This window comes from Phascolarctos cinereus, unplaced genomic scaffold (genome assembly GCF_003287225.1).
Source record: "Phascolarctos cinereus isolate Bilbo 61053 unplaced genomic scaffold, phaCin_HiC Scaffold_5;HRSCAF=322, whole genome shotgun sequence".
NCBI classification, from domain to species: Eukaryota; Metazoa; Chordata; class Mammalia; order Diprotodontia; family Phascolarctidae; genus Phascolarctos; species Phascolarctos cinereus.
The window spans coordinates 174703619-174847797 of record NW_027555958.1 but is presented as its reverse complement, the minus strand read 5'-3'; the positions used below and the strand labels follow the sequence as shown (position 1 = coordinate 174847797).

The following is a 144179-nucleotide window of genomic DNA, read 5'->3' as shown; positions in this document are numbered from 1 at the left end:
TATTTCATTTGATCCTCACAACTACTCTGGGAGGTAGCTGCTATTATTTAGGGAAAACCAGACATATAGAGGTTAATTGACTTGCCCAGTGTCACAGCTAGTAAGTGTCTGAGGCTAAATTTGAACTAAGGTCATCCTGTCTTTAGGCCTACTGCTCTATATTCCCCAAACCACCTAGCTGCTTCTCTTTATCCCTGTACCTGAAAGAAAAATCCCTGGGTTTGTTTTCATTGTATTTGGAGATATTTCAGCAGCTAGCACTATATTATAAATCCAATACACCCCAAATAAATCTAAACTAATTCTGGAAAGTCAGGAAAAAATGAACTTTCATTAAGTAAAAGCCCATTGAAGAGATGTGTATCATCAATGGTTCAATCCTCTCTGAAAATAATGACTCCCCTTTAAACTTTAGATTGCTTCCTAAGACCTTGGAAAACCCTTACACAGCCATTAAGTATGAGTGGAGCAGCCAGATGCGGTTCTTTGGAGGAACCTGAGAAGCATCGCTATCCAGATATAGTTTCCATTACAGTGCAATGGAATGAATACTAGGCTTAGAATAAAAATGTCTGGTCTCTAGCTCTCAGTTCTACCACTTACTAGGCTGCATGGTCTTGGGGAAGTTACTTAACTTCTTTGAGACAGGCCTTTGTCCATAAAGTGGAGATAATGTTGGCTGCCCTGTTTACATCGAAGGATAGGTTTGAAGATCAAATGAGATGATGCATGTGAAAGGGTTTTATTGTAACTATAAATATTAGGCGTCTAGCTCTAAAATCTTAAAGTTATATTGTTATCTTTAGTAATAATAAACTCATTAGGGAAAATGTTTTATCAGGTTAGTAGAAAAGTCAAGTAGGGCTCTGTGCAAATGGATTATAGGACAGTTATGATGCAAGGGATGGAAGGGAACATAAAGTCATGAAAGCCAGTATATAATACTGAATAGGTTTGAGGTTATAGTGGAAAGAGCATTGCATTTATAGTTAAAGGACCTGATTTCAAATCCCAGCTTTGCTAACTTATTGTATGACCTTGGGCAAATTTCTTTACTTCCTTGGGCCTCAGTTTACTCCCCTATAAAATGAAGGCATCGTACTATATAACCCCTAAGTCTCCTCCCTATTCTAAATTTATGATTCTCTGACACTGGACACTTGTAGGGGGAAGTGAATTGATGAAAGAAGTAGGTGGTGACACCCAATGACAAGCTTTGTCTACAGTTGGCTCCAAGCCTTCTTTCTGAAAACAACACCTTTATTCACACCTCTGACTCATATATTTGAGGAACATTTATGTCAAAAACAGCCTTCTTTTGATGCCTGAATTTCATGGCAATATATTTTAAGACTAGAAGAAGAAAGATCATTGAGTTTCAGGATGTGGGATTTGAGGTCTCCTCCAACAAATGCTGGGAAAACATCAGACATAGTGGGAGTGACCTTGTCTTCTGCGGATGTTTATTTCCAGTGCCAACTTTCAAAACTCTTTGCTGGCATGCACATGGTACATACAAGTAGGGAATTGTATGTAAAGTCTTGGATCACCACTCTCATCCTACAGAGGTTTACTTAGTAGGTAAATTCTAAGGATCTAACTGAGATTCTGAAATTTCATTAAAGAACCCATGTAATATCACCTGGTGTGACATAGGGCCATAGACCTAGAGATGGAAGAAACCTTTTCTAGTACAATACCCTCATTTTACAGATGAAGAAATTTTCCCACCCAAAATTACAGAGATAGTAAGCGGAAGAACTTGGATTTGACTCCAAGGCCCAATGACTCCAAGTTCATCATTCTTCCCACTTTCAATCTATTTCCTCCCCATCATGGCTGCTACGATCATGAAATGCCTCCATAAGAGGTTTCACTCAGAATACTTCAATACCACCAAACTCATAACTCTACCTATCACTGACAAGCTTAGAGTTTCCTAAAGCTCAGCTAGGTTAGATGCCTTGTATTTAACACACAGCAGACCACTGGCAGGGGTGGAGAGGTGAAATATGAAATTAGGTCTTCCTGCCTCCATACCTAGTAGTCTAATAGTGGGGCTGTCTCAAAGATTTATAACTAAGGTACTCCAGTTCCTTTCTAGGGAGATAGGAACTTGTATTTGTGGTTATTTATGCTCTATATTTAGCAGATGTGAATATACTAGTTCACAGGGGAACATTTACAAACAAAAGACCATTTTGGCAATTATAATCCTGCAGCAGTGGTTAGCTGCCCTAATCAGACAACACAGAGTAGTCCTTTTTTACTTAGACAGAAGTCATCAGCATCCTAACTTCCCATTTGCCACCTACGCTCCAGCCTCCAAAGGTAGTTGGCAGCAACTATTTTAGAAGGAATGCTGAAGTAAGCTAATATTACCTTCCAAGAAATTCTAAAGCTGTCTGAAAGAATACTACTTCATAGCAGTTGAAGGCAATAGAGAGAAAGGGCATTAGAAAAAAAAGCAACCATGATTCTGATCTCTAATAAGATCAACATGCTTTATATTATTGAGTCCCTTTTCATTGGTAGATAAAATGAATAAAATGCAGAGCTTAGAATCAGGAAGACCTAGGTTCAAATCCCTGACACTATTGAACAGTTCAAATTAGATGTCTCATATGCAACATGTCCCAAACTGAGCTCATTGTCTTTGCTCTCAAAATGCCCTCCTTTAAGAATTTCCCTATTTCTTTTGAGGGCACCATCACCCTTCCAGTCAATTTGGTTTACAACCTTGGTGTTACTCTTGATTCTTCACTGTCCTTTACTCCATAATCAGTTGTCAAATCTTGTCCTTTTTACCTCCACAATATCTTTCTACTTGCATAGCTACCACCTTAGTTTAGGCCCTTATTGCTGCTTACCTAGATTATTGCAACAGCCTCCTAATTGGTCTCATGTCTCAATTTTCTTATTTCTCCAGTCTATTCTTTTATTTCATTAAAGTATATTTTTGACCATATCACTCCCCCATTCAACAAACCCCTATAGATCCCTATTGCCTTTAGGATCAATTATAAGCTTCTCTGTATAGTTTTTAGAGCTCTTCACAATCTGTTCTTAACTTCAACAACTTTATTTTACATTACTCCTCTTCTTGCATTCTACAGTCCAGCCAAACTGGCCTCCTTGCTGTTCCTGACACATAGTCTCTCCCTTCTCAGCTCCATAGCACTGTTATTCATGCCAGGATAATGGATGGAGTGAAGGCATTAAGAAAGAGTCACATCCCCTTAGGGAGGAATTGTAGAACTAATCTGACCTGCCCACAATATCCACAAAATCTCCTCTTGGGACCAGGAAGAGAAAACAACTATTTTTCTTTTTGCATTTGTTTTCTATCTAAACCTCCTAACCTTGCCGGAAAGTGCCACCTACTGGTTGCAATATAAAAGAATAGTACCAGTAACCTGTCCCCTTTTCTCTGTCAATTTCATCCAAAAAAAGATAAGAAGTCACATGGCTTCCCCGGCTTCCTTCAATACTCTACTTTAATCCCTCTTTTTGCAAGAGGCTTTTCCCCTTCTTTTACCTCCCCCTCCCCCCCCAGTGCCTTCCCTCTGAGGTTATCTCCCATTTAGATTGTACAAGTCATGTATTTCATAGTTTGCATGTTCTTTTCTCCTTTAGAATGTTAACTCCTATAAGACAGGGATTGTGCTTTTGCCTTTCTTTGTATCCTCAGAGTTTAGCACAGTTCTTGGCCCATAATAACCACTCAATAGATGCTCATTTGCCTGACTGAAGAATGTGACTAATAACAACAGCAACAATGATAATAACAACTCATATTTATCTACTCTACAGGGTTTACAAAGCACTTTAGCCACATTATCTCATTTGGTCCTCACAATTGCCCTGTGAGGTAGGTGCTATTATTATCTTGATTGTATAGAAGAGGAAACCAAGGCTGTGAGATATTAAATGACTTGCTGAGGGTCTTTGAACTAGTAAGTATCTGAGCCAAAATTTGAATATATGTACACCATTAAGAAAATGTAAAATCTGTACATAATAAATACTATTTTTTGAGGGGGACACTAACAACTGGGGAAATCAATAACTATGAGGCTAAATCTTGGGTGGCAACTACTACTAGCTCTAGTTCACCATATGGATGATTTTCCTCTTCCTATCCTGAGACCTACTGAGTTTAAACAATTGATGGATCTACTTAATATCCTCATTTGAAGATGATATAGTCACTGCCTCCATAGCTTTGTGAGCCAGAGAAGAGCAGTTTAATGGTTCAATTAACTCCTTGAGGAGATACATGGTGCTTGAGATATGCCAAATAAGCAGCGGGCAACCTCTGTGGGGGGAGAGAAAGGGGAGTCCTACCTTGTGAAGCCATCGCTTACCGTGGTGCCAGATGTAGCTGGTGTTTTACTATTGCTTTCTTCCAATAGCAGTGCTCAGGGGGGATAAACTTTACTTAACCTAATTAATTTTAATCACAGCTTTCAAATCTCATACTGTGAAAAGAATTACAAATTGGAATACATTAATAGAAGCCATAGTTTATGCTGCAAGCTAATCATGAAATGTGCATTTACATTTTCTGCATGAGTTTGCAATTACTATTGAAATAAAATTTGGTTATGTCCTTTTAAATTACTAAAATGTGAAGAGCAGATTAAGCTGGGCCCATTTGGGTGCTAAATGAGTAGAGGAAAGTCTACATTTCAAAGAATTAGGCTTGGCATACCCTGTCTGGGTTGTCGGGGTGGGAAATGATTTCCAGTTGTCTGCTTCTAGGCAATTTCTGTTACTTAAGTAATAATCTTCTAAACTGATTGTGTGCTTAACAATTGGGTCCAAAGGATAAATCTGATTGGGAGGAAGAATTAGATATAACTTTTTGTTTGTATATAATTATATATGTGTGTATGTGTCACTTCATTGACCATGCAACAAAAGAAGCTACAGGAAAGTGGTGGGCATAGTTCTAGATTGAAAAACTGTAAGCTTTCTGAACTGCCTTCTCCCAGCCCAGATGTAGTGTCAGAGAGATGGAATACAGATGTTCGAGGCAGTTCCAAATTGCTATCTCTTGATTTGTCCTGAGTTCATTTTCTGTTTAGCCATCTAGGTGGATCTATCTAACTTACTTAGCCCTGGACAGAGTCCACTGGGTATACAATGTATTTAATCTTCTACCAGTGTATGCCTAGAATCTCATATGTCTTGGCCAATCCCTTATCAATTAATACACAGTTTACAAGGGTAAGGTAACTCTGTATCTTTAGAGCAGTCAGTTAATAAGTATTTATTAAATGCCTACTATGTGCCAGATACTACACTAAATATTGAGGATACAAAGAAAGGTAAAAGACAGTCCCTGTTCTCATAAAACATATAGTCTAATAGAGGAGACAACATGCAAACAACTATGTACAGACAAGATATAAACAGGATCAATTGGAAATAATCAATAGAAGGAAAGCACTAAAATTAAAGGGGACAAGGAAAAGCTCCTATAGAACATGGAATTCTAGCTGAGATTTGAAGCCAGGGAAGCCAAGAGGTGGAGATGAGGAGGGAAAGAGTGGTAAACATGAAGGTATGCTTCATCTCAGCCATATACATGCACATGTATTTATATGCACATATATGTATATACAAACACTCATGTGTGCGTATGTATACACATGTGTATACATACATGAATGCACAAATATATGTGTACTCTATATCAGGAATTTCTTTTTAAACTTTAAAATATTTTATTTTTTTCAATTACATGCAAAAACAAATTTTTAATGTTAAAAGATTTTTGAGTTCTAAATTTTCTCCTTCCCTCTCTCCCTTTCCTCCTCATTGTGAAGACAAGCAATTTGACATAGATTATACATGTGCAATCTTTTACAACTCTACCAACAATGTATTAGTGTCCCAATTTTCCCACATCCCCTCCAACATTTATTATTTTCCTTTTCTGTCATATTGATCAATCCGATAGGTGTGAGGTGGTACCTCAAAAATGGTTTAATTTGCATTTCTCTAATCAATCATGATTGAAAGCACTTTTACATGACTATAAATAGCTTTGATTTCTTTATCTGAAAGCTGCCTGTTCATATTCTTTGACCATGGATCAACTGAGGAATGACTTGCTTTCTTATAAATTTGACTCAGTTCTCTATATTTTTGAAAAATGAGGCCTTTATCAGAAAAAATTGCTATAAAATTCCCCTCCCAGTTTGCTGCTTTTCTTCTAATCTTGACTGCTTTGGGTATTTTTGTGCAAAACCCTTCAAATTCAACATAATTTGGATGCTATATCATCTGGTGCATATACATTTAGTATTGATATTACTTCACTGTCTATGGCATCTTTCAGCAAAATGTTTATCTGCTTATCTCTCTTAATTAGAGCTATTTTTGCTTTTGCTTTGTCGGGGATCATGATTATTACCCCTACTTTTTTTACTTCAGTCAAAACATAATATATTCTGCTCCAGCCCCTTACCTTTACTCTGTGTGTGTCTCTCTGCTTCAGGTGTGTTTCTTATATACAACATATTATTGGATTCTGGTTTTTAATACACTCTACTATACATTTTTGTTTTATGGGTGAATTCATTCCATTCACATTCACAGTTATGATTACTAACTGTGAATTTCTTTCTGTCCTACTTTCCCTCTGTTTATCCTTCTCTCTCTCTGTCTCTCTCTGTCTCTGTCTCTCTCCTTTCACCCTGTCCCTTCTCAAAAGTGTTTCACTTCTGACCACCACTGCCCCTATCCACCCTCCCTTCTATCAGCCTCCCCTCCTCTTATCTGCCATTCCACCTATTTCCCTGTAGGGTAAGATAGATTTCTATATCCACTGAGTGTGCATGTTATTCCCCTTTTGAGTCAATTCCAATTGTCTGCTGCTGCCACACCCCCACCATCTTCTCCTCCACTGTTAAAGCTCTTTTATGCCTCTTTTATGTAAGATAATTTACCCAATTCCACCTCTCCTTTCCCCCTGCTCCAAGTGCATTCCCCTTTCTCAACCTTTATTTTTATTTTTTGGATATCATCCCACCATTGTCAACTCACACTCACGCCTTCTGTATATGTATAATGCTTCTAGCTGCCATAATAATGATAAATTCTTAGGAGTTACAAATATCCTCTTCCCACATAGGAATATAAACAGTTTAACTTTATTGAATTCCTTACGATTTTTCTTCCTGTTTACCTTTTTATGTTTCCTTGAGTCTTGTATGTGAAAGTCAAGTTTTTTGGTCTTTTCATCAGGAACGCTTGAAAGTTGTCTATTTCATTAAATATCCATTTTCCTCCCTAAGGTATTATACTCAGTTTTGCTGGATGAGTGATTCTTGGATGTAATCTTAGCTCTTTTGCTCTCTGGAATATCATATTCCAAGTCCTCTAATTCTTTAAAGTAGAAGCTGCTAACTCTTGTGTTATCCTGACTGTGGCTCCACGATACTTGAATTTCGTTTCTTTCTGGCTGCTTACAGTATTTTTTTAAAATATAAATTTATTTATTTTTAACTTTCAACATTCACTTCCACAAGTTTTTGAGTTCCAAATTTTCACTCCACCTCACCCCCCCACCCCAAGATGGCATGCATTCTAAATATCCCTTCCCTAGTCTGTCCTCTCTTCTATCTCTTCCCCCCCCCCTTCTCTTATCCCCTTCCCCTTCTATGTTCCTGTAGGGCAGGATAGACTTCTGTACCTCATTTTCTGTATTTCTTATTTCCCAGTAGCATGTGAAAACATTTTTAAAAAAACTTTAGGTTTCAGATTTTCTCTCTTCCTCCACCTCCACCCACCCTCATTGAAAAGGCAAGCAACTCCATATAGGTTGTACATGTGCAGTTATGCAAAACACTTCCATAGTAGACATGTTGTGAAAAACTAACTCTATTTCCCTTAATCGTCTCCTGCCCTCCCATTTATTCTATTCTTTCTTTTGACTCTGTCCCTCCTCAGAAGTATTTACTTCTGATTACACCCTTTCCCAATCTGCCCTCCTCTCTATCATCCCCCTGCTCTCTTGTCCCCTTCTCCCGTTTTCCTGTAGGGTAAGACAGATTTCCATACCCAATTGAATGTGTATGTTATTCTCTCCTTAAGCCAAATCCTATGAGAATAAGATTCACTCATTCCCTCTTACTTTCCCCCATTTCCCCTCCACTGTGAGAGCCTTTTCTTTTCTGCTTTTTTTTGTGAGATAATTTACCCCATTCTACCTCTCCCTTTCTTCTTCTCTGAGTATAATCCTCCCTCATCCCTTAGTTTTATTCTCCAGATAAGACCCCTTAATCTTCAGCCCACCCTGTGCCCTCTGTCTATCTATCTATATATACATACATATTTTTTTTTCCTCCAACTACCCTAATACTGACAAAGGAGGGCTCATGAGTTATAAATATCATCTTTCCATGCAGGAATGTAAACAGTTCAACCTTAATAAGTCTCTTATGACTTCTCTTTCCTGTTTACCTCTTCATGTTCTACTTGAGTCCTGTATTTGAAAGTCAAATTTTCTATTCAGCTCTGGTCTTTTCATCAGGAATGCTTGAAAGGCCTCTATTTCACTGAATGACCATTTTTTCCCCTGAAGGATTATATTCAGTTTTGCTGGGTAGGTGATTCTTGGTTGTAATCTTATCTCCTTTGTCCTCCAGAATATTATATTCCATGCCCTGCGGTCCTTTAATGTAGAAGCTGCTAAATCTTGTGTTATCCTGATTGTGTTTCCACAGTACTTGAATTGTTTCCTTCTGGCAGCTTGTAATATTTTCTCCTTGACCTGGGAACTCTGGAATTTGGCTACAATATTCCTAGGAGTTTTTCTTTGGGGATCTCTTTCAGGAGGAGATCGGTGGATTCTTTCAATTTGTATTTTGCCCTCTGGTTCTAATATATCAGGGCAGTTTTCCTTGATAATTTCTTGAAAGATGATGTCTAGGCTCCTTTTTTGATCATGGCTTTCAGATAGTCCAATAATTTTTAAATTCTCTCTCCTGGATCTATTTTCCAGGTCAGTTGTTTTTCCAATGAGATATTTCACATTGTTTTCTAATTTTTCATTCTTTTGGATTTGTTTTACAGTGTCTTGATTTCTCATAAAGTCACTGTCTTCCAATTGCCCTATTCTAATTTTTAAGGAAGTATTTTCTTCAGTAAGCTATTGGACTTCCTTTTCCATTTGGCCAATTTTTCTTTTTAGGGCATTTTTCTCCTCATTGGCTTTTTGGACCTCTTTTGCCATTTGGGTTAGGCTATTTTTTAAGGTGTTATTTTCTTCAGTATTTTTTTGGGTCTCCTTTAGCAAGCTTTGACTTGTTTTTCATGATTTTCTTGCATCACTTTCATTTCTCTTCCCAGTTTTTCCTCTACTTCCCTTACTTGCTTCTCAAAATCTCTTTTGAGCTCTTCCAAGGCCTGGGACTGATTCATATTTTTCTTGGAGGCTTTGGATGTAGGAGCTTTGACTTTGTTGTCTTCTTCTGGTTGTATATTTTGATCTTCTTTTTCACCAAAGTAAGATAATATAGTCTGACTCTTTTTGCGCTGCTTGCTCATGATCCAGGCCAATTACTTGAGTTTTAACCTCTTTGTTAAGGTAAGAGTCTGCTTCCAATGTGGAGAGTGTACTGTGCCAAGCTTCAGGGGTTTGTACAGCTGTTTTCAGAGATACTTGTAGGGACCTGTAAATTTTCAGTTCTTCCAAGGTGGCATGATAAGGGGCAAGGTATTTACTCCTTTCCTGGCCTGTGACCACAAGTATTCCTTTCTGTCTTGTAACTGTGAGGAAGGTTTCCTCTCTACAGCCACTACAAGCTCCACCACGCCAGCATTCCTCCTCACCCCAGCACCTCCGACCAGAACTGTGACCCAGATCCACACACGGGCAAAGCAAGAGATTCCTGCCTCAGCACCGGCAAAGAGATCCCTGCAATCCGTCTCTGATCAGCCACTGGATTTCCCCTCAGTCTGTGGGTCAGAGGCTCAGGAAGCAGCTGCATCCCCACAGGGTCACGCTGTTGGGGAATGGAACTGAGATCCCACCTTCCTTTCTCAGCACTGACAGAAACAGACTTTTCCCACTGACCTTCTAAGCTGTCTTTGGCATCCATGGATTGAGGCGTCTGGAAGCCTCCACAGCTGCCCGGGATTCTGTCCTCTGAGGCCTGCTCCAGGTTTGCTGTGGCCTGCGCACCCACACCGCGCTGGGCTGTGCTCCCAGCCTGGCGCGATACACCTTTCTGATCAATCATCCAGGGTCTTGGGCTGGGATTTGTTTCACTCTTTTTGTGGGTTCTGCTGCTTCAGAATTTGTTTAGAGCCATTTTTTATGAGTATTTGGAGGGGCTGGGGGGGAGAGCTCAAGCAAGTCACTGCTTTCACTCCACCATCTTGGCTCCGCCCCCTCCTTACAGTATTTTCTCCTTGACCTGGGATCTCTGGAATTTGGCTATAATATTCCTGGGAGTTAGGATTTCATTCAGGAGGTGACTGGTGGATTCTTTCAATTCTATTTTACCTTCTGGTTCTAGGATGTCAGGGCAGTTTTCTTGGATAATTTCTTGAAATATGATGTCTAGGCTCTTTTTTTAAAATCATGGCTTTCAGGTAGCATAAAAATTCATAAATTATCTCTCCACTGATCTATTTTCCAGGTGAGTTGTTTTTCAATGAGGTATTTTACATTTTTAAAAAAAAATTTTATTCTTTTTATTTTGTTTTATTGTTCTTGATGTCTCATGGAGTCATTAGCTTCCACTTGCCCAATTCTATTTTTTTTTTTTTGGCTAGGCAATGGGGTTAAGTGACTTGCCCAGGGTCACACAGCTAGTAAGTATTTTTTTATGTGTCTGAGGATGGATTTGAACTCAGGTCCTCCTGAATCCAGGGCCAGTGCTCTATCCACTGTGCCACCCCATTACCCCCCCAATTATAATTTTTAAAGAATTATTTTCTTCAGTGAATTTTTGTACATCTTTTTCCACTTACCCAGTTCTGCTTTTTAAGGAGTTCTTCGCTTTGGTAGATTTTTGTACTTCTTTTGCCATTTGACCTATTCTGCTTTTTAAGGTGTTATTTTCTTTAGTATTTTTTTTGTGCCTCCTATACCAAGCTATTGACTCTTTTTGCATGTTTTTCTTGCATCTCTCTCATTCCTTTTCTCTATTTTTCCTTTACTTCTCTTATTTGATTTTTAAACTCCTTTTTGAGCTCTTCCAGGAATTCTTTGAGGCTTTGGATACAGCTGTTTTGATGTCCTTGTCTTCTTCCGAGTTTGTGTTTTGATACTCCCTGTTGCCATAGAAATTTTTCTATGGTCAATTCTTTTTGTTGGTGCTGTTGTTTGCTCATTTTCCCGGCCTATTTCTAGGTTTTTTAATTTTATGTTTAAGTTGGGGTCTGTTCCTGGGGTGGAGAGGGTACTGTTCCAAGCTTCAGCTTTTTCATGATGTTGTTTTCAGAGCTACTTCCGGGAGTCTTTAAGTTTTCAGTTCTTCCAAGGTGGTATAATCTAAGGAGAGGTGTGGTCACTGCTTTCCTGGCATGTGATCTGGTCTGTGAGTGACCAGTAAAAAATGGGCTTTTAGTTGGGACTTAAAGGAAGCCAGGGAAGTCAGCAGACAGAGTTGAAGAGGGAAGAGCATTCTAGGCATGGGAAATAGCTAGAGAAAATGCCCAGAGCTGAGAGATGGTGTGTTTTGTTTGTGGGACAGCCAGGAGGCCAGTGTCACTGGATAAAAGAGTACATGGTGTGGAGCAAGTTGTAAGAAGACTGGAAAGTCAAGAGAGAGCTAGGTCCTGAGGGCTTTAAATGCCAAACAGAGCATTTTGTATTTGATCCTGGAGGTGATAGGGAGCCACTGGAGTTTATTGAGTAGGGAGGGTGACATGATCAGATCTGTACTTCAGTAGAAAATCACTTTGATAGTCGAATGGAGAATGAAATGGAGTGGGGAGAGATGTGAAGCAGGCAGACCCGCTAGCAGGTTGTTGCAATAGTTCAGGCATGCGGTGATGAGGGTCTCAACTAGAATGGTGACAATGTCACAGGAGAGCAAAGTCATTTTTGAGAGATGTTGCAGAGGTGAAATAAACAAGCCTTGGCAATAGACTGGATATGGGGGAGAAGAGAGAGAGAGAGTGAGGGGCTGAGGAAGACTCCTAGGTTTTGAGCCTGAGGGAGTGGAGGGATGGTGCTGTCCTCTACAATATGGAAAATAGGAAGGGGGAACACTTAGGCAGAAAGATAGCAAGCAAGTATACCTTAAAGTACTAGAAGACAGAAATCATTCCCTCACCCTCTGATGCTTACTACTTGTGGGATCTTGGAATTAACTTTTCTGTGCCTCAGTTTCCTTAATTTGTAAAATGAAGGGGCTGGACTAGATGGCCTTTGGGTTCTTCTCTAGCTCTAGACCTGTAATTCTGTGATTGCCTACACTAAGTTTTTTAAACCAACCATTCCCAGATCCCATCAACATTCTTTAGATGATATGGTTTCTAGGCTCCTAATCATCTGGAATGACCAACCCTGGTTACATTCTCATTTGTCAGTATCCTTCTTAAATTGTACACAATATCATAGATTTTTTTTTGACCAATACAAACGACAGTAGTATTAGGACCCCAACCACAAGGCCTAGTGGAATGATCACTAGATTTGCAGTTAGAAGATTTAGGTTCAAATCCTAACTCTGCCTCTTAATACCAAGGTGACCCGGGGAAGTCTCTAGGGAGACCTCTCTAGACTTCAATTTCTTCATCTGTAGAATGAGGGGGGAGAACTAGATCACCTCTCATGTTCTTTCAAGCTCTAAATATATGAAACTTTGCCCTTCCTTGACCTAGACTATTTCTTCCTCAGACAGTTACATCATACTATTGACTTATATTATTGAACTTCTGGCCTTCATAACCAGCCTCTCCATTGCCAATCTCTGACCATTCCACTCTGGCCTATATACTGCTGCCAGATTAATCTTCTTAATGCATAGTTTTAATTATGTCACTTCTTAACTCAAAAGTTTGAATTATTCTTTCTTGCTTAAAATCCTGACCTAGCCTGACCTAGACTGTGAAAGCTGAAAGGGACCTTAAAAGTTCATCTCCCTCATTTTGTAGGTGAGGAAACTGAGGCCTAGAGAGGCAAAGTAATTAACCCCAGGCCGATTAGCATGGTAAGGATGGAGTAAGGACTAGAACAAATCTCAGTCAGGGATTCTTGATTCTACACAATTTTTGTTGTGGTGGTTGTTCAGTTGTTTCTGCCATTTTTGACTCTTCGTGACTCCATTTGGGGTTTTCTTGGTTAAGATACTAGAATGGTTTGCCATTTCCTTCTCCAGCTTATTTTACAGTTGAGGGAACTGAGGCAGACAGGGTTAAGTGACTTGCCCAGGGTCACACAGCTACTGAACAGTTGAGGCCAGATTTGGACTCAGGTCTTCCTGACTCCAGGCTCAGCACTTTCTACTGGATCTATCTACTGCGCCATCTAGCTACAAAATGCTGGTTCACAATCAAGACCCTCCATAGCCTGGATACCACTAAACTTTTAGCTAGTCCTTTCAACACAAAGGTATGCTGGAGCCAGCTCTGACTTGTAAGAATCAATTGTTAAATTTTCATGTGTGAGCATTTATACCTCATATGTCAGCAATCATTACAAATCAGGGCTTGATTTATTGTTTTCTTGATTGTGTAGACTTAAGAAAATGTTAATAATGCAGATTAAACTTAAAAGTATATGTACATACATCTTCCCCCCCAAGACCCCAGTTGTTAAACATTTACCAGTACACCCTTACTAGAATACATTTCTTACTTTTCTTGTCCTCAGATCCTGGGCTTCTGATGGGTAAGAGCTCATGATGTGTAGATGCCCCCAGATCCAGCTGCATTCTAAGCCATCTTCTTGCCTTATCCCTTTCTCACTGCTCCCCTTGCCTTCCAATTCCTTTACTCTGGGAACAATAACCAAATCAATGCTGAAAATCACCTGTTAACCAATTTCTCTATGGCTCCAATCACCTAAGCTCCGTAGAGTAGGGATCATTTCATTCTTTGTACCTAGAGTAAAGTCTAGCCATTAAATAAATACTTGGTGATTCAATGACAACAACAATACCTAGCATTTATATAGTGCTTTAAGGTTTGCCGAGTACTTTATAAATATTATCTCATTTTCCTTCACAATAACCCTAGGAGGTAGATGCTATTATTATCCTCATACAGATGAGGAAACTGAAGCAGAAAGAGGTTAAAATATTTACCCAGGATCACATGACTAGTAAGTGTCTGAGACATAATTTGAGCTCAGGTCTTCCTGACTACATGTACATAGCTGCTGAATGATTGATTGCTATTACTTTCCAGGTCAAAGCACCTCTCCAGTGCTACCACTCCTCCACATGTGCAATTTTCCCTATTTAGAATGTAAACTCCCTGAGGGCCTGGGACTATGTTGCTTTTGTATTTGTTTCCCTAGGGTTAGCCCAGTGCCTGGCATATAAAAGTACCTCAACACATATTTATTGAATGAATGGTAAACCGAAAGTTGTAAAGTTCTTTCTTTATTGACTACTGTCAAGCCACTTCTCAAGAAAGTTGCAAAATTTTATAGAAGTATAACAGGTGGGTGCTTCGGCACTTGCCAGTGCATTGCCTCTCAGTCATAGCTTCATTTTGGGCAGCTGGGTGGTACATTGGATACTCAGGCCTAGAGTTAGGAAGACTCATCTTTCTGGGTTCAAATCTGGCCTCAGACACTTACTAGCTGTGTGATCCTGAGCAAGTCACTTAATCCTATTTGCCTTTGTTTTCTCATCTGTAAAATGAGCTAGAGAAAGAAATGGCAAATCACTCTGGTATCTCTGCCAAGAAGATCCCACATAGGGTCACAAAATCAGAAACAACTGAATAATAACAACAATAACATAGCTTCATTGATTTGATTTGATCATATATTATTAATGTTAGAACTAGAAGTAACCTTAGAAGTATTCTGATGGTCTAACACCCCCCCCCCCTTAACTTATAAATGAGTAAATTGAGGTCCTCTCTGGGTTAAGTGACTTGCCCAGGGGTCATGCAGCTAATCAGAGGCAGGATTTGTACCTAGGTCTTCCTGATCCAATACCATCACTCTAGCCATTATACAATGCTGCCTCCTAAAGGGAGGCAGATGAAATGGTGTTGTAGGACATAGGAGGGCACTGAGTTTGAGAGCAAAGGGCACCTTGCTAGTGGAGCCTATGTGTTGCCTCTCTGCCCCAGACTGAGTGGAATGGATGCTCATACATTGCAGGGGTAATCTCCTTCCTTCTTTCCCCTTCTCTATCACTCTTGTTCCTTATGAAAAAGGCATAATTAAAGGCACATATCTCAAATACTAATCAGGAGGCAGGGATTCATTTATCTGAAAATGAAACTGCTCCTAGCATCGTGGTATTTAACCTCAGGAAAGACCAGCAGATAGCTCTGAGCTTCCATAGTACATCCATGAAAACTGATAAAATTTGTTGTGAGTTAAAGTCCTGGGTGGACCTCTCATCAATTTCCCACTGGGAGTGATTGAAGTGAAGGAGTACAGAGGGGACTAAATTTCTGGGCTTTTTGCCTGCCAGCCACTGAGAGGTTGACGCAAGGATTAATGAGGTATGTGGAATAGGGAAGTGAGGTCCATTGATGCTAGCTTGCTCATATTAATTTCTAATAATTATATACAAGCACACCTTTGTAAAACCCTTAATGAAAACACAGAGGAAGGGATATGAATGAATGATCTGACTAGATAATTCACAACCAACCTTTGACTAATGAGAAAAGAGCAACACCACACACAAGGAGACAGAGCCAAGGGGTAAGAGGCAGTCACTTCTCTGGGCACTATGAAGAGGCCCAGGAAGTTTAGTGGTTAATACGTTGGGCAATAGGAATGACAGGTGGGGTTGAACATCCATCTGAGTGACTGAACATGCTCTGATCCTAACTGTTGATTGGGGCCAGGTACTGAAAGTCACAGCAGCATGCCCTCAGGTTGGAGGAACACTAGAAATAGGGATAACAGTCAAAGGCATGGTACAGGATTAACATTGTTTCCATTCCAGGATTTCTATAATTAAACCCACATCCCCTGGGACCCAGGACACCAAATGTGCCCAAAGCAGAAACTTCAGTTGTTAGTATCAGTCAGCTTACCCGAACCAGAATTATTGTGCTTCCTGCTGCTGACCCCAACTAATCTTCTCTAATTGTTGTTTTTCTTTTACTAAGGGGAGAATGGTTTGCTGGGATACTTATGCCTAAGGCAGAATTGTGGAGACTACACATCAAACTTACTTACATCTTCAACAAGGAGGAAGTGTTGTGTGATGGACTATTGACCCAGAGACCAGAGACTTGGGTTTGAATCCTACCTCAACCCGTCATTAGTTGGCTGATCTTGGCCCCTCATTTAATCTCAGCTTCCTAATTCATAAAGTGAGAGTAATAATCATTACTGTAAAATATTAGAGCTGGAAGGAACCTCAGGATAGTCTAAACCCGTAATTTTGCAGATCACAGAGGGTCATGAATCAAAGGAGATCGTAGACTTAAAGATGGAAGGGCTCTTGTCCAACTCCCCCATTTTACACTGACGAAACTGAGGCCCAGAGAGATGAAGTAATGGCCAAGGTCACATAGGGAGTCAGGCAGGATTTGAACTCAAGTCACTGAATCCAAACCCAGTGCTCTCGTCATTTTGGAAAAGACCTTAGAAGCCATCTAGTTCTGATTTTTACAGATCTGGAAGCAGGGGATCTCAGAGGTCAAGTTACAAGGTCACAGAGGAGCCAGGTAGCAAAACTGACTCAGTCCTAGTGCTCTTCCCATGACACCAGGGTTGTGTTATCTCCTCACAGGGGCTGCCAGGAGAAAATTATTTCTTATAATAAATATGAACCATTGTTCTTCCCAAGGGCCACATACACCATACATAAGAGTCAACTGTCAGTATGATTTATGAAATGTAAAAACCCTTGGTTGGTCTAGTGGTGCCTTTTATTTTTGTCCTTTGAAGGCTAATCAAAATGGAACCAAATTCCTACATAGTCCAAATGTTTGGGGAAGATTCTTTAAAACCTTGTAATACATGTAGAAAAGACAGATCAAAGGAAAATTAGATGGCAATTTGTTAAAGAAATCTGTGGCAGCATTTTAATTATAAAATATTCCTCTGATTGAAATGAAGAACTCCCCAGGAAATGCTTTATATGTTAGAGACACTCTTTTCATATTTTATCACAAGTTATTACAACCCTACATAGAGCAGCCTTCATGTCAGGAAGCACCTAAGATGCGGCATAATAAATATAGCTGACACTTATATCCACAACACTTTCTACTTTCCAGACCTGCAAGGATTAAGGAACTTATCTTCCTCCTAGTTATAGGAAGTGGAGTGGGGAGAGATGGAGAAACGGGTTTGGGATGGTTGGGGATGGAGAGGGATGGGAAGGGGTTTGGCTTCTATAGAAGAGGGAACAGGCCTTGGGGCAAAGAGGTCTTGCTCAGGACATGTAACAGGACAGTATGAAGTCAGTTTTGAAGGATTAGAACCGACCCTCTAGTCCAATTTGTTTCAACATTCACCCCCATATCCCTTTAATAAACATTAGACACTCATCTCTGAAATCACTTCATGGGGAAGCAGACTCAGAAAGAATACTGGACTAAGGGTCAGAAACACTGGGTTTGAAAAATTACAAGGTTACAGTTAACATTATGTGACCTTGGTGAATTAATCATTGATTGATTATTCAGCAATTATTAAGAATCTGCTGGTGCAAGACACTGTGCTAGGTGTTAGAGATACAAAGACAAAAAATAGTCCCTGCCTTGGAAGAGTTGGCATTCTGCCTAATCTAACCTCTAGCCTTCCTTATTTGCTGGATGAGCCTGGGGAGGGATGAATTAGATTAACTTTGAAACTCGAACAATCTATTAAGCTATGAATCAATCTCCTAAGTGTCAAGTTATTCACATCTGTGTAGTGCTGTTTGACTTGCTGATTTCCCGTCTGGAAATAAGTGAGAGGTACTGGGCTCATCCACTCCTTTCAACACATTTTCCTGTTAGCGTGTTATCTTCTTTTTAGGAAAGATGTTTGACAAAGAGAAAGAGAGCAGTGTGATGGTGAACTGCAATGTGAAATTAAAGTTGGGTAGACATGGGTAAATTCTGCTTCTGATAGTAGTTGTGTGATCACAGGCTGGTCACTTCACCTTCTGAGATTTATCTACTGAGTTATATATGGGTTATTGACCTAAGGAGTCAGGTAGAGTTGTAAGGTGAGATCTTTTATGCCACTGGAGTAGAATCATTCAATGTCAGAGATGGAAAGGACTTAGAAATCATCTAGAAATCATCCAGTCCATTTCCTTCATTTGCAAATGAAGATACTGAGGATCAGAGAATTGAAAGGGCTTGCTCATGGCCACCTTCCTAAGTCATCTTCCTCTCAGAATTTTCCTCTTTCCATTAGACCACACTGACTACTTTGGAATTCTTAATTTTGACATATGTTCTTATTATTCTTTGGCCCAAGTAGAGAACAGGAGTTTAGGAAATATGTTGGTTTTTGCTGGATTCTCACAAATGATCAAATTCAGAATTCTTAATAGCAGAGCCAAATAAAGCAACTTTGAGCCAGATCCCCAAGAACATTTAATTGGTAAAATTTAAAACATGGAGAAAAAACTTTCCATCATTTTTCTTTTTCCTATTTCCAAATCCACATCAGGGGCTTAGGATGGAAGAGTTGATCTTCATTTCAACGGAGCATTGGTTTCCATGGCAACTTGGCTTCTTCCTCTTCCGAGTTACAAGCTGGGAAATTCTCTCAAACGCTTAGGTAGGGTGGCTGTCTTTGAAATGATGCCTCGGACAGGTGGTTTGGTTTGTGCCATGTGTCCTACACAATCACCCTTGGAGGTCTGTGACTCGTTTGGTATAAAGTATATATGTATGTATAGAGCCTGAGTCTGCTGGGCCTCAGATCACCTGGCCTATATTCTATGTACACCTATGATCAAGGGTATATCCTGAAATGAACAACAGTCCTTGTTAGACAGTTTTATGTGCCCAAATTCTAATCCTGGGATCATTCTTCTTTATTCCAATCATCTTCAGCTGCATCCACTCGTTTCTCCTTCAAGCTCTGGGAACAAGAATTAAATCAACACTACCTTGCTTCTTGAATGGCTAGTCAATCAACTACCTTTATTGTTCTATTCACCATTCTGGTGATTTCCCACAACAAAATACCCATTCCTGGCCACCACTCTCCTAAATGTGATTTCTCCCCCAACTAAAATGTAAGCTTCTTCAGTGAAAGGACCATCTCTCTTTTGTATTTGTATCCCCAACACCTTGCACAGTGCCTGCCACATAGTAAGCATTCAACAAATGTTTTTTCATTCATTCATTCATTCATTCATTCATTCATTCATTCATTCTTATGCAATGTCTGATAAGATATTTTCAAGAAAGATTCCAGATACTTTTATGATTGAGCACCCTGGATAATTATCCATTTTGCAGATTAGATTTCTGATTATCTAGGTCCTTTTGTTTCTCTTCTTGCAATGAGTGGCTACCTTTGGCAATTTTAATGTTCAGGTAGCCCTTGAGCACAGCATCACATGTAAGTTCCTCATCAGTTTGTCTGGAAGATGCAAAGTTTCAATAGACAAAGATTTTAAACTCTCTCTATTGGCTGGTGGGGCTTTTCTAGATTCCCGCAATACTGAGAAATTGATATTTTTCTAAGATTTTCAGTTGGCTACAACTACCTATTGGCAGAGTTATAATAGCAATGTAAATATGCAAATGCTATGTATGTGTCAAAGTATTCACACACACACACACACACACACACACACACACACACACATCTTAATCATGGCTCACATTTGGATACTGCTTTAAGATTTCCCAGAACTTTTTTCACTGGATTTGGCATCATGGATCTGCTTTGGAATCTTATGTCTATTATTTGGAATATCTCCCCCACCACATTCTAGTTTTGTGGCAAGTGGCAAGTCACTTAACCTCTCTATTAAGGTTAGGTTTAGGATTAGGGAGCAATAATAATACCTCTAGTACCTACATCACAGAGTTGTTATGCGACTCAAACGAGATAAATATGGAAACCACATAGAATGCTATGTAAATATCAGCTATACATCTTTTTTTTCTTATTTTAATTTTTATAATCTATAGAGTTCAAACAGGAATGGTCCTGAGCAGTAGTGTGTTAGTAAGTGTTTAACAACTGGCTCTCCAGAAAAAAAAGTACACATGACACACTTTAAGTTTAATCTGCATTATTAACATTTCCATCACTTCTTTTTCAACAACAACAAAAAGACCTAGTTCTGGTTTGTAGCATTTGCCGAATTCTGAGGTATAAATATTCATCAAGAAAATTTAATAATTGGCTCTCATGATCTGGTATGAGCTGGCTCCAGCATACCCTGAATCCTGGGGACAAGCTGTTATCCTACTATTATTCTTTTACATTAGATGTTTGATATACTATTCCAGTGATGGATAAGATGATGGCTTAAAAAATAACTGAATGAGAGTATTGGGATGTAAAGTCAGCTTCTGTAGACTCAATGAAAGTATCTTTGGGACAGCTCCAACAACAGAAAGGATGACATAAAGGGTAAGAACTTTGCCCCTTTCTTACATGGATATTATTTCTTCTGCTAAGTTTCAATATTTTGAGAGCTTTATTATTATTATTATTGCTCTCTTTTTGTCTTTTTGATGGAATTCAGACAGTCAGAGGACAAGCCACTATCCTGCTGTTAGTTTTTTTGTATCAAATAGAACTTGTTTCACTTTTTGCAGTGGTCAAAGAATTCACCATTAAGTGGCCAGCCTCGTAGTCCTCCCCATACCTAGACTGACCATCAGCAAACAGATGTAGACTGTACCAGGATCAGACATAAACCCAGATAATGAAAATACATACTATTACATGATAAGTACTTATCAGTACTTATGAGAGAGTTAAGGAACAAAGTGATTACCAAATATTATACATAATAAGGAAAATTTAGAGACCTTTCAATATGGGTAAAGCATAGATACCTATCACCACTACTATTTAACATAGTTCCAGAAATGCTAGCTAGACAAAAAGAGAAATTGAGTAAATAATCATAAGCAAAGAGCAAATAAAATTATCAAAAAAAAGAACAAAGTGCTTTAAAGTTTTGAGTTCCATATTCTATCCCTCCTTCTCTTTCCTACCTGCACCCTCAGATATAGTTTATACATGTGTAATTGTGTAAAACATTTCCAAGTTAGTCATTTTGTATAAGACTTGAATAAAACAGAATAAAAGGAAGAAAGTGAAAACAGCATTCTTCAGTCATTTTAAAATGTATTTGGGGGGAAAATAAAATGTTATATTAAAATTTTTGAAAAGAGGTAATTAAGACCCCACTTCATACTGCAGACACCTTTGATAAAAGAATATGATTCCTGAATTACCACAAATTGAAGTGGTAAAGATTTTGGGAAGGACCAAATTCATAAAGTTTAAACTTTGAAATTTTGTTTATATAAAGTTATATTGTCACTTATTATCATTCAGAAAAAGAGAAATATAGAAAAGCTATTTTTAACCAAAGTCAGGCTCAGAGTCGTTAAAAAATAAAATGAACCCAAAAAACCCCAACAAAGTGCTTTGGGATGGCTCAAGGGAGAAGATCCACATATAATCAAGTAAAGGATTTAGGGTGGATGTGGCATTTAGTTTCAAAGGATTGTAGAGTTGAAAGGGACCTTCAAGTTAATCTAGCCTAACTCGTCTTCTTCTGTTTCATTTTTTCAGATGAGGAAACTGATGTCCAGAGGAGTAGAATGACTTGCCCAAGGTTATGAAGGAATAGAAAAAAGTAGGGGTGTGACCCTGGATTTTGTGACTCCAAATCCAATTATCTTCCCATTACATTATGCTGGCTCTGCAGAGTTAGTCACTAAAGGGTGGGTGGCAACTCAGCAAGTGAAGTGGGAGATGGAAGGCATCATAGGAATACGAAACAGTTTTAAACAAAAGCACAGAAATAGGAAAGCCCAGGAAGTGTTTGTAAGACAAAATAGTTTAGGATAGGGGAAGAGTAGAATCAATGGTAGAGAGTACTGTGAGATAAATAAGAAAAATGAGGTGACGCCAGATTGTGGAGGGCCTCGAATGCCTGATACTCAAAGAAGCAATCAAACATTTTTTTGAAAAGGTGAATGACTTGATTTAACTACCATCTCTATGCTGGTGATTCCTGCCCCAATCTCTCTACTGACATCCAATCTCCCATCTTCAGATGCCTTTCAGACATCTAGAATTGGATGTTTAGGAGACATCTTAAACTTAATCCATTCTGTCTTCAGCTATGGCATTGTAGAAGACACAGAAATGTTGGTTCTTCTATTGAAGGAAGAAGAGATAACATTGAATTATAACATTATGAAGGTATTTTCAAGGGAAGCAAAGAAAATGCAATGCAGGGACAGCTAGGTGTCGCAGTGGATAGAGCACCGGCCCTGAAGTCAGGAGGACCTGAGTTCAAATCTGGCCTCAGACCAAACACTTGACACTTACTAGTTGTGTGACCCTAGGCAAGTCACTTAACCCCAACTGCCTAGGAAAAAAAATAACAAAAAAAAATGCAATGCAGTAGATAGAGTGCTGGGTCTAGAGTCAGGAAAAATTGAATTCAAATACAGCCTTCAACACTTACTAACTGTGGGACGTTGGGCAGGTCACTTAAACCTGTCTGCCTTAGTTTCTTTAACTGTAAAATGAGGATAATAATAGCACTTACTTCCCAAGGTTGCTGTAAGGATCAAATGAGATAATAATTGTAAAGCACTTAGCACGATACCGGGCACATACTAAGTGCTATAGAATGCTAGCTATTTGTTGTTGTTGTCATTATTATTAAAAATACTTGCCTTCTGGTATATGATCACATAATTCCACAGATTAAAAATCTCCAATGGCCTTTCTTCCTCTCTGAGCCAACACTGGCTTCTGAATAAAGGCCAAACTTCTTAGCGTGGTTTTCAAAGTTCTCGATACCTTAACTTTATACCTGACTCCAACCTTCTTTCATCCAGTGTGTCAATTGGGATATGCTGGGACTATGAGTATATGGGTCATTTTTGGTCTTTCCAAAAGGCCTTCCTCTTTCTTAAAAGAATTTAGGCTAACAACATATTGAATATGATAGGTTTTAATTAACCTGGCAGACACACACACACACACACACACACACACACACACACACACACACACACGACACCTGAGCCTATAGACAATCAAGAGAACTCTTCCATGCTATCTAGAAGGATGACACAATCTTTCCCAACATATAGTATTATCTATGAGGCTCAGGTTCGCTAAAGAGTTGATCGTTCCCTGGATCTACACACAGTCCACATGTATCACAGTCCCAGAGAAGTGCAACGTCCAAGATTGTTTCTTCACATCATGATCCTATGATCCATTGCTCCTCTGTCTACATGGCTCCCTGCCTTTCTCAAGTCTCTCTCTCTCTTTCTTAGCTACCTCCTGAAATGTTTCTTGCAGGCTTCTCTGGCAGTCTGATGAATCCTATGGACTTCTCTGGATGTTTTTAAATGCATAAAATAAAAACCATAGGATTACAAAGGAAAACAATTATACTGAAATGCATTTATTAAAATATATTTTTTAAAAAGTTCAGGGCCCCAGATTGAGTCCCTCCTTGTGTACAGATTCTAGCTTTCTTGCCCCTTTTTCTTATAGAGTCTGCAATTCTTTGGAGGCCATACAGATGCAGATGCCTTGCAGATCTCTATCACCAGGCCGCCATATCCAGATGTACAGGCTGTGCTTGCTCTCCTTGTTCCTATCTCTCTCTCCCTCCTTTTTTTTTTTAATGTAGTATCTCTTTCTAGTGATGGCGCCTTGGAACAAGTATTTCCCTATAGGGCCTGTGGAATGCATGGACCTCTCCCAAAGTCATCAGGTAGCTCAGAGTCTCATATTTATAGTTAGTATGTTTCTTCTTATATCCCTTCTCAAGCATGTGGTTTTTTTTCAGAATATTTGCAGACTTCCCTCTACCTGAATACCTCTGTCTTAATTTTTGCCTGTTGACAATCTACCTATCTTTCAAAGTCCACCTCAAATACTACTTTCTCCATGAAACACTCCCTGATTTCCTAAGCTAGAAGTGATTTTTTTCCCTCATCTGTCTCATGGCACTCATATACACTAATCATAGCTGAACAAATATATTTATCTGTGTATGTATTATATCTGCTCCTACTAGACTATAAGATCCTTGAGGAAAAAAAAATCAGGTCTTATTTCTATTTGTATCTTTCTCACTGCTTTTCATAGAATCTTATGTACTAGACGCAATGAATATGTGTTGCATAAGTACATGAATAATAAACTAACTTAATAAAAGAATAAAACAGAATCTATATGAACCTCTTCTTTTGCCTCTCAGTTTGAGCATCCACATTAACACTTCTTGATTGGGGCAGGATATAGCTCTTTTCTCCTGAGAAATAATCTACTCCTTTTTTTTGGCACCCCAAGTAGAAACATACTGTTTTCTGTATGGCTTTTCCCAAAGTTAGCTGCAGGAAAGGAGGAGTTGATTTTCTTTCTCTGGGTGAAGAACAATGACATTATTAATGCTTTGCACTGTGCCTAGTACATTTGTCTCTTGTTCTTTAATTTCCACTATCTGTGGACTAGATGTAAGCAGCAACACCAAAGGTTACTTGTTTGTAACAAGTCAGCAGGGACGTATCAGAGCCTTGAAAGGTAGGCAAATACCTGACAAGCAATCCCTCTTCTGCCTTCCAGTTAAAGACCACAGAACCTCTAACCACCAGAGGAAGTATGTCAAGCAAACCCTTGAGAATGCTTCTTTCCTTTCTCTTCCTACCTCTCTGCCCCTTCCACATCCTGAGTGGGCAGAAGTGGCTGAGAGGGAAACATAGAACATGACCCCAGTGGTCCTTGACCCCAGGGTTTTCATTTTTCAGGCATAGTGGGAATAGTGGGAATCACTGCATGGAATCTTTCTTGGTTGCCACAAAGGGTAGGACATTAATGATTATAATCAACCAGTCAACCAGTATATCATTGGTCCTGCTTCCAGCTCAGCCTCCAAAGCTGTAATCCTAGGAAGCAACCTCAATGGAGATGCAGCTTGGCAACATCTATAAGGGATACAGCCACAGCTACTGAAGACCCAGGAAAGTTCTTGCCACCAACATTCTTGATACTGCCAGTGGTTCAACATAAGAAAATGACATGGTTTTAGTCAGTGGAGTCTAACCTTTTAGGACCTCACACCTCTCATCTAGGGGTATTGACACTTACTCCAGTCAGAACAAAGCTCACTGCAAAACTCAGGTTATTAACCTAGTCAGTTCTTATTCAGCAAAGCAGTTGCGAAAAAGCTTTGTGCTTTTCCCTCTCAAACCAGAAGAAGGCAACAAAGAGCAAGACACTTCTGAGAGGCTTCCTGTTTTCGGCTCTGGGGTAGAAGAAGTAAAATATCTAGAACTGAAACTCTCGTCCCATGAGTCTGACCCTCTCTCCAACCAATCAGGAATCACATGACTGGAGCCTTCTGTTAACTGACTGGTCTTGCTGCTGGTCTCTTCAAAGAGCAATGAGAAAGATTCTTTTCACTCTGTGCTAAATTGTATAATGGGATCTTCAATGTCTTCAGTCTCAATCTCAGCCATGCCTCCCATCTTCTATCTCTTATCTCCTTTTCCTATATCCTAAGCTGCAGCCTTCTATCTTCTATCTCATATATCCTTTTCAATAGCTTAAATCAGAACTTCCTGGCACTCAATGATTCTTCCTTCTTTCCTCCTTCTCTCCCCTCCCCCTCCCCCTAACCCCACTGTCTTCTTATTGATAGCTTCTTCGGGGATATACGTTTCGTAATGGAGTCTATGGTTCAAAGGGTATGGACATTTTAGTCACTTTTTTATGTAATTCCAAATTGCTTTTCAAAATAGTTGTACCATTTCACAGATGCATCAACAATGTATTAGTGTGCCTATTCTTCCACAACTTCTCCAACATTAAGCATTGCCATTTTTTGGATCATCTTTGCCAATTTGCAGGGTTTGAGGTGAGGCATCTGGTTTGTTGTTTGATTTGCACTTCTTGTTATTAGTAATATGGAACATTTTTTCATGTTGTTGTGAAGCTTGAAAGAAGTTGGAATAGCCATTGTGGTGAACAGAATAATGAATTAAATATTATGGAAAGATTTCCTGGTTTCAGCTGAGATTAGATAGCATACATTTGTTGTTGTTCTTGAGCTATTTCAGTTGTGCCTGACTCTCCGTGATACCACTTGGGGTTTTTTTTGGGCAAAGAAACTGGAGTGGTTTGCCATTTCCTTCTTCAGCTCATTTTACAGATGAGGAACTGAGGCAAATAGGGTTAAGTGACTTGCCCAGACTCATACAGCTAGTAAGTGTCTGAGGCCAGAGTTGAACTCAGGTCCTCCTGACGTCAGGGCCAATGTTCTATACACTGCACCACCTAGCTGCCCCACACACATTGGTAGTGGACCCAATAAATAGTTGTCTTTTTTTAACTTCCTCTAGATACATTCAGCAGCATTTGATTAGAAGTGAATAAGGTGCTTAGGGAAGATATATTTCACAAACACACAATGGGAGAGGCATGCTGAGAAAGGAATTCGAAAATGATCTACAGGTTTTAGTTAAATGCAAGATCAGTATGACTCAGTAGCATGATATGTTAGTCAAAAAAATGTGATCTTGAGCTACCTTAAGATGCAGCTTCTGGGAATAAGAAGTGATAGTCTCTTTATTCTTTTCTCTGGTTAGACTAGACTAAATATGGAATACCGTGTTCAGTTGTAGCTGCCTTGGTTTAGGATGGAAAATGGCAAGCTGGAAAACATTTAGAGAAGAGCAACCAGGTACGGAAGTTCTATGACTCTATGTCAGATACGAATCAGTTGAAGGAGAGAAATTTCTTAATGGTGCCTCTGTTGCTGTTGTTATTGTTGTTTTTAACCTTTTCTAGTGATTTTTTCCCTTTTCATAGAGTTGGGGTTATTTAATTTCAGTACTTGTGCTTTACTTGGTAATTATATTCATTTACCTTTTTTTAAAAGTATTTTTGTTGTTTAGAGATTTGCCAGGCAAATAATCTGTTCTTGTATGTTTTCAAGGGGCGCTTCAAATGCCTCTCTTTTCTTAAATATCCATAATTTTTCATTTATGACTCATTTTATGTAAAGATAGTATGCCATTTTGGGTTTCATCTTGAGCTCCTTGTTTTTCAGAACATATTATTTCATTCCTTACTGTGTTTTCTGGTGGGTATTGAATAGTCTTGTAGTGTTCACATTTCCTTTCTTTTGCTGATGAAGATATTTTCGTGATGAGTTGAAGAATTTGTTTTTTGTCATTGTGAATGTTAAATTTACTCACTGAATGTCTTAGAGTTTGAAGCACCGAGTTTTGTTTTGAGGGGACCTGTGGATTTTTTCAATTGGTGCTTTACTTTCTGTATTTTCAGCTTTGGGACAGTTTTCTTGCATTATTGTGTTCAGTTTTTTTTTTACTTTTCACATTCTTCTGGAAGGCCTATGATCCTTAAATTGTTTCTACAGATCCTGTTTTCAAGATTGATTTGTTTTGTTTGTAAAGAGATCATAAGCTCTTAAAATTTTTTAAAAAATTATTTTCAGTTCCAATTTTTCTCTGTCCCTTCACCCTTCTTCCCTACCCATTGAGAAGGCAAGAAATATGATACCCATTATATATATATGAAGTCATGCGAAACATATCATAAGCTATTTTAATTGTTTCTCTTCTAACAGATTGCCCTTCACTTCAGTGTATTTATAGTCCTATGTTATCTTTAGCTTTTTGGCATAGACCCTCCACAGATTCATGTTTTTCTATTCTGATACTTATTTCTGCTATTCAGATCATAAATTCTATATTCTGTTAGTTCTTCTAACTTTTCTCAAAATACTGATTACTCTTTTGAACCATGGAGCCACACTGCTAGCTTGAAAATTCATAGGGTTCTCTGATTAATCATGTATTGGTTCAATTTCTTTTGTCTTGTAAAATTTACTCAGAGGCCTTTGTAATCTTCTAGATGCCTTAGTACTCATTGTTGCTTTTGTTTTAGTTTCTACCTTGTTGATTTTTCTTCTTGTGCTCTACTTTTTTAACTGTTTTCTTTTTCTTGAGATTTTTTGATGGTTTTAGTCTTTTTTTCCCTTATATTTTCTGATTCCTTTAATGATGGGTTTACCCTGGGCTGGACCAGAAAGCTGTATTAACCTCTTCCCATTTGGGGGAATTCACTTTTTATGGGCCTTAGTAAAGTTATCTTCTATCTGGAGGAAGTTAAACAAAATCCTATTTATTGGGTTCACTACAAATATATGTTATCTAATTTCAACTGGGCCCTCACTGAAACCAGGAAATCTTTCCATTTTTACTTGATTTATATCAAACAGCTTCTTGGGGGGTTTAGAACTGCCCTACCTGTATTACAATCCTCTTTCCTTTAGCCTCAGTATGATCCTATATTCTGGTCCACTGTCCCAATTCCTCCCATTCTTTAGTTCTCTAGCTGAGCTGAATGACAGCCTGTTATTTTTGCAGTTTGGGAGAAGAGTGGAGTGGATACTTCATGCAAAATTTCAACTGCCAACTGCCTTTGGGATTACCAACCTAGAAGTACAGCCTGCCTGCTTCCTAAGTCCTCTTTTGGGGGAAAGTTGATGTCTGCTTCTTATTGTTACAGAATGATAGGGAAAGGGCAGGGAGTGTGGAGTGCTGGAAGAGACTGATACAGGAGAGAAATGGGTCCCAAAGCACAACTCAGTGTGTCAGTTTCGGCACCCTGGTGAAGGAAGTGGTGCTGAGTGAGCGTTGTTAAGAGTTAGTATTCTCTAGTGTCAGTTCATAGTATTGTCAGTTTATTGGGCTTATTGTTTTCATGTCCTGTGGAAACAGCTGTAATTTTTCTACTCTGGCGCATAAATCCTCTTTGGAGGTGATGGTGGTATTTTGAGAGTTTGTGGCGGCTGGAGAAAATGTTTCATCCTCTATTTTGTTAGTCATACGACCAAGAAATGACAGATTAGTTGAAGAAATTTGGGATGTTTAACCTGGAGAAGAGAAGTGCATAAAAGTGGAGATGGTGTATAAAAGTGATGCTTAATTATTTAAAGGATTGTCACATGGAAGGGGGATTAGACTTGTTCTGTTTGACCCCAGAGGGCAGAACCAGAATTAGGGTGCCTCAGTTGAAAAAAAGCACATTTAGACTTGATGTCAGCAGAAACTGTCCAACAATTAAAGCTGTCTAAAAGTGGAAAATAGGGGGCAGCTAGGTGGCGCAGTGGATAGAGCACCGGCCCTGAAGTCAGGAGGACCTGAGTTCAAATCCGGCCTCAGACCAAACACTTGACACTTACTAGCTGTGTGACCCTGGGCAAGTCACTTAACCCCAATTGCCTAAAAAGCAAAAAAAAAAAAAGTGGAAAATAGGCTGCTTTGGGAAATTATGTTCCTTCTCAACGGAGATTGTCAAGCAGATATTAGGCTACTACTTTGTAGGTATGTTATTGTTGTAATTGCTTTCCTATATGTTTTGTATCAGATGGCTATTGACATCCCTTAGGACTCTAAAATTTTGTTATTCTTTGTAATTGAGAATTTTAGAAGAGGAGTAGAAGAGAGTTGGGGGAGTTGACACCGAATGGCCTTGAGGTAGTCAGTACATTAGGAGTTTTCTGAGAAATGAGATGGGTTGAAATTAGGGTTTGAGGGGTGAAGAGAAAGTTCGAAAATGCCATTGTAGAGATGTGATAGTGAGTTAATAAGAGATGAACAAAAAGATTGCCATATGCTAGGAGGGGATATATAAGATTAGATAGCATCAATTTTCATTGAATTTAACCAGCAAGGTTTTATGATTTCTCCTAAGAGTGGTTGAATGTCTAGGAGTAGGAGTAGGAAACAGATTAATTCAAGGCTGAGGGTTTGTACAGGGTAGGTAGGAATGATGGAAAGCCAGATTGGTGGGGTATACCTGTCATCCCTGCCACCAGGGAGACTGACTGAGGTAGGAAGATCTCTTGAAGTTGGGAGTTCTGAGATTCTTTAGACTATGCAAATCAGGTATCTAAATGAAGCGCAGAATCCACGTGGTGAGTCGCTAAGGAGTGAGGGACCACCAGGCTGTCTATAGAGGGGCAAACTGGACTAAGTTGGAATGAAACTCCTGCATTGATCAGTACTGGGATTGGATCCAGGAGTAGTAGATAGGACTCACTTCCAGCCTGGGGAAGATGGGGAGACTCAGTCTTAAAAAAGAGTCAAAGGAAGAAGATTCAAGGGTGGAGGGGAGACACTGGGGGGAGAGAAATTCGAGGCACTTGAAATACTGAGAACTAAATAGGTCAGATTGTTGCTAGACTTAACGAGGCTTAGTCCCTCAGATGAGAGGTTGTTTCTCTTCCCCAATAACCTGTAGTTTGGCCACCATGGGCTCAGCTGTAGAATTACAACACTTAATGAGCTGACCTAACAGGTGAAATCTGAGGATCCGTGTCAGCATTTCAGGGCTCCTGTGTCCGGTTAAACAGAGCCTAGTACTGAGGAGTTTTAATTAAGCCCCAATTGGGAGTGAAGAGGGAGAAGGGCTTGGGGAAAGAGATGAAAAACTCATTTCTTATTACAGCATGTGTTACTGCTTACATAGCACGGATCAGGCCTCCTCACCTGCCACCGGGGAAATTACCATATGTAAATACCAGCCACTGGATCACAAAAGGTCCTCCAAAGCTCCAAGTGATTAGTGTTCAACTTAATCTTCAGGGATTAGTATTTATGCCAAGTTAATAACTGAAAGGATATTCAGTAAATGACTCATTTAGCCATAGTGTACGTTTATGGTTTTACACAAATAATCACTACAATTTATGGTGATTACAATATTATGTACCATTTCCACTTGTGTTTGGAGTCAGCTGTTTCTCCCTGCTTTCCCTCAGGTTGAATATAATAAGACCCATATTGGGTCATGTGCTGGGTTTGGGAATAGGGATTGCTTTTTGAGAAAGCTTGTCTACTGTGCTGATTGTACAAACATGGCCCCTATGGAGAGATGCTGTTCGATTGGCCCAATTCCAAGATTCTAACTATTCTCCTAGAGGTCATTCATTGGAATTGAAATGAAGGATAACTTTCTGTAAGCTTCATCACTGGGAATTTACCCATTCTTAAGTCAATGTGAAGTTTTCAAAAGGGCCATAAAATAACATTCTCTCTCTGTTTCTCCTTGTGATTTCATCAATGGAGGGAACTCTACCAATGAAGATAAAAACCTTTTCTGCAACTTAGAGTCTTACATACTCTGCCTGGGACCCTGAGAGGTTTAAGTGACTTGCCTGGGGTCAAACAGCCAGCATATGTCAGATGCAACTTGAACCCTGGTCTTTCTAACTCTGGGCCCATTGTTCTATTCACTGTGCGATGCTGCCTTTCTTATATTCTGAAAAATTTAATTCAGGAAATTGAGACTTCTACTGAATTCATTGACACTATAGATTAATATTCAATTCCATTTTATCAGCTATCTTTTAAAATACATCTTTTCCTGGTCTAGAATTCCAAAAACACTGAGGACAAATGCAGGCTCAACTCTTCCCCTTCTAATCCCACAACCTCTGCCAAATCTGGCAAGAAGAAGAGCTGAGTGTCAATCATTCTTTTTGTCACTGTTTTATTCTGGATACCTCTGTAATATATCTGCTTCTCTGCAACATCCTATCCCTCATCAAGACACAATAACAATAGCCAGACAATAGGGAGAGGTTATTTAACCTACAGTTAAACCAATATACTCTTTTTCTTTCAGAGTTTTCATTGTGGAGGTGCAGTCTATAATTGGCAGAGACTTACACGGGCCGATACTTTCCTATAGTTATCAGAGAGAAGGGAGAAAAAGTTAGCATGTTTAGGAATCATAGCATGTTAGAGCTGACTAAAATGGATCTTAGAGATCTTAGGAATCATTTAGCTTGTTTCTAAGACCTTTACTTTTCAGATAAGAAAACTGAGGTTATATGACTTTTCCATTCCACCTTGGTTACACACAGGTGTACTTATACCCTTAATCTTGACATCATGTACAAGCATTCTACTTTCATGTTAAAGAAATGTACCCTTTCCTTATGCCTTAGGACCCCTGATCCTATGTTTGTCCTCACTGTGACCTCCAATTCCTCTGCCTTTCAGTATTTCACAAGGTCATTACTTGTGCATTGGCTACTACTCTCATCTTTCTTCTCAGTCTTGACTGCTTGGTGAACCAGGTCAACTCTGTGCTATCTTTTACTTTTCAATCCCTTGTTTACTTGTCCTTTAGCTGATCGTGCCTTACCTTACCCCAGTCTTGGATCACTCCTTGAGGGCTTTTTCTTTGTATCCCCACATGTTCATACATGTTCACTGATTGATTGATTGATTGATAGTTGAAAAGTGTCAATAGGGCCTGATCAACTTAGTGATCTTTCCTTTATACTACACGTTTATGGGAGTTGCAACATTGATCTATAAAGGCAAACTCCATTTAATGATAAGACAGTGTAGTACAATGGAATCAGTACTGGCTGCTTGGTATTCATAATCGGTCCCCATCTTCTTTGATCTTACCCATCACCTCCTCTCTCCTATTCTTCTCCACACTGTGATCCAGAGACATTGGCTTCTCTGCTGTTCCTTGAACGAGACAATCCAACTCCTGATTCTATGCCTTTCCCCTGGCTGGTCCCCGTGCTTGGAATGCTGTCTTCTCATCTTCAAATCCTGCCTTTCCTGCTTTCCTTCAGGTCCCAGCTAAAATCCCACCTTCTCTAAGAAGCTTTTCCTGATTCCCCTCAATACTAGTGCCTTCCTTCTGTAACCATCTCCAATTTATCCTGTCTACATCTTTTTTTTTTTGGACATGGTTGTTTGCACGCTGTCTTCCTCATTAGATTGTGAATTCCTTGAGATCAAGGACTGTGTTTTGCTTTTTGCTGTAGCCCCAGCACTTAGTACAGTGCCTGGCACAGAGTAGGCACTTAATAAAGCTTGTTGCCTAACTCTGGAATCACAACTCTGTTCAAATATCATCTCTGTTGGTTATCAGTACACCTTAGGGTAACTTCTCTGAACCTCAATAGCATGAGGATCAGGAATTTTGCCTGTTTAATTCACCCTCCAAACTTAGCTTGGTTGGCCCTTAGACAACAGATGCAGTCTATTGCTGGTGAGATACTTGAAACCTTTCTGGTTTGGTAGGGCCTGGCAAAGGTTGTACTCCATTGACTTAGCTTGGGAGAGCCCAGCGTGGCTACCACATGCAAGCAGTAACCATTGGAGGAAGATATTTTTTAGAAGTCAATTTATTTCATAAACAAAAATAAGGTGGAGCATTTTTCCAGGAGGTTGAATGTTTTTGCCAAATCACAGCCTACATTTCAGTGCAGGGGCCAGAGCTCATGCAGCTAATTGAGATGAAACTGGCCCTTGGTTATTCATGGGACAGTCTATTAAAATAGCACTTGTCCTGATTCTCACCACTGGGGACTAGATAGGCATTTGTCATTTTGAGGACAGGTCATTATTTACACTATCAGGTTATTTGGATGCTAAATGAAGCTCAAAGGTACAATTATAGCTGTAATACTAGAGCTTGGAAGACTGCAAAACCAGAACAAATACTAGCCCGTTTTTGAGAGCAAAGGAAAAAAAAAGTTGTTATGTATACTCTTGATTTATAGATGTGCTTTAAGTGAACATAAATCTCGGTGTAAGAAGCAAAGGCCTTTAATAAGAAGTGACTGGAATTAGCAACAACTAATTTCAATTCTGGTTATTGGGGCCCTGATGTCAATCAGTGGCATGATGTAGGGAAGATGCTTCTTTTGGATTTATCCCAAGCAAAAACTAATTCAATTCACTTCAATATGAATGTTACCAAGCTGTAGTATTTTCACTTAGCCTTCCCACACATCTCAAAATAGGAGTAAGGCAGCATCTGGTGGTGAGACATAGCAGTAGCCCAAAATATATTGCTGTAAAATCATAATCAATGAATTCAGCTCCATCTCCACATAAGTGAATGACCTCAAATGATTCAAGGGAAACGGTTATTATTTTTAAAATGTCTTCCCCAAAAAGGGATTCCAGTTTTTTGTATTGCTTGTCTTAGTGTTTATCACTCTAGTATTCTAATGCGCCTTTGATTTCATCCATGTAGGTACTCCCTCCAGTAATACAGCTAACAATCCATCTAAGCTTGCCCATCCTGTATGACTCTTGCTCGTAGCCTCCTATCTATCCATCATGGAAGAGGGGAGATTTACTCAATATGTGGGGGAGCTTCTCCTACTTCTCTTGACATTATGTAGATATAAGTAGAGCACGTGGTTTGTCTATAGGTCATTTCTTGCTTTTACTGTCTGACCGGTTCTTTTTTTTTTCTGGACATACATTTCTCTGATGATATCCTCTATATTGCTTTTGAAAAATTTCTTATTGTGACATTTGAAACCTGGTCATACCCAGTACATGCTTTATCATTCATATAACCTGTAAGTTCTTATATTTAACTAAACTCTCCTGCTATATTAAAATAGTTTATCATCTGTGAATGTGAAGTCAGCATCCTTTATGAGGTTGGAAAAGACTTTCATATTCCCAGAAACAATTCATTTGCCTTTTATCCTTCCTTTTTTCTTAGAAAAAAAAATCTTAATTCCTAGACTATTGCTGTCCTTGCTTGCCTAATACACATGACCTGTCATGATCATAAAAGGCAATGAAATTGACCTGGGAAATTTGCTTTTCACAAGTCTATTAGTTGTAACCTGGCAATTTGTCCTTTTCTAAATGACTATACATGGACTGGTTGACTTTCCCCTGACCCTTTTCTTTTATTATCTTTGTAGAAATTCACTAGTTCACAATTACCATGGTTATTTCCCCTGCTCTCTCTCCCTGTCACCACCCCATTTAAGAAAATAAAGATATTTCTGATGTTCTTAATGATGTCTCTAAAAAATGTCAAATGCTCAGGTATCCTAGAATTTAGAATAATCCCTGCTTATTGGAATACACTAGTTAAAAATATTTTCTTCACATTTCTTTCTCTGAATGTGATTTTCTATCTTACATTATTGGTTTTGGTTAAACAACTGCAAGGTTTTTTTGTTGTTTGATTTGCGGGGATTGCTTTGATAAAGACTAATGATATTAAAATTAAAACTCAGAGATGATTGCTGTCATCAGTTTTTCCTCCCTTCAGGTAGGCAGTATTTTCCTTGGTTATACACTTGGCATTATACAAAGAAAAATGTTAAAATGCTTTTTTCTTTCTTTTCTTGGGGGGGAGTGAGGCAATAGAGGTTAAGTGACTTGCTCAAGATCACACAGCTAAGTGTCTGCAGCTGGAGTTGAACTTAGATCCTCCTGACTCCAGGGCTGGTGCTCTATCCACTGCGCCACCTCACTGCCCCTCTTTCTTGAAAGTATGCCTGTTTCCTTGTTTCAGTTTTAGATCTGATCCCTTTAGGACTCTATTGTGTCTGTCAACAAGCATTTATTAAATACCTACTGTGTGCCAGACAGCAGTTACTAGTCTTTAATAATTTGTCCTGATCTTAATTGTGGGGCTTTTCCACTTGACATTCAGAGTTGAGAGAGACCTTAGAGGTCTAGCCCAATCCTCTCATTTAACAGATGAGGAAACTAAGGCCTAGAACAGGTTAAGAGATTTGACCAAGGTCACACAGGTAGCAAGTGACAGAAGCTGGGGTTCAAATCTAGATCCTCTGACTCCAAATAAACGAATAAACAAAACAAAATAAAACATTTATTAAGTCCTTACTATGTGCAAAGCTCTATGTTAAGCATTAGGAATACAAACCGAAAAGACAGTCCCTGCCCTCAAGGAGCTTACATTCTAGTGGGGAAGACAATACGTATAAGTTTCAGCTGCAAGTCAGATGGAAAAGTCCCATGGCTCTCAGAGTGGACCAGCAAAGCAGATAGATGATAATGCATCTTTTCTAATGTCTTTCCACTTACAAAGCCACATCAGTTTCTGATGCTGAACCATTTGACTTCGGTGTAAGAATTTTCCATCACTCTTTCCACAACATCATGGATTCTTCACCTTTTTGTGTGTCAGGGGCCTAGTTTCAGAATAATGTTTTGTTGACTACATTTCTAATGGAAGGAAATGCTAAATTTCAGGTAGAAGTTACTAAAAATAAAGATGTCATTTTCCCTCATCCAAATTCACAGACACCCTGAAATCTATCTATGGATTCCAAAGGATCTTAAATCCCAGGTTAAGAACAGCAGCACTATATCATATTGCCTCTATCATCAGATCAATAGATGCTTGTTGACTGATTGACAAATAGATCATTGCAGAATTGGGAATAAAGCCTGCTCTTTCCCTCATACTACATTGCTTAGGGGGTTCCAACACCCGCATTTTTTATCTCCAAAGCAAATTCCATTCAATAAGTAGGGTACAATGGAACAAATACTAGTTTTGAAGTCAGAAGACTATTTTAGAAGCCCACCTCTGATGCTCATTTTAACTCTGTAACTTTAGAGTAACTATAAAGCCACCATCTGCAATTTATTTCTTAGTGCTCCCTTTCAATAACATCTCTCACACAAACATCGTGTTTATTAAAATGTCTTCCTGAAGTTCCCTTTGTCTTGCTAACTTCTGTCTTTTAAGAACTATGATGTCATCATTTTGCGCTTCTTTTCATAAACTTATTTTCAAAAGGAAAGCTTTGTTACAATCCTCATAATTTTACAGAAAGATCAAGGACTAAGAACTCACCAATAAATTTTGGCAGCCAAAACATCACTTTTGGGAAGCAGCAAGAGGTAGTAGACATAGCTGAGAGCTGGCTTTGTAGTCAAAGATCTGCATTCAAGTCCTACCTCTGAAAGTCCTAGCTGTGTGATCAATGTGTTCTTTAATCTCTCAGTGCCCCAGGCAACTCTAAAACAAAGAGCAGACATGTAAGCTACTGATCTGCACTGGTACAGATCTTGTGAAATCACAAATCTGAACCCAATAAAGAAAATAATTTCAATGTTTCAGGTTTTACTTCATTTGCTTTTCTTCAGGATTGGCCTAATTTCCAACTTCTAGGGTCATGCGTGTTTATAACATACTCTTAACTTTTCTCAGAGTGCATCAATTACAATGAGAAATCCAGGAAGGCCTTCTTCTTCTTCTTCTTGTAATAGACCTATGATTTAACCACTGTAGGGAATTCTGAATGAGGAAACTTTCTCTTCCACTATAAATGTATGGTCATTTGCTCTGCAAATTATAGTTTAGGCAGGGGTTCTTAATCTGGAGGCCATGAACTTTAAAACAATTTTTGATAACTCTTTCAATAAAGTATAATTGGTTTTCTCTTTTACTTTATGCATTTAAAAATACTATTTTCAGGAGTCCACAGGCCTCACCAAGCCCTGTCTTTGAGGTGGAATTTCCTAGGTCTTCCTGAGTCCTAAGCCATTGTACCATGGCTGCTGCTTCATGAAGATCTTAATATGACTTATTTACATGATATCTTTGGACAACTTTAGATATTAAAGAAAAATCCTACCATCTCAACTCTTTAAAATTACACATTGAATTAATTCAGCTGAACAGTATGTTTTCATTTTTAGAATGGAGAGTGGGGCAGGATGGGAGCAGTGATGAAGAATCCCCTTCTCCTTAAGGGAGAGGACACATAGCCAGGCTTGTTGAGGGGGAAAGGGATTTTCAAATATCGAGCGCAACCTGGAGGAAGTAATGCTCAGGTTCTTGTAGGAAGACTGTCATTCATGGATGAATCAGGAAAAGTGGAGGCGAACTGTAGCTTAATCACAGGCTTCAGGAGGCTAGTCAACAAAACTCACTGACTTCTTAACCTACAACTTTGTCATCATCAGTGCGTCACTTGTAACTGTTTAGACTGACTTTAGAAGGCTGTTTTCTAAGAGAGGAATGATAGTGTTGCATAAAGGCTCTGTGTCTCAGAAAATGAACTTATTGTGTGGGCAAATCAATTTGTCCACTTCGTATGTAGCCGAGGAATGAGAAGAAAGATTGGTTTCCAAGCCAAGTGAGTAGCATCTATCTGTGTTAAATGTTTAGTATGTTCTATACAATAAACAAATCAATCAAGCTTGATTTTGCACCTTTCTTAAAACTTAGAATATTGGTTGGGACCTAGAGTTTATAAAACATATTGATATAGAAACAATCAATCAATCAACAAGCATGTGACATTTGAGGAAGCGAGAACAATTAGGAGACTATTCAAATAGCCCAGGTGAAAGGGATTAAGGGCCCAGATAGATGCTACTCACTTGACTTGGAAGTCAATCTTTCTTCTTATTCCTTGGCTACACAGGAAGTGGATGAATTGATTTGCCCACACAATAGGAGAGAAGGGGATGTAAGTGACAGATGTTGTGGAGACAGAAATGCCATGGCAACTAACTAGTTACATGGGGTGAATGAGGAATTGAGGATGGCATGGAGGTTTTAAAACCTAGGTGCCTGAGAAGACAATGGTATCCTAGATAATAATAGGGAGGTTCACAAGAGAGGTCAGTTTAGGGGAGAAAGGTCAGTTTAGGGGAGAAGCATGAGTTGTTTTTGGACATAACTGAGTTTGAGATACCTATGGGATATCCAGTTTAAAATGTCTAGTAGGTACTTGGTAACGTGGGACTGGAGATGGAGGCAGACTAGAGCCGAATGGAGACATCTGAGAGAGTTGATTACGTTGAACAGACTGGTAAAGAACTTCCCCTTCAGATTCATGTATTTATAAGACAATATAACCTAAGAACATTTGAGAAGTACAAAATAAAGTGTGGTTTTGCTATTGTCATGAAGATCAAATAAAGAAATTTTGGGTGTTTATTCTGGAAAAGATTAGCAGTAGGATAGGGAGAGAGAGCTATTTTCAAGAATTTAAGGTTTTGCCACATGAAGGAGGGACTACATTTATTCTCTTTGGCCTCAGAAGACAGAACCAGGAGCTACAGGTGGAAGCTGCAGAGACAAATTTGGGCTTGGTGTTAGGAAGACACCTCCTGACAATTAGAGTTGTCCCATAGTGGGACAGCTGAAGAGGTGGTAGGTACTTGGAGCTCTTAGAGGCTGGCTGACCACTTGTTCCATATGTTGTAACAGGGTTTCCTTTCATGTATGGGTTGGACTAGATGGCTTTTGAGGTCTTTTCCAACTCTCAAATTCTATGATTCTTTATTATCAAGAACTGGATTATAAGCTACTGGATGGAAGGAACCATGTCTCATTTAAACTTGATATATTTTCCCTAGTGCTCTAGACATACTAAGTTTTAATTGAATCAACAGGCATTTATTGAGAACCTACTATGTCAGGCACTTCTGCTGAGCTATGGAATAAAAAAAAGAAAAATGAAAGTCCCTGCCCTCAAGGAACTTACATTCTACTGGGAAGAAACATGTAAACAGAAAATTAAATACAAAATATACAAAACACAGTGTGTGTGTGTGTGTGTGTGTGTGTGTGTGTGTGTGTGTGTGTGTGTGTGTGTAGGGGGGCACTAACAATTGGAGGAATCAGGAAAGGCCTCTTGTAGGAAACTGAGCTAAGCCTTGAAGGGAACTAGGGGTTCCATGAGGGCAGATGTATAGAGGTAGAACATTCCAACCATGGCAGACTGTCATGTGAAGTTATGGAAGTGGGAAATGGAATGTCCCATTCCAGAAACAACTAGGCTAGTTTGAATGGAAAATGGGGCAATTGGGCAGGCATTCATTCATCAACAAATAGTTAAGTGTGTGGTACTTCTCAGGCACTGAGATAGTACCTAGGTAGTACTAGGATAATAAAAGAAAAAACAAAAAAGAAATAATCTTTGCCCTTAAGAAGCTTGTGTTCTTTTCAGATAAATGATATGCACACGTATAAGAAAATACAAAACATATACAAAGTAAATACAGGGTAATTTTGTTTGGGAGGGGCATGACTAGAGGAAGGCAATAATAGTTGAGGGGTCAGGAAAAGCTTCTCAGAGAAAATGGGGCTTGAGGTGGGCTTTGGAGAAAGCTAGGGATTTAAAGAGATTGAGGTGATGAGTGCTTTCAAGATGTGGCCTATGCATAAGGCATGGAGATAGGAGATGGGATGTAGGGCAGATGGGGGAATTAGGACAAACAGAAACAGCAAGCAGGTCAGTTTGGCTGGATGACAGTGTGAAGTAATGAGATGTGAAGTTGGTGCAAGGGACAATAGGAAGCCAAGAATGCATTATGATAATAGCTAAATTACTTATATAGCACTACATCTACCTATCTATTCATCCATCCATCCATCCATCCAGTTATCCATCCATCTATCTACCTATCTATGTGCCAGGCACAGTGCTAACCCCTTTCTAATTATCTCATTTGATCCTCACAATCTTGAGAAGTAGGTGTTGTTTTGCCCCCATACTACAGATGAGGAAGTGGAACTAGACAGGGGTTGAGTGACTTGCCCAGGGTCATACAGCTAATGAGTGTCTGAGGCCATATTTGAACTCAGGTCTTCCTGACTCTAGACCCAGCACTTTATCCACTGTACCACCTTGCTGGTCAGGTTCATGACATGGACAGAACTATACTTTAGGAATATTACTTTGGCAGCTGTGTGGAGGCTCGACTGGACATTTGTTTATTTGAGGTAGGGCTTTTATAATAGCTTAGGCGACAGGTAGTGAAGGTCTGGAATAGGGTGGCAGCTGTGTGAGTAAGGTGGTTAATTGCTAGAGATGTAGAGACAGAATTAACAAGACTTGGCAACTAACTGGATATGGGGGATGAAGGAGAATAAGAAGTAAAGGGATGACTGATAGCACACAACTGAGTGAAGAAGATAGGAAGGACAGTTGAGTTACTTGGGGCATGTTTAATAGGGGGCACCTAAGGGAACATCCAGTTGGAAATCTTCAAAACAGAGTTTCTGATGTGAAAGTAGAGCTCAGGAGAGAATAGGGTTGGATATACATCTGTATCTACATAAGTCTGGGAGTCATCTACATAGAGACAATTGAATCCATGGACATTGTTGAGATCACCAAGAGAGAGGAGTAGAGAGAGATGGGCCCAGACAGAACCTTGAGATCTACCCTTTTCATTAGGAGAGTATCATCAATTAAAACAGCTACACAGTCCTGTACTAAGTAGGTTATGGCTATTTCCTTCAGGTTTCACTTTCTCCCAATTTTAATTTAGTTTCAATAAGTCATGGATTAATTTGGTCACTATGTTAAGAACTATGCCTCAGGAATCCAAAACTGAGAACACACAGGGAGTCGAAAAGGCAATTATATCTTGTAAACTTCTCTTGCTCTTTAGAAGACAAGTATACAGTATTCACTTGGTAATTTCATGGTGCTTTCAAAGCAACTATTCTGCCATCATATGGCATCAATATCATCAACCATAAAGTTACAGGATAAAAACTGCATCTCTTTACTTGCAGATTTTAAGACATCATCAGATTCAGTTGATGTTTAATGAGTTCTCATTTTGCAATACGCTTAACTGAAGAGCGACTTACAAAATATTTGAAAGTCCTATGTGGCTGGCTGAGACCCATTATCAGATAGGCTTGACCTACTTTTACAAGTCTATAAGGTTAGGCTGAGCCTCAGTTCAGCAAGTCTGTAGAGATCATTGAGAAGAGCCTGGCCAGGCTGGAAGAGGACAAAAGGAGCTGGAGCCCCTTCTGGTGCAGCTGAGGAAAACTGAGCAGCTCAATTACTGCCAGAAAGGCTACAAATATTAGATGCTGGCTTGCAGCATGGGTTGAGGGAGGTTGGGGTGGGGTTAAGAGCCTTCTGAACAGAGTCAGTCCTGATGTTAGACAAAAGGGTTGCTCAATAGCTAATGATAAGCTCTTGAAAGCAGTAACTCTCATTACATACAAAAATTCTGAATGAGGTGCCTTTTTTTATGCCTAGAATGAAGTGATGGACAGAATCAAAAAAAACTGAAATGGGCACCACTACATACATAAGGATCCCTGCAGGCACATGACTTAGAAAGTCACATATTAACATGATGTTTTATTGTATTTCCAAAATATTTCCTAATTTCCCCCAAATTTTAATCTGGTTCAGCCTGTACTTGGGAGTGTTGTGAGCTGCATATTTGACACATCCAGTTGTAATAATTAGTAAAAGCAAGTAAACAAACTGAAGGTTGGTAATCCTTTCTATTCAACCAAAAGGAGGCAGTATGGCAGAATACTGGCTTCAGAGTCAGAAAATACAGATTCAAATAAGCAAATACTACCACTTTAATCTGGACAAGTCAACCTCTCTGGATCTGTTTCCTCAAATGTGAATGAGGGGGTTAGACAACTGCAAATATCCCTTCTAGCTCCAAGTTCCTATAAACAATTATTTAATACCCCCTACTCATTTTGAGATTGTTTTGCAACTCAATATTATGTATTATAATTGTGTTTTTATCTACAAGACTGCAGGCTCCATGAGGTCAAGGATTACCTTATTTGAACTTTGCAAACTCCTCACCCCTCTCCATGCCTAGCACAGAACTCTGGACAGAGCAGACAGGCACTTCGATGCATATTGAATTAATTTATTATTCTCTACCAGGAAACTTGCATTGTACCACTAACTTTACACTTCTCTGGTCAAAAAGCTGATGTGTATGTTTACCTTACCATAGCCTTTGTGTAGCATATCAAAAGCAAAGAATGATGTGTGAAGTATTAACAATTTATACTGCACTGGGAGTCAGGACACTTGGGTTCTAGTCTTAAGTTTGCCATTAAGTGACTTGCACAAAATCATGTAGCTAATCTCTTTGGACCTCAGTTTCCTCACCTGCAAAATGAAGAGATAGACAAAATGATTTCCAATATGATTAAATTATTTTAAATATCCTCAGATATTGATAAAATATCTCATTTCCATATGAACTACCAGGTCTTGTAAACATGTCTGCATCTTTTCACAAAAATGTCTCCTTTTACAGACACTAATTATTTTTAAACTGCTTTAAAACGATAAAGACTAAAAAAGGTTTAATTTTTAAATCCTTCTTTTTTTTTTTAACACACAGAACAATATTTGGGTAAAAACTTAAAAGGTGATATCCCAGTATGTTCTAGTAACAGCATTTCATAATCATTTAGTGTACAATGTTGCCATTCTTAGTCAATATATCAATTTAATGGTAGATTTGTGTGGGTGTGATCCTAGTCTAAGATACAAGAAGTTTTACCTAAAAGAGCACAAGTAGAAGGTTGAAGTGATTCTGAAGGGTGCAGTTGTTCAACAGACTAAAATGCTTGATTGAAGTGTACTGAACACCAACTTGGCATTATCCCAAATATCCAAGAGGCCACTCTGAATAGATTTGCTAAAGATGGCTGAAGAGGCTTTATAAGAATGTGTGGGGTAGAAAGAGAAGAAACAGATATGAATGTAAGACATGTTATGTATATGATAGGGGTAGGACAGGTGGGGAAATTAGGAGCAAATAGAATGGATATTATGATTGGGTTTGTTGAAAAGTCTGATAGAAGCATCTGATGGCAGAGAAAAGAAGTTTTCCTATTAAGAAAATGTTCATCCAGAGACAAAGAAAACAGTAAATCATTCACGATTCACAGGGGTTATTAAAAAAACAAAATCCGTTGACTTAAAACAATCTTGAACTAGATTAGGAAATACAAATAATAGCTTCCAATCCCCGTCCCCAAACATAGAACTTCTCAAAATAATAAGCTAATTAGTGTAGGGGTATTACAAGGATACTGAAAATTTTCAATTTTTATTAGATTTTGTGTAAGGTAAATACACTGTTGCAGCAGAAAGCCACACAGCTCATTCCTCTATCATATGAAATCACCTGCCATTTTATATACAAGTTTTGAATTACAATCTTCAATTTTTCATCAAAAAAAAAATCTAAAAAAAGCATTTGGGGGGTTAGAATCACATAGAATACAGAAGCATATTGGCATTACACAATATCTTACATAAAAATTCTGAATGATACAAGTAGAACTCATCAACTTTTTAAGGCAAAAAACAAGGAGGTGAAAGTCAGAATTTAGAAAGGGGGCAAGAGGAAGAGAAAAAAAATAAATGCTTCACCTCTATGAATATATGGAGGGATAACTTTAATTAGAAACATAAGAGTAACATGAAAAATAGTCAACATGCCACAATATTTTAACAAAAAAGACAAGAACAACATTTGTAAACAACTGTATAACAAAAGCCTTCAGAACATGCTAATGGTACTATAAGGAAAATACTGGTGGTCGATTTTTGTTTGACTCAAAAAAAGTCATTGCTACTGCATAGATCTTAGAGAAAACAAAATATTTTTCTTCAAACGTCTTTCTAAGGCAGGCAATTTGGTAGAACCAACTTTTAGTAATGAAGGGCTGATTATTTAGTTGGCAGATCACCTAGAATTCTTGCTTTCCTTCCTTCTCAATCCCACCCATCTATGATGGTCAAAGCAAGAAGGTAAAATGTAGAGTTAATTAAATTTGGCTTCTTGATAAAGCTCTGTTTAGGAGGTTGAAGTAAGAATGTTAAAGAAATTGGTTAACATGAAGTTTGAGGATTATCTAGGGATTCAAATGATTCATGCCATCTATCCCTGTTCCCCATTACCAAGGATAATTAGTCATTGTCTTTACTCCCTCGTTAAAAAAATAAAAACAAAACAAAAAAATAAACACACATAACTTTAGACTGGCAATACAAACTACTTAAAAACTAAACAAGGTGAATTTCACTCAATGTATAGGAGAACTACAGTACTTAAAAAATACGAGTTGACTGTAAACAAAGAAGCAACTGCTCTAAATGGCCATTTGAACTATGTACCATGTCCTCAAATTAGCATGACCTTCACATAAGCTAAAGAACTTCTATTTCCCCTTTTATATATGGGTAGTGACAGCAATAACCAGTGGATATCCTGAGATATGATCTGACATCTGCAATTATTAACCATGCAGGCGAAATCATGCCTTCACATCCATGCTGCTATGCATCATGCTCTGAAATATGTTATGAAAATCACTGATCATGGACTGAGTCCATTTCAATAGATTGACAGATGTATGAAAGCAGCAATGCTTTGGATAACTGTGCTATTCATAATTCTACAGTTATTTTCTCTGCCAATTACATTTTGCTATAAATATGTGTGCCCTTAAGTTGATCCCAATATCAGTTTCAGCTAGCTAATCAAATTATTTGGGAATGATACCCCTCCCTTTATTTAAAAAAATGAAAATTTTAGCTTCCAGAGACTTCCCAATAATAGATTTAAGCTAAAAATGACACCTTAGTAACAAATCATCCTTCATCTTTATAATAGCTATTATCTCTCTCAAATACATAGAAATAAATGCCTGTGCACATAAACACACATGGACACACAAAAACACACACCATGAAGTTTAGTGGGAAGAGAAAATGGAAGAAAAAATGTCCTTTTTATGACTCACATTTTAATCAACATTTCTAATGTTAAGACTAAATGCTCATCTGAAATACAGCCAAAGAACTAAACATCCCCCATAAAAGTTTCAATTGTCTTTTTGGCATTTTGATGACACAGCAACCTGTTATTTTAAAATTTTTCTCCTTGAAAAATATAAAGGCTTTCAAAATTTGAGAATAACACTTTATCCACTGGGACTGACTTCATGTCAGCTGAAAAGATATTACTAGGCTACAGAAATTCTAAGTGCTCCATGATCTTTTATTACTACTTTAAAGTTATTTCTATCCACATGATTGTGGGCAATGAAGGATACAGGGACACACACACACACACACACACACACACACACACACACACACACACACACTCCATTTCTAGCTGATGAAGTGTGGCTCCTTCTCTCTTCAGGCAAAGAGGCGGTGGCAGGCATTCACTCTAGGATAGGCTTGCTTGGAGCCAGCATTACTCACAGCACTGGAATATAGAGAGTGCTTGATGATCTGATGTTTGCTTTTACTTCCTGACTTGACCCTCCTGATTTTCTACCTTTTATTCCTTATTTAGTGGATTCCTATTCTCTACCAAATCCAAGTCTTTCAAGCCAGAACAACTCATTGCATCTGTGAGGAATCCTGCTTCTTTTTCCATAGCTTTTTGAATATGTAGTATAAAATCAGGCAAATATTACTGCGGAAGGAATGATCATTTAAGATGGATCACTTTCATTAGCCTTTTAGTTTCATTTAAGAAAAATGAGAGGCACAAAAGTTCTTAGGTTTCAACTCATGCATACACACAATCATACTTAATTAAAAACATTTTAAAAAGAGACAGACATTTTACTTACTGTATCGCCATCAAATTGCAGTTCAGTAAGGCAAGGCCAAACTGATCCTTTTCTAAAATGAAGCAATAGCTGCTTATTTATCTCCAAAAATCTTATGGAAGGAAATCACTAAGGCAGGGATATTGGCATCAGATTGCCTTCCATTTTACATCGTGCCTATGGGTCAAGTATCTCTGCAATGTATCACCAATTATTCTAGGACAGCACTTTGTCTTTAAACTTGGGACATGCTTCTTTTCATCTAAAAGTGATATTTTGAATTTGCTTGAGATGAGATACAAGAACAAAACTACTCTCCAAGTTTTTGTTTTGTTCTTAACTGAGGTAACATCCTAATATGAAAACCAAGAAGATTTTGCATATAGCAGCCATTTTAACCCACCTCCTCTTTCTGTCAGGCTAGCCTTGACACAATAAGCATGCATGCACAGTCATGATTCACTGTATCTGCCTTAATGCTAAGTTCTGCTGCTTTTTCAAGTCACGGATGTCCCACATTATTCAACAGGACTGTTGAACTGCAGGTCCACCAGAAGAATAGGAAAATAAATGATGTTACAAATGCAGCAAATATAGGGAGCAGGCATTCAGAACACATCAAGAAGCTAACACTCATGAATTATAAGTATTAATGTTCCCCCTCCCCCCTCAAAAAAAAAGTCTTTCTGTGCATGATTTTCAAATCCAAGGTCCCAAGGAATCATGAAGTGCCTTGTCGTTTTTGTTGTTGACTTCTGATGACATCTAATTGTTTTTTGCATTGCTGGTAGTATGTAGAAAGACTTTTATTTTCATCTAAAAGCTTTTTATGTTCTTGTACCAGACGAGATGTATTTTGCTGGTCTTTTTCATCCTGGTCCAGTTCTGCTACTAGTTCTTGCCTAAAAATTATACCACATAATAAAATATTAATTATGATAGAAGAATTTATATCTGTTTGTTGCTAAGTGGTAGTTTAAGCAATTAAAACTTTAATTCTGGTTCATCATGACGTATGCCAAGCATAACCGTTCAAATAATATAATCATAATGTAGTGGGATGGAAAGTATCTTCTAAAACTATTTTATCATTTCATAATCCTAAATATATTACACAAATAACATAATCCTTTCTTAAATTACTGTACTCCTACAATTAAAGATTTAGAGATGATAAAAGTAAGGCACAGCAATAACTAAAACAGTAACAAAAATCAGAATATCAAGTCTGATCAACCTTTATATCCTTTTTATCCAGTCAGGGAAAGACTGGCCAGGCCAGGGAAAGGTTATTTTTTGTGGTACTAGTGGGTGAGGAGCATAGGGTGCTTGGTTTCATCATACAAATTCTACTTCAATATTCATGCTATGAAGTCACAATCATATTTAACTATATGCAGCTCAGCCAAAGATGTAGATAAGACAGTTCCAGCCATTTAATTGAAATAGATGCTATCTAACATAAATCCCTTTCCTGTTTTAGAATATACTAGTTTGCTGGAAACACTGGGCATACTTTGGATTATTACATGTAAGCCCCCCATAATAACACATTTGGATTATATTACTTGATTCTGTATATATTTTCAGAAAAGACCTAATCATAGATCTTGGCAGAGCTTGAGTCTAGAGAGCTTGTTTTTATTGAAATCTTTTAAAATTGAGGGACTTAGCTTATAAAATGAGTATGTTAGAACTAGATTTGGGGTGGGGAGAGAACCAATTACTATAAAATTCTCAAGTAGAATAAGTTTTTTTTAAAAAAGAATTTAAAATGAAAACATCAAGTATTTTAAACCTGGTAAAATACCTTGCCTTCCTTGTTTAGGATTTTTCTCAATGTTTCCCCTTGCACAAAAAATTTACTTAATTTGGTAACTTAAAAATGATCAACAAAATTCTAAACATCAAGTGTCAGCAGTTTTATTATCTTGAATTAAAATTTCTAGAATGGTTCATCTCATATCTAACCCCACCTTCAACTGGCAATATTTTGTTCAAATATTTTTTTTATAACAACTATACTAGTTTAATATGCCAGTGGATAATACATAATATTTATATATAATAATAATTTATCAAAATCCAGAGAGGCCCAACCCTCAAAATAACAAGTTATAACAACAAGTCACCTGTAACAAGTTACTTCACTTCACTGAGATACTATCTTTCAGTTTTCAATTTATCCCTACACCAAAACTGAAAGAACTAACACTCATTTTCAGCACATTTCTTCAGATAATATTTCTTCCTCTGGGATTTTATTTTAGTGACTACCACCAGCACCAATTTGGTCATGATTAAACATGCATTTCCTGAGGGTCAAGTTAAAGACTAAGAGGAACACAATTATAGAAATGTCTAAAACGGAAAACAAGTATAAAAGAAAGACTATGGGAACTGAAATTGATTTGGGCTGAACAGGTATACTTATGAGCATGTTGTAATGTCAGAATAATATGATTTTCCCAAATGTACACTGGAGGGTTGTTGTGGATCTTTCTGAAAGATTTCTGTGAATATTATACTTCTAAAATAATAAAGGACAGGTACTGTAGCATAATGTATAGACAGATGATGGTTTTGGAGTCAGGAACACCTGTGTTAAAATATCTTGCCTCTGACCCATACAGGCTGTGTGACCTGGGGAAGTTTTTAGCTTCTCAGCACCACAGGCCAGAGGGGTCCGACATGTAGCCCACAACACTCCTGAGAGAGGCCCAAACCAGATTAAAATATAATTGGGAAATATTTAATCCAAAAAACATAACAAAACGTAAATAATGTTAATATATAGTTTTCTAAGTCAATGTGATCTTTACGTATAGTGTACTGTTTGTTTCCTGTTTCTATTAGTGTTTGACAGCACTGCCCTATGCATCTTTCTAAAACTATAAAATCACCATGCAGAAGCTGATCTGCATTGGAAGAAGCAATTTCCTCCCTAGCAATTCCCTAATGCAATAAAATCACAAATCTGGCCCTAAAAATCATCATCATCCTAGTAATAATAATAAAATACTAAATATGAGTCACTTGAAATAGTTTACTTACATGAGAAAACCTTTTTGTGTGATTAAGTCTTTCCGCAGTATTTTAACTTTAAAAACTTTAAGTGCAGGAAACAAGAGTTGTAATATCACTGATGCACCTAAAAAGGTATATTTATAAGCAACCCAAATGGCTCATTTAGAGACCCCCGCAAGTAGTCAGTAGCATATTAAAACTTTGGAATATGGATATCAATGAGGGATTGAGGTTAGAAACATAGTTATTAATTCTGAAGACATGGCAATCTTCATTTTTGCAAAAAATATTACCCTACACTTTCAACGTACTTCAAAAACATGTTAAAAATCTATATGCATGAACATTGACAGGGTTGATGAAGAGTTTACTTACTTTCTCTGCAACAGTAACGCTATTTCTGTTTGAACTTTCATATATTCTTGAGCCATTTTACAATGCTGTTCAAACACAGCCATGGATTCTTTGGAGTTTGGGCACGGTGCTAGTGGCTGAAAATAAATCAGACATGTTAAAACATAATCAAATGAAATCTCATTATCTAATCTAGCTAGTTGGACTGTGACTGTAATATATTTATCCAGTACCAGGTTGCACAAACCAGTAAGCTTTTAAAAATAAGTGCTAAACCATGTCCTGGAAAATCTCAGTGCACTCCTGCCAGGGTTAACTCAGAACTTAAATTTACACTTGCTGTTTTAACACTTTCTTTGTTACACAGAACCATGACTAAAGCTCTCTTAGCTAAGGGTATTAAATTTCAGGTTGCCAAATTATTTGTATTATACCAAAAGATGTTTATAGCTCACATAATCACATGCAGAGGCACTGAACCTTGTTATTATTTATATATTCAGCCACCATTACATCAAAATGGATTGCAGAGTGTGTCAAATAATAAAGAAGTAACTCACATAACTGCTATGTTTTAATGTTCTGAGCTTAAAGAATAAAAATGTTATGCTAAATAGTTGTGAATAAAGATAACAGTCCCTTAAAATGAATAATGAAATATAAGAACACATCAATCTGAACATTTCTCATATCATTACCCAAATTAAAAAGCAATTTACTGTAGCTTTATTCAAAAGCAAAAACAGGCCAGTTGTCAACTCTAAAGAGAACACAGTTGTCATCTCTAAAGAGAAATTCTTTTTAGTAAGAGTACTGAGTTAAAGTTAAAGAGTATTCAGTAAGGAAACACGTTACCTGTAGTTGGTGATCCAGTGTAAGGTAGGCCATTGGGATGGAGTTATCTGATCCATTAGTATCTAGAATTTAAGCATTTACATTTTTTAAACTTTATGACAGATAATTACATAAGGAAATTGAGAAATATGCTTGGGATTTTATAATTTTCCACATAAAAAATATAATATTAATAATTATCCCAAACTATCATAAATAAAAAAACCTGGCCATTACAGAATGGCCAATAAAATGTTTGTATAAATGCTAAGTAAAATGAGATGTGGATTTATCAGATGTTTTTCTTAAAACCATGCTCTGATACCCTAGCATTAAGTTGGCTGACAAGTACAGCACTATTTTTTTTTGTTATTGTTGTTGTTTTTAGGCAATTGGGGGTAAGTGACTTGCCCAGGGTCACACAGCTAGTAAGTGTCAAGTGTTAGGTCTGAGGCTCCTGACTTCAGAGCTGGTGCTCTATCCACTGTGCCACCTAGCTGCCCCTAAACTACAGTACTATTGAAACAACCTGGGAACATCATACCAAAATGAAACAGAACTAAACACAATTCATTTTAATCACAGATTCTCCCTTTTGGCAGACTTGACAACTAGGTGCTTTAAACTCTGGTCCAAACAAGTCCTACCTAGCCAAATCCTGTCTTCTCTCATTTCCCCTTTATATCAGGCTTACTTAAGGCTGTGCCTTACACAGTGAACTAACCGGTCAATTTGGCTGCATTAATCCTCTAGTAAGTTCTGCTAAAACAGTTTGAATGTTCTGGACGGAAAAGCATGGTGGAATGACATTAAAAATTTAACAGCACTTCTCATTATTCTTCCTTAGTTGTTACCAGAGGACAAAATGGTGAGCTGCTAGCATTTTACTGATTAGTACTCCCCCAGAAATGCTAGAAATGAAGACAAGGCCAGAAGGATAGCTGAGACATAGTATTCAATCTACACAGACAGGCTCACGTCTCAGTGACCTCCTAATCTGCTGCTTCCTGCTGTTTTCTATCTTGCCTCCCTAGGATCTTAAGGGTTCTTTAGCTGTGATGAATCATTCTACAGGTTTCATATGCAATACACTTTTCTGTTCTTCTTTGTATACTGAAATGTTTATGTTTGTTGATGTTTAAGTTTATAATAAACAAGATAATTTATATTTTTTAAAAAAAGTTTTTAGCAAATAAAGTAAAAACTACCAAATTCAGACTAATTTGGGGGAAGAGGAGAAAAAGAAGGGAAACTGAAGGCAAAGAAAGCCAGCCTGAATTAATCTAAATTTATACAGCCCTTAAAAAAAAGGCATTTTATTCCTTTTATGTACATCCCAGTCTGTAGGCATGGGCTAACAAAGTATCAGTGCCTTGCAGAGGTCTCCAAGGAAGTTGCTTTAATCAAAATATATGAATAATTAGTATATGTTTCTAAAATGCTTGAGTACTTGAACCAAACAGTTGTTTTGAATATCTACTTAACATATTTAGCCCAGGCATGGGGAACTTGAGACTTAGAGCTCAGTTTCAACTGGCTGATTTGCCTTCCTGTTGGGCAAGAAGTATTTCAGTTACGCCTACAGTTGTAAAAGCAAAACATGTTTAGTTTTCAGTAATATAACAAACAGTAAGAAAGACACAGCAGTGTAGCTGGCTAGAGAGCTGCCCTTGACACCATGAAACTTTGGGTTCAAGTCCTGCTTCTGACCCAGTCTGGCTGTATGATCCTGAGCAAGTCACTTGATATCTAGCACTCTGGGCCAGAGGTATCAAACTCGGAGAAAATGGACCTCTACCGGCCACATACTGATTTAGAAAACCACAAATTAACATTGTTATATTTTTAAATGCTCCCCAATTACATTTTAGTCTAGTTCTAGCAGCACTGGAAGTTTTGCGGAATTCACAGGCCAGCGAGTTTGATACCTCTCTGCTCTGGGCAAGTGAGACTCTGAGTTTCCCACTGAAATTGATAGAGGGATGTTTTCTCACTTGGGACTCCTAATACTCCTGAAATCACAGGTTCAGTTCTTATCCCAATCCTTAACAAATTATCCCAATATTAGTTAATTCATGAACATGTTGGCCTCTACTGCCTACTACAGCAAGTCTAAATTCCTCTCCCTGCCTTTTAAGGCAGTCTGTGATCTGGTTCTGCTCTACATATATCCAATTTAATTTACCACTGCTTTCCTTTAGCCAGGCTCTCTTCCACAATCTCTCTCCCTACCTTTGATTTTGTTATCTTCCTACCTCCAAGTCACCCTCCCAATTTTCTTACTGACTTTAGTAGCTGGCTGATGGTTTTCCTCTCCAACCCATTCATTGCCACCCTCAGAGACTTCAGTATTCATACTCATGATCCCTCTAATCCCATCATTTTTCACCTTTCCATTATTAACAACCTTTTCCTACTCCATTTTGGTGAAGCATTAGACCTTACTCACTACGTGAATTACTCCACTTTGCAGGATCTTAACTTTTAAATTTCATTCTCATCCTATCCTGCCATCTTTCCTATTCCCTTAGTCACACTAAATCTACTACTTACCATGCCTTCTGGGATCCTTTCATTGCCTCTCTCAGTTCATCATTCCTACTTGGCTTTAATCACCTCCACACACAGCCTTGATCACACGATCAGACGCTTTAATGTTTAGTGGCTGCAACCACAAAATCACCTGTCATGTTGATTTGAAAAACTTCCTCTCTGGGTTACCCTCCTCATACCATTTTTTTTCCCTGCTTTTGCTCAGGTGCTTCCAAACTTCACTTGAGAAATTAAGTCTAGAAACCAGGCTGATTTAAAAATTTATTGGTACAAAAACTTCAGTGGGAACTTTTGTTGTGACTCTACAATCCTTCTGCCTTTATCCGACTCTCTATCCATTCTCCTGAACTCCCTCCCCTGCTCTCGACCCCCCACCCCAGTCTTCATCTTCTGTATTTACAGCAGAAATCAAAGCTGTTCACTGAGGATGCTGGAGCAATCTAATATAAACTTCCTTGGCTCTCCTCCATTCCCCAAACCTCAGGCTCTTCACATCCATTCTTTCCTGTGGAAAGAGGAAGAGCATCCTTCTTCCTCACTAACACTAATCCCTCAACCTACAATCTGGATCCTATTCCCTGCTGACTTTCAAGTATGAAGGCCTTCCCTGAGTCCTGGTCTCTCATTTCATTCAGACCTCAGGGAGCACCTTGTTTTGCTACTAATGCATTTATCATATCACATTGTTTACTACAGTTCTCTAAACCTAACATCTCCTTCAGTACATGTACGATACAGGGCTCTGCATGTAGTTAGGCACTTAAATGAAACCCATCATTTTCATCTCTGTGCTTTTACTTAAGTTCTTCCCCTTCAGCTTTCATTGATACCTCCTCTCTCTGAATCCTTCTAGCATTTACAGTCCTTGTTATAGCATCAACACCTCACTGTACATCTTCATACACTGCTCTTGGTCCCCCCAAATACATTCTAACTTTGAGACTACGTTTCATAATTCTGCATTAATTGAAATGCCTAAGGTAGTAATGAGAATATTTTTTCTTTATGTCTTTTCATCTCAACATCAGAAGTGTCTCATTCTTCTCTCTGTTTCTTTCTCATTTTCTTTCTTCTACTCCTTCCAACTTAATTAGACCCTAATATAGGGTTCTTTAGTTGTTGCATTTATCAAAAAGAATTGCATGTTCCCTCTGCCTAAATGAAAAAGAAAATGTTTCTCACTTGTAAAAACCTAGTAAATTTTCTTTTTATTTCTGAAGTCAATGTCGCTCAATTAAAAAAAAAAGGTTCCCTATCCTTATGACTTGCCATTTTATTTATACAATTAATTTGCTGTGCAAGCCCTGACGTTACAGAAGCAAACTTTAACATTGTCAACAATTACAAATTCCAAGTTAGCAGTCTGAATTCATGAGATTTTAGAATATTTACTTATTGCTCGACAACACTGACCAAAAAAAAGATCGTAACAGCACAATTATAAAATATCAACAAGACAAGGGCAACCTAGCAGATATTAGTGAAATTTAATTTCCCCTGGCCTGTCAGATTTTTGATTACCATTGGTTATCTCTGATGTCATAGGCATGAGGAGAGAGGCAAAAAAGCCATGAAGTAGAAAAAAATAGGGGTGAGGTCACTTTTGTCCAGTAGAATTCTAACACTTTAACGTAAGTTTACAATCTGCCACATACTTGTCAAGCTGAGTGTTGGTTCAGGCTGGGAAGGGAGACAAGGTTAAGTTGGATGTCAAATTGGGATCAAAGGTCAGTATTGCAGGACAAAGAATTTGTGAGCCCTGGCCAAAGTCTGAAAATTGCATTCCTAGGTGTTACCTTCCCCTGGAGGAGCTTCTGAAACTCAACTGTATTAAATATAACTTACATTACAGAACTTTGTATGTGTTACTGAATGATATTTCCTGGCATGTAAAATAAGCATTTATAAAAAGTTCTATTAACATTTAACAGGTATTATGTGCTGAATTCTATGCAGAGTCTTAATTTGCCTGCTCCTAGGTCTTATCTCTCATAGGAGAAACATATACCGATAGTAAGGGAAAAGTCTTTCTTTATCTGAGGTCTGAGGAACCAAGCAAGGAAGAGTTAGAATTTTTGAATGCACACATTTATGTTACATGAAAACCAGGCTTTCTAGTTTCTCTACCATTGCTGGAGGTTGAGGGAACATCACTTTGCCACAGGTTGATGATATATTTGGCACATGTAGTTAGTGGTAAATGTATTGGACCATTTTGGGCTGTGCTCTGCTAGGAGTGAAGAAGCTACCACTAAATTTAAACTAACTAAAACCAGTGAGCACGCCCATTGCTAAATATAATGCTATCCTACATGATACACGTGGGAAGAGAAGTGGCCCAGTTCAGTTTTAATTAAATTATAAACATGACTAAAGCAGGCCAAATATCTATTACCATATATGGATAATGGTTTACTTCTGTAAAGATGAATGGGAATGTGCTTGTGACTTGCAAACTCCCATTTACCCTTACAAAATATGCTTGATCTCACATAAATTTTCAAATGGTCTAAATTCTCTAAGAACACTTAAGCACACAAATTTAGGGCTGAAGTGACTTTAGAGGTCATGTGGTTTAATTCTTTAATTTTAAAGGTGAGGAAACTGAGGCTCAAAGAAGGCGAGGAGCCTGCCTGTGGTCACTCAGACAGAAGAAAGTAGTAGATAGAATTCCACCTCAGGTGTTCTGACTCCCAAACCAGCACCCTCTCTAGTGCTATGTGCCACTCAAGCTGCTGGTGCTTCCTTACCACACATGACACAGTTACAAATGTGCATCAAAGTATTTTGAAAACTGTACTGCAAGGGGCAGCTCAGGAGGACCTGAGTTCAAACCCGGCCTCAGACCAAACACTTGACACTTACTTGCTGTGTGACCCTGGGCAAGTCACTTAACCCCAATTGCCTAAAATACCCCAAAAAACAAAAACAAAAAAATCAAAAAAACCCCAAAAAACAAAAAACTGTACTGTACTCTGTAGTGAGGGATATTAATAATTCTTATTACTGTTCTTCACTTAAGATGATACTTATAATGACATACCAGAACACTCTAAAACACGTCTTCTTTGCCTTAGGCCACAGTTAGCTTAGTTGTGACTGTGATATGATTTTATAATTGTTTTTTAATGAAGCTACTTCATTATTCTGAAATTCAATGTAACATGTTGATTTTAAGGCCTATATTTGTGAACGTGTTCACTGTGGGACAGGACTTCTTTCGCCTATAAGGAGTATGTTTGTAAAATATATCTCACAATGTATTAAATTAGTTACCTGCTCTGGATTAGAAAAGGCTTCAGGATTCATGATCATGAAAGGATGTAACTGGGTGGTTTTTTTTTTTGGTTACATGGTAGGATTGCAGTCATCATATTCTGCGCTGGAAGGTACTTTAAAGGCCAATACCCTCTCTTTAGAGATGAGGAAAACAGGCTCGGAGAGGTTAAGGGACTTGCCCACAGTCATACAGCCAGTAAGTATCAAAGGCAGGATTTGAATGTAGGTCTTCCTCTACCCATGACACCATTTAATTTATTGCCTTGCAGGTAAGGGTCAAGATGACCTCCCCCCCCCCCACTATATTAGTTTAGCACATAAAGTAGCTAGTTAAATGATTCAGATTCTCTACCACTATCAAGCAGAAGTGTGATGAGAAAGGAAAAACCACACACATATTATCTGAATGTTATTTCTTTTACTGAAAACAAAACAAAAGCCAATTACCAAAAAAACATTCAACCACTACCCAACACCTCTTCCTCAAATTATATGCCTCCTATCAGGAAAAATACCCAAACCTAGGAAAACAAAAATACAGAAGGCAAATCTATGTTCATAAATCCAGTTTTCCCTTTGATTACTGCTGAGGTATATGAGCCTATTGGCTACTTGAACAATTTAAATATTATCTTGCCTTTGTAAGGATTCTATCAACTGACATCCATCTTTCCCTCTAAAACTCTCCCTATCTCATACCTTCCCTATTATTTTAGAGGGCAATACCATGCTCCTTCATGTTCACAACCTAGGAATTATCCTCTACCCCTCACTATCTCTCACCCCCCATAATATCCAATCTGTTGCCAAGGCCTGTTGATTTCACCTTTGCAACATCTCTCAAATACACCCCCTTCTCTTCTCTAACACTGCCACCTCATGGCAGGCCCTCATCACCTTAAGTTTGGACTACTGCAATAGCCTGCTAGTGAGTCAACCTGTCTCATTTCTCCCCACTCTAATTCACCCTCTGTGAAGCCACTACAGTGATTTTCCTAAAGCACAGGTCCAATCATATCACATCCCCTACTCAATAAAACCCACTGGCTCCCTTTTGCCTCCAGGATCAAAACCAAAATGCTGTTTGGTATTCAAAGCCCTTCATAACCTAGCCTCCTACCTTTCTAGTCTTCTTACACCTTACTCCCTACCATGCACTCTTTAGTGATACTAGCTTCCTTGCCATCTGACAAACAGGGCACTCCATCTTTCGGTTCTGGGCAATTTTCTCAGTCTTAGAATGCTCTCCTTGCTTATTTGTGCCTACTGGCTTCCTTTAAATCCCAATTAAAATCCCAGCTTCCACAGGAAGCCTTTCCTAACAACCCTCTTAATTCTAATGCCTTCTCTCTCTCATTTACTTTCATTTAATTTTGTTGTAAATATCTGTTTGCTTGTTAGACTGTAAGCTCTGTGAGGACAGGGACTGTCATTTGATTCTTTTTGTACCCTCTTTTCTTAGCAAAGTACCTGACACAGAGTAGATGCTAAGTAAATGACTGATATCATTAACTGTACATAAATGTAAAACAGAATCCCTTACATACAACCTATTAAAAATAGAAATAATCAACAAGTCACCTGTGGAATCATCAGGAGTCCAGGGATGGCTCCTTGTTGGCTTTTCAGAAGTTGGTCCTGAGGTAGTGATCATTCTGACACTAGGACTGGATGACCTACTACTCACCTGTACATAAAGAAATGAAAGGTGGTGAAAAAACAAAACAAAATCATGATTCTGAAAAAAAGGATAACACAACATTTCCAGGCAAAATCACCTATACAAAGAAGTATGATTGAATACTGAGTTTTACAAGTGTTAATGAAAAATAAGATTTTTCATTTTTTTGCTTGATGTGTGCAAGTGAAATAGTTTAAAACTGTTAGAAACAAGAAAGAATGCAGACAGGTAAAATGAAAATGTAATAAAATAAGGTTTATAAGGTTTTTGGTCTACCACAAATGTCAATAGACTGCCAAATCTAAAACACAAAGACACATTTTATTTCTTCACAGAATTTGTGATGCATTAGCATGTCACCGATGTTTTATCTCAGGCTCACAACAGTACAGATTTAGGGTTGGAAGGGACCTTAGTGGTCAACCAGTTCAACCCTCTTATTTTAAAAATGAGAAAACTGAGGCCTGACAGGTTAACTGACTTGACCAAAGTCACAAAGGTAATGCACAGTAGAGTAAGGACTAGAATGGAATCCAGGAGCTTCTCCTCCAAATCTAGTGCTCTTTCCAGTGTACTATGTTACCTTAAATTAATAAAACAGAAAACAACATTTTCAGTTATTTCTGGTAGCATCTCCTACTTTGGCACTCTCTCTGAAGTAATGTTCCAAATAAATCAAGTTTAGGTATTCTGAAATAGACTCCAAGTCCTGTTTAGCTTTAAAAAAAATTATTAAAGGTCTTATTGACTAATAGGGAATGTTGTATTGATGTGATTGTAGTTTATCTTTTCCAACAGATGCTTACATCTATCCATCTATCCATCCATCCATCCATCCATCCATCCATCCATCCATCCATCCATCCATCCATTCATCTATCTAATCTATTTATCTGGCACTAATTATTTTCAGTGGTCTTTTGAAGGGAAACCAGGCAACTGCTCAAAATTATTAAGAATCAGTTTAATTTACACTACAGGATTTCTAAAGAAGAGAAAAATATAGGAATAAATATTTGTGACCCATGACAACGAGTGAAATGTATGAGGTGGTAAACTTAATCAAAACAAAGGGAAAAAACTCACAAAGAGGTTCAGAAAATATTCCGATGGAAATAAGTGAATGGATGAAGATGCAGAAAACTCTTAAAATGTGATCAAATCTAGTAAGGCTAATAATCCTATATTCAAAACTTAACATAAACCACTGTACTTCTGAAGTTTAAGGCCATTTTGAAAATATATTTTCCTACTTAAGAAATTGTTTTCAACTTCTCATCTGCCTCAGGACCTGTCTTTTTCATATTAATCACAGTTGTTCTCTTTCAGAGTTCCTACATCTATGAAACTAGGGAGTGAAGCTGATATTTTTGTCACCAGTTTCCAATTTTGTCTTTACTAATTTAAGACCACAGGAAAGGTCATAACAAGTTAAACTCACTCCAAAAATTGCCTAAGTATCCTTTATACTTGAAAAGATACATTACTCAATGAATAACAGGATGCTGATTCAATGAATTGGATATGAAAGCTAACAGTAAAGTTCAATGAAAACAAATCAAAATTCAGAACAGTAATTTCCACATTTAAAAAAAGGTGAAAGGCAAGTGCTATAAATGATAAATTTGATATCTGTTTAATCTTTAATTTGAAAATCCAATTGATTTGTGCTTAAATTTGGGTCATTTTTAAATGAAGAAAGCAAATAATTAAAAAACACCAGTAGTTTTCCTAACATCAAAGACTTCAAAGAATTAAAAATAGTTCAAAAAGGTTACAAAGCATCTAAAATATTTTTAAAATGAGTACTTGACTCACAAGGTAGATAATTTGATTTACCATTAGGAATGAATTCGACAAGTATTTAATAGTGCACAGAAATACTACATAGCAATTTAGGGTGGCAAAAAAATACTAAACCAAATTTAAATTGCAGAAGTAATTAGTATAGGCAGCCATTTACCAGAGGTACCTTGCCTAGGATCAAATCTCTAGGTGTATAAAAAGGATCAAGAGTTATTTAAAGGATACGAATGATGACTTCTGATTTTTATGTTTCACTTTTAAAACCTGGAACATATTTTTCAAAAGTTACTAAATTTTGCCTAGTGCTACCATTTAGGCTGACTTTCCAAGTAGCTTGGCTACTGTGCAACCTTGGGAAATTCATTTAACATCCTAAGCCTCAACTTCCTCATCTGTAAAATAGAGTGGTTTTACTAGATAAAAATAGCTAGTATTTATACAGTGCCTACAATGTGCCAGGTACTATGCTAAGTGTTTTACAAACACTCTCATTTGATCCTTACAATCCAGAGAGGCAGGTGCTATTACTATCCCCATTATACAGTGGAAGAAACTGAGGCAAACAGTGACTTGCTCAAGTTCACACAACTAGTAAATTTATGTAAGGCTAGATTTGAATTCAGTTCCTCCTGACTCCAGGCCCAGTGCTCTATCTACTGGGCCACCTATAAGTTAGGTTAAAATGATCTCTAAATTTCCTTTCAGTTGTAGTTCTCCAAATCTATGAAAACCCTTGGGTATCTCCTGTGATGTAGTGTGATACAAACAAACAAACAAAAATACTAAATATTGATTTACTGGGCTGCTCAATAAACACAGCAGCCACATGTAACGTGGTGGGGGAGGTGAGGAGGACAACAGCACTTTCATTACAAGTCAACAAAACAGTAAAATTTAGGAATCTGGATGATATGACCATACTTTCTCCATTTTGGGGAAAAAAACAAAACAGATAATTTATTCATATAAATTTATACATTACAATGAAAGCACTTTGTGTCTTCAACATGGAACTTTCTCTACCAATGCAGGTCTGTCCCTTCTCTACAATTTAGCATGTTGGAAGAGTTGTTTGTGGACCCTGGGACCTTAAGGGATTCGCCCAGGGTCAAAGAACCAGTGTATGTCAGATGTGAGATTACTAACCCAAAGGTTGAGCCTTAAAAGTAATCCTGATTTTATTGCACAGCTTCTTCAAACTGCAAATACACTGGAAAATATGAAAACTTACTACTTTTATACAGTTTTCTTATTTTACAGTAGAACAGGAACAGAATAGAAGAGATATAATGACTTCTTTAAAAAAAATCAAATTACCTGAACTACTTATTATTGTATTTAGTTTGAGAATGCTGGAAAGCTTAAAATTGCTCTCATCCCTTTCTGCACGTAGTTTTAGCTATAAAACAATAAACTACAACATAGAATTATTCAGGTGCATCTAGGTGATGCAGTGGATCGAGAGCTAGGCCTGTAGTCAGGAAGACTCATCTTCCTTAGTTCAAATCTGGCCTCAGATACTTACTAGCTATGTGATCCTGGGCAAGTCACCTTACCCTATTTGCCTCAGTTTCCTCATTTGTAAAATGAGCTAAAGAAGGGAATGGCAAACCATTCCAGTATCTTTGCCAAGAAAACCTCAAATGGGGTATGAAGAGTTGGACAGGACTGAAAATGACGGAACAGAATTATTTATCAACCACAAAAGACGATCCATGTCCCTTATTTATACAGGAAGTATAGCTTGTGTCTCTTAGTATAACAAGGAAAACCTATAATGTAGGTGCTGTCCTTGTGCCAGACATCAACAAAGTCTAGTGTACTTTAAATATTATCTGTGATATTGATCTAAATGAATCAACTGATCAACAAGTATTTATTAATCACCTTCTATATATCAGGTACTCTACTAGTTGCTGGGGATACAAAAGTAATAAAACAAAACAGAAAAATCACTGTTCTCAAAGAGCCTTCATTCTATGAGAGGAAAAGATGTACACGTGTAAGTATATAAAGACTAAATATAGGCCACATTCTGTGCTCCCTTCCCCATGGTAAATTTACCTTTTTTAACCTGAAAATAGCCTATAATTAGTGTTGGTTTTCAGTGTCTACCCCCCCTCAAAAAAAAGGATCTAATTTATGGATCAATTTAGTCTACATGTATATTTGGACCAATTTGAAATGTATGGTTTATGTCACAGAACAATGTAGTAAGCAGAATTGCAAAACTGGGGGGAAATGCAAGAGGTGAGAGGGTAGGGGAAGATCTTGGAGAGAAATTTCTAGAACAGCTGCTTAACAAAGAAAGGAAAAGACAAGGGCTATAGATTCAAGGAGTAAGATACAAAAGGATGAACTTGGTGGTACAGTAGGAGACACATAACTAGCAGGTGATGCTATTTATAATAGATCTTCCATGATTTCAATCTCCTCCTCTTCTTTTTTTCCCTACACTGTACAAAAGGCAGGTGGCTCATTTGATATTCCACACAGAGAGCCAGAGTCACTAGATTCCCAAGCTTCCCTAAAAACTAAGCAGTACTACACAGGTGGTAGGATCTACATTTCCTCTCTGAATGTATAAAGAGTTGGATGACTGGTTCTCTGGCAATAAGAATAAAACCACTGAGAAAACAACTTCATTTTTCACTAAAAAATGGACCCCTGGAAAATCATACCACCATTCCAGAAGGGGTGTGGAGGTTGTAAGTCTGTGTTTCTCAAAGTTATATTTACTACTTTAAAAAAAAATAAACATAGCAGTTGTCTCTTGCCTCTGTCTAGAGTAAGCTGGCTTTTTGTAAATTTACAGTTGCAGGAAAATCATGTCCATGCCTCAAATACCATGTTATATTACTCTTATTAAGAAAAGTGATACATCTATGACCTATATCAAGATGCTTGCCTTTTCAATGAGAGTGGGTGGGGAGGGAGGAAGGGAGAAAATCTATAACACAAAGTTTTAAAAACACATGTTAAAAATAAAAATTAGGGGGCAGCACAGTAAATAGAGCACCAGCCGTGGATTCAGGAGGACCTGAGTTCAAATTCGGCCTCAGACACATAACACTTACTAGCTTTGTGACCCTGGGCAAGTCACTTAACCCCCATTGCCCAACCAAAAAAAAAAAGAGAGGAAAAAAAGTGATAATAGAACTTATTTCTTCTGTGAATGCAATTTCAAAGCTCAGAAAGATTATTCCTAGATTCACAGAAAACAATTCCCACTGTCATAGGTAAGAGGGATGATTACAAAAGATGGACTATGTTTATTTGGTCCATGATGCAACTAAAATGCACCATTGTAGAAAGAAGTCTAAATTATTAATGGGACCAGCCCAGAAGAGACTAGACACTTAATGTTAGAAGCAAGGTTCTGATGGACATTAAAAGAGAAGTAGGGATATTTTAGGTATCTTATACTTGTTTTCTAATTACTCTGTTTACATGATTTTCATCTCCCCAACCAGATTTTATTTACACCACCCCCCTTTTTTTGGTGGGAAGACAGATTCATGTATTTCTCTTTGCCCTAAACATTAACATTACCTATAGTTCCAGGCTTACAACAATGTTCAACAAATACTTATTGAATTAATTTAAAATAACATAAAAATATTTTAATGTGTATTTTGAAGACTCAGTTAACTCTTTATATACACTTACAGAGGATATTTTTACATAAGGTTTTTCTACATCTCTCATTCCCCATGAAAGACTTATGAGATAACTTATTTTAGTTTTCAGGAAGGGAAATACAGGTTACATAAAAACAGTTTTATTAAAATCATACCTCATGTCACTGGTTAAACTAGAAATAAAATCTGATTAATTTCTTTTTCTAGACAATATTCCATTTCCAGTATCACAGAAAGACAGTATTAGTTATCCCAGCACCTAGCAAAATGCCTTGTACATAGTTGCTTAATAAATGTTTGTTGAATTTAATTGTGCTATTATGTCAGACTAATTGGAATATCAAATTTCCAGGTATTTTCTTCCTTTGATAATTATAATGAGCCATCTTTTTCTCTCTGTTCTGTGGAAAACAGGATTCCATCACTAAGCTCCATGTTGCCAAGTATTAGGAGCCTAATAGGTTCTAAAGTCCTATATAGTGAAGCTATAATATTTTTCTTAAGTAATAATACTACCCATGTTTGTAAGTCAAGGATCTGTGATGCTGTGGGTGTAGGAATGTCTTTCAATTTTTTTTGATGTTCCAAACACATATAATTTGGTAGACATAAGCTTCAGAGAGTTGTCTGAGGCTTAACAGAGCTTAAATGACTTGTGCATCCTCTCACAGCTAGCAAGTATCAGAGTTGGGTTTTGAATCTGGGTTTTCCTAACTCCATGTCCAGCAATTATGTCCACTATGCCAGAATGCCTTTCTATTCTGTACTTAAGGATCCAGAATATTTTTCTTGAATCTCATTTGATATAAAATTGTGCAGAGGAAAGGATATTTAATGCTTATATTACAAAATGGACTTAGAGTTAAAGAGTTTGTGACAGTAAGTCTACTTACAAAAAGCAGCCCAGGTAAACTAGAAGCTATGGGCTTTCTACAACCTACTTTGAATAGCTCATCTTGTCTGAATAAAATACAGAAATTTTTAGAGTAGTTTATGACAGTTCAACAAAATAGACTTTCTGCTCTATATATTCTGGCTTGGATATATTATGCTTTCACACTTGAAAGTATTACAAATCAAGGAATGAGAAAGCAATCATAATGTTCACTAAGACAGAACACACTAGTGGGAAAATTAATAAGGCTGAAAGAAGAACACTAATTCAAAGCAATGCCATTACTCTTCAGTATGAAGAAAAGAATTATAGTCCCTTGTGAAATGAATGAAAGGAAGCATCACATTCTTATTATAAGAAGTAACTCTTGGCTAGAAAGAGGATCATAATTGGGATATCAATGACAGTAGTAAAGAAAGTTTCAAAGCATGAGATCATCAAGCCTCTAGGAAGTCGAGCAAATGCCAGATGTCCAACTATTTGCTACTAATTGTGAGTAATTAACAAATATGGTATTTGAGGTGGGAAAATAGGATAAAGTTGAAAGCTGAGATTCATCATAAAATAAAAAAATTAACAATTAACAAAATGGCTAATTAGGTGGAAATAAAATCTTAAATTCACCAAAAACATGAAAAAAAACCACATTATAAATATTTTGGGCAATCTTCTTGTATGTAGACCACAGTCATTTTCAAAAACAAGTAAGACTTGTTCAGTGAGAAGAGCAAAAAATCTGCAATATTAACATTTTAGATTCTGTTTTTAAAATCTTTCTAGCTATAAAATGGAGGTTGAGTATATCTGTTACTTAAGTATCTTATGATTGTAAGGTACCTTCAACATTTAAAGTCCATTATAAAAACTGAAAATGGTAATGAATTACCATCTTAGAATAAAAAGCACTAAAAAATTTTATAGTAAGTAAATGCTTACTTACATTGTATATAGCAGACAGTACTTAAAAATACTTTACATGAGTTAGAATTTTAAATTAGGACTGTAAAGTGGAATTTATAGTACTTCTGATGTATTTTATATGAATACAATCAGCCTAATCAAAACAAAAAATTAATTAAAAACCTATCATGACCAAAACGTATTATTTCTAAGGAATACAGCCTGAAATTATATGCAGAGTGATAAGTTAATATAAATAAGGGGAAAAGTCAAAAACTTTGAGCCATTCATATATACACTAACTCCTATTACATAGGTAGCTGCATCAAGTAAGTGGAGCCTTTATTTTAGCTGAGATTACAACACTGATATTTGATAAGCAACACAACTTCCTGGGTCACCTAGGAAAGTGTAACAATTAAGTAATAACACAGAAGAAAAGGTGAATTAATGAAATTACATTATTAGAATTAATGAAGAACATAAATCATAAGCTGGATAAATGAATTTAAAGAACGCTCAATTTTTAAAGCAATGTTTTTTAGGATTACAAATATATATATATATATACACACACATTATATATATACGTACATAATGTGTGTGTATATGTATATATATATCTAATTTGATAAATGATGCCATATTAAACATGGTAGATTCTTCCAGGCATGTCAAAGATTTCCTAGGAATGTCACAGCCTATTTGAGCTACAAGATAGGAATAGTATCATTGGTTCATTTTACAGAGTGCCAGTGAATTTATTAAACAACTATCATATATTTGTATCAAGATTATGAGTGAAATTGCTCTATTAGTTGATATAAAATACTAAAAATATACTTCAAATACAAACCTTGATTTATTTTATTTTCTGTGTTCACTTGGACTTTAATCTACCTGTCTTCATAAGATATTCTTCAAATCAAATTATGCTGTAACTATAGCTTTTTTCAATGCATTAAAGTTCAAGATCAAAAGAACTTGGTTACAGTTTCATGTCAAAGAAGTTATTTGAATTTACACACAAATTGTGCAAAATGTATTAGAAAATAACTCAACGTCTTCTCCCATTTACTATTCTTCAAAGACAGAGAACTTAAGAATTGTCTTACCTGACTGGGTTCTGTTCCAGTAACACTCAAGTCTTGAATGGATCTACGCCTTGGCTGTCCGTTGCCTGCTAGAGAGAAAGAAAATAAAACTCACATCTATTTTGAAATAAAACAAGGGTACAGCAAGAAGTTGGACTTTAGATAAATCCAAAGAAAGAAACAAAGTGTGGAAAAAAAGTATGACAGTTTGGGTGCAGAGGAAGAAAAAGGAGAGAGGAAAAGAAGAGGAAAGGAGAAGAGACAGCTGCAATGTTTTAACTCAAAAAATGCTGGCCTGCAACAGAAAGTATATCCTAATACAATAACCACTCCTACCACATGAATAGCTGCTACTCTCTCTTCCACCATCTTCTGTCATGTGTTTAAATAGGATTAATGCTTGGGGGCTGGGGCTGATGACGGCATCTATTTCGAGGGCCTTACGTTATGCAAGACAGCTAGGCACGCTGTAAGACACCACTAGCTTTAACCTGTAGTCTTTTTTGTTGTTGTTGTTGTTGTTGTTTTCAAGCCCCACTATCTTTAGGCTCACCTTGTTTGCTTACATTAAGAAATATCCAAAACCAAATATTTAGTTCAATATTAGTCTTCATCAGAATTTAAGACCCAGTACACAGTAGGTGCTTAATAAATTTGCTGAACTGAATATAACATTTAAACCATCTGTGAACAAAAACTTCCCCTCATTTTCCTATATGGCCAAACAACTATCCTCTTTTCCTATTAAACATAAATCTTGTTCTTGTGAATAGATTGTGATTTTTAAAGTTATACAATCAAAAAAATCCCATCACTTGATGAAAGAAAAACATATCTTTAAAAACTGAATGAATTAAGCAGTAATTTCACTGGGCACTTTTTTTTTTTTTAAGGAATAGGATTGTTTATATAGTATCTCCTAAGATGAGAGATCAGCTGTCCAAAAGGAAACACCAAAATGCTCTGAGTAACAGCTGACACAATGCTCTACATTCTTTCGACTTTGAAAGCTGGATTACGTAACTTTCCTACTAGCAGGCAGCACTCAGAAACATTCATTCTAGCACTCTGAGCACATACCATTCATACTCACTGTTTCGTAACCTACACATCACATTGATCTCTCCAACTTTGGCTCTAATTGGTGGCATAATTCAGTACATATATTGCTGTCAGCATCACAAAGTACTTATCTGACACAAATTTAAATGAACCTTTAAAAATAATAATGCTTTTGTGCATGAATATATTTAAAATAACAACTCAATCTAGTAGTATGAAGCTGAATTCTTACATATACTCTTAAGAGAATTATCCTTACATTTATCTGCATTTTCATTCAAAGATCCCAAAGCATTCAACCTTTTTAATGTGAAAAAATTAGTTCTAATAAAGTATTTAATAATGAAACTTAGTACACAACGGTATTAATGATAATACTGTCAATTCAATGTTTCTCGAAGACAGAAATGATATCGTCCATGACTAAAAACAATTTCGGACACACTTCATTCAACAACCCAATTCTAAAATTAGCTTGGATAAAACAGGCTCATAAAAGTGTCTGGGATTCTCATTTCACATTAGCAACATTTGTGAATCTAAGAAACATAGTATATGTGTCCCTAAACCATTAGATCATCACTGCAATAAAAACAAAACCAAACTGAAACATTCAGATTGGGGTGGGGAAGGAATAGGGAATCAAAACTTTTAAGGGAATAGAGGAAAGCAGAACCGAGAGAGTCAAAGAGTGAATGCCTTTAAATGAGGAATTTTCAAGCTAGTAGGAAGAGCCAAAGCAAGCAGTACTGGGTGATGCATTTCAATTAGCATAACCATGGCAGAAACCATCTGGCAAACAGTTCATACAAAGTAAAAAAAGGATTGCAATCAACAAATACTTGTTGCTCCAATATTAAGCTTTAAGCCATAATTTGGAAATATGAATGTAAAATAATCCATCTCCTGTTATCTCAAATGAAAATTACTAGATCTGTTCCTAGGAAATTTTGATTGATTCTAATTTTTTTTACACTATAGAATACTAATTTGACAACTCGCTAATTTTATACTTTTGTATGGTTCCCTGAAATACACATACCTACATTACACATAGTACTGTAAAAGAATGAGCAGAAACATAGTAGAGCAAGGTAGATTGTTTCCTGATTGATTCTAAGTGACAATATGAATACCAAGGCTAGTTTTGAAGTCACAACTGAACAGAGCTTTCTTAGTTAACCACAAGGAACACTTTACTTTAGAACCAAGTAGACAGGCCAAGTATATGGTTTGAAATGATAGGTGGGGAAAATATTTTCATGACCTATCTGTCTTACATCACTGAATCCAGTTCTCTAGGCAGTAATGTCATATAAAGAGATGGCTTTTGAAATCAGCTGATTTATCTTTGGGCCTGTTGAAAATGAACAAGCAGGCTTTACATGAACCTGCTTCCTTGGTCTAGGAATTGGAATCAGAAGTTCCTGAAAAAATGCCTTATGGTCTTGGCTCAATGCCTTCAAATTCCTTACACTCTTGGCTCAGTAAGGCCTTCTCTTCCCCACCCCACCACCTTTCTAGGTAATTATTTTAAACTTCTCCAAAAACTTTCTCTCCTTTCTTCCTCTCCTGCCACTCATACTTCATACCTTTCTTCCAAATGACCTCCCTACACCTGCTTTGATATATAGGACATTTTCTGTTCTTGATTTTGTATTCTTAGCTTTGACTATTCAAATTTCTGCTTTGTGATGTGACTCTCAAGATACCTTTCTTCACATGCTAATAGCACTTCACATTGCACTATTACATCATTTATTATTCAGAATTAGGCATTTCAATTTGTGTGCACCATCAGATCCCAATTTGGTGCTTAGGCAGTTTTTGTGTTAACACTTACAGATAAAAGTAGTAGCCTTTTATTAGAGGAAGGTATCACTGGACCTTTGCCTTCTAAAGGACTCTAGAAAGATCAATGATATGGTATCTGTACTTAGCACAGTGCTTGGCACACAGTGGGAGCTCAATAAATTCTTGCTCCCTTCCTCAATACTACCTCTGTGGAGGGTTATCCTTCCAGAGGTCCAGTTAAGGTCAATACCATCGGGTTGCCCTTTACCTGGTGTTCAAACTGTACTAAAACTCTAGGAAGCAGGAAGAAATGAAGATAAAATAAGGCTTATGATGGTATAGCAACCACTCTGGGTGACTTTCTAGTTCCTTGTTAGTGTTAAAGATATTTTACACAGAACTTCCTATCAATTAATTTATAAACTCCCACCAAACTTCATCTTAAAGGTCTTACCATTCCCCCCTTTTTATATATCTGCAGCATTTACAGAATTTTCCACATTTTTCCATTAGCAGCATTGTCTACAAAAATATTCCCTAAATGACAAGGCATTTGGCTCCATCTCCAACTATCACTGCAAAAACAGAGATTAGTGACTGCAGGATTCTATTTTACCCCAAACAACAACAACAACAACAACAAAAGAACCCTGAGTATCATTTAAAAAATCAGAACCAGTTTTTTTGCTGCACCAGGTTTGTCAATTTAAAGAATATGAAGGTATATACCTTTAGTTACTATGGAATTTAATTTTTAAAATGTAAAAACACACATCGTCTTATTGTTTACTTATTAAGTTCTAAAAGTAATTTTATATGCATAAAGACAACTATAATTTAAAGGACCTCTTTAAAATCCTGGAAAGCTATACTTAAAAAAGAGAAAACATAAGCAAAATACCTTACAAAAAAGTTCCTGTATTAACCTGACTGAAATCAATAATTTGTTTTATCATTTCTCTGAGAACAACATGTTGAGCATATAACTCATCAGAACATTAAATCACTTAAGCATTTTTACTCAATTATTTTAAGCTCAGAAATTACAAAAGAGGTAGCAATGCACCGCTATACCACTTTTTAAATTTTCAAACTGAAGCACTTATAAGCCCTTCATCTATATGCTTGATGGAGGATATTCAAGTATTCATAAAAAGGGGCTAGGAGTGAAAGAGGAGGGAAAAAATTGTCTTAGATTAAGTTAATAACTCAACCCTCAGTTCTGCATGTCAGGATCTTATAATAACATTAACAGAATTACTTAATTATAAAATCCTCTGTAAAAGCAGCTACATTTTATAATGACAGAAACCAATCTGAGTACAAACTCTGGGCAATTAATATTATTACTAGAGTAGTATAAATAGTTGATGACCACTGCATCTTTTAGAGATAATGACTGGTTCTGTTAAACATCTTTCTCCTATCAATTTCAAAATGCATTGTGAATTTCTGGTTAGTTTTTGTTTAAAGATAACCAGTACTATATAATTCAAGACAAGGCTAAATGGCTTGGTCAAGCCTATGCTTGTCTTACACACGAGAAACCGTGAACAACATTCTGGGTTTCTCAATGGTTAAACTGAATTCCTGTTTCGCTATTGTTACTGTCTACCTGTATACACTATTGCTGCACTTAACATACATTTTTCAATTGGCTAGCTTCCTGCTGCTTGTTTGTAGACCAAGCCATCCCAAATCCTAAAATTCTGAACTTCTTAAAATCACAAACCACTCAATACTTTTCTCCTGTATCACCCCCATTCTCCCAACCCCCCCCCATTATAAAATACAGGTATGATACAATGGATCAGTTCTTACTGTGACTGATAGGGTGTTTCAAGACTATAATCTCTATTATTAACATGTTTTCCACCAAGGCAAGAAAAAGTACTGTCACTCAGGAAAAAATATTTGGCATGGGCAACAAAAGAGATAAAAAAGGATAAAAAATGGCATACAAATCAGAAGATAACTGAGTAAACAAAGATCTCCACTTTTTAAAATTCTAACTCAAGAAGACTAAAAAAGCCATAAAACCTTAAAGCATTTCACTAAAGAAGGGATTAAAAGAAAATGCTTTAACTTAGACATGAAGATTACAACCCTTATCCCTAAGCTCTGATAGCTGGAAAACACTTAAGAAAATCTCTCTAAGAAAAATCCTGGGGCAGCTAGGTGGCGCAGTGGATAGAGCACCAGACCCGGAGTCAGGAGGACCTGAGTTCAAATATGACCTCAGACACATAACACTTACTAGCTGTGTGACCCTGGGCAAGTCACTTAACCCCACTGCCTTAAAAAAAAAGAAAAAAAAAGAAAAATCCCAAATTTACTAGCTCACAAAAAGTTCAATAAATAAACATAAAAAACAAAGTTAACTAGTCTGAATACTTACTTGAGAACTTTTACATGACATAAACATCTTCCCTTTCCCTTAAGGTAATCAAGTATCTACCCCTAACTTGGGATATATAGAATAATCTGTTCAGAACTAGCACCTCTGAGGGCTTGCCAGACCCTTTCCAGGGATACTCATCCACCTTTGGTGTCCACCTGATTCACCCAACTCTCACCTGTGGCTCCAAGAAGCTGCACCATGTCCAGCGGCCACACCCTGGTAAACCATCTTGGCAGATGGGCCAAACCAGGTTGAGAGTAACTGACAGGCCTTAAATCTGTCAGTGATTTAGGGGGATGTGAAGACTTTCCCTGGAGGGATGGGAGGATGAGAACAATTTGTTCCAAGGGCATGAAGGCAGCTGAAGCAGGCAGAGCAGTGCACTCACAGCTTGGTGAGGCATCAAAGATGACAAGGTCATCCACTGCACCTCAGGCCACTGCTAGTTGTCTTGACTTTTATCCTGCCACTGGATTATGACGACTCAGGAAGAGAGAATGAGGCTGATGACTCTGTGAAACTCTGCTGCACTTGATCCAATTCATGCTCAAGTCAAGACATCACTCAGTGATGTCACTGGTCCTTTTGAAAATGAAGGACAAACAACAAGAGCTACCACTAACTTACTGAGGCAGCAATAAGCCATGTGGAAGGACCTTTTATAGAAAACAAAAACAAGCAGGACTGCACATTCCAGTGGTGCTTTTAGCTAAGTTGAGGATGACATGTTTGATATTTCTTTTGCTGTGGATTGCTCCCTTCACTGTCTCATCCCTATTCTAGAGCAAAGGTGCACAACATGACTCACAAATAGTTCCTGTCTACTGAATTAAAGACTAACAATACATCAATAAATGTTTTAGCTATAAGTTGCTTCTGTCTTCTGAATGGAATAAGGTATTAAAGTGAAATGTAATGGAATAATTTTGCCCTGATTCTCTTGTTATACAAGCTATTATTCCGGGAAACTTAGTACTTTGTTAGAGAAAGTGGGTGAAGAATTTTAAAGGAAGGGACTAATTTGGGGGCAATAAAGAATTTTCCTTTATAATATGGATAGGATAGAACCATATTTTTATATGTTTTTGCATAAAGAAGACAAATGCAACTAAAATTAGAGTGGAAATAAATAACTGGGAATAAAACCTCTGCAGCAAGTTTTGCTCATAAGGACCTCATTTCCAAGACATGTAAGCCACTCCCCAAATAGTAAACAGTTAAATTATATTAACAGGCAGGTTTCCTAAGGAAGAAATCCAAATGATCAATAGCCATATAAAAAAATCACTAATAATACAACCCTGAGTTTACACCTCCCACCCATCAGATTGATAAAATTTACTAAAAAAGGAAAACAACATGTTAGAGGGAAAAGTCATTCTGGAAAGCAATTTGGAACTAAGTTGACAGACTTACTAAACTGTGCATAACATTTGATCCAGTGATACCACTAGCAGGTCTATATCCCAAAGAGCTCAAAAAAAAAATAAAGAAAAGGACAAAATATTTATATCAATTCTTTTTGTAGCAGCAAAGAACAGGAAACCAAGAGGGTGAACATCAACTGTTATGGAATACTATTAGGCCAAAAGAAACAAAGAAGGGAATGGCTTCAGAGGCATGTGGGAAGATTTGTATGAACTGATGCAGGATGAAGTGAGCAGAACCAGGAGAACAATTTATGTAATAACAACACTGTAAAAACAACAACTTTGAAAGCACATGAATTCTAATTCAAAGAACAGCCATGATTCCAGAGGACTGATGATGAAGCATGTTATCTACTTCCTGACAAAGAGTATGTAATAGAATCAGGATGCAGAATGAGGCATATTTTGCTTGAATCTGCATGTATTATAAAGGTTTTGCTTTTCAATGGTAAAGGAATATGGGAGGGAGAGAAAATTGATTTTAGTTCATTGAAAAAAAATACAATACAAAAAAGACCTGGGGGCTTTTCTTTTTCTTTGTGGAACAAATATAAAATCCTCTGTTTGGTTTTTGAAACTCTTTATAGCCTGGACTCTTCCTAACTTTCTAGTCTTCTTACATCTTACTTTCCTCCTCTGTACTCTGCAGTCAAGTGACACTGGCCTCCTTGCTGCTCTTCACAAAAGACATCCATTTCCCAAACTCCATGCATTTTCACTGGCTATCCCCCATGCTTGGAATGCCCTTTCTCTTTTTGTCCCTCCTGCAATAGGTATATCAAGGACAAGCATATCCTATAAATCTCAGCACCAAATATGTCTAATGTAGAACTTTCTAGTAAGTTTTTGGGTGATTTACCAGGGTCTGCTTGACTGTTTTCTGTTTTGCTAGGCAAGGAGTAATTCAGGGTCCCTCTGCCTATTATTTGACGATATGTAGCTAAAAGGGAAACTTTCCCCAAGAAATCTTGAACAAAATGTTCCATGATATTACTTTGTTCTACCTAAATTTCCTTAACCAGCAAATCTTAATTATATTCACCATCAAAGTCAGCTAAGTTGACAGTTAAAATAAGTCCAAGTAGGGTAAAATGGTCATGTCAAGAGCAGCTGAGAAATTAGTTTTTAGTACTGAAAGGCTAATTATACAGTAATGATAGACAATAGATCATTTAATATCACGGTCTTTGAATCAAAGAATTCTCCCTAAAGAACTGAGGGGAAAAGAATCTTCCTAATCAACTGCTCTCCAGATGAAGCAGAAACACTGATACTCCTGTTATTCAAGTTTCCTAATAATATTATGCTAATCAGTGGGTACTGTGAGGATGTACAATTCAGAGCCCATCTAAGGGGCTGTTGAATACGTTATTAGTATGCAGCATGAACACATGTTCCTCCATTAATTTTCTAATCTGATACCTTACTGTGCTACAGAAATGACTGGGCTCTTGAAGGCTGTCAATGAAACAAGATTTAGAAGGTTCCACCAAGGTGTAAAATCTCTTGGGGTATGAGTATTAGTGACAGACTATGTGTCTGCCATCCAAAGACCAACGTAAGTAAATTCATAGAGGTCACCTTAGAGGACTGTCTATAGCAATTCATGAAAATGACTACTATGGAATGAAGGTACTACAATTTGCACCAGTGGAAGGATTATCTACACTAACTAAATATAGATGCTAAAAGCATTCTCTATGGCCTAACTAGGCTAGAGAAAGGTTATGCAAAATGCTTTTGTTGTATGGATCTGAGGCCGATTCTCTCATGTTGATTTAAATCTAAGTGGCTAGCTTATACTTGCCCCTATAAAAAGGTAACTTTTGCTGAGTAACTCGATTAGAAAAAAAAAGGGGGGGGAGCCCTAAACTTTGAGCAATGACAATTTATTTGCTAATGGTCAGGTATCTTATAGACAGATGACATTAAAGGAAGACAGAAAAGTAAGGATATTAGGCTCTTACACATTTGTTTCATCATGCTGCTACACTCCAGGATTAACTATTTAGTTACTGTGAAAAGTGATTAAGATCTTCAGAGTCAAAGTCTTTGACTTTTGGTGACTCCCTGTGGAAATTTTAAGAATTTAAGAAACAGAAAACTTTAAAAAGGATCACAGATTTCATAAATAAAAAAAATAGCCTATACTTAATATAAATAAGCTAATTTTGATCACCCATGAGTTCCGGGACTGTATTTCATTCTACACAGTATTTTGTGCCAAAGGAAAAACATTAATTTTGGAAACATTATTTCAGACAATACTGGGATTACTTCAATCTTAATGCAAAAATATGTGTGTGTATGAATTCTCAGTTGGGTTTCTATGCTTCTAAATTCATTTTTAATACATCAAAAAGTGTTTTCTTTGGCTATACCATATAACTTTCTGGGAAATAAATTAATTCAAACAAAAAACTCAAACTACAACTTAGGAAATTCTATGAAAATGAGGATCATTAGACTTTAAATACTCTCTACCCTCATCATTATTAGGAAAATTTGGCCCATTCCCAAAGGGTGGGTTACATTTTGATGTCAATTTATCTATGAAATATTAGAGATTATATATGATATATATCTTTTCCAAAAAAACTACTTCCAATCCTGAAGGTAGTGTCTTTTTGTCAAAAAGAAGAGTTCATTTATTTGCAGTAAAGATTTAATTAGAAAATATGGCAAAAATGTTTACAAAAATAAACTGTTGGATGAAACATCCATTTTATGAATGTGTAGCTCTATCAACTGATGACAAAATCAAATATTTCCAACTCAAAAGTAACAACGTAAATTAAAATTATAAGAGTTGAGATTCTTTTATGATTTCAATCACAGCTCCACCTGAATTTATCTTAATTTATAATGGAGGCAAGGTATTTCCAAGCACAACATTGACCATACAAAGCATAGCCATGCAGAAAGCTACATGCTCAATATCATTAACACTACTGGATAGGTTATAGGTAATTTTTTCCCTCTCATTTATGGAATCACACAGAATTTGAGCCAGAAGAGGCTTCAGTCATCAAGTCCAAATTATATTTGAATAAGAATGCCCCCTACAACACACCAAACAAGTGGCCATTCACTTGTTTATTTTGGATAGCTTTGACCTTTAAGGTTAGAGTGTTCCCTTTTATCAAACCTAAATTGTTCTTTTAGCAACTTGCACTCAACTAATTACTCTTAGTTTGGTCCTCTGGGGCAAAGCAGAACATGTCTAATTCTTTTCCATGACAGCCTTTCAGATATATGGAAAACAGCTATTCTGTTGCTCCTAAATCTTCTCTTTTTCCTGTTAAGTTTCTTTAGGCTCTTTAATTAACCTTTATACAGTATGAATCATCAATAAGTTTTTTCTTTCAGTTTAAATTTGCTTTTTGTGTGGAATTTTTAGTGTTCAACTATAAGACTGGATATCTTGCTACTTCCCTGATTCCTTTACACATTCAAGGGAATCAGAGCTTACCTGGATAATAATGACTATTATTCAGTCAGGATTCAGTGCCATGAAAGACTGGCAACATTTGCAGTAAATGGAGCGTAGGTATCTTACAAGTTAATTTCTTAAACTTAAAGAGCTATTATGGTTGGATAAAATCTCTACATAAAAGTTAACTTACTACTTTTAAAACTTCAAAATCAAGAAGTTAGAAATAAGTCAAAGCTTTAATGTTTCATGTTTCTATCAATCTTTTTTATGTAAATGAAACTCACATAGGTAGCTTTTAGACAAATGTAAATTGTAGATATGAATGCAAAACTGTATATTGTCATGGAAGTAGCAATGTCGTAAAATAAATTTTAGAATATCTGTTTAGATTTCAGTGCATCAGTATAAATGAACTGTGTTTAATAAATATCCCCTGTTTGAACATTTAAGTAATTTCTTTTACTTTTGACCAACAGGGTTACTCGTTTCAACTAATTGCTTGGACTATGCAGAGAGAAGCTCCTTTTGATTCTGACAAATAAAACAGTTCCCAAAGAAGGAAATAATACAAAGCAGAAAAAATTCCTGCTAATAATCTCCTTAAGATCAGGGGTTGGGAGAGAGACAGGCAACTAAATATAATGAAAGTAAAATGTGTTGCTTTCATTGAATACCCTGCTGTAGAATCTTCTAACAAATGGTAAAATACACAAAAAACCCAAAAATCAATGTAAGATTGTACAGTACTATGTGTGAATTAGATGCAAAAGTCACAAACTATTCTCCTAACAAATAATTATCCTGATAATTGTAAAGAATCAGAACTATCTTCCTGGTATGTAAGATTCTCCTTCAGTAATATATCCAGCAAAACATCGTATTTTGGAGTTCTACATTGTTTTTGCTTTCCAAATGAAGCAAAATGGCAATTATGAAATCCCTTTTCCCCTATAAACTTCATATTTCAGCTGCTACCTACAGAAAGAGGCAGGATGTTAAGCTGGTAGTGAGGACAAAAGAAATACAGGGAAGAAGAGGACCTAGGAACTGGGAGTGGGAGAATTAAAAGTCATTGCCTCTTTCTGTCAGGTACTAGGAAGGCAGAGATCCTTCTAATTTAGCAAACACTTATCCAATTTCAAGATGAGAGGAATTCTATCAATTCCAGCAGTCATGCTCTCCCCTCCTAGAAAATGTTGGCTTTTTCAATTATATTCTGACATCTGAGAAATTTTTCAAGTCCAACTCTCTGATAACGTTTCTGCTGGCCAGCTTGATCACTTCATGTGAGGTATCTTTCCCTTTTAAATAGTTATTTGTATGGTCTCTAAAAATTGGAGCAATAAGTATTTATTTTTGTTTATTTATTTTAATATGATGGGTCATTATTCTAGCTTCTTAGTTATTAGACCAACTTAGGTGGTCTGTGATACCTGATATGACGATCTCAGGGACATCCAGAATGTTGCCAAATGAAGCAGTTTTACGATGGCCCCGTTTAGGCTTGGAACAGGCTGCAAAAACACACATATACAATACACATGCAAACCACTACAAATATTAACATACAGAATGATTAACTGCAAAAACAGAATACTTTCACTACAGCTATGTTAACACCATGCAAAACTACATGCAGAAATATCTACTTTTCATCCATGCTTACAAAAGAAAAGCAGAGATTAAAAGCGAACCACAACTACCAATACAACACTTCGGACACATTAGTTTGAATTAAGCCAAGATAAAAACAAAACAGACAAAGACAAAGATGGTCAAAGCTGCATGGCAATGAGGAAGGATATTCTAAAAGTGTCATTGAGGGGAAAAATCCCTCCCTATTTAGCATTATATGAGATACTAGAATGCTAAGGGAACAGTAAGAGAGGGGGAGGATCAAAGTACATAAGCTATCAATAGTATTCTAATTACACAATACAAAATATATATATGTGTGTGTGTTATATATGTACTTACATGTGTATATATACACATATACATACACACACACACATACACATGTATATCTCAAAATCGGATGCTATTCTTTCTTGAACATGACCATTGGTCCTGAAGAGTAAAACTAAGCATAACTGAAAACCATAAAGACAAATTATTTAAAGCAGATCTTGTATTAAAACATATATAACTAGATTTGTAATAGTTTCAAAAGCACATACTAAATTGTAATTCACCTCAAAGACAAAGCACTCTTGCCACATCCCAAGTACATGTGAGCCTGTTAGCCCTTGATCAACAGGGTCAGCTCTGAATGTTGACTGAATAATTTACTCACCCTCATAGCAAGTGGTTCCAGAACAAAAACCTCCCAGCATTATAGAGTCCAGGATACATTTTTCTGGTCAGTATTTTTGGGGCAACATTTACTTTTCTTGAGAATGCTAATATGTATATGTACATGTATTTCCTTTCTTTTTTGGGAATCTGGTCATTTTCTATCATGACAAAAGGAAAACCATCTTTTTAAGTAGAACAAATGAAAGTAACTGAAAACTTGGCTAGGAAAAAGGTACAAATAGATTTCATTAACTCCATTATGTTAAATAAGCATGTACCTTTAATTTCCAATCCACTATCATTCATGATGACATATTTTAGGAATGTGAAAAGACAAAACTGCATCACTATAACTAAAACTATTTTCTTTAAGAATCCAATAAAAAGCCACTGAGTACTTCTCCAAATGAAAAATAACCACAGTTAACTCAATTATCCATGCTCATATGGGGAACAGCAGGCAGGGAGGACTATCTAATCTTGGGCTTCAGAACACAGTTTTCTGCCAAACTTAAAACAAAATATTTTGTCATTCAGTAGGAAATAACCTACATAAATCACATCACTTAAAATCTATTGGCAGAGATATGACAATCTTTGTTTGGCAAGAATTTTGGTTTCTTCCAATAGTTTTTTCTGTTTAAATATCAGCTGAGTTATGCTTGATAAAGGCTTTGTTCGATATGAACAATGCTTTAAAGTAAATTACAGTATTTCCATTTTGTCCTCTAACCTTGAAGGAATATATTTCCTTCAAATTAATCTTTAATAATTTTTTAACAGTTTGTAACAAATACATCCTTAAATAATTTAGAAATTTAGAAAATATATTGTCAACTCAACTTGTTTTGTTTTGTTAAGACAAAAAGGAAAAAAAACACACCACCAAACAACCACCACCAGACACCTACTATTGAGAAAAGACAAACCATTACCACAACAAAAATATAACAGGTAATTAAGTATATTTGAAAACTTATTCAGATGACAAAATACTTGTCATTGCTCTCCACCTCAGATACTTGCATTTCCTTTTTTACCTGTGGTAGCAGCTATTCTTGCTTCTATTTCAGACATGTCAGCACTCATCCTCTTGCCCTCTGATGATGGTGGCAAGCTTTCCACACTGCTCCCTCGAGATGCTCCCAAGCTTAAACGCCCAGAATCGCTCTGTTAAAATTTTAGAACTGTTTGAATAACTGATGCTTTGAAAATTTATGACAAAGTCTCCTTCAGGGGGCAATCTGGAGGAAGGAGGGTGCTAACTCGGGCCACGGTTTCTAGAAAACCAGGGAAGACTGGAAAATTTTAAGGTACTGGCAATATTCATGAGGGTAGCCCTTTTACTTCAGGGAGATAATTGTCCTCCATTTGTTAACTGACCTTTGTTAAAATGCCTTACGGCATAAGAATAAAATTAATTGTTGAAATAATTTCAAATGGATAACTGTAGTAATAAAACAAAACAAATATTAATATTGTTAAAAGCAGGTTTGCTGTTGTTTCCTACATATGGGCAGGCCAGTGTATAAAACATGGCTTAAGATAGTTACTGCGTTAACAATAGGAAACTTTGTTGGCTGACAAGAAAGATGCTGTACAAGATGGAAAAGCCAATGTTCATTTAAAGGGAGAATAATAGGATGGTGAAGAGAATATCTGAGGAAAAATTAACCATACAACTAGGCCTGTCCAGGCTCATCTACCTGCTTAAGTAACAAGAGTACAGAAAACTGTATAATGGAAAATAATGGATACTTTACAGAAGATAAATTAATTATCAAATTAATCAGTTCTGTTTATGTAGCAAAAGTACTGACAACATGGAAGTATAATTTTTCACTCAACAAACCTGTTGTTTGGCTTGATTTTTCAACAATTTTGATTCCAAGCGCTTAATGGTATCATTTGTTGCTGGAATCTGTTCCATATTAGTGTCACTCTTGTTACTGGTATTTGTAGAAGTGATGTCCATGAATGAACCTACGAAGGCAAAAATGTTTTTAACAGCTTAATTTAAACAATATTTAATGTTGTAAGGAAAGCTGTGCAACCTTAAAGCAATGTATTGATGCGGTGGTAGTGTAATTTTTAAAAAATATAACAATAATAATAAACACATCTACATACTGCTGTCACTTCTAGTATCAAATATAAAATACTTTGGCATTCAAAAGCCTTCACAACCTGTCCTCCCCCTCCCCAACTTTTCTAGTATCCTTACACCATAACCCCTTTCTAATGTCTCCCCATGTACTTTGCAATCCAGTGTGACTGGCCTCCTTGCTATTCCTTGAACAAGATATTCCATCTCCCAACTCTGGGCAATTTCACTGGCTGTGCCCCCCACGACTGGAATGCTTTACTTCCCCATATATGGCTTTCTGAATTCCCTGCCTTCCTTCAAATCCTAGCTGAAATCCCATCTTCTGTAGGAACCTTTCTCTGAGATCCTTTAATTCTAATGCCTTCCCTCTGTTGAGGCTTCGCTTCTTGTTGTGTTCCTCCATTAGATTGTAAATTCCTTGATGGTAGGGCTTGTCTTCTTCTTATTTGTACCCCCAGTACTTAGCATTGTGCCTGGCATATAGCAGATACTTAATAAATGTTTATTTTATTTTATTAGGAAGGTTATACTCATGTGAATAAACACAATCTCAAGCTGGGGTTGGGAGGGTGGACAATGGTAGGAGGCCTTTGGTTACTATAGTCCATCTAGAAAGAAATGGCCTTTTCTTTCTTTATTTTAACATTATAAACTTAAATATTAAAACTTAAATACAAGATAAGAAAAGAAAAAAAAAGCATTGCCATGTGTACAGCAGAATGTGAGAGAGGATTCAAAATATACAAATATACATTTACATTTCAAGAAAGTCTATGTAATAAATACTATGCATTGTGTTTAGAGCTGTCTATCTTTTCTTTGCTTCCTTGTAAGTTTTCTTTTGTTCTTTGCTATGCAATTTTTACTTTGTTCTTTTCTTCCCCTCTTTTCCCTTCCCTCCCCCAAGAAGGCTACAATTAAGGGCAGATATATACATGTATGCATGCATGCATATGCACGTATATATGTATACATAGACACACACACACACATATATACATACATACATATACGAACATACATACATACATATATACAAAGATATATACATACATATACACATACATTTCTTTTCCTTTCTTTTACTGCCGTCCTTCCTTCTCTTTCTTTTTCTCTCTTTTTCCTTTTTCTTTCTGTCTCTTTTTCATTTCTTTCTTCTTTCCTTCCTGGTTTTTTTTTTTAACTCTCTGTTATACGGAATGGTTTTCCAGGAGGGGGAAGACAAAAACATATATTTCCTTCTTTAGATGGAATTTTTAAAAAGTGGAATTCACTAGTCTATTCACACTATTTATTTTAGTTTTAAACATTCATGAAATGGCCTTTTCTTGTTCTTAGTCCTCATTTTTCTTGACCTCTCTGCCACATTGTTGAACACCTTCTCCTCTCCTTGCTCCTGTCTACTAACTGCCTTGCTGCTCCTTCTCAGCTTCCTCTGCTTGAATCATTATCCAAGTCCTATTTTCTATATGCACACATAGGGTCTTGGGCTCTCTTTTATCTCTACACCACCCTCAGTCATCTCATCAGCTTTAATTGGTATGATTTTCATTCATATCACTCTCAAATCTACATAAGCAACCCTCACCTCTCCCTGAGAAGTTCCAGTCCGGTAAAACTGACTCTCTGCTGGACGTTTCTACTTGGATGTGCCATAGGCATTTTTAACTTGGCAAGTCCAAAACAGAACTCAGTTTCTTTATCCATAAGGCTAGTCCTTCTTCTTAGTCCCCTATTTCTGTTGTGGGATATCTTTTCACAACACTGGTTCACAGTCCTTGACCCTATGCTCTCCCTTGCCCAATTCTACCTCCACAACATCTCACAGGGCTGTTTCCTTTTCTTCAGTCATATGGTTACCTACCTAGCCAGGATCTCATAAGCTCCTGCCTGCACTATTGCAATGGCTGCCTACGTGACTTCTCTGCTTTAATCTCCAACATTTCTCTTCTATCTTTTATAAAGATGCCAAAAATGACATTTTTTTTTTTTGGCTAGGCAATGGGGTTAAGTGACTTGCTGAGGGTTCATGCAGCTAATAAGTGTCAAGTGTCTGATCTGAGACTGGATTTGAACTCAGGTCCTCCTGAGTCTAGGACCAGTGCTCTATCCACTATGCCACCGAGGTATTGCCCAAAATGACATTCTTAAAGCTCAGGTCTGACTTATTTCAGATGCTTCAGTATCTCCCTACTGTCTCTAGACAGAATTCAAATCCTTCAGTTCAGCACTTACAACTCTTCACACTCTAGTTCCAGCCTATGCTTTCAGACCAGTTTCAGATTACTCCCCTTCACCTACTCTCTATTCCTTCCAAATTGGCCTACTTTCTGCTCTTCACACATGAAATTTCATCTCTTCCTTCCATACTTTTATACGGGCTGTGTCCACTAGACTAAAATGCTTTCATTTCTCAGGTTTACTGGTATATGTAGGTCTCTTCAAGGTTCAACTCATGGGCATGCTCCTATAGAGCTGAGTCCAGAATGAAGAGGATTTCAAGAGGCAGGCTTATGGAGGCAGAACATTCCAGGCTTGGCAGATGATATACACAAGGGCAGGTAGATGGGAGGGGTGGGACAAGATCTAGTCAAATTGTGGAAGACCTAAAATATAAGGCTATGGAGACTGGTCTACCCTATAGGCAATAGTGAATGAAGATGTTTGAGTAGTGTAAGCTTTCATACATTCTAAAGTGGTCTGAGTAGGAAACACTGGTATATTAAAATTATGTTGGCAGTTGGACTCGACAAAAATGACACAGAAGTTGGGGAAACTCTTCAGGACTCTATTTTATAGTTCAGGCAAATGGGTGTAAAAGAGAGTAGTGAAAGGAGAGGAAAAGGAACCTAAAGTCATGTGACTAGAAGAAATTATAACTCCCTACCTGGGCTTGGGGAACATATGGTATCCATAAGTCTGAGCTAGGAGATATAGATTCCCAGGGACCCCACTAGATAAAAGTTTTAGCCCTGAGAAAATGTTTTCCTTGTTATTACTTCGGAAAGATCTTTTAATATACATGGGCTCTGTACCTTCTTATTTTCCTCATATCCTAGAGCCCCTGTGTAAGGCCTAACACCCATAACTGAAAAAAAAAGAAATAAAAAGCCAACATTCCCAGCAAAGAAAGGTTTCTTAAGTTATGCTTTGAATTTATATTTACAATTTCAAATTTTAGAAAGCAAAGCTCCAATATAAATTAAATTGAAAAAAAATTAAATCTGAATTTTAAATTAAAATGCTTTAAAACTAAACTTTGTGAAGCATAGTTTTTGTTAGATTTATGATACTTTTTTTGATGACCACAAAACAGAGCTACCATCATCATTTATTTTAACACAAGATATTGTAATCTTAATAAGAAACTTGACTAAACTTCAGCTTTTCAACTAAGCATTCATAGAAGTGAGTCAGTTTAGCCTTTTCCCCTTATATGCAAAAAAAAACCCAAAACCAAAAACCCGACACCAATATGATATTCAACCCACTTACAAATAATCATGTGAGAATTCAGACTTATTAGCAGTTCTTTATGGTCTAGAATACCTTTTTAGTCTGGATACCGTGACACAGACTGACGCACCTGGAAACTAAAACTGCATTTGATCATATAAAATGAAGAAAAATGAATGCAAATTTCGATGTTACTCTTTTGCTTGTTGATGATAATTTCATAGGTTTAGAGGAAAATCAAGTAATTACTATTTTAACTTCTCCACATACCTGTGCTTGTGGCAGAGTTACTTTGTCCTTCATCTGAATACTGACAAGGATATTGTAATGGCTCATCTGCTCCTGGAAAGTACTGTATAAAAATGTGAATTACAATATAACATGACTAGGGAGACAAGTAAAATGCTGCTACAATTCATTCACTTAACAACCAATTATTAAGTGTCCACTAGGCAGAAAGCACCTTGATTATTTCACTGTAGCAAACTCAATGACACATTCTCCCAAAACATAAAACTGGGTCAGAGCTGGGGTTTAGACATTTATCATTTTTTAGGTGTCTAGTCTATATCTTAACATGGATGATGCCATAGTAAATACAGCTACTTAATATTCAGTAATTTGAAGGAATTGAAACATATTCTAATATGAAAGATAAATATTTATTTTGACCCACAGATAGGTCATAACAACTCCTAACCACAGCATAAAGAATATATTTATTATAAATTTTTCTTAGATTAAAATGTTCTTTTTTCTTGAACTAAGCTGTCTATTTTGGCACTAATACGGGTTTACTAGTACTCTGGAAATATTAAGAAAATCATAGCAAGGACTTTTGCATGTAGCTACTGAAGGACATCTACAATACACCACATCTACAATACTACACACACTACATCTACAATAACCACAGTACAGACAAGGTGGAGCCTTCATCAGTGGAGCCAGTACCCATGTCAGTGAGATCACAGAGCCAGCTATGGAGCTAACAAAAATTTTAGAAGAAATTTTTAAAAAGGCTAATTAAAATGTATCTGCATCAGTGATAGACAAATGTTGAAATAATTGCTACTGCTAAGGAATTAAAGACTAATATGGAGAATTTTGTAATCTCAACAACTCTCAGAAAAAATCTTTTACACACCCATTAGACTTAGCATGAGCATTTTCACCAAGCTAACCTCCATTCTATACTATTAGCCTACAGCATATAGACTAAAAAGAAAAATAAGTAGGAAAAAAAATATTTTGTCAGACTAAGACGCCCATTTGACACAAATCCATGCAAACCCATGAGCACTTAGCTTCTTGAGGATAAGGATCACACCTTTAGATTCTGTATATGCAGAACTGATGCTCAGATTAGTTGGTTAACTACAGATGGCTAAGTTGCATCAAATGATTAGTTTAATTATCTTCACAAGAATGTCTACTTATTTTGGCTGAAATAACCCAAATGATGTTTGTTTCAAAACTATTGAGACACAACTATAATCAATCTTAAGTTCTTGGACCTAAACTTCGTCTAAGTCCATTTTCAAATGGTTTATCAGATTTTCACAATACAGAAATCATTCCTAAGAATTCAGGTACTTTAACATAAACATGACCTTTTTTAAGTGAAGGCCATGGCAAATTAATATGCAAAGCACCAAAATGTTTAAGAAAGAATTGGTGACTATAAAAAAGACCAACAAAAACGTACATTTAGATGGTGATTTCAGAGTTGTAAAATGCTTTCCTCAACAATCTCTGACATAGACAGTACGGCTTTATTTTCCTCATTTTACAAATCAGGAAACGGAAGCTTTAAGGAATTAGGTGACTCTGTCATGGTTACAGAATTGTTAAGCATATACAAGGCAGAATTCAAATCAAGGTCTCCTGATTCCAAGTCTATCATTTTAGCCACTGAATTATGATAGGGATGTCTTTTAAAACTATGAATTTTATGAGAGGGGAGTGACCTTGATGCTCCTTTCAACTCTAAAGTCTATAATGATGTTGTTATAAGTCTGACTGAAGAATTTTTAAGTGAATAATCTCACTACCATTTAGAAAATGTCCCATAGCTTCAAGTAAAATGGTACTCAAAAATCCCACCCAAAACCAGAGAGGAACTGTCTAGTAAATGTATTTCCAAAATGAAAATACTTAAATATAAAGAAATCTTCATCAAGAATACAAATCTCTATTTCTTGTATGAAGAAGACTAATTGCTCAAAATAAAATAAAATTGTAAAAATAATTTAAATTTAATTGTCAACGACATATTAGAATCTTAGAAAATTAGAATCAGAAGGGCCCCAGAGCCTTTTTAATACAACTCTTTCATATCAAGATAAGAAAACTGAAGCCCAGAAAATGACTTGCTCAACATTATACAGCTCATTAATGACAAAGCCAGAAACAGACCTTGGGCCTCCTGATTTAAAAATCAAGTAAGCAATAATCTATAACTCTCTTAAATTTAAAAAAATTAACTGTAATCTCATGTAAGTGAAACTTCCCCAAACTTCAAAACCAAACCCACTCAAAAGAAGAGTTATACCCGCATCAAGTGAGTCATTATTTTCACAATTTCCTCCATCGAAGGTCGTTGTGAAGGATCCTTTGACCAACACCTAGTCATTAAGCTTTCAATAGGCTTGGGCAAATTTTTGATCAGTGGAGGTCGAGTACCTATAATTAAAATTAGAGACAAAATATAAATATTTAGTTTATTTACACTAAGAATAGTGTCAACTCTTTGTAGGTACAAGCACTTCCCAACTTATTATGAATGTCTTCCAAAAATTTGTAAATTGGTTCCCACTCTGAATGTCTAAAAGTAACATTTTAAATGGTGGTTTGGTTCATGGTTTAGTTAAAAAAAGGATATTTGTGCCTGATGTATGTATATTTCAAATACTCTGGACTCTAACCATTATGTGCGACCATTTTATGGGAAAATACATTTGAAATTCCAATTCAGGATACTGGGTACCATCATCCCCTCCAATGTTAGGCAGAGTGGCTAGTAGGAAGGGGTAGGCTATAAGGGGGTAGGGAGTGAGAGTGGAGGCACGGTGGCCCAAGGGGTGGAGGTAAGACACAGATAGGGACAAGGGGTTCTGTTATTCAGTTTCAGTTGGCTCCCTCATTACCCTCTTTTCTTCTAACAGTGACAGGGCCTGATCAAGTTTTCTCATTCTTCTGTCACTGTCTATCATCTCCAATGAGGGTTTCTTTCCTTCCTTTGCCACCAGAGAATGAAATGCAGCCACATAAGACCCCAAATTTGGGCGATTATTTAGGGTTTTTACTGCTAAAAACAAAGGGAGCAGTAGATAGGAAAGAAGATGCTATCCTCCTATAACACATTTACTTTTTCTTTTCTCCCCCACTTGGACCATCTTAGAAAAAAAAAATCACAAATAGGTGTTAACGATGAGTCATTGTCTCTAAAAAGACTGAAGATTCACCTACATTTATTTCCCAGGCAAATCAGTATTAGGCTATTCTCGAATTTCATGTTAGAAATGCAATGAGTCTTATTGATGGAGGCTGAAGGAGGCGGCTCTAGAGTAAAAGCACCTTCCTCTGATGCTTGCTACTATTCATGTAACCTTGGGCAAGTCACCTACTCTCTCTAGGCCTCAGTTTTCTAACCTGTGACATGAGATGAGGCCCCTTCCAGTGTTCCTACTAGGTGAGGTGGGGAGGAGGAGGGAGGAACATTGGCAGTGATGAGGAAGGAGGAGTCAGAGAAGAAGGATAATAGGATTTGACCCTGCTACAGCCAATTCTACTGCTGAGGACTCTGCCCTGGGAAAAGATGAGAAACAGGGACAGAACTGTGCGTTGAGGAGGTCAAAAACCAATTCACACTGCTTGCTGTAAGGAGAAATCCAAATTAAGTGACTATGAGGAAATAAAAAGAATTCCTATGGCTATTAGCCAGCATCTGTGGTACATGTAATTTAGTGTAATTTAATTTAGGTTGGGGGTCTTTCATTTATTTCTAAAATAATGATTTCTTTTGAATGGACCTTATTTTACCAAACTTACCGAAAACCTATAAACAGACAAGAATAGTCTCCAACTTCTTGATGCTCAAAATGATTTTATATTAGAAAATTTTGTTCCCAAGGGATTTATTTTTTTTTAAATAATTATGATAGCTCTTGGTTTCACATTGCCTAAATTTCTCCCTGTATTCCCCCTCCCAACCCACTCTGAAAGCTATCACACATAACAAAAAAAATTTTTAAAGAAGGGAAAAACAAAAAAAAGAGAAAAAACAACCAGCAACTGTGATCAATACATTGAAAAAAAATCAGAAAATCTTTGCATGCAATGGACCCCCCCACCTCTAAAAACTAGCAGAGGGGAAGCTATCTCTTCTTGGGGCCATATTTGTTCTTTGTAATTTTGAAAAAATTTTCAATTGTTTTCTGATTGTTGTTTTCATTTACATCGCACCCTCTGTGTATACTGTTTTCTTAGCTCCACTTATTTTATGCTATATCAGTTTCATTTAAGTCTTTCCATGCTCCTCTGAATTTGTCACATTTGTTGTTTCTTAAAATATGGTGATCTTCTATTAAATTAATATACCACAATTTGCTTATCCATTCCTCAACTGAAAGGTGTCTACTTTTGTTTCCAGTTTTTGGACATAACAAAAACTGTTGTTATAAATATTTTCCTGTATGTAGAGACTTAAAAAAATATATTAATGCCTCCTTGGAGTAGATGTCTAATAGTGTTATCTCTGGGTCAAATAGTACAGACATTTTAGTCAATTTATTTGCATAATTCTAAACTGCTTTCTAAAATGGTTGCAATAATTCACAGTTCCACCAAGTAGTATGTTTATCTTTTCACAACCATTCCAACATTGACTATTCCTATCTTTTGTCCACTTTGTCACATTCCTTCATGTGTGAGGTGAAACCCAGAATTGTTCTGATTCACATTTCTCTTATTATTATTTGAAGGAATCTTTCATATAACTGTTAATAGTGTGCAATTTTAAAAAAATTTCTCAATTCTTTTGAGAAATGTTTGTTCATATCTCTCAAGGAATAATTATTTTCCACGCAGAAGAACACACACACACACTCACACACACACACACACACACACACACACACACACACACACACACACACACACTTTTCCCCTTCCACTCACCATTATGAACAGCCCACATTATGCGGAAAGCTGGACCACCAATTTCATCAAAAGGTTTCCGACGGGTTATCACTTCCCAAAGGATAATACCCCAACTGAAGACATCACATTTTTCACTGTAATTGCTACCTGGAAAAAAAAAGTAATTAGCATAATCTGGTGTCTTTTCTCCACAACATTTAAATAAAATGACATCTTTTAAAGTATCTACAGACTCTACAACTTAATATGTAGAGATTGAGAGACCATTCTTAAGGTTCCTTAATTTTTTCAGGATGCTAAGGTGATTCTTCTTTTAAAATGTACTAAACATTATTAAAGTATTTTGTAGTGAAATTAAATGGGGAAATTCTGTTTCAGGTCTATCACTGAACTGAAATCAATCTAGTCACAGTTCTTATTTCCTAATGGATTAATGCTTATAGTAAAAAAAAAAGTCTCTAATGCAATTTATTTAATTTAAAATAGTACTCTGTCTGCACAACAGAAAACACAATGTAAAATTTATGAAATGTCTGAAATACCTAAAACTAGTCATTATCACCAGGAATCTGTAGCAAATGGAAATGTAATAGAAAATTAAATGCATAAGCATGTTCTTGAACTCAGTCCAACACCTCCATTTGTATATAGCCTTCTCAAATATACTGTTGTCCAACTACTCTGAATTCTTTCTAAAGCATACTCATTTAAAATTTTAGCAATAATATCAATTTCCTAAGTGTACACTTAAATGTGTGGTGAAGATTTAAAGGATGCAAATCTTGCTTTGGGGACTAACTTAGAACCTAAGATTGTATTTACATTTGAGATTTATACCTACCTTACTGTTAAGAAAACATAAATGACTTCTGAACTGAAAAAAAAATCTTTTTTTGATCTAAAAGAAGAATTAGGTCATCACACACTAGCATCATTTTACCTTCAAAAACTTCAGGTGCCATCCAAGCAGCACTTCCCTTGTTGTTGGTCATGTGTGTCTGAATGTCACACGCAGTACCAAAATCACAGATTTTTAGAACTGTCCCCCCCGCAACCAGCAACAAGCTGTTAAAACAACAATTGTTGTAAGACCAACAATGTAATTCTAAATGGAAAACAAATGTCATTGGTAGAATTAATAAAACCTTACTATTCAACTTAAGCAGAGTTATAATTAATAACTTTATTTCTATATGGTATTGGAACTTGACTAAAAGATAATACAAGAGGAACAAAAATCAACTTATTTGCATCTTATCTCTATGAGTAGAATTCCCAGACCCACACTTTCTCTAAGTCAGTCTCTTATTACCTTTATCACAATATGGTTACTGATTATATTTATCTGGCAAAAAAAAAAAGTTTATATTAGGTGTTTTTAAGACTTCCAGCAAATAAAGGAGGTAATAAGCCAGGAGTGGGGAACTCACAGCCTCAAGGCCACATGGGGCCCTCTAGGTCCTAGGGTGCAGCCCTTTGACTGAATCCAAACTTCATAGAACAAGTCTCCTTAATAAAAGGATCCATTCTATAAAACTTGGACTCGGTCGAAAGGTCACACCCAAGGACCTAGAAGGCCACATGTGGCCTTGAGGCCACAAGTTCCCCATCCCCATCCCTATCCCCTGTAATAAGCTAAAAGGAAAGTTGAGGGAAGAGGGTCTACTGCATCATTCTCTATGCAAACCATTCTCTAAAACTCTTTTTTAGAGGTCTCATGAACAGAGAAGACTGAGCCTAGTCAAAAATTAGAAAAACCATGGAATTTATCTATCTTAGTTATTCTTGCAGATTAGGACACTAATGAAAACTTTAAAACAACAAAAACATTCAAATACAAAGTGGTTTTTTTTTTGTTTGCAATTACAGAGTAGAAATAAACTATATATTACAAAACCACAAACCACCTTTAAAAGAGTTTGACAGTCATTGATGATACTCTACATCTGTGATAAAATACTTCTTTATTCAAATAAAGTTAAAGTTTTTGTACTATTTTTCTTTTCACTACTTAAGTTTTCCAAGTTTTAACTGTATATTAATGTAAATTAACACAACTGTAACTGAGGAGGCAAAAACTTGGTGTCTATAAAATCAAAATGTAGCTTTTTCTCATGAAAAGTCGAGTACACAGATTACATCTGAATATATCTGAATGCTTTCTGCCATGCTGAAAGCCAGTGATATTTTCTATCTAGTGCTTGTATATTAAAGGAAAGAGACATTTATTTAATTTACTTAGTAAAAGGACTCTCCTTTTGAATAAATTATTAAATAAATGTCAAAGTTTAGATGCTACAACTAAATACTTCCATTTTACAAAAGAGGATAAAAAGAAAAGAAAAAAGCCTCTAAACCAACTATTGCCAACTGAGTAACTCTCTGACCTTTAGACTCTGGGTTTCACAACTGTTGAACTGCCAGAACTATCACTATCAAACAACATTTCCTCATCTAGAAACAATTCTCTGATTCTGCCAATTAAGAGAAAAATGAATTGGTGGTAAAATCCATCTTTGCACAGCAGTTCAGACTTTAATAAGAACCTATGAGAACACTTCCTTTATTTATCAATTTTAATTAACCCCTCAAGCAAAATAATATACCCTAATTTTGATTAGGCAGATAAATTAGAATTTACAGTTAAATTTAACCAAGACAGCTTGATAAACAAGTAGCCACTCATATCAAATGTTGGATCAGCATGCCTATACCTATGTTGCCAACTCTGGGTATCAGTTCACTAGATGTAGATGTAGAACTGCCAAAAGATCTGTGTCTGTGCTATTAATTCCGCTAATGGATTGTCAGAAACTTTCTGACTTAGTTTCCTCCCACAGAATCTGTTTTTCCATCAATACTACTTAAATACATAGGATATATACTTAAAGTAGTCTTTAATGGAAATATCATCATACATTAAGTACATCTGGACACTATTCAAATAACTAATTTTTGACTTCTAGTTGTTAGAAGTATTCACATTGGTTGGCTCATTTATGGTATACTTGGCTTATATGTACCTATACTTAGATATACTATATATGTATAGGCACACACATATATACATACTTATATGTAAAATGAGTTGGCACACACATATACAGCCCTAGATTCTAAGAAAAATGGCATATCTAAAGTCATATACACAAAAAGTGGAGTACAGCTGAATTAAAAAAATTTTAATGATCTATGATTTCATCTACTTGGTTATTTATTCTCTCTAGTACAAATATGAACTAAAATGTGTAAGGGTTGTTGTGCCTAGCACAAATAAGTTACAAACAGTCAAACAAAGACACTGAAAGCTCAAAAATAAAGACAATATCATAAGAAAACAATTATGGGTCACAGATGTATGATAAACACAAAATATGCCCCCCCAATTCAGAAATTAAAGCTGAGACACTTTGAAACATGATTTTATAAGATCAACAAAATAACACCTTTGTTATAAGCACAGAGACAAGAATTCATGAATTGAAAATCATTACATTGGGATATATTTAGATAGGTCTATGAAAAGTTGCATAAAAGCCAAGACACTCCAGAAGATATGATAAAGGTATGAGTAGACATATATCAACAAGTTTGAAGAGCTGCTCATAAGACAAAGATACGGAACTGAAGGGCTGGAACATGGAACAGTTTGAAGAGATAATCTAGTCCAGAGGTCTGAAACTCGGGGCTGGGACACATGCAGGTCCCCATTACTCCTGAATGTAATTGCTGTCAGATGAAAATGCAATTGGGAAATGTTTAACAAAAAAATAAAAATACGATAAAACACTGATAATATTAATTTGTGGTTTTCTAAGTCAATGTGCAGCCCAAATAGGGATCCATTTTTACATTAATTTGACACTAATGATTTAGTCCATCGCCTCATTTTATAAATGAGAACAGTATACAGACTTTATTTGCATTATGTGTGCATGTATAGTTGGCTTATATATCCGTGTACATGAATGAATATTTGGCTTATTATGCCTCTATGCAGTAAAATGACTTGCCTAAGGTCACACAACTAGTAAGCAGCAAACTGGCTCTGCTGCCAGTGACAAATCTGCCTCCCTTCAGCTTCTCCCCATGGAACTCCTAGATTTCTGCAAGGTTCAGCTCAACTGTCACTTCCCTATATGAATCTTATCCTGATTCTGGGTTTTTAGTGTCCATTCCCCATCTCAAATTACTTTATTTTATATAATTTTTCCTTGTTCATGTTGTTTCTCCCCAAAAAGAGGACATGGACTGTTTTGTTTTGTATCCCTAGTGACTAGCATGGCGTAGGTCCTTAAATGAAAAAGACTGCCGAAAAACCCCATAAAATGAACAAAATGAAGATACAGAAACAAACAAACAAAACCCAACCCAGAACTAGGAGAAGAAATTCAAGAAGTTACAATATATGCTTTGGATCTAGGAAATTTAAAAATAAACTCGCAGATGCTCACTCCTCCAAAAATCCATCTATGTGTGACATTCCAATTGGAAGAGTGGTTAGAGAATTCATGTCACAGGTCAAGGTGGTGAGAGAGGTGGCTGAACTGAAGTCACCTAGGGCATTCAGACAGAAAGGCCTTGCTCTTCCACAGACTTTTGTGAACATGAAGAAAGAGAATTCAACCTAGGCATGAGAGTAGAAGCAGGCAGCCTAGAAAGAAGAGTGATCTCCCTGCCAAGGTCACTATTTAAGAAGACCTTATATAGAAGAAGAATCTTTAGACTAGTCAGGAGAGTGACAACTAGAAGAACGTAGAAAAAATAGTTAAATGCTTTAAAGATGTGACTAAAAAATCTGAGCACAGTAGGCACATACTTGTGACTTATCTCCAAATTCCCTTATTTATGGAAAAATGCCCTTGCATACTTGATCTGACTATATGGGACCATGGTAGTAAGGCTATAAAAGAAGGTAAATTCAAAGACAAAAAATAAGCTCAGCAACATCTGCTCCCCTCATTGACTGCCATTAAAAAACAAACATCCCCCAAGATATTAATACTTCTGCAAAAAATATTTAAAATTCGGAAGTCTTTTACTAATTTCCAAGGTGTAAATTAAAATACAATATAATTCTAACCTAGGTCTACTAGGAATTGAATTCATTACTGTATATAGAGTAAATCAGTAGACACTAAGTGTTGTGTCCTCTAGACATAAAATTAGATCCAGTGAGGCTAAAGGGTTGACTATTTTTATAGGCCAATGGACTAAAATAATAACAATTGTGCTCATAATGATAATGATGATAATGTATAACACTAAAATTTAAAACTCTTAAGCTGCAGAGCAGATTCTTATCTGAACCGGTATTAAACAATAAAAATTTATTAAGCACCCACTTTGTGCTAAGTACTATGTTAAGCAATGGAGATTTTTGTTATTATTCAGTTATTTCAATCACATTTGACTTTTTGTGACTCCATTCGGGGTTTTCTTGACAAGGATTCTAGAGTGGTTTGCCATTTCCTCCTCCAATTCATTTTACAGATGAGGAAACTGAGGCAAATAGGGTTAAATGACTTGCTTAGGTTCAAAGTAGCTAGTGTCTAGAGCTGTATTTGAATGCAGGTCTTCCTGATTCCAGGACCAGTGCTCTATTCACTGCGCCACCTAGGTAGCCAGCACTGTGGATACAAATTCAAGAATCAAAGTCTTTGCCTTTAAGAAGCTTACATTCCACTAAGGGAGACAATATGAGTATGAATCCAAAGTGATTTGGGGAAGGAGTACATTAGTGGCTTGGGGGGAAAGTGGGGGAGCTGGGGACAGTAGATTATCAGGAAAGACTACAAGAAGGTGGAGCTTGGGCTGGTATTGAAGGAAACCACGAATTCTAAGATTTAGAGGTGAGGAGAGAGAACATTCTAGGCATGGAGGCAGCCAGTACAAAGGTAGAGAAACAAGAATTGGGGTGTAGTAAAGAGAGTGCTACACATATGGGTAGAGGGTAGATGGTAAGCAATATATAAGAAGACTAGAAACACTGGAAGGGGCCAGGTGATGAAGAGCTGTACATTTCAAAATGTGCATGTGTATGTGATCCTAGAGGTAATAAGGAACTGCAGGAGTTTATTGAGTAGAGTGGCGACATGAAACCACGCTTTAGGGAGAGGGAATTCCTCTATCAAGGAAACTACAGGCCCAGAGCAAATTGGGGGGGAGGGAGAAGAGGAAGAAGAAGGTTTATAAAATACTTTTCTCCCAAAAACTTTTGTTAGATAGATGATACAAACATTATTATCCACTTTACAGATTAGGAAATTGAGCTCCAGTGATTTGCTCACAATCACACAATAGTTTTAGAGCAGGCCCTTAACACAACCCTTTTGGATATAAGTGCTCTTTCCACTATATCATAATGCTTTATCACATTAAAAAAATCATTGTAAATGACTTTTTAAAATAAAAGCTTAAATTATAATCAATTTCTTACAAAAGATCATGAAATGGGAACCTACTTGGGTGGTTTCAAGTCCCTGTGAATTAGAGCTTTCGGTTGCATACTGTGAAGATATGCCACTCCTTGGGAACACTGTAAACACCAGCTCATTGCATGGGCAGCAGTGTAGTATGGCAAGGGCTCAGCACCATGCAGCACTGAAAAAAAAAGTTATAAACTAAAAAGAACTTTATTGTACATTACTGTACACACAGAGTTAATCACTGCCACCATCACCACCACCACCACTACCACCAGGGCATCTCAATGTCAGCTTACTCTTTCGCAAATCCCCTCATGAATCCTCTTTTAATTTTTCTTCTCATTTAAAAGGACTGATTTAAAATGCCTAATTTTAAGCAGATAATTTACATATAAATTACCAATCATATAATAATGCTCATATTAAATGATTCATTTAAATGTAATTAAGACATTACCATATTCCCTTTCTATATATATGTTATATATAGGTATACATATAAATACACACCAACATCTCACAGAGCAAGATTAAAAAAAATGAGATTAATTTGATTGTACCTCAAATTCTAGCACAAATAAGAAGCAAGAACTAATAGAGCTAAAGTTTTTATGGCTGAAATATTCTGTGAAATAGCTAGGTTTCCATAATTTTCTTTTCTAAAGAAAGGAATAAAAATTAATACTACAGTTACTGGTAAGACAGGTAGAGATGTAAAATGAAAAGGCCCAAATTTGAGAGGGCACAAAATGGATAAAAAAAAAAAGACTGAAGTGTGAAGTCGAACATACTGAAACAGTTAAAAACTGTTTTACTTTATTTAGTGCTTTCCAAATTATAAAATTTGCTTTCCAAATTATGAAAGGAATCCTAACCAAAGAGGGAAAAAAGATTTTATAAATTTGCAGATTAGAATTATTTCATTATCACTTTTTCTTTCTTATGTAACACTTCAGAGTTTACTTATATTTTTTTAAAAGACAAATTCTAATTGTTTTTATGAGTTTTTAGAAATTACCACCTTTAATATCCTGATTACATTATTGAATGGCATTCAAAGTACTTTACATATAAAAAACTTAGAGCTCTAAATAAGTTTTTTCATTTTGTATAAGAACTTTTTTCTTACAGAAAGACTATTTCCTGCTGTAATGATACTCACCATTGTATAAAGAGCCTCCTTCAGCATATTCCATTACAAGGCATACCTAAATGAGGAAAATAAGCACATAAAGATAGATGCACAAAAAGGAGGACTCCCAAAGATAGAAACTTAACAGATGTATTTATTGTAACCTACCTCACAAATGAAGAAATTAGGATACAGAATGGATTAACTTGCCTAAGGTTACTGTTAGTTTATGACAGAATTAAGAGTTTAAAAACAAGTTTCCTGAGGTTACCAAAAACATCAGAACACAAAAGGTAAAGCCAAATCAGAATCATCTGAACTGTATTGGGTCTACATAGAGAACTTTAAGAATGGCTAACCTCTGAAAAGAACATAAGTTCCATTACTAAGCATCATTTTGTTGTTCGTCTTCACATCTCCAGTACTATCGTACATAGCAGGGGGCTTAATAAATGTTTACTGATTGAAATTACTCTAAACTTACTTTAAAATGGGGAAGAAAAATACAAATTAATCTGTTATTTTTTCAATGGGAAATTCAACTCAATGAAAAAAATCATTTTTTAAGTGCTAAATTTCAGGAACTATTCTAGATGCTGAGGATTCAAAGGCAAAACCAAAACATTTCCTGCCCTGAAGAAACTAATATCCTATTAGGCAGGATGGGAGGCAAGTAGAATTAATAAGCCTAAAGAAATAGTAAGCTAAAAAAGTATGCCCTAATTTTAGGAAAAAATCAAATAAAATCTAATGATGAAAAAAGTCTTAAGGCAGTAGAAAAACATGTCCTAATTTTATAGGAGAGAAAAGACATGTGTTGTTGGCTAAGATTAGAACAAGAAACATATGCATTTACCACATTCGTGGCTGATGAAAGGACAAATGTGCAATCTGCATGACAGAATGAAATTGTTTTAAGTAAATTATTAATTTATTTTAAAGTTCAAAAATAATAACTATATTTCAACTAGAGTTTGCATATACATTCATATACAGATTTAGTTGCTAACTTACCAACTTAGGATCTGCATTCTTTCCAAATATTAGTTGGAAATGATTTTATTTTTAAGTGTAAACTATTTATCAAATATTACAATATTTTAAAAAAAACTGTTTCAAAAGAAATGTAGTAACCATAAGGACCAAAGTTGGTCTAAGGGAACACATAAATAAAGTGTCTCCCTCCTTTTGGCAAAGAGGTCAGGGACTAAAGAGACATAATGTTGCATATATAGAAATGATCAAAGCATCAGTTGGTTGTTTTTCACTGTTATGAGGGACTGTCTGATGCTGGGGTATGGGGAGAAATAGAAGAAAAGAATCATCAGAAATGACAGTGATGCAAAAAAAAATATCAAAACACCTATTTTTTAAAAAATGCAGAGTGAGAAAATTTTCCACAAGAGTATGTATTAAGAAGACAGAGATTATAATAGCTTTGTAAAATTCAAACCCCAACACAACTTGTACATCACTGTTTACAGATAATATATCTATGAGAAAGTTATAAACTTACTGGATTTAAACAGGCTCCATATAACTTCACAATATTTGGATGGTTTACACGGGATAATTGCCGAAGCTGGAACAAATTAAGTAACCCTTTAAAAAAGTATTAATCTTTGATGCAGTTATTTAAAAATTATGGCTTAAATGAAAGTATAAACTACAATAACCTATCAAAATACAGACACTTTCAAAAGCACAAGTCAATTATCCACTGGTTATTAAGAATGTTTTAAAAAAAGTGATAACAAATAGGTTTTATAGCTACTATACAACTATTTCTTTCAGCATAGTAACAACATATGAAACTGCCTATATACCAGTTTAAATAGCAAAAACAAATTTCATATATGTAATATCTTTTCACAGTTACTGAATTCTAGGGATTCCTTCATGATTGAAAAAGGTTAGAGTTGAATATTATTTTCTCTCTCAACTAGGAAATTTACAATTTTGCCTTTCCAAAGAATCTGCCTTGAATTAAAAAGAAAAAAATTACAAATGATTTATAAAAATATATTAACATTCCCCAGCTCAATTCAGGTAATGGGGAAAAAAAGCAATTTCTATCTGCTTAAGTAACAAGGTAATGCTATTAATCTTGAGTTAGCTAAGCAGTTCAGTCAATGTGGTTAATCTGTTATATTCAGGAAGACAAGTGAGGAAAAGCATTTATAATATAATTTCCAATATTTTAACCAGGCAAGGCTTTGATGTTCAGAAGTCTAAAGGAATTCCTTGTAAAAATATAAAAGAGCCATTTTATTGACACAACCACTTCAAGTATCACCCATATGATAAAGAACTATAATAGCAAAAGATGTTTTCTCAAGACACAACAAACTGGGTTACCTACCTCTACAATAAAAGCTTTTCTCTCAGATTCACTTTCTATCTGTTTAATGGCCACATCTTTTGCTCTCCATTTAGCCTTGCACACCACTCCAAAAGCTCCTCTTCCAACAACCTAGGATTCAAAAACATACAAAGCAACATTCAAAACAATTATCTATGGGAAGTCAGAGGTTGAAACATGTTTTAGAGATAATTTGCATTTGAATATATAGCATTGGAACCAACTTAAAAAAAAAAGATGAATAGGCGAAGAATCAAATGGACATGTAATGTAGTCCCTGTCTTCAAGAAGCTTACAGTTGGAACCACTGTGAGGTCACTTACAGAATAAGAATGAGAAAATGGTGGGAGAAACTAGCTTGGAAAAGATTGAGAAATCACTTACAAAGGGGAAGAAAAAAATGAAAGAGAAAAATTGTGTTGGTAAATACAAACAATATTAAGAAAAATATTAGATGTTTAAAAATACGAAATTTTTAAAAATAAAGTTCTGTGAATAAAATATCTGAATTATTAGAATGGAAAGAATCTGAGTGGTTATGTAGCTCAATCTTCCACCTGATGAAAAAAATCTCTTCCATAATATCTCTCACAGTTGGTCAGTCTACATTTGGACATTTCTAGTTAAAAGGGACTTTCCCTACTTTTGGAGTAGGGCATTTCATTGGGGACAGTATTATTAAGTGCTACAAAATTTTGCCATATAATGAATTGAAATCTGCTTCTCTGTAACTACTATATGTAGACACTAAGCCTTGTCCTCTGGAACAAAACAACTTTACTGCTCCTTCCATATGACAGCTCTTCAAATATTTGAAAATAGTTATAATTTCTTCTACAATAGGTTCCAACAGGGACTTCCTGCTGATAGTAGCCCAATCTTGAAAGCAAAGAGGTATCGTTTTACAAGGTATTTCAAAAAGAGGAAGATACCAAAAGAATGTTTATTATTTTCTGATGACAAAAAAGCACTTGATTAGGTATTAAAAAAAAAGCACATTATAAAAGCTCTGTTCCAACAAGGAGTCTTCCATGAACATGTTAAGATCATAGACAATAAATGTAACTGATAAATGTAACTACAGAGATAATTCTTGCTCAAAGACCCTCTGATTATTAACCTCAATGGAGGCACATAAAAAAGGTTTGTATAGGTTCACTAAAGGTGTCAGCCAGTGTCATGGAAGATACTTGCAAAAGATCCAATGGAAGAGAAACTCCTTACAGATGGCCAGGTTTTCTTATCTGCAGATTTAGTGCTGGCTAAATCACACCCTAAAACATTATTGGGCCTCCTCAATGAATCCCATGATTACTCAAGGCTTTGCCTTAACAATCCAGAGGAAAAACTAATCAGATGAAATATGCATCTTGTTCACACTATATAACATAAGTCAAGTGAGTTAGTATATAAGTACATATATCTGGAGTGAGACACACAATGGGTTGGTCTAAGAATTGAAAAGAAGAAAGAAAGTATACTGGATTTCATCTGGAAAACTGGACAGTGCTTTTAACAACTCTAACCTGCCTCCTGTACAAAGACACACAAATGTTCTTCCAACAATGTGGAAGAGTTTCAAATCTTGGAACACAATAGCCTCTGAAGAGTCAAAGTTGAAGCTGATTCAAAGGCCACTGGAAAATGCATAACAGGTACAAACAGACTACATTATATTTCTAATGATGAAGAAGCATAAAGGAAAACATCAAGAAAGTTTATGATCAGAAAAGGAGGTGGGACAGTCATATGGTGAGAGAGGGATAATACACAGCCAGAATATTCCACTGGTAACCACAAACCATAAAAAGACCTAGGAAAAGGCCTTCTAACATGCTAAGTGGACTGATCCTCTGAGGATGATCTTTCTGGAAGAAAAAGAAAAAAAACTGAAAGGACAAAAATCTCTCCTTCATAATAAAGTTGGCTTACTGAAACAAACGAACAAAAAATCACCTTACAAATAACACAAAATTGTATTGGCATGATTTGATGGCAGTTTTCCTGATCACTTGTCAATATGTACAGTCATTTCTATATCTACATATACTTTGCAATGAACAGTAACTCCATAAGTGTTTGCTAAACTGATAACAGACAGAACTGAGCCTGTAAAAATATGAGAGGTCATTAGTCTTTTGGTATTCTTGAGTCCTATCTGTGTTTTCTCTCCTTTTCCATTCCCCAAGTTACATAAGCAGCCTTCTGCTCTCTAATCTGGTTTCCTCATAAAACTGGTAAAGGAACTAGTATTGGATTTTTATTCTGTTGAAAGACTGCACTATAGTTCAGTCAATATGAACTATCCAAGGTAAATCAGAGAATTAAAGACTTTGTCTCAGTTAAGGAAGACATGACTTTTGAGGAGAGGGGGTGTACTAAGGAAAACCACTGAAATCACTATAGGTGGCCCTGAAATTAACCCAATTCAGTCCCTTAAATGGTCATGGGCACCCAAAAAAAAGGGAAAAGGACCTATCTGTACAAAAATATTTACAGTAGCCCTTTTTGTGGTGGCTAAGAATTGGAAATTGAAGGGATGTCCATCAATTAGGGAATGGCTAAGCTGTAGTATATGATCGCAGTGGAATTGTGCTATAAAAAATGACAAGCAAGATGATTTCAGAAAAACCTGGAAAGCTTTATATGAACTGATGCATAGTGAAGTGAACAGAACCTGGAGAACGTTGTACACAGTAACAGTAATACTGTTCAATGAAGAACTGTGACTTAGCTATTATAAGCAATACAATGATCCAAGACAATCTCAAAGGACTAATGAGGAAGCATACTATCTGCCTCGAGAGAAAGAATTGATATTGATTACATACAGACTGAAGCATGTTATTTAAGAAAACAAAAAAGGAAAAAAAAGTCATGGGTACATGTGGAAGAAAGTCAGAAGGGAAGGACTCCTTTGGGCTTTCCATTTCTCCTGAGAGGGGCAAGCTGAGCTGGACTAGGTTGTGATGGCTACCAGAGACTTACTTCTTAAAATTGCTCAGGCGAAAGGAAAAGAGACTGCATGCCCCACCATCACTGGCTTCCTTCAGATCTCTGAACCTTCGTGGCAGGCCTTCTCTCTTCAAATCATCCCCCAAATCTCTCTTTTTCTTTTATTTCCAGACCACAGATTAGGGTTTCTCCCTTCCCTTTGCCAAAAGACTCCTACATGCATATTATGCTTTCTGAACTTCTGGTATCATTTTTAAAAAAGAATTTATTGATATATCTTATATTAATGCATCTTTTCTGATATTATACTTCTTAATTTCTGGTTGTTTTGGGTCCAAATCTGTGATGTGGGAACTCCCTTCAAGGAGACAGACTGGTAAGTCATCTATGATTTATAATCTTAGAGTTGTTCAAGACACAGAGAAATTAAGTAACATGTCTTAATAGCTTGAAGATTTGATCCCAGGGCTTCTTGACTCCAAAGAGAGCCTTTATTTACCTGACATTTGTTATCAGTTCATGTTAAATGTCAACCACTTGACATTTATTGCTACCACTAAGTGCAAATTGGCCTCTACAGGGACAAAGAAACAAAGTGTATTTTTTACTTATCAGTGTGTACTTTATCAATCTGTTCATTTAACATAGGCTAGAAACACCTATACTTCATTTCTGATTGCCTTAATCTGCTCACTCAGAGACATTCACCACTCTCTAGTAAATACTAAACAGCAGAAAAGTATTCTTAGTTATTATTTCTCCTTATTGATGCTCATGTGCCATCTAGTGGACAAATAAATGAAAGTTTTTGATGCAAAACTAATGAGAAGCCATTAATACAATTTTAATCCTATTTCATTAAAATCAGGGACCACCTGTATTAGGCACAGTCTTTTCTTTTAAGAAGCTTAAATTATAGTCTAATTTGGGAGAAAATATATAAATACACAAAAAATTAACAGTACAAGACAATAAATGACAAAAGGGGTTGGTTTTGGTACAGTAGTAAGGGCCCCCACTATGCTTTGAAACTTAGCTATGTGAACTTGGACTAGTCATTAAAATTCTCTGAGCTTCAGTCTTTACTTGAAAAATCTGGATAATGATACCTCATAGGACACTTCTAAGAAAGCAAAAGCACTAATTAAAATGTTAGTTATTATTAATTTTAATATAATTGGTAGGAACAATAATGCTATTTGTTAAAGGGAAAATGAGATCAAAGTAGGTTGGGTTAGGCTTCCTGGAAAGGACAGAATTTTGAGAACAATCTAAAAGACAGTATGGGAAGAGGAAGGACTGCACAAAAACCTTGTTCAGAAGAGAACAATTAGACAGACAAGTTTGGCTGGAGTAGAGGGTTTCAATATGGGAGTATAGGGAGAAAAGGCTAGAGAAGTAGGCAGAAGCTACATAATAGGATACTGAATGCCAGACTAAGGAGTTTGTACTTTTTCCTCTAGGCAACAATACCCTGCGTTTATATAAAACCTCTTGTGTGCCAGGCACTGGGCTAAGTGCTTTACAAATATTATTTCATTTGATCCTCACAATAACCCTGGGAGGGAAATCCTATCATTATTACCATTTAAAAGATCAGGAAAATCAGGCAAACAGAAGTTAAATGACTTGCCCAAGGTCCCACAGATAGTAAGTTTATGAGGCCACATTTGAACTTGGGTCTTCCTGACTCCAAGCCCAGCATGATATCCATTGTGCTACCTCACAACCTCATGGAGTGTCATTGAAGGTTTTGAACAAAGGAATGACATAATAATAATGGAGCTTTAGAAAGTTTAATATAGCAGGTTGTAAGGATGGATTGGAAGAGGGAGCATAGGAGGCTATTACTATAGTCTAAGCATGAAGTGATAAGACTTTGAATAAATGCATCACAAAATCTGAATTGGAAGGGGTCCAGCCCATATTTGAAGAGGATTTCTCTATGACAGCAGTTCTTAACCTTTTCTGTGTCATGTACTTCTCTGCCAGTGTAGTGAAATCTACAGAACTCTTCTCATGATGATGTTTTTTTTAAATACATGATTGAAGGAAATGCTAAATTTCAGTAAAGGGTTAGTAGAAATATATGTATTTTTATTATCTAATTTCATGGACACCAACTCTGAAAACTCTGGAGACTCCAGTTAAAAACCCTTGCTCTATATCAAAACAGATAGGTAGTCATCCAGGCTTTGCCTATATCCTCCAATTAGAGAAAATGCAGTTTTGTTAGAAAGTTTTTCTTTAAATTAATTGTAAATCAGCCTCTGTCCAATTCCATCCTTTGCTCCTAATTCTTCCATCTGGGGCTAAGAACAAATTTAATTCCCTTTTCCTGTATAGCTCTTCAAAGACTGGAAGATAGCTTTCATGTTTTTTGTTAATACGCTAAATGGATGCCCTCCTCAGGATGCTCTTCAGCTTGTCAAGATTCATCTTAAAATGAGTTAGCTAGAGTTAAATTCAAAGCGCCACATGTGGTATGACCAACACAGAGTATAAAGGGGCAATCACTTCCTTAGTCATGGACACCATGATTCCAGTAATGGCAGTATGTATGAAAAGGAAGGAGATAAATATGAGATATTTTATTTTTTAAAATACATTTAATTTTTTCCCAATTATGTGCTAAAACAATTTTAACATTTTTTTAAAGTTTTGAGTTCCAAATTCTATCCTTCCCTCTCCCCCCCCTTCTTGAGATAGTAAGCAATCAGACATAGGTTATACATGTGCAGTCATGTAAAACATTACCACATTAGTCATTTTGTACAAGACTCGAATAAAAGAAAGTGAAAAATGGCATGCTTCAGTCTACATTCAAACAATATCAGTTCTTTTTCCAGAGAGAGATGCTTCATGATTAGTCCTATGAGAGTGTCATAGATCATTATATTTCTGAGAATAGATAAATCATTCACAGTTCTTTTTCATACAATATTGCTATTACTGTGTACAACATTCTCCTGGTTCTGTTCAGTTCATGTAAGTTTTTCTAGGTTTTTCTGAAATCATTCTTTTTGTCATTTCTTATAGCACAATAATATTCCATCACAATCATATACCACATCTTGTTTAGCCATTCTCCAGCTGATGGGCATCTCTTTGATTTCCAATTCTTAGCTACCATAAAAAGAGCTGTTATAAATTTTTTTTTACAAATAGATTTATTTGTACAAAGAGGCCTATTTGTAAAGAAAAAAAGAGGTCCTTTCCCCTCTTTGCTTTTTTTTTAATCTCTTTGGGATACAGACTTAGAAGTGGTATTTCTGGGTTAAAGGGTATGCACAGTTTCATAGCCCTTTGGGCATAGTTCCAAATTGCTCTCCAGAACAGTTGGATCAATTCACAACTCCACCAACAGTGCATTAGTGTCCCAATTTTCCCACATCCTCTCCAGCATTCATCATTTTCCTTTTTTGTCATTTAGCCAATCTGATAGATGTGAAGTGATACCACAGAGTTGTTTTAATTTGCATTTCAATGTGATATTTTAAAGGCAAAATTTTTAGGACATGATTACTATAAAAAGGGCGGGGGGAACAAAGATGTTAAAGATGGTTCTGAGATTTTCAATCTGGGGTACTAGAAAGATAGTGGTACCCTTAACAGAAATAGGGGAGTAATGAAATTGCTTAATTTAAAAATTAGGAATTTGTTTTTAAAATGAACTAAAAAATATAAAAGGCACTCCACAATCAAGCAAACAATTCCTGATCCTCCTGGATAATACTTTCCTATATTAGCACACCTGAAAGTTGAGTCTATTTTGTCGTTGAAGGCTAGGAATTTGGTTTATAAAGTTTTGTTGGAAGTAAACAAATTAGTCTTTAATTATTGTAGTAGATGTATGTACATAGGGGACAGGCAGACAAAAAACTCTTACAGATGTATATATATTTTAGAGTTTTATGTTGAAGGCTAATATAAAACCTTGAAGAGTTTCTATCTAATTTCTTTCCTTTGTAAGTCAGATATTCTTAAGCTGGGGTCTGTGAACTTTAAAAAAATATATTTTGCTGTGTCTCAATAAAATTGGTTTTCTTTGTAATCCCATTTGTTTTATTTTATGCATTTAAAATATCATTCTAGGAAGGGGTCCATAGGCTTCACCATTCATCTAAAGACTTCCAAGGTGTCTATGATACAATAAAGGTTAAAAATCTCTTCTGAATGAATCCCTTTATAGGAAGAAGTTATAGAGTTCAAATAGGGTACATTCTCAGAATTCAGAGATATCAGAAAATTTTATCTAATGAAATGAAAACTATTAAAAATGCAAATAAAATGGATGAGATAAGCTATCTGCCTATATTTGATATTTCCCATGCTTACTAAACATCCCACTCCAGCTACAAAATAATTAAGACACCATCTTGGCCCTCAAGAAAATTATAATCAACAAGGAATGATAAGACTCATACAAAGGCAAATATCTAAGTGGTTAAGATATCACGGAAGACTCTGTGGAGGAGGTAACATTTGAAGCCCAATTTACCTCCACAGAGCCTTCCATGATATCTTAACCACTTAGATTGGCATAGAAACCTTTGTTTAATAACTCACCAATGTATGCATATATGTTATATTATGTTATATCACGTTAAGCATTATGGCTATTGTATTGTTTAATCTCCACTACTAGATAGTAAGGCTCATTTTAGTTGTCTTTTTTTTAATTTTTAAAAAATAATTTATTTTTAGTTTTTAACATTTACTTCCATTAAGATTTTGAGTTTTAAATTTTCTCCCTCTCCTCCTCGCTCCACAAGATGGCATGCTATCTGATATAGGGTCTACTTATACATTCATATTATACATAATTTCACATTAGTCAAGTTGTAAAGAAGAACTGAAACTAAATGGGAAGAATCACGAGAAAGAAGAGATAAAACAAAACAATAAAAGGAAAGGAGAGCATTCAGACTCCAAAGTTCTTTCTTTGGATGTGGATAAACATTTTTCATCATGAGTCTTTTGGAGTTTTCTTAGATGCTTGCATTGCTGAGAAAAGCTAAGTCTATCAAAGTCAGTCATTGAACAAAGCGGCTGTCACTGTGTACAATGTTCTCCTAGTTCTGTTCATTTCACTCAGCATCAGCTGATATAAGTCTTTCTAGGTTTTTCTGAAGTCTGCCTGCTCATCATTTCTTATATTCTTGTACCACAACTTGTTCAACCATTCCCCAACTGGTGGATATCCCCTCAATTTCCAATTCTTTGCCACCACAAAAAGAGCTGCTATAAACATTTTGTACACGTGGGTCCTTTTCCTGTTTTTATGATCTCTTTGAGATACAGACCTAGAAGTGGTATTGTTGGGTCAAAGGGTATACACAGTTTTAGAGTCCTTTGGGCGTAGTTCCAAACTGCTCTCCAGAATAGCTGGATCAGTTCAAAACTCCACCAACATTAGTGCTGTATTAGTTGCACTGGTGTTCTAATTTTCCCACATCTTCTCCAACATTTATCATTTTCCTGTTTTGTCATGTTAGCCAATCTGATAGGTGTGATGTGGGTACCTCAGAGTTGTTTTTATTTGCATTTCTCTAATCAATAGTGATTTAGATCATTTTTTCATATGACTATAGATGGCTTTAATTTCTCGTAAGGTTCACTTTGAAGGTTATCAACGTCCGATACAAGGCAGCTAAGTGGCTCAGTGGATAGAGCACTGGGCTCCAAGTCAGGTAGATCTAAATTCTAATATAGCCTCAGATACTAGCTGTGTGACCCTGTGTAAACCACTTAACCTATCTGCCTTAATCCACTGGAGAAAGAAATGGCAAACCACTCCAGGATCCTTGCCAGGAAAACTCCATGCACAAGTATTGGCATGCTATGGTTCAAAGGGTCACAAAGAGTTAGACATGAATGAATGACTTAACAACAATGTCTGATGCACAAAACAAATTAATCAACAAATCTGAATAGAATAAATGAGAATCTATACATCAACATGTGATGGTAAAGAATTCTGGATTTGGAGTCAGAAGATTTGGGTGTATCTGCCCCTTACCTCTTGTGTGACTTTGGACAAGTCATTACCCATTCTAGGCCTCAGTTTCCTCAATATATAAAATGAAGAGGCTGGACTAGAAAGACTCTAAAGTTTCTCTCCAGATCTAGAGCTATGAATGAACGAAAAAAAATTTTTTTAATGCTACTACACACTATACACTATGTTGAAGGCTGAGAATAAAAATACAAGCAAACATATAAGGGGGAGCTAGAGAAGCATTGGAGTGGTACAAAATATCTATATAATATAAACATTTTTAGTTTCTCTTATGAAGAAAGCAAATGCCCACCAAGCTACAAACTAGTATACTATGGAATTCCTAGACATATCCAATTATGATAGGTATAACAAAAAACCATATGAGGAATCTTTCCTCAAAGAAAACCAATGATTTCTGAGGAATGAGCTTGTGCTTTGGAAAGAATGCTTGAGTCTCAGAATTCAAATTTAAACCCCAGCTGTGATGCTTACTTGTGGGATCTCAAGTAAGTCACATAACCTTTCTAGTCCTCAATTTCCTCCTTTGCAAAATGAGGGAGTTGGCCAGGATAATCTCTAAAGTCCCTTCTTCCCTTAGATGCATGAGCCTATATTTATTTTCAGTTTGGAAAAAAAGATATAAACAATAGTTACAATCTGACAAGAAGAATGCCCTTTGCACTGGAAAGACAGAACAAAGATGACTAACCAGGAGTTGATCCTCAAGAAAAGTGAAGAGACAGTATGGGAGCACTTAGCAACCTGTGATGAAGTAAAATAATCTGGTATTTATGAACTGGGTACTGAAAGAACTGCTGCATATGACTGCTAAACTGTTGCATACGACGACGTTAAAGGCTGTGGAGAATGAGAGAGGTACTGCAAGGACTGGAGAAGAGTAGATGCCTTGATTTTCAAATAATAAAGAAAATAGAATTCATGAACTGTAAGTCAATGACCTTGACTTCTATTGTTGGGAAAATAATAGAAAGTATTACTAAAGAAATGATTAGTCAATATGAACATCCAAAGAAGGAAACATGACAAAGAACCATCACAGCTTCATCAAGATTGGGCCATGATCTACCATGGTAGATCAGGGAAATGCTATAGCTATAGCTTACCATTCACAAAGTCATTCCTGGGGAAAAGAGAAAAAGGATGTAGGTTAGATGTTAGTACAAATAGATGGATTCAGATATGGGTGAATGGCCAGACTCAAATACACTAATTTTCATCAACTAGGCAGGAAATCTCTCCAGCAGAGAGCCACAGAGATCTGTGCTTGGTTCTACACTGTTTAACAGTTGTAGCAATTATTTGGAAGTATGGAAGGAAACAAGCACTTAGTAAGAACCTACTATATACTAGGCACTTTGCTAAGCACTTAAAAAATATTATCTCATTCAATTTTCACAACTCTGTGAAATTGGTGCTATTATTTCCCCCATTTCTACATTTGAGAAAACTGATGCAAACAGAAGTTAAGTGACTTTTTTCAGGGTTACACAGGTAGTAAATATATGAGATCAGATGACTAAACAAATGGTGGCTTATGATGAAAAAAATGCAAAGTAAGCAGAACTAAAACAATTTACAGAGCCAACATAATATTGTGAAGGAAAATAACACTGACAGACATCAGCACACTGATCAATGCAGTGACCAATTATGAGACTTCAGAGAAGCATGCCTCCTTCCTCTCAGCAGCGTAACTGTGGACTATAGGTGAAGAACAAAACATACATTGTTGAATATAGACTACATATTGATTTATTTTGCTTAACCGTACTTCTTTGTTATAGGGGCATGGTCTAAGAGAGGAGGAAAGAGAGGTCATTGATAAGTCATAGCAATACAGTGGCCAATACAGACGAAATCATGGAGCTATTAAAGTATGCAAGTAAAAAGGTAGATCTTATTTTATCCCAAACATGAAGGGATTTTTCTAGATGTTCACAGTAAAGTCACAGAAAGTTTAAAGGTACTAAAACTTCTGTCCCGTGCACCAGACTATAAAGAGGGGACGAAGAGTTTATCACTACAGAAAATTCCAGTTTGGGGATCTTAAAGTCAAATATTTTGCTAGAAGAACAGCTTTCAATTTGATAAGGCAAAAAACAAACAAACAAAAAAACCCCCTGAATTTTGAGAGATAAGATTTTGTCTTTAAATGCTTTTAAAAAATCTATAAAATGAGGATATTTTTGTAATCTGAGTTTAACCTGTTATGCCACTTTAAGAAATGTGTCCACTGATAGAGCTCAAATTTTGATCAATAACACAAAATTTAAAAGTCATGTAGTTAAAATCCAAAATAACAATTATATTTCTAACTGGACCTAAAATAAAATATCATGTAAGAAATAAGAGCCTTTTGCTGGTCTTCCTTTCTCCATTTTCCTCCCTTCAGTTCATTTAGCATATAACTCTAGGATCATCTTTCATAAACTGGTGAATGACATCATTCCCTCTTTCAAGAACATACAGTGGCTCCTGTCTATTGGATCAAATCTAAATTCTTCAACCAAACATTCAAAGTCCTTCATCAACTAACCAACCCTCTACTCCTCCCTCAGCAACATTCCTCTACCTAATCTCTAGCTGTTTCCCAGATAGACTGTTTCCTCTCTGTCTTCCCAGAGCCTTTTACTCCAGTTGTCTTGCTGTTTCTCATACTGATCTCCCCTATGAAATGCCCTTCTCTGTTGGATCATGCTACTTAGGATCTATGGGCAAGAGAGAGCCTTACTTTTTGTAAGAGGCCTTCCCTGACTATCCTCACTGTTATTATCAGTTACACTCTTTATTTCTACAAATTCATATCTCATGGACCATATAATCACACACTTGCTTTTATTCTCTATTTAGGTGAGGTGGCACATCTGGTTCCCCTAAGAAAACTGAATATTCCTCAAGGGAAGAGATTACCTTCTTTGCTATGCTTCTTCCTCAAAAGGTCATGGCTACAAAGTAGCTGTGAGTAATAACTCTAATACATACATACATACATACATACAAAAAGGTTTACAGTAACACCTTTAAACTGGAAGCAAAGTGGATGCCAAACAATGCCAGTAACTGTCTAATTCTTTTCTGTTGATCCTTCTTTTGTATCTACCTCACAAAATATCTGCTGAAGAACAAATCAGACTGACATTAAATAGAGAATTTTAATCTTTTGAGTAATTAGAGAAAGGGAAGGATATCGAAAAGGAATAAAGCATATTACATACATGTAACATATTTAGTACAATATATTAAATATGCAATAAACTTTTTTCAACCTGAGTCTACACTAAATCACTGAGATTATCTTTCTAAATAACAACAGCAGGGGCAGCTAGGTGGCACAGTGGATAGAGCACCAGCCCTGGATTCAAGAGGACCTGAGTTCAAATCCAGCCTCAGACACACAATACTTACTAGCTGTGTGACCCTGGGCAAGTCACTGAACCCCACTGCCTAACCAAAACAAACAAACAAACAAAAAAACCCAACAACAACAAAAAAATATCACATATATTCTACTTTGACACCTGATCATGGTACAGCAGTGAGCCTGGATTCCCAAAGGCTATGCCAGAGATAATGCAAGTTCTGGTAGATTCTACCAAGTTGGATGGGCTTTGAGTACACTTTTTTCTGAAGACAAGTCTAGATAAATTCAGAGAGGCTTATCATTAAAAGGTTGAATCTTTCTTTTGCAACAATTTATCAAAACTTTCTGTTAGGGCATGGAGGGGTTACTATTTGGGATGCTAGAGGCACTGGTCACATCAACTAATTCATATATATTATACCATTGAATTTGATTGCAGGGTTTCTGTGTGTGGTTTTGAAGTGGGTAGGTACTCTAATAAAATCAGGAGTGATTATTTCCCCCTCTCTTTATAGTTAGGAACTCGTAGTACTAGTAAAAGTCCATAAAAAGGCACTGATTAATGGGACTTAAATATTTTGTCAAACAAAGGAAATATATTTGACTATGATTGACATAATTAGCTCTTTGGTCATTTTGATCTTTCACCTATTTTGGGATTGCAAATTATTAGTATAAGCAATTACAATAATAGTTCCCTTAAAGAAGAGTTTATCTGCCTTATTCATTTAAGTCCTACCTATTGATTTTTTATGTGTGTCTGTCTGTATGCCAAAAGGGCAGATCTTATGAATTTCTGAAAATGTAAGTCACACACACAAAAGAAAATAAATTAAGGAAATTAGGTCAGTGGCTATATCTTACATACAACTTCTATTTTTTGAGAGTGGTAAAATCATAGAGACTACTTGAAAACCATAAAAACTATGAAAAGACAATTAAATGCCACAGTGCCACCAAAGTGTTGATCAGAACAGGAAAATTTGGGAGCCAAGAAAAAGCCCTAGTTGCTATTTTATCCCCCAATAAGTATATATATCCACAAATGAATAAAACATATGCAAGTCTGAAATAAAGACCTAAATAAATTTTGACAAAAAATAATGTCAAGGAAATTTTCTAAGACTGCTCATTGGTTAATGCAAATGAGTTAAAATTTCTAACGTTGGCTACTAAGATGTGCCACTAAGGGAGGTCATGTAGTGTCATGCATGGAAAGAGCATTAAATTTGAAGTCAGAAGACCTGGGTTCAAAGCCTGAATCGTTTTATCTCTTACCTCTGTGACTTTGAGCAAGACAATTTTACCTCTCCCCTAAACCTTCTTCCAAATCATACTTAAATATGTATACACTGTCTTCCCCAACAGAATACAATCTCCTTAATGCAACAAATGTTTCATTTTTGTTTCTGTATCTTCACTGCCTTGTGCAGCATCTGGTAGTTTCATGCTTCTGACGGACTGAGCAGACTGGATCAGATGGCCTTGAAAAGTCCTTTCCAGATTTAAATCTACAACCCACTGATGATCCTTGAAGATATGTTCTTCAGTACCCTGATAGTGCCATGCACATGCTTCTCTCTTTCTCTGTACATATATGTATGTATGTCTTTGCTCATTTCACAAAGTTTCTGATGAATTCAACAATCTTCTTCCTCTCCTTCCCGCTAATTCAAAATTACAAATCACCAATGGATACAGAATTCTGATTTTCAAAATTTTATTAACTAAGCAAGAACTTATTAAACAGGATGTTTCATTCTTCATATACACATGCAGATACATACCTGCAAACGTTTGTGTATATGCAAATACTCATTTTTAGATTGTTATTAGACAGGCTACTATGGGAGAGCCCAAAACTTATAATCTCACAGAGAAAATGGCAGCTTTTATTGTATATATGGTTGGATTCTCAGAGAACTCCATTTTCTTTTGCTGATGATTTAATTTATCAGTGTTCTGATAAATTCAGGTATATTAGCTCTTTCTGTTCCTATTTGATATTACGGATGTTCACCTGCACATTAGTTCCTGGTCAAGCTGTTATACCCAGTAGGATATAAGCTACTTAAGGGCAGGGGCTGTTTTTCATTTTGTTTTTGTAATACTACATGCCTAGCACAGTACCTAGGATGAGTATATGCTAAATAAATGTTGTTGAAATTCTTGTTTTTGTACTGTATCTCTAATGAAGTGTTCTTTGGTATATACTTAGCTTTTTATTTCTCAGCAACTTGATTTTCACAAAAAAACCTTCACATAAAAGCGCTCCACACTCACACCCTTCTTCTATTTCTGTTTATTTCAACAGAGTGTCAGATTTTAACTTGTTCCTGAAGTTGTTGTATTAATAAGCTATATAAGTTATATCGTCACAATTGATTGTCAACTCATTACTAAAATACTGATTTCACTATTGTACCTTAGGAAGTAGCTGATTCCTTATCACTGAAATTTAGCAAATTATTAAGTAGCAGGGCAGCTAGGTGATGAAGTGGATAGAGCACCAGTCCTGTAATCAAGAGGACGTGAGTTCAAATCCAGCCTTGGACACTTACTAGCTTGTGTGACCCTGGACAAGTTACTCAATCCCCATTGTCTCAAAAAATTTTTTAAGTAGCTTCTTTGTACATACTGTGCTAGGTACAGAAAGAGATGTAAAGTTCAGGTCCACATGGAGCTTACGGTCCTGGAGATATTAACAAATAATATTTATATAAAGCTTACAAAGTGTTTAATTCAATCTCCTAATTTCTAATGTCATTCTTTTCATTATTCCAATTTGCCTCTCCAAAAGCATAAGTAAATGGCCTGGCACAGTTTCCTTAGCTAGCTTTGAGTACACAGCTAGATCAAACATATATTAATACCGTTCATGTTTGCATATATACATATACATACATACATACACACACATATATGTATATAACTTGCAAAGCACTTTATAAATAACTCATTTTATTCTAACAACGACCCTATAAGGCTGGTGCTATCCATTTTACAGATGAGGCAACTGAGGCAGTCAGGTTAAGTGACTTGTCCAGGGTCACACAAGTAGTAAATGTTGGGAGGCAAGATATGAACTCAAATTTTCCTGATTCCCAGGTCAAGTACTCTATCTACCCTTCGATCTAGCTGCCCTATTAAGCACTTGGTATGTGCCAGACACAATGATAAGTGCTGAATTACAAAGAAATAAGAAAAACAGTCCTTGCCCAGATTTGGAGTTTTGGGCAAAAAAACTGGAGATGATGAGAACAGAGTGCTGTGTTATCCCACGTCAATTGTTTTTGCTGAACCACTTTTCTTTAAGAGAGGAGTATTCAATTTCAGGGGAAGAGAGTTATATATCTAGACATAACAGTGATATGAAAACAAAAAGCATCAATAGAAGTTTTTTAAAAAGAAAACTTGGGGTTTTTATAAATCTGCAAACTCAGTTGAGTATGACATGGTTGGCCTCACAACTAGTAAATGACGTGCTATTTAACTTTACTAAAAAAGGCAAAGTGTCTGCAATAGGGAAGGTGATAATATAGCCATACTTGGTCTTGGTCAGACCACACTGCATGAAACTCTAGGTATCAAATTTCAAAGAGGACATGGATAAAATAGTACATTGAGAAGGCATCCACCAGGATGGTAAAGGCCCAGGTGAGAATCAATTGAAAGAAATAGGGATGTTTATCCTGTAGAAGAAAGGAACACGGCAGTAGTTTTCAAGTATCTGAAGGACTGTCATGCTTGACCCCAGAGGCCAGAACTAGGAGCAATGGGCAGATGTTAACTGAGAGAATGACTACAGATGACCATCTGTCAGGGACGCTGCATGGAAGATTTCTGTGAGTACAGGTTGATCTCGATGGTCTCTAAGGTTCTTTCCAACTCAGATTTTGTGCTATGATAATAATTCAAGGAAAACAAGGTCAATTCTTCTTTCTTAAAAACTATTCAGCAACTTGGTTGAGATTGTCTCCAGTTTAGCAGAAAGTGAGAAGAGGTATGTGTGAAGCTCTACTCTTCTTCCCAAGTTACTTGCCTTTCCCTAATGACAGAACTCTCTGCAGCTCCTTGATCTTAAGTAGAAAAATAAAACTAGAGTTGGGTAAAAGCTAGTAATCTCCTTGTTTTTTTTGTTCCAAGTTTGTCTCTAAATAAGGTACTTCCAAAGTCCTAGTTTGGATCTTTCAAGGTGATTAAAAAGAATTCTGAAAAAAATATAAGGAATCACATTTTGGTGGTTAGAGGACAAAATACAATTCATATCTTATAAGTATTACATTTTGTCCTACCATTAATCAGCTGGATAAACAAATAATTCCCTTCACTTTTCTGCTAAATCAGGTAAGGTTTATCTACCACATGGAAATCTTATAACAAAAGATAAACCATAAACTCTCAGTGGGATTAACTTTATCTCCAGAAATATGAAACAAAAAATTCTAATCAAAAAGTGATTTTTACAAAGGAATTATAATTTAAAAGATCAGAAATATCTTATTACAGTTACTTTATCTTTTTTATACTTAAAATCACAAACTAATAGGTAGACTACAATAAAGAAAATTTTTTTTCACCTCTGTTTAAAGTCTACAATCTACTGAGAGAAAGAGAGAAAAAGAGAGAGAGAGAGAGAGAGAGAGAGAGAGAGAGAGAGAGAGAGAGAGAGAGAGAGAGAGACAGTATAAAGTCTATAAGGAAAGGAACACTTGTGGTTCTTTATCATTTCAAAGGGGATAGGTGGCATAATGGATAAAGCATTGGTCCTGGAGTCGGTAAGACCTGAGTTCAAATCCAACTTCATATACTTACTAGCTGCATTACAAAAAGTCAGGCATGAATGAAAAATTATTTTTAATTATAAAAAAGCCTTAAAGATCACTAATTAAAAATACACATTAGAATGTGCAAGAAACAGCAAATCGTTAACTAGCACTGAATTTCAATATTATATCATTTATTTATATGAACAAAACACGTTATGGTTTAAACAAAAATTTTAAACCATTCATTAATCTCAAAATACAATTCTGAAGTCTTTAAAAAGTTAAAACAATATGAAAACAATGACATATGGCTGGATTGAATCTGCATTCCTTACCAAACTGGATTTCTTTACTTGGCCAATTTCTACCATGAACAGTGGAGCTAAAAATAATTATAGTGAGGAAAAAGTGGGTGGGGAAAGAGCATCTACGGATATGTCTATTATAGCTAGGATAGGAGGTATGGCTGGACACAAGGCAGCCTTAGTGGATGGCTCTTAAGTGGGATTTTTTTGGGGGAGGGGAAAAGCAGCTCAAAAAAACAAATTTGTCATCACTAGTTTGATTTGTTTTGTCATCAGCTGAAAAACACTGATATAGATAACTTTCTTCACAAATATTCTGTGAAGTAGCAATGCAAGCATTGTTATTCTCCCTTTTATAAATAATGAAACCGAGGCTCACAGAGGTTAAGTGATATGAATCCGTGGTCACAAAATTATTAAATGTTAAGAGTCAGGACTAGAACTAATTCAAATACCAACACAGATGTATGACATATGCAATCTACATGTTGGATTGGTGCTAGGAGAATTTTTTAAATGATTTAGTGCTTCTAGGAAAGTATTTCAGACAGCAAAGGAGGAAGAGGGAGAAGATTACAGCAGGAATTAATATTTTTAAACTCTGGGTACCATTTTCCCAAAGGACTTACAAAAGACATTGTGGACAATCTGTATTAATACTGTAAGTGACCCAGCCAAATACTAAAACCAAATGGTTTTTATTTCTAATGTGGTAGTCTGATAGAATGCCTTAAAATGTGAAACTGAGACATTACTGACAAATGAGGAAAATATAAAAAATCTTGCCAAGGGGTAAATGATTATTTTCCAGCACAAGTATAAGTTTGTGTCAAAAAAGGAATTTTGAATTTCATTCTTACTTAAATAAAAAAACTGAGTACATTTGACACACACTATTTTTAACAAGTATCTGGAAAGTCTGTTTTGCTTTAATGCAAACTTAAAAAAATAATAAAAGATTACATAACTATAGTTAATATGTGTCCTCCCTCCAACCTTCAAATACTTAGTTTGAGTATTCAGTTGAGTATTCAGTAACCATCTCTTCTATAAAAATCTGTAAACATGTAGTTATGTTTCCCCAAACTATCCCCTCTTCTTTGGGATAAACAAATTAATTTCTTAAATTATTTTAATTATACATGCCAAAACAAACAAAAAACCCAACAACCCCACAACAGTAAGTATTACAGACAGCCAGAAAGTACATAGTTCTGTGTAGATACTAGCAGGAACTGAAAGGCACATAATGCAAAATCTGAAGTAATTTAAATTTACTCTCTCTAGTGTAAAAAAACATTCCAAGTTAGATAAATTGTTTTTTAAATACACCATCTTATTTTTAAGCAGAAATTTCAAAGACTACAGTCTGAAATTTGTCATTGCTTGTTAGGCACTTAATTACAGAAAAACAATACACAATCGGCAGTTAGTGACTAGAACTTTTAGTTTTGTTTGGTCTAGTTTTGTACAGTATATGAATGGGCCTGCTGGCTGTTTGATTATCTATCTCTATGGCTAGAAATCTAGGAGAAGAACCAGGAGCAAAGATCTTACACTTATTATTTCAAGACTAGGGGCCTCCAACTATTTCAGAACTTCAAAATCTATTAATAAACATATGGCAGAGTGGAACTGCCATCTGCTGACAGACAAGACAGCCTAGATATCACAAATGTGAAGCTCTGATTGTACAAATCTTTTAATTTTTCAGTAGAAATCTCTCATATATTTCATTATTATACATAAGACCCTGATCCATATATTATTATATGTAGTATTTAACTTACCACAGAGACAAATCTATGTAATCTCTTTAGGCTATGTGGATATTATATAAACACTCCTTCTTTGAGGGGGGGTTATCTTTTCATAACCATTTCATAATTTCTCAAGAGAATCAAATTAATGTTACTATTGAAGTCCAAGACTACCTATAACCCCACATGAAATTAACAGTTACCAATTTAATACCTCTCTGAGCTAAAAACTTAATTTTGTTATTACAGTTGACCATATTCATAATAAACTATAAAACATATACAACAAAATAAAAAAATCAAGTTATTTTAGTCTGTAATTTCTCCTTCTACTCACCCCTCTAAAAGGAAATGTACTATTCATTCTACCTTCTTTTTAATTGAAGCATTAAAATAATACAGATGTAACAATACCAGAATTTGTATACAGTAACTTTGACTTGCTCTCTTTGGGATCCACAGCTAGGTGTAGCCACATTCTACAGCTGCTTTATAAATTGAAACCACTTTAAAGAAGGTCATTGTAGTTCAGAAACTAAAATCCTTTAAGAATATATAAGGTAGGCATGCATTTATTTAAAAATTCACTCAATACTGAACTATCACACCTTGGTTTCAATACAGAAAGCACCAAAACCCATCTCAGAAATTTTAAATTATTAAAGGTTCTCCAACACTTGGCCCTGTCTCAGAAATGACCTTACTTCTCTCTACTCCACTATGATACCTATTTCTGTTCTAGCTAAATTCACCTACCTGCTGTCTTCCAGCAGGCCTGCTCAATTTCTACCTTTATCTGCACCTGCAATGACCTTCATATTCTTCATCACTTTCCCTTTTCTTCAAAGTCCAACTCAAAACTCTGTGCATGTAATCTTTGATGAATTGTGATGAGGAACCCATTCGACACAGAAATATTCGGTTTGTTTTATATTCACTTGTAGTTGATCACTGAGATAAGGAAGTCATAGGAAAGGCATGATAGCTTTCTAAGGACTTGAAAACTTTTAGGACTGACACGTCATTGACTGACTGCCTTAGGTGATAGGCATTCACTTAAAGTTTACATAGAGTCGTCAAGCAGAGATTGGATGGTCATTCATTGGTTAGGAGTGTGATAGAGGGAATTCCTATTCAGTTACGAATTAGAGTAGATGATCCCTGATCTCTTCCAACTCCAAGATTTTGTGAGTTTGAGTTTTTGTTCTGCACAGCTCCAGCAATTGTTTCTCATATATGTATTTTATTTCCTCAACTAGACTATAAACCGCTTTATTAATAAAAGCCAAGTTTTGCAATTAAAGTACAGTTTTCTGCACACAAAGTAGGAATTGAATAGCTCTTATGAATTAGTCTATTAATTTTTCTCCTTTGTATGGAGGTCTAATCACAAATTCTGTGGTGGAGATAAAATACAAGATTTAGTCATAAGATCTGGGTTCAAATCCCAGCTTTGCTACTTACATACCATGACTTTTACACAACCCCTGATCCACAGACACAGCAGTTTGCTGCTGCAAATTTTTAAAGGAAAAAAATTACAACATATATATGTATGTATGTATATACATGTGTGTGTATATATGTATGTGTGTACATATATATGTATGTGTGTACACATACATATATATGTATATAACTTTTGCTATCAAAAGTGTAAGAATGTGGGCTCCAATGAGGTAAAAAAAAGATAGACTGACTTTTGTTTCAAAAAAGAAATTCCTTTGAAATAACAATTGAGTCATGCTATTTCCTCTTAAGGGTTCTCTGGATTTTAATAATCAATACAAATTATAAAATATTTTTATTATGCTTTGTTCACAAAGTAAGATTCTTTTCTTGTCTGTATGACCTCAGATAAATAACAGCCTGATCAGTTTTGTTATAACATGAGAGAACTGGACTAGGGTATCTTCACTAAGTTATTCACACACATAAAATGGAGGAAAAAATTTTTTCCATGTATGATAAAATAAACTTTGGCATACTATTAGTAATTGCCATTATAGAAAAAGTACTGTAAAGTTTAAAAGCTGAATATATACTTTAAAAACTGGAAATATGTCAGCTTAATATGTGGTTCTTTAAAATACTTCTAATACAAGAGAATCAAAAGATAACATATTTAGAACTGGAAGGGGACCTTACAGGCCATTTAGCTCAACATATTTATTCTACAGATGAAGAAAGTGAGGTTCAGGGAGGTTATTCGACTTGGCCTAAGGCTACCCAAGTAGAAAAAGGACTTGAAGCCAGAGCAGGACCTCTAACGTTAGAGGTAGTACTCTTTCCAAGAAGAGTGTTCACTAAGTGTCTACAATTTTTTAAAGCTATTTAGTTGATTGCTAATGTCAATTTCCTTAAAATTTTCCACAAATTTCTCTTTTAACCTTTTCTTTATGCACTATTTGTTGTTTTGGTCTGAACTTATTATTTCAGTACTTCGAGGAACTCCTGGCAAGGAAAAAAAAGCCTTTCAACCACTGCAGTCAGGTAAGCAAAATATGTACCTGTTCTTATTTCTCTTCTAAGCTGCATTTATTTAACATATATTATAATCTCAATCACACCTCTGTGGCCTAGCTAGACAAAAATCAAAGAATTAACTTTATTACACTCTAGAAGGAAAAACTGAAGTAGAATTGTTATTAAGGTATGGATTCAGGTTTCCTAACAATAACTTAGTCAACTTTTTTTAAAGTTCTAAGATCAAATCTACATTATGCATGTTTGCATAACTTTGTGCTGTTTTTGGCACTGTGCAGACTGCATACATGAAAAGGATCATTGATGTGAATAATATGTGAGAACCATCTTAATCTTTAATTTCAGCAATCCTCAATTTTATGTTTCTTTTACATATTCATATTCAACGATCACAGTTTGATTTAAAATAACAAAGCCTCACTCTACACAACAGATTTGTTTGTGAAGTGTCAACATGATTTTTGTAAAAATCAAAGAGCCTAGTTAAAGGGACTTTAGAATTTCTGTAGTTTAACCCTCTTAGTTTACAGAGCAGGAAAGAGGCTCAGAAAGATTAAATTACTTTTCAGTCAAATAATGTGTAAACATTTCAAATGTAGAGAGCTAATTTAAAAGTTTACTTTCTAACAAACGCAGTTAAAATCTCTTTCCCCCCCAACCCGAAGTTTTCTATCAAAGGCACCGCCATTCTGCTGGTAATCTCTGTCATTTTTGATTCTTCCTTCTCGATGGAAACCAACCAATTCAAATCGTGTCGACTCTACCTCTGCATTATCTCCTACCATTTATCTCCTCAGTTCATAGTGCAGCCATCGTTCCTCAGGCTCTCCCTTTTTACTCATTCATAAAATAAGGGACTTAACTGAGATGAGCTTTAAGCTTCCTTCAATCTCGAAAACCTAGCATCCTGAGTAATAGCTGACTTCCAACCTATCCTCTCAAATTTGGAGTCAAAGGAGATTCTGGCATAAACTCCAGCCAGCACTGCTATTTCACCACCAGTATGACTCTGGAAAAGTCACTGAACATTTCTCTGGGCCTCAGTTTCCGCATCTGTAAAGTCAAAAGATCGGGCTAGATAACCTCAAGGTCCCTTTCAGCTCTAAATCATACGACCTAACTGGTTACTACTACTACTTCGTGAATATAGCACTAAGTTTTAACTGGATCTTTATTAGAATTGGGGCTGTGGGAGCAGCGGAATTGAGAACCAACCAGCAGCTGTAGGACCTTCTGACCACATTCCTCGAGGGTATTCTTTACAGAGAGGGAAACTAAGTCTTGTTCAGGAAAGCCGGTTTTACGGACCCTGCTATTCCCTAGTATCATGACATAAAGCAACGAGGTACTGTGGCCAAACTTATGCAGTGAACGGAACAGGGCAGGCTCTCCCCGAAGCAGAGGAGAGCGGGGAAGACCCAACGGCCCCAGACTCCCTCCCACCCCTCACCCCCTTTCCCCGGCCCCTCTGCTGCAGCCTCAGAGCCGCGGAGTCCGGCTAGACGCACAGAGCCTGGTCTAGGGCGGTCAGGGAGGGACAAAGGGCTCGGCACTCACCTCTTCCACCTCGATCTCCTTATAGTCGATTTCTTCGAAGTTGAGGACCTGCGAGGGGGTCTCGATCATCTCACCCGCCGAAGAGGAGGAGGAGGAGGAGGCAGCGGAGGCAGTAGACATGATCCTTCTCGGCAGCCGGGGAACCCCGTCAGGAGGCCGCCCCGACAGTCCGGAGGTCTGCGTCCTCCGTCGTCCGGATCGACCTTCAGCCCGGACACCGACAGTCCGGGGACCCCGAGGCCCAGGGAGCCGTGGTGGGGTAGCGGCCGAGGCCGAGTCCCGGCTCGGGCTCGATTGCGGTTTCCGGTCGGGGAGGGGAGGACCCGCCTCCTGATCTTCCGGTTCCGCTCTGAAACAGGAAGAAGGGGCAGCCGCGGGTCTGGTCTGCGGGACTTTGCCAATAAAAGAAAAGGAACGGGGCAGTTCTAGCCTGGACCTTCAGGATGAGCGTCGCGAGTGTTGGGCCGCAGACCCACGTCTCTGGATGGGAGATCCCGCGAGAGCTGGGGTGCCGACCGGCATAAAAAGCGCGAACATATGTGCTGCTCTTAGCTGGCAGGTCCTCCGGGTAACGGTCGTGGTGTCTTTACTTGGGCAAAGCGGGAAAGTCTTGGGTAGCGGAACCTGACCTTCCAGAGTTGAACTGACCACCTCAGTTCCCTAATTTTTCGCTCCCTAATTTGGGAGGAAAATTCCTAATCCCGCCCCTTGAGCACCCTGCGTGTGTTGGGCGCACCGGCGGAGGGAAGGAAGCCGAGGTCTAGGAGAACGGGATCTTTCCTCCGGGCTGCGGCTTGCTGGACTCATCCCCATAAACACGCATGTCCCGCCCTGACCTCCCACCGAAATTCGAGCTGCGGCTCCTGGGAGTACAGAATGTGTTTCCTCCACTTAATGACCTGTGAAAGAAGTAGTAAAACCGACTGGCAATTTTATTGACCATCTGCCCTGTGGCTAACAACGTCAGATACAAAGTAAGCCTGTGCCAGTGCTTCTGTGCCCAGGGAGTCAATAATGGGAATTGTGGAGTGGGGGCTTCAGGCTCCTTCACTGCCAGCAAGTATACTTCCTCAATTCTTATCAGTTTTGAGTGATCCTCTCCTAAGAAAAACCAGTTAGTCCCTCAGCTAGCGGCTGCATGGTGAAGTGCCCGGAGCCAAGAAGTTGTTCAGTCGTTTCCCACTCTTCGGGACTCCTTTTGGGGTTTTCTTGGCAAAGGTATGGCTTGCCATTTCCTTCTGCTCCTTTTGCAGATGAGGAAATCGAGGCAACAGGATTAAGTGATTTACCTGCAGTCACACAGCTAGTAAGTGTCTGAGGACACAGATTTGAACTAAGGTCTTGACGCCACGCCCGGTGTTCTATCTACTGCACTACTATTTAACTGTCCTGGAATAAAGAAAACCAGAGTTCCAACCTCGGACACAGACTGTGTGACCGTGAACAAATTATTAACCCGTTTGCATTAGTTTCCTCATCTGTAAAATGGGGATAATAGCACCTACCTCACAGGGATGTATTGAGGCTCAAATGAGAATAGTTGTATTGCACTTGGCACATAGTAAGCTCTATATAAATATTATTATTATTATTATTAGGCATACTAGGTGTCAGGCACTATGCTAAGAGCTGAGGATACAAAGTATGGCAAAAACTCCCTGCCCTCCAGCTTTCATTCTAATAAGGAGCCATGTAAATAAATAGGTTCACACAATACACATAAGCTTTAGATTGGAGGGTAAAAGAAGAGAAAGATCCAGCCACTGAGACAATCAGGAAAACCGAAGGAGGGGGCTATTAAATTGATGCTTGAAAGAAGCTGGGCATTCTAGGAGGCAAAAGTGAGGAGAAAGGGCGTTCAGCTGTTGGACACAAATGTGAAGGACCACAGTTGGCTAGTATAGTAGTATTTAAAGTGGAGGAAATTAGGAAGATTGGAAAGGTAGGAATTTAACTCCCCCCCCAAAAAAAAGGACTTTATATTTTATCTTGGAGCTAATAGGAAGCCACTGGAATTTATTGAGTGGGAAAGGTGGTGACATGATAGACTTGCACTTTAGGAAAATCATTTTGGCAAATGAGTGGAGTATGGATTTGAGTGGGAAGAGATTAAGACAGTGTGAGGGAGACCAATTAGGAGGTTATCATAATAACAGATGATAAGGGTTTAAACTAGGGTAGTGGCTATGTATGAATGGAGAGCAGGAGACACACAGGAGAGATATATAGTAAAAACCAAGATTTGATAACATTGAATATATGAGGTGAGTGAAAGTGGAATAGAGGATGACCTAAGGTTGTGAATCTGGCAAACTGGGTGGAGTGTGGGGGTAAAGATAATGAATTCTGGTTTGGGTATGTGGAGGTCAAAATGCCTTTGGGACGTCAGTAAAGAAGTCTCAAATGTTCTCTGTGCCCTGCAAATTAGAAGACCTCAATTTCTCTGCTTATTTGCTAGGGAGGCAGTTTCAGATCTGACCTATTTCTCCGGGCATAATCAAACCCTTGCCTTATTGTCCTATATATGAGGCAGATACTACAAGTAGTATTTCTTTCACGATTAAGAAAACTGGGGCACAGAGAGGCTTAAATAACTTGCCCAAGGTCACACAGCCAGCAAATGTCTGAGTTAGTAGTGGAAATAGCTTTGGGTACTGGAAAGAGTTTGGGATTTTGTGTCAGATGATTTAGGTTTAAATGTAGACTGCTATGTATTTCTCATGTGACCTTGGATAAGTCACTTACCTTCTCTGTTTCAAGTTCATCATGTATAAAAGGAAATTGAAGGAGTTGAACTAGATATTCTCTTAGGTTCCTGCCAAGATCTAAAATCACAAAACTATGGATACTTAGCATATAACAACATTTAAATTTTTAAATTGTGATGCTTAATATGATACATTTGATCTTACCCTGTAACATTGGTATGCCAGGTGCTTTCACAATCTACTTAGCTAAGGTGGTCCTTGGACAAACACAGACCTTACTCAAGTCATTCAAAGCCTTCCATTTTTGATAGGATCAGCTAGGAGCTTGTATTTCACTTGCATAGCCCTTAGAAAACACAGGGTTGCCACACTTCACTGAGGACCTAGGGTGGGCCTTTAGTTTGATAATTTTACACAGTTTTTTCTTCTCTTAAAACTCAAGTAACTATAATAATTATAAAGCTACATGCAATATAGGCCTCATAAAACAAAAGCTCTATAGTTGCCTATCTTATAATCCTCTCTTCTTTTATTCTGTGGCTCAGAATTGAGACCACGTTTTCCATTCCATGTTCTCCATATCAAGCTTCCCCAAGACCCCTGCTCTTCATAATTCAAGGACCTTTATGATCTGGTTTGACCTTGCCATTCCAGCTTTTCTTTATGTACTTAATACTGCTGCCAAACTGCTATGTGTTATCTCCCATGAAAGTCCTGTCTTTTCCATCTCTGTGCTCTCAACTGGAATGCATGAAAATCTTCCCAAGTCCTTTAAGTCTTAGTTCATTAGCCATTTCTTCCAAGAACCCTTTCCTAATCTCCAACCCATACCTCCAAAACTTTAAATAATGTTTTCCTTATCTCTCATGTACTTATATGAATATTCAATCACTTCCTGTCTATTGAATGCTTCCTTACTGACTCCAAACATGCCCAGGTTGTTCCCATCCTCTAAATACCCTCAGTTGCTCTGTTTGTCCTCACTAACTATCATCCTATATATCTTTCCTTTTTGTGGCCATCTCTACTTCCTTTCTTCTTATCCTCTTAACTGCAGCCTGGCTTCCATCCTCATCATGCAACCAAAAATGTTCACTGCGAAGTAATTAATGATCTCTCAATGGCCAAATGTAATAGCCTTTCTCAATTTTTGTCCTTCTTCACTTCTCTGCAGCATGATGATGTTGATCTCCCTCCCTTGATCTCCCTCCATTCTTGGGTACTTTCTGTCTAAAATGTCATGATAATGTTGGTTTTCCTCGATCCCATTTGCTAGATCTTTAGCCAAGTTATGTCCACTAACAGTGGGTGTCCCCAGGCTCTCTAGCAAACTCATTGTACTAGGCCTTGGAAGAGATACAAAGATTAAAGTAAGATATAGTCCCTGCCCTAATTGGGCTTACAAGGGATGTGATACACACAAAACTAGTTATAATAGTGACTCAACTAGCATTTATTAATTGCCTACTATGTGGCAGGCACTGGGTTAACCACTGAGATTACAAAGAAAGGCAAAAAACTAAACCCAAAACAAACCCCAAAAAACCAGTCCATTCTCTCAAGGAGCTCACAGTCTAAGGGAGGCAATTAAGAGATCATTGGGTCTGCCAACTCTATCCATGCCCTTTAAGAGAATTTGCAGTGCAAGGGCTTTGTATTTAACAGGACTTTGTCTTCCCTGGAGAACCACCTTCAGTGTAAAGCTGGAAATAGCTTGCCTTTAAATTCCATCTCCTAGATTGTGCTAGTGAGACTGAAACACAATTAGCACAGAGTGTTGGGGTGCCTCCAGAGAGGATGATCTATGCAAATCAATGCAAACAAGTATCACAAATTAAGTATGCTGCCAACAATGGAGTACAAGTGAAGTAGAACTAATCAAAGTTACCAGAGCTCATCCAAAGGCAAAGCTGGTTTTGAGGATTGCCACTGATGACTCCAAAGCTGTCTGTCATCTAAGTGCTAAATTTCGTGCCACTCTCAAAACTATCAGGCTATTCCTTGGGTGGGTAAAGGAACCAAATATTGATGTTATTGGAGTCAGTTTCCATGTGGGAAGTAGTTGTACTGATCCAGAAACCTTTGTCCAAGCAGTTTGTGATCCCTGATGTATCTTTGATATGGGGGTAGAATTTGGTTTCAACATGTATCTTGTTATTGGTGGTGACTTTCCTAGTCCTGAAGATGTAAAGCCAAAGTTTGAAGAGATCTCAAGTGTAATCAATCCAGCATTGGACAAGTATTTTCTTTCTGACTCTGGGGTGAGAATTGTAGCTGAACCAGGCAGATACTATGTTGCATTAGTTTTCATTCTTGCAGTTAACATCATTGCCAAAAAACTTGTATTAAAAGAAGAGACAGGTTTTATTGATGATGAGGCAGATGACCAAATGCTGGAGTATATGGATCATTTAATTTCATCCTATTAGATCATGCACGTATTAAACCTATTCTATAAAAGAGACCCAAACTAGATGAGAAGTATTACTTTTCTAGCATGTGGGGACCAACATGGGATGATCTTGATCAAATTGTTAAACTCGGTGGTTTACCAGAAATGCTGTTTGAAAACATGAGCACTTATACTGTTGCTGCTACTTCTACTTTCAGTGGATTCTAGAGACACTATTATGTGATATCTGGGACAGAATGGAAATATATTCCACAAAGCAAGAACCAAGGTTTTCCAACAGAAGTAGAGGCTCAGGATATCAGCACTTTGACATTGTCTTGTGCTTGGGAAAGCAGAATGCAATATCACTCAACAACTTGTACTTCAGATAGTATTAATGTACAAATGCTGTTTATAGCTATTAATTGCAAGTTTGGGTTGAATTAGAGCATTTTGGAGGCCATTAATTCCTGCTTGAGTTTTTAAATATGTTTTAAGAATAGGATTGGCACAAATACAATAATGTGGAAGACTAACAGATGGGGTCACACTTATCTGTGTTTCTATGGAAACTATTTGAATATTTATTTTATAGGCATTTGTATTCGCTTTTCAAATATGCTTTTAAAGATTACCTCTCAGCTGCTAAGCAAGCATTTGTAGCTTGTACAATGGCAGAATGGGATTGAGCTTAGTGTTGCCACCTATTTTAAAATAAAAGAATGTTGAAATAATTTTATTATTTCATTTATTAGTTATTATGAGATCATTGGTATCTTGGAGAGAGCAATTTCAGCTGAATGATGAAGGCAGAAATCAGGCTATGGAGAATTTAGGAGAGAGCAAGAGGAGAGAAGGTAGAGTTATAATGGTAGAAAGCTTTCTAAAAGGATTGTAGTGATGGTAAAGGACAATAGCTAGCAGAGATGAATGGATCAAGAGAATGGTTTTTTAAGAAGGGGGAAAGACATGGGCATGTTTGTTAGGCAGCAGGAAAGCATCCATTAGGGAGAAGTTGAAGATAGGTGAAATATAGGGTTGATAGAGGGGCAAGCTGCTGGAGGAGAGGGGATAGAGTAGGATCAAAGGTACATGCAGAGGAGTTAGCCTTGTCAAAGTAAAGCTCTACCTCTTTGTATGAGACCTGGGTAAAGGAGGAGATAGTAAGGGAAGATATTTGAATGTGAAATGAAAAGAGAAAAGGGAGCTCTTAGAGCATGATTATTTTTTTTTTCAGTGAAGTTATGACCTAAGGTTCTCAGCCAAAAGAGTGGGAAGAGAGAATACCATGGGAAGTTTAAGAAAGTATGTTAAAAGACCTGGAAAAGTCTTGGACAGAAGATGGCAGAATGATAGCAGTGACTTGCTTGAGCTGCCCCAAAACCCTCCAAATACTCATAAAAAATGGCTCTTAACAATTTCTGAAGCAGCAGAACCCACAAAAAGACAGAGTGAAACAAATTTCCAGCCCAAGACAATGTGGATGGTTGATCAGAAAGATATATTGTGCTGGGCAGGGAGCACTGAGCAGTGCGGCGTTGGCATGCAGGCTGCAGTGAACCTGGAGCAGGCCTCAGAGGACAGAATCTCAGGCAGCTGTGGAGGTTTCCAGACTCCTGAATCCACAAATGCCAGAGACAACTTAGAAGGTCAGTGGGAAAAGTCTGTTTCTGTGGTGCTGAGACAGGAAGGTGGGGTCTCAGCTCCATTCCCCAAGAGCTTGGCCCTGGGGGGGCGGGCAGCTGCTTCCCAAGCTTCTGGCCCATAGACTGAGAGGGAATCCAGTGGCTGATCAGAGAGGGATTGCAGGGATCTCTCTGCTGGTGCTGAGGCAGGAATCTCTTGCTTTGCCCGTACTTGGATCTGGGTCCCAGTTCTGGGTGGCAGTCCTGGGGTGAGGATGAGCACTGAAATGGTGGAGCTTGTAGTGGCTGTGGAGAGAACCCTCCTCACAGTTAAGGACAGAAAGGAGTACTTGTGGTCACAGGCCAGGAAAGGAGTAAAACCTGCCCCTTATCATACCACCTTGGAAGAACTGAAAATTTACAGGTCCCTACAAGTATCTCTGAAAACAACTGTACAAACCCCTGAAGCTTGGGACAGTACATTCTCCACATTGGAAGCAGACTCTTACCTTAACAAAGAGTTTAAAACTCAAGTAATCGGCCGGGATCATGAGCAAGCAGCGCAAAAAGAGTCAGACTATATTATCTTACTTTGGTGACAAAGAAGATCAAAATATACAACCAGAAGAAGACAACAAAGTCAAAGCTCCTACATCCAAAGCCTCCAAGAAAAATATGAATCAGTCCCAGGCCTTGGAAGAGCTCAAAAGGGATTTTGAGAAGCAAGTAAGGGAAGTAGAGGAAAAACTGGGAAGAGAAATGAGAGTGATGCAAGAAAATCATGAAAAACAAGTCAACAGCTTGCTAAAGGAGACCCAAAAAAATACTGAAGAAAATAACACCTTAAAAAATAGCCTAACCCAAATGGCAAAAGAGGTCCAAAAAGCCAATGAGGAGAAAAATGCCCTAAAAAGAAAAATTGGCCAAATGGAAAAGATTACTGAAGAAAATACTTCCTTAAAAATTAGAATAGAGCAATTGAAAGATAGTGACTTTATGAGAAATCAGACACTGTAAACAAATCCAAAAGAATGAAAAATTAGAAAACAATGTGAAATATCTCATTGGAAAAACAACTGACCTGGAAAATAGATCCAGGAGAGAGAATTTAAAAATTATTGGACTATCTGAAAGCCATGATCAAAAAAAGAGCCTAGACATCATCTTTCAAGAAATTATCAAGGAAAACTGCCCTGATTATTAGAACCAGAGGGCAAAATAGAAATTGAAAGAATCCACAGATCTCCTCCTGAAAGAGATCCCCAAAGGAAAACTCCTAGGAATATTAGCCAAATTCCAGAGTTCCCAGGTCAAGGAGAAAATATTACAAGCTGCCAGAAGAAACAATTCAAGTACTGTGGAAACACATCAGATAACACAAGATTTAGCAGCTTCTACATTAAGGACCGCAGGGCATGGAATATAATATTCCGGAGGGCAAAGGAGATAGGATTACAACCAAGAATCACCTACCCAGCAAAACTGAGTATAATCCTTCAGGGGAAAAATGGTCATTCAGTGAAATAGAGGACTTTCAAGCATTCTTGATGAAAAGACCAGAGCTGAATAGAAAATTTGACTTTCAAATACAGGACTCAAGTGGAACATGAAGAGGTAAACAGGAAAGAGAAATCATAAGAGACTTATTAAGATTGAACTGTTTACATTCCTGCATGGAAAGATGATATTTATAACTCATGAGCCCTTTGTCAGTATTAGGGTAGTTGGAGGAAAAAAAATTATATGTATGTATATATAGATAGATAGATAGAGGGCACAGAGTGAGTTGAAGATTAAGGGGTCATATCTGGAGAATAAAACTAAGGGATGAGAGAGGATATACTGGAGAAGAAGAAAGGGAGAGGTAGAATGGGGTAAATTATCTCACAAAAAAAAGCAGAAAAGAAAAGTCTCTTGCAGTTGAGGGGAAACGGGAAGGTAAGAGAATGAGTGAATCTTATTCTCATGGGATTTGGCTTAAGGAGGGAATAACATACACATTCAATTGGGTATGGAAATCTGTCTTATCCTACAGGAAAATAGGGGGAGAAGGGGACAAGAGAGCAGGGGAATGATAGAGAGGAAGGCAGATTGGGAAAGGGGGTAATCACAAGTAAATACTTGTGAGGAGGGACAAGGTCAAAAGAATAGAATAAATGGGAGAGTGGGATAGGATTAAGGAAAATAGAGTTAGTTTTTCACAACATGTCTACTCTGGAAGTGTTTTGTATAACTGTACATGTATAACCTATATTAAGTTGCTTGCCTTTTCAATGAGGGTGGGTGGGGAGGAAGGAAGAGAGAAAGTTTGAAACCTAAAGTTTTAAAAACATATGTTTAAAAAAAGTTTTCACATGCTACTGGGAAATAAGAAATACAGGAAATGGGGTACAGAATTCTATCCTGCCCTATAGGAAAATAGAAGGGGAAGGGGATAAGAGAAGGGGGGAGAGATAGATGAGAGGACAGAGTAGGGGAAGGGATATTCAGAATGCGTACCATCTTGGGGTGGGGAGGAGGGGTGAGATGGGGTGAAAATTTGGAACTCAAAAACTTGTGGAAATGAATGTTGAAAACTAAAAATAAATAAATTTATGTTAAAAAAAAAAGACCTGGAAAAGCTATTGTGGTGAGTGGGATAGTGAATTGATAAGGGACCTATAAAAGGACTGCTTTGCTGCAGTGAGGACACAGTTGCGATTATGTAACATAAATTTGTAGTGAATCCAGTCAGCTTGGTTTTGCATTTTTCTCCAGCTCTCTTCAGGAGCATGTGAATAGGAGCAAAAGCAGCAAGTGGTGAGAGTAATCTAATATCGGGCCTTTGTAAGACATCATTGGTATAGGATAAAGGAGCAAGGGACCTCAGTATAGACAATAATGTGGAGTTGGACTGGTTCATAGAGAAATTGAATAAATGAAGGGAGGAGCATGTAACCAGTGCAGGGACGATAGCTTAGAAAAGAACTTGGGGGGGTGGTTAGAGGGACAAGAGAGACAGAAGGTCACTGTGAGGACAAAGAACAGGGGTAGGAGTCATAAGACAGAAGGAAAGGTAGAATGATAATCAGGATCAGATAAAAAAATTTCAAGAGTTAATTAACTTGTGAAGTGCTAATTAATTTATGGAATAAGACAGTAGGGCCACTAGGGCCACAAAACAGTCCCTCTGGGTCAAGTTGGGGGGGTAGGTACACCCAGTTCTTTGGATACTCTTTGGGAAAGGCCATGATGGCAGCAAATGGAGAGTAATGCTTCAATCACAATTTAATAAGGCGCAGAGGGTACAGGGGCAAATGGCCAGAAAGCACAGAGATGAATGACTTTTCAGGTTCAGAGGAATGTGGTAATAAGGTTGTAGAGGAAGGCAGGCAGCATAGGGAAGAAAATTGGGAGGGGGAGTGTCAGGTAATGGTGGATTGGAGTTGGGAGCACTTGAGCAGCTTAAACCCTTAAAGGTTGGAAGAGTGCTTAGGGGCAGGAGTTAAGGATCTCATTTTTATAGGATTTGGGTGAGGGACAGACTAAGTCTTATCTGTGCCACCTTGAGGTTACTTCATTAACATCCACATCAACTCAAAGTTATCTGCAACATTTGGTGTTCTGTTGGTCTTACTGAGGATGTCTGGAGTTTATCTGAGGCTTACAGACCATGGGCAGTTAGGAGGACCAACAGGCCCTTACAGTGAGACCTAGAGCTGGCTTTCATTGATTTAGCATGTAGTCTCAGGGTGTGGTTTTTTTGCTTAATTTGTGAGACAATTTGCAAGTAACCATTATGTTCTATTTACCTATGGGACAGTCTGTAAATGACTTCCAGGTTCCCCCTGCTATTTTTATTTTATACTGGCTGCTTATACTAACTAGAAGAGTATAGGGTGGAGGACCAGAACAAGATACAATTTTAACACAACTTGGAATGCTTGTAGGTGATGACAAGATCAATGGTACAACCATATCTGTGTGACTGACATGGAATGGAAGAGTTTATCATGGGAAATGAGTAAGTAGAGGAACTGGGAAGTTAGGTTATTAGAGGGCTTATCAATATGTATATTGAAGTAACTTTGTATGAGGGCAGGGGTGTCGGAGGAGAGAAAAGCGCTGAAGTTCACAGCCAAGCACTGAATTCATGAAGAAAGAAGAGAGTGCCCTAGACATTGGTACGTAACAGGTACCAGATCACCAATCTGCTATTGCAGAAGTCTAATTAATCATCATTAACAAAGACACTCCAAATTAAGTGTTTTCTGTTCAATATTTCTATCATGTGTCAAGTTTTCTGATCCTTTTTGAAGATCCTGCTTTCTTGACATGGTACCATATTGCGCTGGTGAACTGATCCACTTTGAGGAAAGAATTTAGGAAGTCCTTCATTGTTTAAATTCTTTGGAGGGAGTAGCATGGAACAGTAGAAAGAGTACTGGATATGGGGATCAGAGGACCAGGGTTTGAAACCTGGTTCTGCTACTTACTGGGTGATTTTGGACGAGTCACTTAACTTTTTTGGTCTTAAGTTTCCACATATATAAAATGAAGAATTGGACTAGAGACCTCTAGGGCCCCTTATAGTCATAAATATGTGAAACTGAAAAAAAAAAAGAATGTGAAAATGGAACTTCCAATGTCACTTTCTTAGGGCTATCCCGTAATTGGGGTTTGGTAGAGTGAATGGTGTTAAGACAAAGGGGTAAGGAATTTCAGTATAATGTGTCTTTGGTTCTACTCCCCAAGGAGAAGTGACTTGAAAGACTTGGAGGAATGTTCTAACTTATAGTCTAGGAAATTTACTTAGAATTCATAGGCTCTGGGTTCAATCCCTGACTTTTTTTTTTTTTTTTGCTTTTTGGTGAGGCTGTCAGGGTTAAACGATTTGCCTAGGCTTACACAGCCAGTAAGTGTCAAATATCTGAGGCCGGACTTTAACTTAGGTCTCTTGACCCCAGGGTTGGTGCTTTTTCTACTGTACCATCTAGTTGCCCCCAGTCCCTGACCTAACTGTAAAATACTTTAGTACTTTTAACACTTTAAGTATTTGTGCAAAGAAAAAGAGGAGGAGGCTTCTAGGAGACATTAGAAGGAATCACTGGAATCAATCAGAAAATCAATAAATATTTATTAAGTGACTACTATATTGTTATTCACTTGTGTCTGATTCTTTGTGACCCCATTTGGGATTTTCTTGGCAAAGATACTGGAGTGGTTTGCCATTTCCTTCTGCAGATCATTTTATATTTGAGGAAACTGAGGCAAACAAGGTTAAGTGACTTGCCCAAGGTCGTATAGCTACTAAGTGTCTGAGGCCAGATTCAAACTCAGGAAGATGAATCTTCCTTTAGCTCTAAATCTTTGATACTACTATTTTTGTAAATAGGCTATAACTTCATTATGGCACTATTATAGAGTGTAATTAGATGCTACCTCAGTTCATTTAGTTACTAAAAAATCAAAAGATCTCATTAGAAGACAGACTTGTTTTTAAGATAGTTCCTGAAAAGTACGATGAGAATATCATTGAAATGAGGTTCCTGTATAATATACTTTGTTATACTAGAATAGAAATAGCATTTGGGAGACTGGGCAAGGCTTATAATCTATTTATTGTTATTTCTATATTGGCAAGATACAGTACATTATTGAAAAACATCAATTTTTTTTCATTACTGTAGTATAGTGAAGTTTCCCTCTCAGCTATTGCTGTTTCTCTTTATTCTGGTGAATTATATTCACCTTTTGTGTATATATAATACACGGGGGAGTGCTCAGCAGCAAGCACTTATCACTTTAAACCCTTTTCCCACAATGGTGAGTATAGCATAGGTCTTTTTCCATTGCCAGAATATCTGGGTGTGCCATAGTTTGTTGACATAAAGAATGCACCTAGGGTTTTGGGTTTTGTGTGTGTGTGTGTTTTGTGGGCAAGTCTGTTCAAACAAGGCAAATATTTCATTATTTATTTCATCATCTTTGATCACATGTTTTTAGCCTCCTTTTCATACCAGGTTTGGAGGGATAATTGCAGAGTTTAGAAAAGTGATGTTTCTTTGGCTCCTTCCCCAACATTTAGTAGCAAATACTCTCTAAATAGATAATTATGCTTGATGTCTTCCCACTAAACATGGAAAGAGCCCAATTCATAGCTGAGGTTCAAGATAATAGATTAAGAGTTTAGAACATGCTGCTTCTGCTTTTCCTCCTGGGTCTGTGAGCAGTCTTCCATGTGCCATTAGCTCCCATATCTGTGGAAAGGAGCTAATAGTGCACCAGTGTGTCTTTAACAACAATGCTTTTTGATAGGGGTTATAATTTGAGTTTGGATTGTTCTTGTTTATACAGGGTGTCCCACAAGTCTTAGTGCAGTTTTAAGCTTATAATAGCTTTAATTGCTTAAAACTGCACTAAAACTTTTGGTCCACTTTGTATATTGGGGGGAAAAAACCAACTTGCTCTTTATATGGTTGTCAGCTAAGTCTCATCTTCTATCTGGCTTTGAAGGCTTGGGAATTTGATTGGTTAGGGTTTACATAGTAGAAATCATGGACAATATTTCTGAATTAATGCTGATTCTTTTTTTTTTAGCAGCTTGGCCTTGACACACTTTCATTTCTCTCAGTGGCCTTAGACAATGGTGCTTGTTTGAATGGAGAACCATGTTGGTTCTCCACCCTACTCCCCTACTCCAACTTCACCATCATTTCCAAGTTATCACAGTTGCTTTTCTGTAGAAATCTCCTATATCTTTTTTACCTTTCAGAAATGTGATATATTGAATGTAGAATTACACTTTATGTATGTTGTAAAAAAAAGCCTATGATAATGTATAAACAACTATATTCCAGCTAATTTTTCAAAATAATATTTTAAGTTGTCTATTTTTCTAGACTTATTTATAAAGTATTTTTGTTTTAAAAAACATCCCAAACGTCACAACCTACATTCTACTCAAACCTATGAGTATGATATTTTCTGTGTGGCCATAGAAATTTAAGAAGGCAACAAAAATATGCAAAAAAGGACTAATTGCAATGCTGTTTTTATATGTTAATGTTTTAATGCATCTATGATCTTTTCAATGTGGGCACTGCATCCATCAGTGCAGGATACAACCCATTGATACCTAATTGTCCTACAAAATATTGGCCATATCTTTCTATGATTCACTTGAGTTCACAAGATTTAAAAAAAAAAAAGCTTCCCCCCCACTCTACCCAAGATATCGAAAGTAAAGAATGAAGATATGCCCCCTAAGACAGAAGCCAAATCAAAGGAAATTTGAAAAGGTATCCATGGCTACAAAAAGAAGATACAAAAAGTATCCTCAGAAAAGTGATCTGAGGAGCACAGTGGTTGGTATAGAGTTGCATTTAATAAATACTTGTTGATTTCACTTGATTACATATGATCATCATTTCCTTTGACTACTAAGTAAGCTATAGAGAAGACTGAGGACAGCAGCACTCTTGACATTGTGGATAGCAAGACCAAAAATGCAAGATCAAGTAGGCTTTAAAAGAGCTATATGACATTGATGTGGTCAAGGTCAACATACTGATCCAACCATGGAAAGAAGTTCTAAATCTGACTTGCTCCATACTACCTGGATCTTTTGGATGTTGTCAACAAAATCAAAATCACCTAATGTTAATAATGGTTCACTTTTGTGAAAAAATTTGTAAAGCTCATTACTTTTGTCTTATTTGAATTATGGGCATTTATGGCTTTTTCATGTATTTGTCCATTTGGCTCATCACCCCCTCTGCCTCCCACATATTTTGGAGGTTTCTACTTGAATGCAAGAAACACCTCACTGTAGTTTTTAGCACAGTGTGGTTGCTTGACAAAGGATGATCATTACTTAAAATGGTTTAAGCAGTAGAAGGCAAGGTATGGCTGTATGAAATGTAGACTCCTTAACTTCAGCCCTTAACTTCAGAGAATCCTTAATGTAGTGGAGAATAGGATACAGAATTGTAGCTATCATGAGTGGTTTAGTCAGTAGTAAAGTGTTTGTTAGCGGTAGACTTGCTTAGATTACATGGTAGGGTATAAACTGATCTTTAGAGGATGATAAGGAAAGGGCTTTACTAAGAACAGAGTTAAGAACATGGTTTAGGCTTAGATTCTTATAATTTAGCCATTGCTCAGGTTCTTATAATCTAGCCAATAGCTCACTAACTCCTTAAGAGTCTGCCCAATATGACGGATGTTGTAATAAACTGCGTTTTTGGCTGAAAGAAGGTTTGGATCAAATTCTTTTGGGCAGGATCTGCGTGTTGTGATATTGGGGTCCCAGCACCCCTTAACTCCTAAACCTCAACATTTTGGTGGCCTGTACTGGGAAACTGCCTAACCTCAAGTTCTTCTCTAGCCAAGACTGGAAGGTACGTAAGCCTCCCGCCCACCCTTCTTTCTTGATCTGAAGTTGAGTCTGTCTCCAAGCACCAAGGCTTGGAGGTGTTTTTCAGGCAGACAGTTATGAGACTGTCTCACACTCAGCCTGATGCTCTGAGGCTCTTGGTCTGCTGGGTTGGTTTGAGGCCATGGATCTGGTTACACCTTCTGCAGCATAGAGGACAAGGATAGACACCCTATCTGTAAGTGTGTGCCCAATTCTGTCAATTCTCTTGGTGCTAGGGAATTGGTGAAAACTGCAGTTGCTTTTTGGTTTCATGAGGTTTACTTACTCACTTCCCTCTACACCCCTGAATCCTCCTTTATGGAGGTTACAGGGAAAAGTTAGAACAGCTAAAAATATCTTGGCAGATTTTGGAGCTTTTGTGATTGATCATTAAGGAGTTTTGAAACTCTTCCTTACAACCCTGGTCACTCATTTCTCCCACTCCCTTCCCTTGAGTCAAGAGGGTATGTTAACCCCTCTCATTAGAGAAGAGAGTTTCATTCTTTATCCCTCACCTTTGATTTTGCCCTCCCCCACCTGGGAAAAAGAAGGAGGAGAGAGGGGCAGCAGCTGCAGTGTGGGCCCCACTGGCAATGGCCTTGGCCCTAGGGCAACCTTTGCCTGGAACCATCACCCTGTTTAGCACATCCTGCTCAAGGTAAAGAAGCTGGCCTCCAAACTTGAATTTGGACTACAGACCTTTCACCTACAGTTGGTAACAAACAGTGAGTACCAGCCAATGTACCCCCATCATTCCTTGTATGCAGCCTGTAGTTGGTTCTAGTCAACCTCCTCTTTGGGACCCCCTCGAGTCAGGGACAACTCTATGCCACTTGCCAGCAGGAAGCAGTTTTAGAAGCCAAGACTTTTGCCACTTACTCCAAAAGAATTTGGATCCCATTTGTTTGAGGGGGGGAATGATAAGGATAGAATCTAGACCCCAAAAAGGAAAAACCACATGGCCAAATCTCTGGCATTCACCTGAGGCTATAATCCCATCAACTGGCCTATGAGGTCCAGGTCCCAGGAGTTCTATTCACCCCAGTTTACTGGCCACTCCCATTCAGATCTTCTTAGACCCCTCCTCCAGTCACCCCAAACTACTTGGACACTCCTACATCCCTCCCACAGTCCTTCTATATATAAGGTCCATCTTGTCTCCATTAAGGTCTCCATTATAATCTAGCCATTGCTCAGATTCTTATAATGTAGTCAATAGCTCACTAACAGACTCCTTAAGAGTCTGCCCAATATGATGGATGTTCTAATAAACTTTGTCTTTGGCTGAAAAAAAAAAGAGTATGGTTTATTAGTGCTGTTTGATTCACTGCCTACAGCCCACATCTTCCCCCTACTCTCCAGAATTACAGAAATAAGGTAACCTGTTTTCTATACAATAGATTCCTTCTCCAGAAGACAAAATATTTTTATTTGTAAAGCAATAGACACATAAAGAATTTATATCACTGTGATTTTCCAGGGACTCTCTATGCTCATATAGAACCCTTCCTTGTAACAAGTACAGTTAAGCAAAATGAATCAATACATTGTCCATGTCTGAAATGTACATCTTATTCTTCATCTATAGTCCATCACCAGTGTGATAAGAGGCAGGAAGCATGTTTCATTATCAGTTCTCTAGTCATGATTGGTTAGGGTTCTGAAATTTTTCAATGTTGTTTTCCTTTACATTATTGTAGTCATCATAAAAATTGTCTTTTTGGTTCTGCTTACTTTGTTTAAAAGTCCAAAAAGGCAGTGCCAAAGCACAACCACAAAAAGAAAGAAGAAAATCTGAATGTCCCACAGTTTTCAGTGACTCAAAACAAAATCTTTAGATTTTATTAATATCAAAAGAAGGAAATATCAACAACTACCAGATTATGTGCTTACTTTTACATTTATATAAAATTCTTTATAAGAATCGTTTATATATTAATCCATAGAATCTTCAAATGAGGATATAAGTAAGGAACAGATAGGTTTTACATATATTTTATGTGTATTTATATGTGTACTTATTTTCTTCCTCAATAGACTGTAAGCTCAATGAGAAGAGGGACAGTTTAATTTTTGATTTTGTGTCTTCAGTGCCTGGCAGTTGGTAGGTGCTTAATAAATGTTGATTGATTTTCTACAATAGACCACATATCATTACATAATTTTCTGAAAGATGTAAAGGATACAATATTCTACTACGCTTATTGATTATAAAAAGTTTTTGATTCAGTGTAGCAAAGTAATGTGCTAAAGGCTCTCTTCCAGCAAGGTGTCTCACATACATACATCAAAATTATTCAATATTGTTTGAAAGATGTAATGACAGATATAACTTTGTTCAATAACCAACTGGTTGCAAATGTCAGATGAGGCAAAAAACAAGGAGAGCTATACTTTCCTAAGGTGTTGACCACTTCGATAGAAGAAATCCAATGCAAAGTACAAATTGAAGAAGTATTCCTCATGAGTGGTAAGATCATACAAGTGATGTTATTTATGGATGACATCTTATTGGTTGAATCAAGCCCTAGAACATTGCATGGGCTCCAAGAAGAGATCTGTAAACATTCTAAAGAGTTTGCCTGGATCTCACACAGGAAAGACCAAATAAATTTCTATTGTTAAATAGAATAGATAAATTTCTATTGTCAGTCTGATGACATAGAATTAGATGGACAACCTATAGAGCTTTCTCATCAGTAAATGTATGTGGGACAGTTGGTAAAAGTGAGCAATGAATTGGGTCCAGATTTAAACAAGAAGAGGAAATGCAGGTGGATTGTCTTCAGAAAATTAAAATTCTCTGTTAATCACCCCATATCTTGAGTAACTTGCTTCCTTCAGATATTTTGTGGATTGATGCTTCAATACCCTCAGAATTGTATTACCTCCAGAGCAGACTTCTACGTACATTTGATCCAATTAGGCATTTGTGTTCTCTTTAGTGCTATTTCTACCTCTTCTATATAGGACTGTAATGTGTGAGTCCAAGTGTGGTGCTTCTATTATTCTTGATAGTAAAAACAGCTTATTATGAAAATCTTAAGACATTTTCTATCCTTCTTTACTTTTCACCTGTAAATGCCCTGTAGATAACTTTGCTTATTGCTCCTCTTGCCAAGCTTTTTTAAAACTGGCTTCACCTTCCACTGCATCTCTGAGGCAATATTGTTTATAATCTTCTATTATCTTTTTTCATAAGATTTTATAAATGAATTTGTATGTGTTTGTAAGATAGAAGGTGTAAAGTGTTGTTTTTGGCCACCACTGAGGTGTTTTAATTGCATGCCATATTTTCCCCTCTTTTAAAATCTTTCTTATAGCTTTGTATTAATTTTGACCTTTGCTCTAAGAAGTCTGTAGTCTTATGTAAACACATAGCTGATTTAGGAGTGACTCCCACATCACAAATAATCTATTTCTTATCAAATAAAATACAATTAACTTAATCTTATATGATGTCATTTGGTTCTCACTAACCCCAGTACATACTGATTGTTTTTTCCAATAAAGTACTCATGATCTGGACATATTACTTTTCAAGCTGTGCACGAGAATTTCTCTACTATGCTCCAGAAACCTGGAAGCTTACTCTAGCCCTGGAATTCACATATTGGAATTTGAACTCCACCTTTGGGCCTTTCCATCTGATTGGATGGCTACTCCCCAAACCTCCATTTAAGGAAGGCACCCAGACCAGCCCTGTCTCATTCCTCTGTAGGCTACATTCTAGACTTCCGCTACCAAGCTGGATGTCCTTGTTACCTTGGTCCCTCTCCTTTTTTGCTTCCTTTTACATACTTCTTGAGGGCAGGGACTGTCTTTTTTTTTTTTTTAAGTATTCTAGGAACTTAGCACAATGACTAGCACATAGTAAGTACTTAATACAATGCTTGTTGATTGTTGACTGACACAAGACTTTTGTGTATTCTGTAAGTCTTTGGACTCTCATTCCTTATTTCTGACCCATATTTCCAACCTATTTCTTGCCATCCTGACCTATTCCTATTTTTGCATTGAAGTCACCAACTATCAAATATTTGGAGAGTTTTTTTGAGTTTTCCCATGGAATTACTCTATCCCTTCATCTTCTGCAACAAGTGATAGCACAAAAGCTACAATTATTTTCAGTGTCCTTTTCAGATACTTATCATGATTAGTATAGTAAAGATTACCAAATGCCTCCTGAAGTGATATTTCTTTATTGCTTTAGAGAATGTGATAAGTGACTGCCAATTCATTGATTTACTTCTCTAAAGAGTACCTGTGGATCATCTTTCTATTTAGCTGCAACTTCTTTCTTCTGGTTTCATAGCAGTAATTTAAAGATTGTTATGATTTAATTCCTCCAATATTAAGATAATATTTTAAATATTATCATCCACATTTATTTCCCACTACAATGTATGATGTTTTCAAATAGCAATGGCTGTTCAATATCTATTATATACAAAGCACTGTGCTCAGATCTGGGGATGTAAAGATAAGGATTAAAATAGTCTCTGCCCTCGAGGAGGTTACAATGTAAGAAAGCAATAAAAATAATTTAATCAGGTAAGAGTAATACAAAATGATAGATTTGTGAAAGTTCTTGCTATTTTAATAGAATAGCCAAGAAATGTATGAGAGCGGAAATAAATGGATATTTTCCCCAGAGAATCAGATGAAAATCTAAAGTTCCCTTGCCTGTCCTTCAGCTTTTGAAATCATAAATTTAATCAGATAAGAAGATAACGTTCTTCATTGTTTAAAAAACATTTACTAAACACGATTCTTAGTTCAAACATAGACTAATATTATCAGGTGTTCTTGAATGATCTTATCCAAAGGAAAAATCTGAAACTAAAATTCTCCTTTTATGGAAATAAATAAGGGTGTTTCATTTCACATAGCCTCAGGGAAGCACAAATGAAAACATTGCCCCTAAATTGATGGCATCTACTGTTCATTACTTCAGTAAACAAGCCACTCCACTTTGCAGAAGTAATCACAATAAGCTATGGGTAGTGTCTGCTGCCTGTAAAGTGAAGTTCTACTTTGCATTCTTATTCCTAAGTAGTCTGATTCTCATCTTCCTCCCAGTTCTTCAGCTCCCCACAGAGCTAGGCTAAATGCAAAGCTTCATTAAGTAAATAGAAGCTCTGTATTTAGAACCCGTTTCTGGAAATACAGAATGCTCCATGTAGGTAAATTGGTGCTATACAGGTAAAGATATTAATGACAAGTTCTGCTAAATTTCTGTTGGGGATTGTAATTAATTTAGCAAAAATTATTAACTAATTTTTAATTGTTATTAACTAATTTTAATTGTGTCACATTTCAACTTTACCACATAGTAGTGAAAAGGTAACAGGGTCTTTAAATTATTTCTATAGGCTTTAGGAAATTTGAGGGAAAATAATCTAATAGAAAAAAAAATCTGAAATAAAGTTTTAATTTGAACTTTTATGATTAGGTTTTTGTCCTGACCTATGATTTCACTAGTCCAGGGAACTCCTTATATCAATGCAATAATTATTTTACAACTATTCTGCAAATTTTAATGTTAAAGTTTTCTGGGTACACCGAGAGTTTAAGTGATTTGCCTCAGGTCACACAACCAGTATGTTTTAGAGGTAGGAATTAAATCTGGGTATTTCTGACTCCAAAATAGACTCTACTCACTATGTAACACTGCTTCTTTTGGAACTTCCATTCTTAACTTGGGAAAATCTTTGGACGCTTTATATCTAAGTTTCTTGAATGACAAAAATGATTATTTTAATGACTCCTGGTATACTGATGTGCAAAGAATCTGCTTTGCCCTAAGCACGGGTTACTAAATGAATATTAAGTGACTTATCCTTTATCAGAACTATTAAATGGATAATCTTTTTACAGTGTTGTTGCTTGGAGAAAGATCTACTGTTCTCCATGTAGACCAATCATATTATATAAGGCTTTTACTGTATGTAGTTATATTTCAGAGGACATGGTTTGATCTATGAATATACTGAATACATGTAATAGATTATGTTACAACTTGACTTCTGTGATAATTTGGAGATTTCTGAAACTCATATTATCTTCATTCAAGGCTCGGCCACAGGTAGTTCTCTCTCCCAAAAATTACCTTGTGTATTTTAATTTGTGTACAAGTTGTAGTTTTGCCT

At 36.8% G+C, this 144179-nt stretch overlaps 1 protein-coding gene and 1 pseudogene across 5 annotated transcripts; one reads left to right on the top strand and one right to left on the bottom strand.

The window, feature by feature from the left end:
• Positions 1-44006: 44006 nt before the first annotated feature.
• Positions 44007-123226, bottom strand: MAP3K7 (mitogen-activated protein kinase kinase kinase 7). Of its 5 annotated transcripts, XM_020963063.2 has the most exons (17): positions 122905-123226; positions 99686-99796; positions 98840-98905; positions 97354-97399; positions 96228-96366; positions 90704-90828; positions 89782-89910; positions 87155-87285; positions 84871-84952; positions 80890-81020; positions 80078-80207; positions 78173-78253; positions 66638-66705; positions 58181-58286; positions 50789-50850; positions 49955-50070; positions 44007-47454 (listed from the first exon to the last, which is right to left on the bottom strand). In XM_020963063.2, exons 1-17 carry the CDS (start codon positions 123022-123024, stop codon positions 47274-47276), a joined length of 1824 nt encoding a protein of 607 aa, XP_020818722.1. In that variant the 5' UTR covers positions 123025-123226; the 3' UTR covers positions 44007-47273. The 5 variants fall into 5 exon arrangements, with proteins under 5 accessions (XP_020818722.1, XP_020818724.1, XP_020818723.1 ...); XM_020963065.2 differs by lacking the exon at positions 78173-78253 and having other exon boundaries at positions 66638-66702; XM_020963064.2 differs by lacking the exon at positions 78173-78253 and having other exon boundaries at positions 122905-123225.
• On the top strand, positions 123023-129944 carry LOC110192061 (ornithine decarboxylase pseudogene; annotated as a pseudogene).
• Positions 129945-144179: the final 14235 nt, after the last annotated feature.

Bases quoted from the DNA above. Each gene is read 5' to 3' on its own strand.
- MAP3K7 (XM_020963063.2), bottom strand. From the start codon at position 123,024: ATGTCTACTGCCTCCGCTGCCTCCTCCTCCTCCTCCTCTTCGGCGGGT. The intron at 98,906-99,685 runs GTAGGTAACCCA...AATTTGTTCCAG, and splicing joins GAAAAGCTTTTATTGTAGAG to CTTCGGCAATTATCCCGTGT. The intron at 50,851-58,180 runs GTGACTTGTTGA...CTTAAATTCTAG, and splicing joins GACTCCTGATGATTCCACAG to ATACTAATGGATCAGATAAC.